Below are 144,179 nucleotides of genomic sequence, written 5' to 3'. Positions count from 1 at the left end.
TTAATTTCTCTACCATAAGTATTTCATTCAGTACAGTCCAGTATTACTCTGGTATGTGGGGATGTGTTCCTGAAACAGAGGGGCATCAGCTCATTAACAGTTACACTTTAGAGCCAAATTGGAAGGGATCCTAGCATGAAGTAAAGGTAGTTTACACAGGTGACACATTCTACCCAGGTGACTGTGGAGTGTGATACATTGAAACAAACAGCTAAATCCACTCCAAGGAGGCCCTGTCTAACACGGCACAGAAAGAGGAAGAACTGATCCATTAGGGTTAAGCTTTAAAGCCAACTCTAAGTGGGTATTCATCTGTTTTGTTTAAGCACTGGACCTGACTCCATCTATCCACGGTCTCTGATGTTGGCTGTAAGGCCAGAAAAACAGCTTTATAGTACTGTAGTCTCTAAATTTAGTGTAAATATGTTTTTCTTTTTTTCACACTGGAAGCATAGAAGGAGGAACTGGTTTGCCTGAAGCTTCGTAATAATAGACAACTACCTTAGCTCATCTGGCTCCTCTGCAGGTGCAGCCTCACTGTAACACAGACAAATGCATTACAGTTGATGAAAGAGTCTACCTGACAAGTGGTACAATTAAGCAATAAGGCACGAGGGGGTGTGGTATATGGCCAATATACCCTCAAAACTGGGGCCCCAAAAGGGAGTGTGCTCAGACCCCTCCTGTACTCCCTGTTCACCCATGACTGCGTGGCCATGCACGCCATCAACTCAATCATCAGGTTTGCAGATGACACAACAGTAGTGGGCTTGATTATCAGCAATGACGAGACAGCCTACTGGGAGGAGGTGAGGGCACTCGAAGTGAGTGTGGTGTCAGGAAAACAACCTCCCACTCAACGTCAACAAAACAAAGGAGATGATTGTGAACTTCAGGAAACAGCAGAGGGAGCACCCCCTTATCCACATCGATGGGATAAGTTCCTCAGTGTACAGTTCCTCAGTGTACACATCAGACAAACTGAAATGGCCCACCCAGACAAACAGGAGGCTGAAGAAATGTGTTTTGTTACCTAACATCCTCACAAAATTTTACAGATGCACAATTTAGAGCATCCTGTTGGGCTGTATCACCACCTAGTACGGCAACTGCACCGCCCACAACTGCAAGGCTCTCCAGAGGGTGGTGCGGTCTGCACAACGCATCACCGGGGGCAAGCTACTTGCCCTCCAGGACACTTGCAGCATCCGATGTCACATCAAGGACAACAATCACCCGAGCCACTGCCTGTTCACCCTGCTACCAACCAGAAGGCGAGTCAATGCAGCTGCATCAAAGCAGGGACCGAGAGACTGAAAAACAGCTTCTATATCAAGGCCATCAGACTGTTAAACAACCATCACTAACAGAGAGGCTGCAGCCTGCAGTACATACAAACTTGAAGTCATTGGCCACTTTAATAAATGGATCACTTTAATAATGCCACTTTAATAATGTTGACATATCTTGCATTACTCATCTCATATGTACAGTTGAAGTCTCAAGTTTACATACACTTAGGTTGGAGTCATTAAAACTCGTTTTTCAACCACTCCATAAATTTCTTGTTAACAAACCAGTTTTGGCAAGTCGGTTAGGACATCTACTTCATTTTTCCAACAATTGTTTACAGACTTTCACTGTGTCACAATTCCAGTGGGTCAGAAGTTTACATACACTAAGTTGACTGTGCCTTTAAACAGCTTGGAAAATTCCAGAAAATTATGTCATGGTTTTAGAATCTTCTGATAGGCTAATTGACATCATTTGAGTCAATTGGAGGTGTACCTGTGGATATATTTCAAGGCCTACCTTCAAACTCAGTGCCTCTTTGCTTGACATCATGGGAAAATCTAAAGAAATCAGCCAAGACCTCAGAAAAAAAATTGTAGACCTCCACAAGTCTGGTTCATCATTGGGAGTAATTTCCAAATGCCTGAAGGTACCACGTTCATCTGTACAAACAATAGTACGCAAGTATAAACACCATGGGACCACGCAGCCATCATACCGCTCAGGAAGGAGACACGTTCTGTCTCCTAGAGAAGAATGTACTTTGGTGCGAAAAGTGCAAATCAATCCCAGAACAACAGCAAAGGACCTTGTGAAGATGCTGGAGGAAACAGGTACAAAAGTATCTATATCCACAGTAAAACGAGTCCTATATCGACATAACCTGAAAGGCCGCTCAGAAAGGAAGAAGCCACTGCTCCAAATCCGCCATAAAAAAGCCAGACTACGGTTCCTGTGTGCGCACTATCTGGGTCTTTGAATCCATCTGTGAAAAGCAATGTAATTGTCAACCAGTTTCCCTGTATCACTGACCTCTGACCAATCTTTCCTTTCTCTACCAAGGTTAGATCAACAATATGATCAGGGAGTAACCATGGATGCACATTCCCTATCACCACAGAAGGGCCAACCTCTAACTACCTCAAACTACTCTCATTAGCAAGCTTTCCAACTGTCCAACCAAAACCACTGCCTTGTCTACTAGTATATTCCCAACAGTCATCTAGAACAGTAGCAGTGGGATGCTCAACCTCACAGCTTTTGAACCTAACCCAATAACCTAACCCAATCTAACCCATTTTATCCCGTATATCCAAAGACATCTCACCTGCCTCCAGTAAGTAGTAAGGCACATACAGATCTTGATTTAAATGCACCAATACATATCCTTAAATCTATATAGTGGATTCTGCCCAGCTCTGAAGCCAAGTCTTCAACGCTGTTCATAAACTATACACCTGTAATCAATTGTCGTCCTGATCAGAGCTCTATAAATATCCATCAACGATTGCCTGTCAGTACCCCATTCATAACCAGAGACCGAGTGCATAAGATTTACTACCTTCTTGCACTTTGTTTAAACATTTAGGACATAATTTTCCCATGTATATCGCTCATTGAACCATAGACCCAAACGTTTGTCCTTAACTCTCCCCATAGGCTGTCCATACAGAAACAACTGTATATTATCAGCAACGTCCTTCTTCGAGAACATAAAACAAGTCTTTGCCACTGACAATTTAAAACCTCAGTCAATCGACCATCTTTCAACATCCACTATAGCTTGTTGTATAGATTTGATCACATGAGAGACATTCCTTCCCCTCTTCCAAATAGCTCCATCATCAGCATATAGGAAAGCCCCCTACCTACATTCAAAAACACATCTTTAATCATAATGTTGAACAAAATTGGACTGATAGCACTGCCTTGAGGAGTACCATTGTCAACTCCATAGGCATCAGATAAAATGGATCCTATTTTAACTCAAAAAGAGCGATTGAATTAGTAGGTCAAAACCCAGTTATATAATCTCCCACCAATACCAAGTTTTTCCATCTTAATCAGTAAGCTTTCTCTCCACATACTGTAGTGTCATAAGCCTTTTCAATGTAAAAAAAAAGACAGTAGCCATTACTTCCTTTGTGATCAGAGTTTTTTCAACATTACTCACCTTTACTAATGCATCCAAAGTAGATCAACCTTTACGGAATCCACTTTGACATTGACTCAATAAACCTCTATGTTCCAGGAAATATGACTGTCTATTGACTGTCGTCTTTTCCATCAGTTTACACAGTTTAGAGGTATTGGTCTATAACTGTCCGCTCATGAAGAGTCCTTACCAGATCTCCAAATCTTATTAAATAATCCTAGAAGAACATGTATGACCTCATCAGGTAGATGCTAAAACATTACATGGCACAACCAATCATGACCTGGGGCAGTATATCCCACAGCCTAAAGGCTGAATGCATCTCATATACAGTAAAATCAGTATCCAAAGAAGAGTCAGCAGTATCCCTTTTCTTATTAACATGAGCATTTAAAATCTCACACCTGCGTTGCTTATATACTTGATCCAAAGTAACCCGCACTATGTACCCTAGCTAATGTCTTCCCCAACAAGTCAGCTTTTTCTTTATCAGTTACGGCCATTTTTTGACCCACAACCAAAACTGGAATGCAAGTTGACTTGCTTCTTTCAGTCATTTTCTTCAACATAGACCATACACCCCCCAGCTCAGTACCCCTTCCCATTGTAGAGCAGAACTGTCTCCAACCATTTCTCTTGACAGACTTAATGACCCTGCATACTAAAGCTATCTTCCTTTGGAAATCAACTAGATTCTCAGGAGTAATATTCCTATGCAACACTCTGTAAGCCCTATTACTGTCTTGAATAGCTGCAGTGCACTCTTCAGTACACCAAGGAACCCCCTTCCCTTTCTCACCCACTTCACTTACTGGTACATCAAAATCAGAGGTTACAGAGGCAGCACATACATCCACTGGCCTCTCTAAAGACAACTGTCCAACATACTTTAAGCAACGATCACCATCTTCTGAATGGTACCCTACCTGGAATAGTAACATCACAGTTCATGGTACAGCAAATTGGGAAATGATCACTTCCAACAGTAGAATCATTCATCCCATTCCATTCACACTTAGATGCAATAGAGTACGAAGCCATTGTGAGGTCCAGGCATGATGTAACCCCTCTAACAACATCAACTCTTGTATCACATCCATCGTTAAGACATACACAACCTACTGTACTGGAGTGTGAGGCCAGTTACAGCCTAACTATATACATTAAATGATCTTCATTAGTCCTGTTCCTCCAAAAAAAGTGAAATTGAGCCCCAGACAACACTTCCCTCCCATTTCCTCCCCCCAATACACCACCCAAACACCAAACCTGTCCAGCCTCTCTAACCCTTTCACACAATCTCTCCCTATCTAAGTCATACAGTTCACAAAATATCAACACATGCTCCACCATTTTCTCCACTAAACACTCATCACATGGGCCTGTTTCATGTCTCTCTATCATCATTGCCAGGTCGCAGTTGTAAATGAGAACTTGTTCTCAACTGGCCTACCTGGTTAAATAAAGGTGAAATAAAATAAAATAAAAAATCCACAACATCCTAACCCCCCATGCTAGAGACAAATCTTCCACAACTCCCACAGCTTCTTGTAAATTTGTCATCACATATTTCACATTCCCACCTCTCTTCCATACAGCCCTCAATGCTATCAACGGCATACAAGGCCACACCCACTCCCTGTCCCCCCTCAAATATTTCATCTATCATCAGGGTGAACAACACTGGACTAACCACACTTCCCTGAGGAGTACACTGTTCACATCAAACCACATTGACAATTCTGACCCCACCCTCACCCGTATGACTCGATCGAACAGAAAGTCCATGATCCAATTATACAGAATCCCTCAATGCCAAACAGAAGTCCATGAGAGACGTGAAAAAATCTTCCTTAGTTATTCATTTTCTCGAAATCTAACGGCACAAATTAGATTTGATACAATGTCTTAAGTAGTTGAACATGTTATTACTCCAACCTCGTGAAAGTGACAAACTGACATGTTTTCATTTTGATCTAAAACAACTTGAAATCGAAAGTGCCTTTGATTTGACGACATGCACATGCGCAGGTCGGCGAGATACAACCGTCATGGCTCGAAGGGATCTAGCTTTTGTCAAATTAATGTCAAACCTAACCATTTTCCTAACCTTAAACTATTCTCCTAACTCAAGATGTTAATTCTCCTTACCTGCTATGAAGCATCAAATCTGATGTTAGTTTGACAAAAACTGGATCCCTTCTAGCCATGACCCCGTTAGACCTGATGACGTATTTCTATGCATGAGTTCATCTAGCCAATGTCACCATGACACCGCCTACAAGTGTGATTGGGGATTTCTATTGTAGAAGCAGTTTAAGTCTATCTTCATACTGTACTGGGTTTGCTAGTTTGACATTACTTTTGGTGCTTTCAAGACATCTGGTGACGCGTTCAGAACAACTTGGAACTGGGCCGACTTCAGTGCGTTCTAAACAACTGGGAACCCGGGAAAAAACTATTTGAATGGTAATCCAACTCGTAATTCCAACTTGGGAACTCTGGCATCTTTCTACTCTTTCTAGAGCTCCGACTTTCTGACCTGAAGATCTCGGACTTCATGATTTGACCTCGTATTTTTTTAGAATTCCCAGTAGTTTTGAACACGGCATGGGAACTTTTTTTTAAAATCATGACGTCGGTCCGAGTTTCCGACTTGGAATTCCGAGTTGGATGACTGTTCAAAATTATTTTTCCCAGTCGGAGCTAGTTTTTCACAGTTGTCTGTCACGCGCACATAGGGCCAAATCTAACGTTGAGACAAAATAACAAATAGCCTAGTACCCCATGTAACTAGTGGGTGTAGATTAACTTCTGGTTAGTTAACAGTATATTTTCTGATACCTACAAAATTACAATTACATTTCCTAAAAGTATTGTCAGAAGTGGGATTTGAACCCATGCCTCCAGGGGAGACTGCGACCTGAACGTAGCGCCTTAGACCACTCGGACATCCTGATGTTCATGTATCAAAAGATTATAACATATATGAACACAGTTTTCGGACTAGCAATTGTCTAATAAGACAGTTGAAAAGATAGTTAGTGATAATAGTACAGCGAATAACAACTGAATAAATAATGAAACAAGGAAGTTTATCTGCGAGCAAGCAAGCAAATGAGCAGCTAGCTATCATGCATAATTCCTAGCAGCTAGCTAATGTTAGCACAAGGTTTCAAACTCTAGGCAGAGGTTTCTGTCTCCTGATGTGACCTCCTGGCATCACTGCAGCACGCACTCAGCCTGTGTTGATGGAGATGTCTCCAGGTGCCACTGCTGCATACTTGGGGGAAGGAAGGAGCAAGAACAAGACCTCCTGAGGACCATAGACTACTTTAAATATCTTATTCATAGTCTAGGTACATGTTGACAGAGGTGTCTGACTCGCTGTCCTTACTTCAGTGTTACTGTTGTAGTGAAAGAGGGGATTCATGACTCACCTGTGGTGTAATTTCGGGGAGTCACTCGATCTGGGTTGTCCCTGCCCTGTCTGTCTACACAACCAGCCTACAGGCAGCAATGCTTCCTGATGTAGGATGGGTTATGCTCCAAAAATACTCTCGCTCTGTCAGGAGAAGAGTATTTATGTCTCAGCTTTTGCTGAAGCATGAGAGAAAAATAAGATGAAGGATGCATTGTTTCAGTGACGGTCTGAGGAGAGTTAAATCAAATCAAATCAAATGTATTTATATAGCCCTTCGTACATCAGCTGATATCTCAAAGTGCTGTACAGAAACCCAGCATAAAACCCCAAACAGCAAGCAATGCAGGTGTTGAAGCAAGTTGGCTAGGGAAAACTCCCTAGAAAGGCCTAGGAAGAAACCAAGAGATGAACCAGGCTATGAGGGGTGGCCAGTCCTCTTCTGGCTGTGCCGGGTGGAGATTATAACAGAACATGGCCAAGATGTTAAAATGTTCATAAATGACCAGCATGGTCAAATAATAATAATCACAGTAGTTGTCGAGGGTGCAGCAAGTCAGCACCTCAGGAGTAAATGTCGAGTGGCTTTTCATAGCCGATCATTAAAAGTATCTCTACCACTCCTGCTGTCTCTAGAGAATTGAAAACAGCAGGTCTGGGACAGGTAGCACGTCCGGGGAACAGGTCAGGATTCCATAGCCGCAGGCAGAACAGTTGAAACTGGAGCAGCAGCACGGCCAGGTGGACTGGGGACAGCAAGGAGTCATCATGCCAGGTAGTCCTGAGGCATGGTCCTAGGGCTCTGGTCCTCCGAGAGAGAGAAAGAGAGAATTAGAGAGAGCATACTTAAATTCACACAGGACACCGGATAAGACAGGAGAAGTACTCCAGATATAACAAATTGACCCTAGCACCCCGACACACTACTGCAGCATACATACTGGAGGCTGAGACAGGAGGGGTCAGGAGACACTGTGGCCCCATCCAATGATACCCCCGGACAGGGCCAAACAGGAAGGATATAACCCCACCCACTTTGCCAAAGCACAGCCCCCACACCACTAGAGGGATATCTTCAACCACCAACTTACTATCCTGAGACAAGTCCCGAGTATAGCCCACAAAGATCTCCGCCACGGCACAACCCAAGGGGGGGCGCCAACCCAGAAAGGAAGATCACATCAGTGACTCAACCCACTCAAGTGACGCACCCCTCCTAGGGACGGCATAAAAGAGCACCAGTAAGCCAGTGACTCAGCCCCTGTAATAGGGTTAGAGGCAGAGAATCCCAGAGGAAAGAGGGGAACTGGCCAGGCAGAGACAGGGCGGTTCGTTGCTCCAGAGCCTTTCCATTCACCTTCACACTCCTGGGCCAGACTACACTCAATCATATGACCCACTGAAGAGATGAGTCTTCAGTAAAGACTTAAAGGTTGAGACCGAGTCTACGTCTCTCACATGGGTAGGTAGACCATTCCATAAAAATGGAGCTCTATAGGAGAAAGCCCTGCCTCCAGCTGTTTGCTTAGAAATTCTAGGGACAATTAAGAGTTCTGCGTCTTGTGACCGTAGCGTACGTGTAGGTATGTATGGCAGGACCAAATCAGAGAGATTGGTAGGAGCAAGCCCATGTAATGCTTTGTAGGTTAGCAGTAAAACCTTGAAATCAGCCCTTGCCTTGTCAGGAAGCCAGTGTAGAGAGGCTAGCACTGGAGTAATATGATCAAAGTTTTTGGTTCTAATCAGGATTCTAGCAGCCTTATTTAGCACTAACTGAAGTTTATTTAGTGCTTTATCCGGGTAGCCCGGAAAGTAGAGCATTGCAGTAGTCAAACCTAGAAGTAACAAAAGCATGGATTAATTTTTCGGCATCATTTTTGGACAGAAAGATTCTGATTTTTGCAATGTTACGTAGATGGAAAAACGCTGTCCTTGAAACAGTCTTGATATGTTCTTCAAAAGAGAGATCAGGGTCCAGAGTAACGCCGAGGTCCTTTACAGTTTTATTTGAGACGACTGTACAACCATTAAGATTAATTGTCAGATTCAACAGAAGATCTCTTTGTTTCTTGGGACCTAGAACAAGCATCTCTGTTTTGTCCGAGTTTGAAAGTACAACGTTTGCAGCCATCTACATCCTTATGTCTGAAACACAGGTGAGGGCAATTTTGGGGCTTCACCATGTTTCATTGAAATGTACAGCTGTGTGTCATCCGCATAGCAGTGAAAGTTAACATTATGTTTTCAAATGACATCCCCAAGAGGTCAAATATATAGTCAAAACAATAGTGGTCCTAAAACGGAACCTTGAGGAACACCAAAATGACAGTTGATTTGTCAGAGGACAAACCATTCACAGAGACAAACTGATATCTTTCCGACAGATAAAATCTAAACCAGGCCAGAACTTGTCCGTGTAGACCAATTTGGGTTTCCAATCTCTCCAAAATAATTTGGTGATCGATGGTATCAAAAGCAGCACTATGGTCTAGGAGCACGAGGACAGATGCAGAGCCTCGGTCTGATGCCATTAAAAGGTAATTTACCACCTTCACAAGTGCAGAGTTAATAGCTCCCCCTGGTGTGAACACTTGGACCAGTGATTATTTTATTAAAACTTGGCTTATCCACTCACTGACTGTATATCACTATACACCAGACTTGACCTTTACAGCCTGCCATGTTGTTTTCATATCCTCTCTGACCTCCCAAAAAGGGAGTCACATAGTAGTGGTGTGTGACTAGTCATACTGGTCAACTGTCATCGTCACCTAGGTGCTATGTGGAAGAAGTTCTGTGAGCAGTAGACACCCCATTTTCCCGAAATCTTACCGTCACAGCATTCCTCAGTCTCTCTTTTGGGTGGGGCAGAATGATCACCGGGTTGTTTGCCCCCTGTGTCAGCAGGACAGAGGGGCTTCTGTGTGTCAGCAAAAGCAAGTACCACCCTAGCGATGTAACAGCACAGTGAGAATCTGCTACCATCAGAGTGATTAGTGATGTTATTGTTAGAGATGTTATTGTTCCCTCCACTTTCCACTCACGCAATTCCATAGGCCTCATTTCCTATTTATAGTCACTGAGAATTAACCAAATATGTCACACACTGTAGCAAGGAGGCTCGGTGCTGTCATGGTGATGAAGAAATTTCCCTCATATTGTTTCTCTTGTAGTGTGTCGTGTGTTGGAATATGACTTCCTGACACACGGTCTGGCTGGCAAACACACGTACCTCTTACACACTCACCATTCAATTACTCCTAAATTGTAACTTCACACAGCCTAATAAGTACAACTGATAGTGAGCATGTACACACTCAAAAAGTACTCTATTATATTTTATTACTATATTGTATATTAGTAGTAGAATGGTGGACTTGAATCCTATGACTTGGACTTAAGTTGAGTCTCACAAATGTAATAACGACTTGAACTTGGAGCGTTGACCCTCATGACATGACATTGAACGACAGATGATACATGAGATGATATTTCAACAGCATGCGTTCCAGTATAAACATTTCCCTTCTTGCTTTTACTATTATTCTTTAACATTGGGACATAGAGACATCATATGGATAGGTAAAAAGATCACCGTTATGATATTTCAACACAATGTATTTTAGTAGAAGTACCCTTCCCACTTTTCACATAATTTCAGTATAAATACACTTTCAGCTTTTTAATTAACTAAGCAAGTCAGTTAAGAACAAATAATTTTTTACAATGCCAGCCTACCCCAGCCAAACCATAACCTGGACAACACTGGGGCAATTGTGCCTCACCCTATGGGACTCCCAATCACAACCAGTTGTGATACAGCCTGGAACTGAGTGCCTCTAGCACTGAGATGCAGTGCTTTAGACCGCTGAGCCACTCAGGAGCCCCAGATTTCAATCTATTGGATGTGTAATCGATGTCCTATAGTTGATGTTAAATGTTTTTTTAAATGGATGTTGAACTTTTAAACATTTAAAACCAGCTTGGGTTTGATTGTTTTGCTTTACCATGTGCCAGGAAAAATAGCTCCAGTCAATGTCCTGGACTGCAATTCAGCTGAACAAAATTGTATTTTCCTTCTCAAGTATATCATGCTGTAAACTTATTCAACTTGTATATTTTGTAATTGGTTACTTTCAGGCTTTATACATAAAGAATAAAAGTGGCCATGTATGCAAAGCATTTACTGGAAAACTGTTGGATTAGTAAAAGTGTGCCCTATGCCCTGAACCCTTTATCCGCTGAAACAGAGAACACTTAGATCACCGTGGGAGAAAAAGGTTCCCGCACACGGCTGACACAAACTATAGTAAATATTTGGGCTCTCATGCTTTTTTCAGTAGAAGTAAAATATTGAAGTAGGCAGAGCTTGTGCTTCCCAATTCAAGCTTGTACACACACGCACGCACGCATGGGCTCGCATCCAATCACGCACGTACACACACACACACACACACGCACACACGCACGCACGCACGCACGGGCACGCATCCAATCACGCACGTACACACACACACGCACGCACGCATGGGCACGCATCCAATCATGCACGTACACACACACACGCACGCACGCACGCACAGATTGTGGGTACACCTCTGTTCTGGATCTCCACAGAGTGTGATGTCAGAGGTCAGGGAGAACAGTGAACGGGAGGTGTGTATGGGTGAACATGTGTGTTTGAGCACTAGGACAGGGCCGTTCCTCTCCAGTATAAATACTGGGTCCTGGTGGAGAAGGGTAGAAAAGTGATGCATACACCTTCAGGACTGTGTGAAAAGACAAAAGAGGAGTCAAACTTACCATAAAAGGAGGTTACACGGCAGAGAAGAGAAGATTCACAGAGGAGTTATTCACCACAAAGAGTGGAGAATGACTGACCAAAACGGTAAGGGATTTACCGTTATTTCACATATTTTTTTAACCATTGGTAGTGCCCTCCGAAGTAGAGGAGACAAATATTACAAGCAATTTCTATGTCTGTGAAAAATGTGCAGCCGGATGAATTCACAGCCGTGTGTTAAGGTCACTCATTCTAATTTAAGCAATGCATACCAGGAGTGCATGAGACCAACAGGCTCACATGCGCTAATCATACAAATATGAGGATGGAGCAGAGGTGTTATCTGACAAAGTTTATTCTCAAATGTGTACATTTCTAAATTTAAACAGAATATACAGTAGATCTGTGTTTCTCCTTGTCAAAAATGAAAGTTGGTCTGTTTCTGTCTGTGTCTCTGTGTGTGATCATAGTATATGGCACACAAGTGTGTCTAACCTCAAGAATGACTGAAGGATGACTTCAGTTTGATGGCTTAGATTGGTCTCTTTTGTGCCAATCTGACCTGGCCAACCAGGTCTATACTTACTTATTACTTGATGTTTTATAAAGAACTTCTGTAAAAAGCATCAAACTTTGTTATTCACCTCTGTTCTTTAAAAAAAAGCTTCATCCCGCGCTACTGTTACAATATAGGATTAACATACATTTCTGGCAATCATTGTCATAACCCTTTAATATCAAAACAGCAATATTAATTTTTTTTCACACAGTGCCACATGCTTGAGTGGAGTTGTCTACCGACGGTAGCTGCTATAAATATGAAGTCGGGTCCTTGATTTTATGACTCACACTGATAGTCAGGCTCAAATAGATGACTTGTCTGACCTTTCTGTGGTTTGACCTGTACAACATGGGACAATTGTGATTGATATGACTAAACTAGAAATCTCTCTATAAATATGAATATCTACAAGAGTAATAGTACAGGTGTGGTCTGGTTACCCCCTAAAACATCCTCTTGAACTCATTATTTGTAACTATACAGTAGAATAGTTTTTTTTTTAGAAGTGACTGAACCCTATGCTTTTTATTTCTTTGTGTTCCAGGTGTATTTATGGGGATGGACCTGCTTTGCCAGGTGAACAGCCATGCCCATCGTACAGAGGAGATGGACGTGGAAAGGCTGCTGGTTCGTCGGGGGCAGCCCTTCTCCCTTGCCTTGCAGTGCCACACAACCCTGCCCCCTAAACACAAACTAGCCATAATCTTGCATCTAGGTAAGCAACTCAAGGACAAGGATCATAAGCTTAAGTCAGCAATAGAGTGGATACTACTGCACAGTGGGAGGAGGAGTTAGTTATGATTGACAGATACAAAAAATAAAATGGTCTGGTTAAACAGCTTTGACTGCCAGTATATGTGTGGTTTTGTTTGTGTGTTTAGGTAAGGAGGGTGAGGTGGTGGTGAAGGTGTTGGATGCCCGTGCTGGCAGGGACAAGTGGTGGTTCCGCCAGCAGGGGGCTCAGAGTGAGGTGCTGCTGACGATCCACAGCCCAGCAGACGCCCCTGTGGGACTCTACAGCGTGACAGTGCTGCTCCTCTCCCCTGATGGACACATCCTGGAGAAGACAACACCAGAGACGTTCTACCTGCTCTTCAACCCCTGGTGCAAAGGTGAGCTCACACATGCGTGTCCTGCGTGCATATGCACACACACTAGTTGAATCAGTGAAGAAGTATTGAAAGTGCTCAGTGTTGCGGCACTGCACCCTGTCCTGTTTTATTTGCTCTTTTGGCAAGGTGGAGGGCTCAGGGAGGTGCCACTCTCAGAAGGTCAGACTCAGGGAAGATACTGTCTTCAGTTGTGTATTTGTGTCTGTCCCTGTGATTACTTTGAAATACATTTGAGCCGAACATGAAATTATAACAACATATAGAAAAATATGAAATTAGTGGAACAGATTGCTTATATGAAAGTTGTCAGTTGTGTGATATCACTACAACAAGAATGCCTCACTCTTCTCTGAGTCTTTATTTTCTCCCTCCCAGCTGACTCTGTGTACCTCCCTGACGAGGAGCTGCTAGAGGAGTACATCCTGAATGAAAATGGCCTCCTTTACCAGGGTTCCTGGGACCAGATTTCCTCACTACCCTGGAACTTTGGACAGGTAGCAAAGAAACAGCACTTCTGAAGGACAGACAGCCAACACAGCTGAGATAGAATAGAGAGCCCAAACCTGTTGATCCCATTATCAACCCATCGATCCAATGAGAACCAGATCTCAGTGATGTGCAGCCTGAATCCCAGTTCTAGCTGAGGCATTCCAAACAGAAAGATTAACAACGGTTCATGTGGGTGGGTGTTGGCAGCCAGTGGTTTCTGTCACGTCTGTAGGCTTGATGGTGGCCTGTGTGAATTGTCACAGCTTGGTGTCGTTTGGAGACACCATGCACCAGCTGGCAGAGGAAATGTCTCTGGTGGATGTAAGACATTTTTACACTGGATGTGTGAAAATGCCAACCACTCAAACGTGGGTTTTTCTCATCTGAGAGAGACAGAGACATAGTCACATAGACATTGAGAAAGAGACAGACAAACAACCTGCATGGCTTATTGTCTCCATCCAGTGAGGAGAAAGTACATAGAGTCACAGTCACAATCAACAATTCTATGTATGTATTTTTAACACTGGTTTGAGATGTGTATCTACGTCATCATGAACTCACTTAATGCATTCTCATAATATTTTTACGTATAATCCCTCATGTCACCTTTCATAGTTTGAACAAGATGTGGTGGACATCTGTTTTGAAATCCTGGACAATTCACCTGCTGCACTGACAAACCCAGAGATGGACACAGCCAACCGAGCAGACCCAGTGTATGTGAGCAGGACAATTACTGCCATGGTAAGGGTCACCCTATAACGTCATTATTTCTACACATTGGGAATAGTTATAATCTCACAGTAATTAACCTGCCTGCTCTACACCTGTGCAGGTGAACGCTAATGATGACCTTGGCGTGGTGTCGGGCCGTTGGGACGGGAAGTACGATGACGGGGTGCCACCCACACGTTGGACTGGCAGTGTGCCCATCCTCAGGCGCTGGAGTGAGGCCGGGGCACAGAGGGTGCGCTACGGACAGTGCTGGGTGTTCTCAGGCGTAGCCTGTACAGGTGAGAGACGCATATGTGGACAATTACAAATACCTAGGTATCTGGTTAGATTGTAAACTCTCCTTCCAGACTCACATTAAGTACCTCCAATCCAAAATTAAATCTAGAATCGGCTTCCTATTTTTGCAACAAAGGATCCTTCACTCATGCTGGCAAACATACCCCCTTGGCTGGCCCTCGCTTCATATTCGTTGCCAAACCCACTGGCTCCAGGTCATCTATAAGTCTTTGCTAGGTAAAGCCCCGCCTTATCTCAGCTCACTGGTCACCACAGCAGCACCCACCCGTAGCACGCGCTCCAGCGGTATATTTCACTGGTCACCCCCAAAGCCTATTCCCCCTTTGGCCGCCTTTCCTTCCAGTTCTCTGCTGCCAATGACTGGAAGCTTGAGACTCTATTCTCCCTCACTAACTTTAGGCATTAGCTGTCAGAGCAGCTCACAGATCACTGCACCTGTACATAGCCCATCTGTAAATAGTCCATCCAACCACCTCATCCCCATATTATTTATTATTATTATTTTGCTCCTTTGCACCCCAGTATCTCTACTTCCACATTCATCTTCTGCACATCTATCACTCCAGTGTTTAATTGCTAAATTGTAATTACTTCACCACTATGGCCTACTTATTACCTTACCTCCCTAATCTTACCTCATTTGCACACACTGTATATAGATTGTTTTCCTATTGTGTTATTGACTGTACGTTTGTTTATTCCATGTGTAACTCTGTGTTATTGTTTGTGTCGCAATGCTTTGCCTTATCTTGGCCAAGTCGCAGTTGTAAATGAGAACTTGTTCTCAACTGGCCTACCTGGTTAAATAAAGGTGAAATAAAAATTAAATAAAAACATAGGAGACAACACATTGATACAAGATGGCTCTCTCGTTTTGGCTCTCTCTCAACTAATTTCCTAACACTCTCTGGTTCTATATTTGCACTATCAAATATTTCATTCAGCTACAGTATATTAAGCTATAAACAGACTATATGCTGTTTGCTGATTGGTTCCTTTCTCTCACCCATCACACAGTTCTTCGCTGTCTGGGCATACCCACTCGCCCAGTTACAAACTACTCTTCTGCCCATGACACTGATGGCAACCTGAATGTGGACTATCTGTATGATGAGCAGCTGGAGAGTGTGTCTGAAGGCAGGAAGGACATGATCTGGTAAGGCTCACAATCTACACTTCTATAGTTTTCATGTTGCTTTCATTTCTAGATATCAGCTTAGAATTATGCAGAATCAGCACTGTATGATTGTGTGTGTGGGTGTAGGAACTACCATTGCTGGGTGGAGTCCTGGATGGACAGGGAGGATCTTCCTAAAGGCTATGATGGGTGGCAGGCTCTGGATCCCACCCCACAGGAGAGGAGTGATGGTACGGTCCCACTTCATATTCATGACCAGTCTTGGTTTACTATTCCCTTTAAAAATCAATTTTTTTTATGGTTGGGCTACTACAGGAAGTTACATTTCATACATGTTTTTCTGTAAAGTAGTTTTTCTTGCCCTCATCCCTATCTCCTCCTTCTCAGGGGTGTACTGTTGTGGGCCCTGTCCAGTGAAGGCAGTGAGGGACGGTGATGTGGGGATGAAGTATGATGCAGCCTTCGTGTTCTCTGAGGTGAACGCAGACCTGGTCACCTGGATCGTCTACCCAGATGGCCAACGCTCACAAGTTTCCCTCAACCAGAATACAGTGGGCCAAAACATCAGCACCAAGAGTGTGTATGGAGACTACAGAGAGGACATCACTAAACATTACAAATACCCCGAAGGTATTCACTTCCTTCCCTTAAACAAACATACTGTAATGTTCACACCTGCACAAATACTAGCACAGATGGGAAGAGAACCTAAAGAGTACAGTAGACTGTTACACACTACAAATACCCCCAAGGGAAGTGTGTCACTTTGGACACATACCATGACATCCTCCTTCCTTTCTACCAGGTTCAGTGAAGGAGCGTGAGGTGTATGAGAAGGCAGGACGGCGGGTAACGCAGCCGAATGGAGCACCAGGGCAGCTGGAGCTGAAGATCAAACACGCCCAGGCCATCCTGGGGACAGACTTTGATGTGATAGTGGAGGTGCACAACGTCGGTGGAGAGGACACCCCAGCCCAGCTGACTGTGACGTCCAACGCTGTCACCTACAACAGCCTCCACCGGGGGGAGTGCCATAGGAAGACTGCCAGCCTGACCGTGCCAGCCCAGAAAGGTGGGCCTCAACTGCCATCACACAATCAAACTTTTGAACTAGTTTGAGACCCTGTGTTTGATTTATTTTTTAGCGGCACTGGGTCAGTCTGACCCCTGGTGTTCTTGTATGTTTAGGAACCAAGTTAACAGTGCAAAACTATACCATGGAAAAAGTGTGAAACAATACAATAACATACTTTCTCCTCTCATCCCTATTATTCTCACAGCTCATAAGGAAGTGCTGCGGCTACGGTACGATCACTACGGGGCATGTGTGTCTGAGCATAACCTGATCAGGGTCACAGCACTACTCCAGGTCAGCGGCCAGCCCGAAGTCGTCTTACAAGAGGTCAACATCCAACTGAGCATGCCTCAGCTCCATGTCAAGGTACTATCTGGAACTGGAAATGGCTCTGGTGAAGCAATGCTTAAATTGAGTACTATTGGTCATGAGAATGGATATGTTCAAGTGCAAACAGTGGTTTATAGTGTATTGATTTAAGGTTGTTTGTTACTGAAATGATCATTTCTGATGATGCCTGCATTGTCCATGTTCTTTCTCCAGGTAGTGGGAGATGCAGTTGTATCTCGGAAATTGATTGCCCACATCAGCTTTACCAATCCACTGCCTATTACCCTCAGAGGGGGCGTGTTTACTGTGGAGGGGGCAGGTCTGACAGCAGCGCGGGAGATCCAAGCACCGTAAGTATCTCTGTGTGTTGTATGTGAGAGAGGAGATCCAATCTTCATTGAATTTGTATTTGCTTTTTCAGCAATGAGAGAATGTATGTAGACCTGAAACTCTTTAAAACCCAGGGCTCTTTAAGATCTCACACCCTGTGCAGCAGCTGCAGATTTAGAGAGGGTAGCATCTCAGAGAGCTTTTGGCTGCCCTGTAAATTCCTCAGCAAGGACATAGTCTGACCGCATTGCATGAGTAAAAATAACAAGATCTGCTTTTCTCTCGCTCCACCTCCCTTAAAAACACAAAGAGAGAGCCTGACATATCCTCCTCATCCCAGGCCAACGATGATTAAACCGGCCTAGCGTGGCTCTCCAGGACGACAGGCCAAATGTTACCACACATAACCTCCAAAAAGAGATGCCAGTGTAAACATATGCCCTCAGACTAAACACAGGATAATATCTCTGCTGGCCATCTGGGTGAATTTAACATTCTTTGACAAAACATCACACTTCCTGGAAGGACCTAGCCTACCTCATTTTTTGGTCATCTCATGTAGCTCAAGTGTGAGAAAAAAAAATCCACATTTTCATAGCAGCACTAGGGTTGGGCATATCGTTTCTGTACCATACTGGGGTATACGGTATTACCAAAGATTTTTTATAAATAACCCAAGATAGACCAGAACTTAATCATAGTGGGCCAGACAAGCAAGGTGGGCAGAGCCAAGCATGAGCTAGTGAGATCCTATTGGTGTGTTCTAGCATTTATTTGCATATTTCCGTTAGGGGATACCGACTCTGTGAAATGGGCGTGTGAAATACTCAATTCGCCCTTGCACTCCTTCTAAACAATGCCATTTTTAAAACTTTGGCAAAGGGTAAAGTCTACAAAATGCAGTCCACTCGGTTTGTTACACATAGTTTTGGAAACAAAAAACTGTATGGAGATCAAATGTTTTATAGATGAGAAAATGTACAGAATGTCGGCAAAAATCCATCTCGCTCCATCTTCTCCCACTGCCGGCCACTGGGCTTCCTCTCATCACCATATTTGGATGCTTCACATTTATACATCCGGTGAAATATCCTGCTCATTGTTCCATCCGTGGTATTAACGAATCTTGATCCAGGAGGGGATTGAATGTCTCTGCTGTAAACAAGAAGCTTGATTTTGACATCTAGCCACATAGCTAGCCAGTTAGCAAACAAAATGCATAGCTGGTGCCCTGAGATGAATCATTTATTTGACACCCCTTAGATTTCTTATAGTCATACTTAATTTATCAGCAGTGGCGTATGAGTTTCCCCAAACCCAATAAACACTTTTACAAGGGAGTATTGAAAATCATACCATCTGTATTTTGAAATACCCCGGCATACGGTATAAAAGGTACAGTATATCACCCAAGCCTAAGCAGCACATAGGCACAACTGTAATTTCTGGCAGCTAATCGAGTTTACAATTCCAGCAGACCTGAATGTTAAACAATTTGTGTGGTCTTTCCCAGAAATATATGACTACAAAAAAGTTTCTATTACCAGATAATGTTTCTGAATGAGCTGGTTTTTGGCTTGTTAAAATACACTGAACAAAAATATAAATGCAACATGCAACAATTTAAAGGATTTTACTGTTACAGTTAGTTAATTTAAAGAAATCAGTCAAATGAAATAAATAAATTAGGCCCTAATCTCTGGACTTCACATGACTAGCCAGGGGCACAGCCATTGGTGGCTTGGGAGGACAGAGGCCCACCCACTGGGAAACCAGGCCCAGCCAATCAGAATGAGTTTTTACCCACAAAAGTGCTTTATTACAGACGGAAACACTCCTCAGTTCAATCAGCTGTCCAGGTGGCTGGTCTCAGTCGATCCCGCAGGTAAAGGAGCCGGATGTGGAGGTCCTGGGCTGGCGTGGTTACATGTGGTCTGCGGTTGTGAGGCCGGTTGGAAGTACTGCCAAATTCTCTAAAAAGACGGAGGCAGTTTATGGTAAAGAAATTAACATTCAATTCTCTAGCAACAGCTCTGGTGGACATTCCTGCAGTCAGCATGCCAATTCCACCCTCCCTCGAAACTTGAGGCATCTGTGGCATTGTGTTGTGTGACAAAACTGCACATTTTAGTGCCTTTTATTGTCCCCAGCACAAAGCACACCTGTGTAATGGTCCTGATGTTTAATCATGTTTTTGATATTCCACACCTGTCAGGTAGATTATCTAGACAAAGGCCACATTTTCACTAACAGTTATATAAACAAATTAGTGCCCAAAATTTGAGAGAAATAAGCTTTTTGTGCATATGGAAAAATGCTGGGATCTTTTATTTCAGCTCATGAAACATGGGACCAACACTTTCCATGTTGCGTTTATATTTTTGTTCAGTATAGCGCAACATGTTTGACATGGCCTCATTGAACACAGCAGGAGACCTCCGTTAGTATTTTAACCGTTAGTGGAACAGAGCAAGACTGACTTGAAAGAACTATGTGTGCTTGTAGTGAAACAATCTCTTTTCTCCTACAGAGATGACATTGGACCAGGTCAAGAGGTCAAGGTCAAGTTGTCCTTCAAGCCCACCCGAGCAGGTCTGAGAAAACTGATGGTCGACTTTGATGCAGACAGAATAAGGGATGTTAAAGGCATTGCCACTTTGATTGTGAGAAACAAGTGAACTGTCAATTAACAACGTATATCATGTATATTTCTATATAAAAAAATTACCCTGTAAATGCAATATGAAAGTGAGTTGCAAAATCATGTGTTGTTATTTTCTATTGTTCTTGATGATCTTATGAAGGGATTTACAAGCCTTGGCAAAGAAAGGTGGGTCTCTGAATCCAAAAGTAATGCTAGAGTCCAGAGACTAAATCTATTTGTGAGACAAATGTAACCATACCCTTTGTCACGTAGAGTAGGCCAGAAGGCTAAACTGAAAAACCTAACCTCTATCAAATAAAAATATGGCGGAGCCGCAAAAGTACTTCTGTGCAAGGGTGTTTATTTATTAGTGAATCCGGTGCCAGGTTTCCTCCAGACGTGACACCTGGCATTTAGACCAAAGAGTTCAATCTTGGTTTCATCCGGCCTGAGAAACTTCTTTCTCATGGTCTAAGAGTCCTTTAGGTGCCTTTTGGCAAACTAAAAGCAAGCTGTCATGTGCCTTTTACTGAGGAGAGACTTCTGTCTGGCCATTCTACCATAAAGGCCTGATTGGTGAAGTGCTGCAGAGATGGTTGTCCTTCTGGAAGGTTCTCCCATCTCCACAGAGGAACTCTGCAGCTCTGTCAGAGTGACCATCGTCACCTCCCTGACCAAGGCCCTTCTCCCCGATTGCTCAGTTTGGTTGGGCGGCCAGCTCTAGGAAGAGTCTTGGTGGTTCCAAACTTCTTCCATTTTAAGAATGGAAGAACCTTCAATGCTGCAGAAACGTTTTTTTGGTACCCTTCCCCAGGTCTGGGCCATGACACAATCCTGTCTCGGAGCTCTATGGACAATTCTTTTGATCTCATGTCTTGTTTTTTGCTCTGACATGCACTATCATCAGTGGGACTTTATATAGACCGGTGTGTGACTTTCTAAATCATGTCCAATCTATTACATTTACCACAGGTGGACTCCAATCAAGTTGTAGAAACATCTCAAGGATGATCAATGGAAACAGGATGCACCTGAGCAATTTTGAGTCTCATAGCAAAGGGTTTGAATATACTTATGTTAATAGAGTATTTCTGTTTTAGTTTAAAAAATGTGCAAAAAAAAACAAACTGTTTTCGCTTTGTCATGATGGGTTATTGTGTGTAGATTGATGAGGAAAACATTTTATTTAATCCATTTTAGAATAAAGCTCTTACGTAACAAAATGTGGAAAAAGGGAAGGGTTCTGAATTCTTTCTGAATGCACTGTAAGTCCAATTTGGATATGTTTGGCTGTTTTCGTTGCATAACATGTAGAAGCGGTCTCTATTCAGGTTAAGAAGAAGTGACTACTAAATGCTAACTCCCGTTCACATAAGCTGGTTAGCACAGCTAGCATACCGAAATCAGTGGCTGTAATCAAATTCGTTTTTAACTGTAATTCAGTTGATTGGTAACGATGACAAGAACATGTGTTAGGGTTGACATCCCCATACAATCATTATACTCAGATTTTTACCTGAACATAGTGTGAAATACACATATAAACAATAGCCTAAATGTCATCTAATTTTGCAGGGGGGCAATGAGGAGACTCAGGATCGTTCCCCCCCACAGCTCTTTCCCCCACGTGTTTCCATGGCAATTCCATTGTTTTGGTTGAGTTCAATTGACTTTTTTATTTTATTTTTTATTTTAATATTTTTTATTTTATTAACAACAAATCAATACATAAAGCACATGAGGGAACACAAGCATACATAGATTACAAATAATAGACAATCGCGCTAGGAGGTACAATATCACATTACAATTACACAAGGACCTTAAGGGACATGCATATACTTACAATTCTAACAGCTTTTTTGTTAGTAGAGCATTTAACCGTCTTAAAATACAGTTAAATTTCTTTTTGTAGGGTACGAAAATGTGTTTTTCTGTTTGTAAATGTACATTTGTGTATATGAAATTTGGCCAAAAGAATAATGAAATTAATTACATAAAAATGATTCCGCTTATTTCTATTGTATGTAAAGAATCCAAACAGTACATCTCTCCACAATAGTGTAAAATCTTCATAAATGTGTTCAATTATAAACCTACTGATGTCTTGCCACAGTTTCTTACATGCATACAATGCCAAAAAAGATGCACAACTGTTTCTGGGTGGTCATTACAAAAGGAGCATTTTGAGTTGATGTTTTCCTTAAACTTCTTCATATAGTGGTTGGCAGGATAATATTTATGAATAATTTTAAAGGAAACTTCCTTAATTTTGTTAACAAGTAGGTATGTGTGTGGCAACATCCAAACTTTTTTCCAACAGATATTATCAATAAATCCATTCCAATAAGGCATGACATAAGGTATAGATACAACATCCTGCTGAAACAAGGATTGTATCGCTCTGTTGTTGAATGGACCAAAAGAGAAACAAATCTTTCCTACTGATGAGTCAACAGGGTCAATAGAAGGTAGGCTCTGAGGGTCAGGTCTTGACATGTTCCTGAATAACATAGCAACACCTGAGGGAATGGCATCTAAAACAATTGCAAAATCTTTAGGTGTTACAGGGACCTTGTAAAGTGATAAGAATTCTTTATAACTGAGTAAAAGACCCTCTGCATTTACCAGTTGGCTCACCAATAGGATATTATTTCTGAACCAATATTCTAAAAACAGAGAGGTATTTTATACAATATATCCCGATTATTCCATATATAATATCTGTGTGGAGAAAAATTGTGTTTATAAATTAAGGACCATGACAAGAAAACCTGCCGATGAAAAGCAGAAAGTTTCACTGGAACTTTGTCAATATTATATTCAATTGACTTCTCCACGGCAACTATGCGTAGAACGCGTCATCGGGTCGAACTTTCATCTAGCGCCAAACTGTGCATGTGCAGGTCCTCAAATCCAAGGCACTCCTTCGATACAAGGTTATTTTTGACAAAACTGAATACGTTTGTCACTCACGTGGTTGGAGTAATAAAAATGTTCAACTGCTTAAGACATTGGCTCGAATCTAGGTTGTGCCTTTAGTTTAGAGAAATTGAACAACTAAGGAAGAATTTTTCACTTCTCTTATTGACTTCTCAAATCCCGGCCTGGTCTCTTTTGAACAGTCGCAATTATTTTTTTATTTTTTTCATGGTGCACAAGACACCTGTCTGATTATGCCTGTCTCAGTGGACTTATCTATTGCGGAGGCCACGGTGATGGCACTGTCTATCACTCTTAAGACATGATACTGAAATGGTATATGGTTTTTATGTAAAAAATAATGGTGCAACACTAATAAATAAAATATTTAGGGAGGCACGATATATAGGTGAACATATCAGAATCGGCCGATATTAGCTATAAATGCCAACATTGGCGTTGGCCCGATGTCTAGTTTAACACCAATGTGAAAAACCAATGTCAAAGCTGACGTGCATACCTACAGTTGAAGACGGAAGTTTACATACACCTTAGCCAAATACATTTAAACTCTGTTTTTCACAATTCCTGACATTTAATCCAAGTAAAAATTCCCTGTTTTAGGTCAGTTAGAATCACCAATTTATTTTAAGAATGTGAAATGTCAGAATAATAGTACAGAAAATTATTTATTTCAGCTTTAATTTCTCTTCATCACGTTCCCAGTGGGTCCGAAGTTTACATACACTCAATTAGTATTTGGTAGCATTGCCTTTACATTGTTTAACTTGGGTCAAACGTTTCGGGTAGCCATTCACGAGCATTCCTCCTGACAGAGCTGGTGTAACTGAGTCAGGTTTGTAGGACTCCTTGTTCGCACACGCTTTTTCAGTTCAGCCCACCAATTTTCAATGGGATTGAGCTCAGGGCCTTGTGATGGCCACTCCAATACCTTGACTTTGTTGTCCTTAAGCCATTTTGCCACAACTTTGTTTTTGTTTCATCAGTTCAGAGAATATTTCTCCAAAAAGTACGATATTTGTCCCCATGTTCAGTTGCAAACCGTAGTCTGGCTTTTTTATGGCGACTTTTGAGCAGTGTTTTTTTCCTGGCTGAGGGGCCTTTCAGGTTATGTCGACTCGTTTTACTGTGGACATATATACTTTTGTACCTGTTTCTACCAGCATCTTCACAAGGTCCTTTGCTGTTCTTCTGGGATTGATTTGTAATTTTCGCACCAATGTACGTTCATCTCTAGGAGACAGAACGCGTCTCCTTCCTTAGCGGTATGACGACTGCGAGGTCCCATTGTGTTTATACTTGCGTATTATTGTGTGTACAGATGAACGTGGTACCTTCAGGCATTTAGAAATTGCTCCCAAGGATGAAGCAGACTTGTGGAGGTCTACCATTTTTTCCCCAAGCTGTTTAAAGGCACAGTCAACTTAGTGTATGTAAACTTCTGACCCACTGGAATTGTGATACAGTGAATTCTATGTGAAATAATCTGTCTGTAAACAATTGCTGGAAAAATTACTTGCATGCACAAAGTAGATGTCCTAACCGACTTGGAAAAACTATAGTTTGTTAACAATATATTTGTGGAATGGTTGAAAACAAGTTTTAATGACTCCAACCTAAGTGTATGTAAACTGTATGGTTTGCATTAAAGTGTATAATATCAAAGGGAGTTCAATGAATTTATAGCTGCCTAGCCAGCTGTAAAACATGAAGAGTCAGTGGTGAAGGTAATGGGTCTATTCTAAAGGCCGAGACAGACCCTGATGGTATTTTCTCAAGATTGAGAATCAAATCAAATCAAATTTATTTATATAGCCCTTCGTACATCAGCTGATATCTCAAAGTGCTGTACAGAAACCCAGCCTAAAACCCCAAACAGCAAGCAATGCAGGTGTAGAAGCACGGTGGCTAGGAAAAACTCCCTAGAAAGGCCAAAACCTAGGAAGAAACCTAGAGAGGAACCAGGCTATGTGGGGTGGCCAGTCCTCTTCTGGCTGTGCCGGGTGGAGATTATAACAGAACCTGGCCAAGATGTTCAAATGTTCATAAATGACCAGCATGGTCGTATAATAATAAGGCAGAACAGTTGAAACTGGAGCAGCAGCACAGTCAGATGGACTGGGGACAGCAAGGAGTCATCATGTCAGGTAGCCCTGGGGCATGGTCCTAGGGCTCAGGTCCTCCGAGAGAGAGAAAAAAAAGAGAGAATTAGAGAGAGCATATGTGGGGTGGCCAGTCCTCTTCTGGCTGTGCCGGGTGGAGATTAAAACAGAACATGGCCAAGATGTTCAAATGTTCATAAATGATCAGCATGTTCGAATAATAAGAAGGCAGAACAGTTGAAACTGGAGCAGCAGCACGGCCAGGTGGACTGGGGACAGCAAGGAGTCATCATGTCAGGTAATCCTGGGGCATGGTCCTAGGGCTCAGGTCCTCCGAGAGAGAGAAGGAGAGAATTAGAGAACGCACACTTAGATTCACATAGAACACCGAATAGGACAGGAGAAGTACTCCAGATATAACACACTGACCCTAGCCCCCCGACACATAAACTACTGCAGCATAAATACTGGAGGCTGAGACAGGAGGGGTCAGGAGACACTGTGGACCCATCCGAGGACACCCCCGGACAGGGCCAAACAGGAAGGATATAACCCCACCCACTTTGCCAAAGCTCAGCCCCCACACCACTAGAGGGATATCTTCAACCACCAACTTACCATCCTGAGACAGGGCCAAGTATAGCCCACAAAGATCTCCGCCATGGCACAACCCAAGGGGGGGGCGCCAACCCAGACAGGATGACCACATCAGTGAATCAACCCACTCAGGTGACGCACCCCTTCCAGGGACGGCATGAGAGGGCCCCAGTAAGCCAGTGACTCAGCCCCTGTAATAGGGTTAGAGGCAGAGAATCCCAGTGGAAAGAGGGGAACCGGCCAGGCAGAGACAGCAAGGGCGGTTCGTTTCTCCAGAGCCTTTCCGTTCACCTTCCCACTCCTGGGCCAGACTACACTCAATCATATGACCCACTGAAGAGATGAGTCTTCAGTAAAGACTTAAAGGTTGAGACCGAGTTTGCGTCTCTGACATGGGTAGGCAGACCGTTCCATAAAAATGGAGCTCTATAGGAGAAAGCCCTGCCTCCAGCTGTTTGCTTAGAAATTCTAGGGACAATTAGGAGGCCTGCGTCTTGTGACCGCAGCGTACGTGTAGGTATGTACGGCAGGACCAAATCAGAGAGATAGGTAGGAGCAAGCCCATGTAATGCTTTGTAGGTTAGCAGTAAAACCTTGAAATCAGCCCTTGCTTTGACAGGAAGCCAGTGTAGAGAGGCTAGCACTGGAGTAATATGATCACATTTTTTGGTTCTAGTCAGGATTCTAGCAGCCGTATTTAGCACCAACTGAAGTTTATTTAGTGCTTTATCCGGGTAGCCGGAAAGTAGAGCATTGCAGTAGTCTAACCTAGAAGTGACAAAAGCATCGATTAATTTTTCTGCATCATTTTTGGACAGAAAGTTTCTGATTTTTGCAATGTTACGTAGATGGAAAAAAGCTGTCCTTGAAATGGTCTTGATATGTTCTTCAAAAGAGAGATCAGGGTCCAGAGTAATGCCGAGGTCCTTCACAGTTTTATTTGAGATGAATATACAACCATTAAGATTAATTGTCAGATTCAACAGAAGATCTCTTTGTTTCTTGGGACCTAGAACAAGCATCTCTGTTTTGTCCGAGTTTAAAAGTAGAACGTTTGCAGCCATCCACTTCCTTATGTCTGAAACACATGCTTCTAGCAAGGGCAATTTTGGGGCTTCACCATGTTTCATTGAAATGTACAGCTGTGTGTCATCCGCATAGCAGTGAAATTTAACATTATGTTTTCGAATAACATCCCCAAGAGGTAAAATATATAGTGAAAACAATAGTGGTGCTAAAACGGAACCTTGAGGAACACCGAAATTTACAGTTGATTTGTCAGAGGACAAACCATTCACAGAGACAAACTGATATCTTTCCGACAGATAAGATCTAAACCAGGCCAGAACTTGTCCGTGTAGACCAATTTGGGTTTCCAATCTCTCCAAAAGAATGTGGTGATCGATGGTATCAAAAGCAGCACTAAGGTCTAGGAGCACGAGGACAGATGCAGAGCCTCGGTCCGATGCCATTAAAATGTAATTTACCACCTTCACAAGTGCCGTCTCAGTGCTATGATGGGGTCTAAAACCAGACTGAAGCATTTCGTATACATTGTTTGTCTTCAGGAAGAAGGAGGCCAAACCGGCCATAAACATGATTTTTATACAAGCATGTCCTAGTGGAAGGAAGATTCCAATGGTATTTTATTAGCCCAGACAAGGGATGTGCTGTAACATTGTTTGTGCATGAATTTTGATGAAACTTACTAATTTTGCCAGAAGCAGATTAATGTTGTGTAGGGCCATTTTTTCACTTTCTATTTGATGGCAATATATTGCTTCAGCATTTGCAATGGAAGCATGGATCAATAACATTTTAATTGGAACTTAAGCTCATTAGGTGCAGTGTTCACACCTGCCTACTTGAGCTGGGCGATGTGGAGAAAGATCCTTTCGCGATAATTTGCCTGAATTATAAATACGATAAGTTTATGACATGAATCAGCTTTTTTTTGTTAAAATTATCCTTTAAAGTACTACTACTAGTTTGATGGTTGTAGCCATCAATTGCCCCATTAACAACCACCCATATTAGCAAAGAAGGTGTGGTGGTACACACAGAAGTGGATCTGCACTGGGGGCTAGCACAATGACTTGGATGATTTGGGCAAGGACGTGTACCATCACACCTTCTTTGAGATGCTGGGCTCCTGGTCCTTCGGAGACTACTTTAAGGTAAACCAGGCAGACCAACCAACCGCCTATTAGATTGTGTTGTCATCTGACTTGTTTTGATGTCAATGTGGATGCGGGTTAGAAAGATGAATTGCTTTCTCTCATTTCCTTTCCTGCTGACTCCTCTCCCTGCAACACCTTGCCTGTACCATGGCCCTGGAGTTGCTGACAAAGGAGTTTGGGATTCCCATTGAGTGCTTGTATGTCACCTACTTCGGGGGTCACGAAGAAGCTGGGCTGGAGCCGTATCTGTAGTGTAAACAGATCTGTCTGGACCTCTGGTGAGTGAGTTTCACGAGTAGGAAATTCTGGGCAGAACTAATAGGGCTATTAGGTATCAAAATCTACCTGAATGATAGAAATATCCTGACCCCTTTCTACTCTTGTTAATGTGGTTAGTAACACTATGTGTTGGTTGATAAGTCTCTCAGGTAGAGGTCGACCGATTAATCGGCTTGGCCGATCAATTAGGGCCGATTTAAAGTTTTCATAACAATCTGTAATCTGCCTTTTTGGATGCCGATTATGGTCAATTACATTGCAATCCACGAGGAGACTGTGGCAGGCTGACCACATGTTACACGAGTGCAGCATCAAAAGGACCTTGTGGCTGCAAGGATCAAGGTAGTTGCTAGCTAGCATTAAACTTATCTTATAAAAAACACATAATCACTAGTTATAATTACACATGGTTTATGATATTAAGAGGTTAACTAGCTTGATCTATGTTGCATATAATCAATGCGAACTGTGTAAAGCTCTTAATTCATCATCAAATCACAGCCTACTTCAACTTCTCAAAACAGGTGATGATTTAACAAAAGCGCATTTGCCAATAAAGCACAATCGTTGCACAAATGTAACTAACCATAAACATCAATGGCTTTCTTAAAATCAATACACAAGTATATATATTTTTAAACCTGCATATGTAGTTAAAAGAAATTCATGTGGGTGACTTCCGGGTTGAATGCGTGCTATGATAAGAAGCAGTGTGGCTTGGTTGGGTTGTGTTTTGGAGGACGCGTGGCTTTCGACCTTTGTCTCTCCTGAACCCATACGGGAGTTGTAGCGATGAGACAAGATAGTAACTACTAACAATTGGATACCACGAAATTGGGGAGAAAAGGGGGTAATTTTTTAAAATTAAAATGTTTTAAAAGAATTTCATGTTAGTAGGCAATTTTAACTAGGGAAATTGTCACCTCTTGTGTTCAGTGCAAGCAGAGTCAGTGTATATGCAGCAGTTTGGGCCACCTGGCTTGTTGCGAACTGTGTGAAGCTCATTTCTTCCTAACAATGACCATAATTCATTTGCCAGAATTGTACATATTATTATTATGACATAACATTGAAGGTTGTGCAATGTAACAGCAATATTTAGACCCGTTAGATAAAATATGGAACAGTTCTGTATTTCACTGAAAGAATAAACGTTTTGTTTTCGAAATGATAGTTTCCGGATTTGACCATATTAATGACCAAAGGCTTGTATTTCTGTGTGTTTATTATAATTAACTATATGATTTTATATTTGATAGAGCAGTCTGACTGAGCGGTGGTAGGCAGCAGCAGGCTCGTAAGCATTAATTCAAACAGCACTTTCCTGCATTTGCCAGCAGCTCTTAGCAATGCATGAAGCCCAGCGCTTTTTCTGACTTCAAGGCTATCAACTCCCGAGATTAGGCTGGCAATACTAAAGTGCCTATAAGATCATCCAATAGTCAAGGTATATGAAATACAAATGGTATAGAGAGAAATAGTCCTATAATAACTACAACCTAAAACTTCTTAACTGGGAATATTGAAGACTCATGTTAAAAGGAACCACCAGCTTTCATATGTTCTGAGTAAGGCACTTAAACGTTAGCTTTTTTACGTGGCACATATTGCACATTTACTTTCTTCTCCAACACTGTGTTTTTGCATTATTTAAACCAAATTGAACATATTTCATTATATATTTGAGACTAAATTGATTTTATTTATGTGTTATATTAAGTTCAAATAAAAGTGTTCATTGTTCATTCAGTATTGTTGTAATTGTCATCATTACAAATATATATATAAAAATTGGCTGAATAACCGGTATCTGCTTTTTTTTGGGGTCCTCCAATAATCGGTATCGGCATTAACAAAAATCATAATCGGCCGACCTCTACTCTCAGGGTACGGTACCCTTTTCAAACCTGAAGACGGCACTCTACTGGTTACAAAAACAGTCATTCCCTCCTTTGGGACTGTGTGTCCACAGGAGCCAGGGACTACACAGGAACGGTTGGTGCTGAGGACGTAAATGGCATTGACATGGCCTACTGTGTCCTGGCTGACCACGCCCACACCATCACCATCGCCCTCTGTGATGAGGGCAGGCCAGACAACACAGGGAGAGGGTGCCCTTTTAACTGTCTGGCTGTCTTTGATCTATGCTTGTCTGAACATCAGTCTGTTAATGTGGACATGTTAACCCTCTCCCACTGTTTGTGTGCAGTTGTGTTGCTCTCACGAGAAGCTGAGTGCTCAGAGAGGCTTCTTTGCCACCTTAGTTGATGTGGTGGTAGAGTCCCTAGTATGAAATCTCATCCCACTCCTACTCTTCATGTTATTAACTATCTATATCTCTCTCTCCCTCTTAGTCATCCTCCCTTACCTGTCTTCCTCTGCTGTCCCCTCTCTCCAAGGTGATGACTTCCCTGAGCTGAAGAAGGACCATGACATGGTGAAGGATATCGTCAATGAGGAGGAGGAGCAGTTCCTCAAGACACTCAGCAGGGGGCGAAAGATCCTGGACAGAAAGATCCAGAGTCTGGGAGAGAGCAAGACCATCCCTGGTACTGAAAGGCCACATTAGAATATGGGATCAATTAGAAACATTTAAGTTGTTGTCAAAACAGAATGTTCTGAACTCGTTTCTCTCCTCTTTCTCTCCCTGTGTAGGTGACACAGCCTGGTTGCTGTATAACACAAACGGTTTCCCCAGTGGATCTCACGGCGCTCTTCGCTGAGGAGAGGGGGATGATGGTGGACGTTACAGAGGGGGATGATGGTGGACCTTACAGAGGGGGATGTTGGAGAAATGGTGACCAGTAGAAAAGATAGAGCCTTGGATTGGCATGGGAGTTTATGTGCATTTCTGCATTTGCCTGTCTTGAGTACTGATTTGCGGATGTACAAAGACAGGAATGCTTTCCTCTCTGTCAGCATTTCTCAGTCAGCATTGCACTATTAAGTGAGAAGTGCCTTGCTCTGCTTATTAGAAAAATCAGTATTTACAGTACATTACAGATCCATCACATTGCAGTGGTAATTCATACTGAAAAGCTCCTTTCCACATAGGAGTGAAGGTCAAAATCACTTCAATAAAGCCATATGATATCAGTGCTAAATATGCAAGTTGGCCTGTCTCAAACTGGGTGAAAACTAATATGGAGGAGACTGGGGTGTGGTGAAGGATTGTAGGGAAAACCCTTACCACCCCCACTGGAATGATCCAGCTCTGTTCTCTGTGACTCTGGACATTCCAGGCAGGAAATTGTAAAGGAACATTCACCCATCTAATGGTTAGAAAGGGAAGAAGATGCACGAGCCCTCTGTCTCTTTCTCTGAAAGGGAGATGCACCTGCAATTTAAGGAGGATGTTAAGGTTTGAGCCAATGCACAATTCTGATGGATTCTTCAATGGTCTGTGTGCTCAAAGGAGGCTAATCACTTTGATTGGGTAACTGAATGATGATCGGTGTATGCGAGATGCTAACCCGACAGCCTCCTACCTGATCTGTCCTCTAGTAGTCAAAGCCCAACAACTATCCTCTTAAACCATCCCTTTTAAACTAATGATGGAAATACTCAATGGTAAACTGCTTCTGTTCATTGCCTGTTCATCTCTATTCCAGTGGTCTCTCCATGTCATTGTGTTTGTGTCTCACTTCCCTGCCCTGGCTGTGGGGAGATTGTAATGTAGATTGACACCTACTACAGTAGCCATGAAAGGCAGAAGCAACCTTAGCGGCACTGACAGATGCTAGCTTTGTAACAGTGTTGTTGTCTCTTTCATATCTAGTGTCCAATAAATAATTGTCAATTAATTAAGTGGATGACATGACATTGTCAAATCTGTGAAATGCATTTTATTGCCACTTCCTAGGAATGCATTGTGATTGGTCCATGTCTGATGCATTCCATGTTGTGGAATGAATATACTGGTAACGCTTGATTTCTGTTGCATTCTTTCCACGAATACTAGTAGTTAGATCTCTCTTCTCCTGTAGTTTATGGGCAATGGTACTGTAAGATGACCTGTTTGACTGGTCAGTCAGAATCTAGGTAAAGATGTAAAGCTTTAGTACAGGGAAGATGTTGTCGCTGCTCCTACTACCCCACTTAAGAAAAGATCCAGAAAGCCACATTTGTTTCATTTTGTTTTTATTTTACAATAGCATATGATAAAAACAGTCCATCATATAGATCGAGTTTTAAAATAGAGATGGAGTACTGACTGACCCAATGATAGTCATAACACCAATGAGGATACAATTGGTAATAGTAGTAATACGATTGTAACACTATGTACACTGTTGTCGGTGAATACTATTGTTGTGCACAAGAGAACTCTAATGAAGAGCTGGAGATGCAGACCACCAAAACAATGCAACAGAATGGATACAGTATGTGTCATAAGTAACCATTTAGGTAACGCTACAAACCAGAACCAATAAACTCAAAATACATTTTTTTTTAATGATCCATTATCCAACGATACACTCGGGGACAGCAGAGTGGAAAGGGATCTCACCTTTCACACAGTCAACTTCCCAGAAGGTACACTGCAATTGAACAACATAATAGGGGAAATACTGTGTCCTTACTGTGTGAAAACAAAATGATGCAAGTTGAGCATCAGTGGGCTAGCTTTATTGATACATTACATATGGGCCTTATATACTGTTGAATAAACATTTATAGAGTTACAAAAGTGATAGGGAGTAATGGAATTAAAGATATAGAAGTCATTAGAACAATGTTAATTATGTTTGATACTCTTTGGTGAAGTATTGCACATTCTATTTCTGGCACGGACAGCACCACCCAGAAAAGTGGTGGGAATATTTAGAAACTTTCCATGTGAAACAGGGTGGAGATGTGTTTTAAGCACTAGATACATCGCCATTGGCTGTCATCTTGGAACACATTAGCTCACCGACAACGGCAAAACACAGATTGAGCACAGCAAATTCATTCAGCCATTGTCATATCACCCAAAACTAGTCGTCACAGATAGAGTTCATGTCAAGGTAATGTGTTCTGTATAAAAAGTAACATAAAGAAAGCCTTTCTACGTGGCTCCTAGAGAAAGGCAGAGTGAAACGTATGTGTGTGGGTCCAGAAGGCACAGCTCTCAGCCAAGCCGAGACCAGGGGGTGTGTATAATGTATGTGTGTGTGTGGGTCCAGAAGGCACAGCTCTCAGCCAAGCCGAGACCAGGGGGTGTGTATAATGTACGGTGTGTGGTCTAAATCAGGGAAAAGAAGACATTTGAATCCCTCAGAATGTGCATGTGTAAGAGACATGACTAACAAACAGTAAGATTTGAATAGCACATGCAGGTATTTATAGTAGGTGTGTGAATGTGCATGACTACCAAAACTTAAAGATAGCACTGTACTGTAGCTGAGGTTTATGGTGCACTACAGGAAAGGTACTGTATGTCCAACAATGGGAAAAGGCACGCAAGCATGGACGTGTGTGTTATCAATTATTTACAGCCATGTGACATGTGTCTTTGTTATGAGGGCTCTTCCTGAAAATCAAACTAAGAGAATCACATTTCTTTCTTCAGCTCGCTCTCGCTCGCTCACACACACAACAATGGCTGGGATGGTCATGGAATTTTGGATGATGGTTTTTGGTCAGCCAAATGACCACGGTCAACCGGCCGACACATCTTCAGTCAGCTATTCTTTCCGCACACACACACACAATTTTTGTAAAAAACGGTTATGAGGGTTATTTTAGTTTCATGATGGTCTCCATCCATAACCGTCCGTTACACAGTTATATGGTAATTGTGCCAGCCCTCAGCACAACATACTTAAAGTAGGCGTGTATGTCAGGTAGACACTTACTTGAAACCAACAAAAATTCCACACAGAAATTAGACATAGTAATGGAGTCAGTTACACTGATCTGAGACCTTCCCAGATCAATGTCATGGTGTCAGATAAGAACAACATAACATCATCATAGGATTACACAACAGCACACATTCTAAACTGGTTGGAACACTGGGGTGAGGGCCAGAATGTCACATTTGGCTAATAACTACTGCAGCCAGGACTAATGTCAGATTTTTTTTTCAGAGTTCCTAAACTCTTACTAGCAGTCGGTTTAGTTATGTTAAGCCATATTACTCTCAGCTATCAAGTGGTCATCATTAGACACAGAAGAGGCAGCCTTCAGTTTGTCCTATGCATGCATAATGTCTGGGCTTCAGAATGATGCAGTATCCCTTAACAGGCAGAAGGAGGCAGCAGGCCATCTTAGTAAGGGCTCTTTTTGAATTGACCAAGAACATTGTGTGAACCCGTGTATGTGTGGGAGAGTGTGTATGTACCCGTGTATGTGTGGGAGAGTGTGTATGTACCCGTGTGTGTGTGTACCTGTGTATGTGTGGGAGAGTGTGTGTACCCGTGTATGTGTGGGAGAGTGTGTGTACCCGTGTATGTGTGGGAGAGTGTGTGTGTACCCGTGTATGCGTGGGAGAGTGTGTGTGTACCCGTGTATGCGTGGGAGAGTGTGTGTACCCGTGTATGCGTGGGAGAGTGTGTATGTACCCGTGTATGCGTGGGAGAGTGTGTATGCACCCGTGTATGCGTGGGAGTGTGTGTATGTACCCGTGTATGCGTGGGAGAGTGTGTATGTACCCGTGTATGCGTGGGAGAGTGTGTATGTACCCGTGTATGTGTGGGAGAGGGTGTATGTACCTTCAGAAAGTATTCACACCCCTGGACTTTTTCCAGTTTGTTGTGTTACAGGCTGAATTTAAAATGTATTACATTTGGATTTTTTGTCACTGGCCTAAACACAATAAATACCCCAAAATATAAAAGTGGAATGACGTTTTCTGATATTTTTAGAAATGAATAAAAAATGTAAAGCTGAAATGTTTTGAGTCAATAAGTATACAACCTCTTTGTTATGGCAAATTTGAATAAGTTCAGAAGTTAAAATGTGCCTAACAAGTCACATAATACAGGAAGTTGCATGGACTCACTCTGTGTGCAATAATACTGTTTAACATGTTTGAATGACTACCTCGTCTCTGTACCCCACACATACAAGTATCTGTAAGGTACCTCAGTTGAGGAGTGAATAAAAAAAAAGATTCAACCATAAACAGCAGGGAGGTTTTCCATTGCCTTGCAAAGAAGGGCTCCTATTGGTAGATGGGTAAAAAAGAAAAGAAAGAAAAGGCCTTGAATATCCCTTTGTGGTGAACTTACTAATTACACTTTGGATGGTGTATCAATACACCCAGTCACTACAAAGATACAAGCGTCCTTCCTAACTCAGTTTCCGGAGAGGAAGGAAACCACTCAGGGATCTCACCATGAGGCTAGTTAGAGTTTAATGGCTGTGACAGGAGAAAACTGAGGATGGAGCAACATTGTAGTTACTCTACAATACGAACCTAAATGACAGATTGAAAAGAAGGAATCCTGTACAGAATGTTCCAAAACATGCACCCTGTTTACAAGGCACTGAAGTAATACTGAAAAGAATTTGGCAAAGCAATTCCCTTTTTGTCCTGAATACAAAGTATTATGTTTCGAGCAAATCCAACACGTCACTGAGCACCACTCTTCATATTTTCAAGCATAGTGGTGGCTGCATCATGTCATAGGTTTGCTTGTTATCAGCAAGGACTTGGGAGCTTTTGGGATGAAAAGAAACAGAATAGAGCTAAGCACATGCAAAATCCTATAGAAAAAAAACAGGTTCAGTCTGCTTTCCAAAAGACACTGGGACAAATTCACCTTTTAGCAGGACAATAACATGGCTGCGTGAGTGGCACAGCGGTCTAAGGCACTGCATCTCAGTGCAAGATGTGTCGCAACAGTCCCTGGTTCAGATCCAGTCTGTATCACATCTGGCCGTGATTGGGAGTCCCATAGGGCGGAACACAATTGACCCAATAACATGGCTGCGTCCGGGGTAGGAATTTGTTCTTAACTGACTTGCCTAGTTAAATAATGGTTAAATATATATTTTCAAATAACCTAAAACACAAGGCCAAATATACACTGGAGTTTCTTACCAAGACAACATTGAATGTTCCGGAGTGGCGTAGTTACAGTTTTGACTTAAATCGGCTTGAAAATCTATGGCAAGACTTAAAAATGGCTGTCTAGCTATGATCAACAAGCAACTTGACAGAGCTTGAAGAATTAATGTGCAAATATTGTACAATACAGATGCGCAAAACTCTTAGAGACGTACCCAGAAAGACTCACAGGTGTAATCCCTGCAAAAGGTGATTCTAACATGTATTGACTCAAGGGTGTGAATACTTATGTAAATTAGATATTTCTATTTCATTTACAATTCATTTGAAAAAATATCTAAAAACATGTTTTCACCTTGTCATTATGGGCTATTGTGTGTAGATTGGTGAGAAAAAACTAAAAAATCCATTTGGAATTCAGGCTGCAATACTTTCTGAAGGCACTGTATACAGTGGGGCAAAAACGTATTTAGTCAGCCACCAATTGTGCAAGTTCTCCCACTTAAAAAGATGAGAGGCCTGTAATTTTCATCATAGGTACACTTCAACTATGACAGACAAAATTAGAAAAAAAATCCACAAAATCACATTGAGGATTTTTAATTAATTAATTTGCAAATTATGGTGGAAAATAAGTATTTGGTCACCTACAAACAAGCAAGATTTCTGGCTCTCACAGACCTCTAACTTCTTCTTTAAGAGGCTCCTCTGTCCTCCACTCGTTACCTGTATTAATGGCACCTGTTTGAACTTGTTATCAGTATAAAAGACACCTGTCCACAACCTCAGACAGGCACACTCCAAACTCCACTATGGCCAAGACCAAAGAGCTGTCAAAGGACACCAGAAACAAAATTGTAGACCTGCACCAGGCTGGGAAGACTGAATCTGCAATAGGTAAGCAGCTTGGTTTGAAGAAATCAACTGTGGGAGCAATTATTAGGAAATGGAAGACATACAAGACCACTGATAATCTCCCTCGATCTGGGGCTCCACGCAAGATCTCACCCCGTGGGGTCAAAATCATCACAAGAACGGTGAGCAAAAATCCCAGAACCACACGGGGGGACCTAGTGAATGACCTGCAGAGAGCCGGGACCAAAGTAACAAAGCCTACCATCAGTAACACACTACGCCGCCAGGGACTCAAATCATGCAGTGCCAGACGTGTCCCCCTGCTTAAGCCAGTACATGTCCAGGCCCGTCTGAAGTTTGCTAGAGAGCATTTGGATGATCCAGAAGAAGATTGGGAGAATGTCATATGGTCAGATGAAACCAAAATATAACTTTTTGGTAAAAACTCAACTAGTCGTGTTTGGAGGACAAAGAATGCTGAGTTGCATCCAAAGAACACCATACCTACTGTGAATCATGGGGGTTGAAACATCATGCTTTGGGGTTGCTTTTCTGCAAAGGAACCAGGACGACTGATCCGTGTAAAGGAAAGAATGAATGGGGCCATGTATCGTGAGATTTTGAGTGAAAACCTCCTTCCATCAGCAAGGGCATTGAAGATGAAACGTGGCTGGGTCATTCAGCATGACAATGATCCCAAACACACCGCCAGGGCAACGAAGGAGTGGCTTCGTAAGAAGCATTTCAAGATCCTGGAGTGGCCTAGCCAGTCTCCAGATCTCAACCCCATAGAAAATCTTTGGAGGGAGTTGAAAGTCCGTGTTGCCCAGCAACAGCCCCAAAACATCACTGCTCTAGAGGAGATCTGCATGGAGGAATGGGCCTAAATACCAGCAACAGTGTGTGAAAACTTTGTGAAGACTTACAGAAAACGTTTGACCTCTGTCATTGCCAACAAAGGGTATATAACAAAGTATTGAGATAAACTTTTGTTATTGACCAAATACTTATTTTCCACCATCATTTGCAAATAAATTCATAAAAAATCCTACAATGTGATTTTCAGGATTTTTTTTAAAATTTTGTCTGTCATAGTTGAAGTGTACATATGATGAAAATTACAGGCCTCTCTCATCTTTTTAAGTGGGAGAGCTTGCACAATTGGTGGCTGACTGTATGTGTGAATGACTGAGTGGTTTTAGTCTTATCTGTATGTCAGCTTGTGTTTGTATCTGCTTGTGTTGTTGACTGTGCGTAAGCCTCTCCCCAATGAACCTAATCAGCAGTATGATTAGTCACTTAAAATGGTTAACACAAATAAAACGGTTAATACCGTATATATGGTCAAATCCCTGTGGGCTGTACATACCTTCAAGATGATAGTCATGTAATTACAACAGGAACTCTTATTTTGAAGTAGCCTCTGGGCTTGAAAGCATGTAAACCTCAACTACCTATTGCTCCTAGCACCATGCAGGTGTGGCTAGCGAGAGAGCTTTAGCAGCAGCTCTGCAGGTGGGTGTGGACATGGCAGGGATAGCTCAGTGACCGTCACTGGTTGTCATGGTATTTACGGTGGGGGCGACAGAGTGGGGGGGGGGGGGGGGATTGTGGATGGGACGGGTTCACAGGTCCATACAGTGGCTAGGACAGACTTATCTGCCCCCTCTATAGTTCTGTCGTTTCTATGGAGGTAGTAGGCCTGTTGGGGGCAGAGTGTAATCACATGTAGTTCGACCCAAAACCACCATCATCTTACCACAATGGGAACATGATTAGCAGGCATTGTATAAAGCAGATGACAACATCAAAAAGCCTTGTGGTGATGGGTGTTCTAGTGTTCCTGTAAACCTGTCCAGCCCACCACACCTTCAGCCCTCATCACTTTCCTGGGAAGATGGTGATCTTGCCAGCCTTAACCAGCGAGTCAATGATCAGGGCCTCATAATCTGCATCATGCACCCCTGTTTTCCGGAACTCTCCAGAGTAGCGGTTCTGCTCCCAATAGTGGTGCCAGTTGCCTCGACTGTCAGCGCCAAAGCCAAACACATTCACCTGGAATACAAGATAACGTTTTAAAACAGGCAGAGAGACTGGCCGGGAGACATGTCTGTATTGGGTGTTTGTGTGAAAGTATGTTAGCGAGGTCCTCACCTCGTCACACACGTGCAGAGCGAAGAACAGGACCAGCATGCCTGTGGAAGGGTAGCGTCCATGGTGCCTGGTCCAGCGGTCATGGATGTACTTGAAGAAGGCTGGGTTGAAGATCTGAGCCTGGGGAGATTAGATAGCAGCACAGTGTACCATGCTGGGTTTACCAATGATATTGGAGACAGACATATTTATTTACAATTCTGCACTATTGAACAAATACATGACAAAGGTTGGATGGAGAGATTTTAAATATAGATTAGCACCTTGTCCTTGTCCACCCGTAGAAACTGCTTCACAGGGGCGTAGGTACTGAAGGAGAGAGAGATAAAGGGAGAGCGAAAGAGTCTTAGCACACTTTTATCCTTTCATTTCTAAATTGCTGTGAAATGATTGACTGATTCACAGATGGCACGCCGTTCCTTTTTCCACAGAGAGAGTGCTCTGTTGATGATGTGCTCTGACCTGGAATGGGATGAGAGAGAGAGAGAGAGTGAGACAGAGAGAGAGAAAGACAGAGAGACAGAGAGAGAGAGAGAGAGAGACAGAGAGAGAGAGAGAGAGACAGAGAGACAGAGAGCGCAGCGTGAGAATGAGTTTGTGAAGGTGTGATTGTGATGCCAGCAGTTCACTTTGAACATGAACAAAATGTGCTCGTGTGAAAAGGTGTGTTTATGTAAAACAATATAAATGGACTCGGGTCCGGCCTGCTCACTAGGCAGGATTAGGTGTCCGGCCTGCTCACTAGGCAGGATTAGGTGTCCGGCCTGCTCACTAGGCAGGATTAGGTGTCCGGCCTGCTCACTAGGCAGGATTAGGTGTCCGCCTAAAGTGTCAGATTGACGAAGGCAGCATTTTCTGAGCTAAACTGACCAAGACGCAACTCCAACAACAACAACATAAATCCTCACACAATTCTGCTCCCCCCAAAAATGACAATTTCTCTCAACCAGGGGCATAAGGTCTTTTTAGGCGAGCGTTTTCACCCTGTGATAAGCAGTGCCCACTTTGTCAAAGGCAGGGGCGCAAAATATTTTGCTTGTCCAATCCCAGCGCGCCTCTCCAAGGTGCTGTTGGAGAGACGCAACGCTGCGGAGCTCCACCAACGTTCTGTCAAGAAAATAATCGAACATAAATCATGTAGCAGATATAGGATATGGTAGAAAGAGTGTGTGGACTTTTCTGTAGGCTTCTGGCTGGAGATAAAATGACAAAGAGATGTAAAGAGATGGACACTTATTTACATCATGCAGGTTTCTCAAATCATATAGCCAAACCTAAATGGTGCTCAATCAAAATGACAAAATGTGCTGTCACGTTAACAAACAACATATCCTAAAAACAGAACAGGTCAAAGTACAATGAACAACATGGATGGACAATCACAACCACCGTCATGATCATTGGTTTCAAGTTTGTATCGGTACATTTTTGACAAGCGGATCATAGCGAAGAAGAGAATAATTCTGCACATTGCAAACACATTGCAAACACATTGCAAACACATTGCAAACACATTGCAAACAGGCTCACGATAAGTTCTGATAAAGTTGGGTAGCTGATATTCAGAGCTTAAATAGACAAATTGATTAGTCACAGGAATCAGGACTAATAAAGCCAATGCAACAGCTTGTTTTACAAATGGTGGGACTACCATATGGACGGGCATTCATACAATTCCATTTTGGGGCAACACATTAGGTTACATCCCATGAAGCACAAGCCAACGTCTTTTGGACATTGTTTTGGGGTTATTTTACAAACGGTAGGCTTACCACATAGATGGGCTCATTCAGAAAATGTCATGTCAGGCAACACTGTCGGGTGCACCTCAGTAAACACGGACTGATGCCAACGCCTTTTGGACAATCTTTTTTTGGTGCAGTCTGGACCGGCCCTGATTTCCACATCCGGTACGGGCCAAATCTGAACCAATCATAGACGTCTATAAATTACGTATTTTCAACCTTCATTCAGAACCAAAAATGAGCCTGACTTCAACATCTGAAAAGTTAAAACAAGTATTCTAAACATACGGAAAAATATATACTTTCGACATTCATTCAGAACCTAAATTGAATCTTTTAGTTGTCTTTTCAACATCATTTTGCTTACTGGGACTTTTTAAAGTCTAGCAGCATTTTTTGGTCTAGCTTAGGGCTGCAGAACAGCAAGGACCAGAACTGAATGGACTGTGTGTATGTGCTGGCAGTTTTGCTCTCACAAGCGAATCTGTCCAGTGGAGAGTGCGCTGGTGATCCACAGCAGGTCCAGGGTCTTGAAGGGCACCAGGACGAAGCTGACATTGGCTGCCAGGTTCTTGGCACTCTCTGGGTACATGAAGTGGTGAGTGGTGTGGCTGCCTGCATCCTCCTCATAGCCCAGCGTGGGCGCCAGATTGATCCTGACAGACACAGGTAATCAGACCATGCTGGGAGCAGCTCCAATGATAGACAAACACACAAACAGAGGGATATCAAGACATCTCAACAAGACTTGCCTAGTTAAATAAAAATCTCTCTCTCTACAATAACTGTAAAGAGCCTACAGTAGCATTATAGCACAACACATAATATAACTTACCAGCTACTAAACATATGAACCTAACCTGTTCTAAACCCCCTCAACTACTAAACAGATGAACCTAACCTGTTCTAAACCCCCTCAACTACTAAACAGATGAACCTAACCTGTTCTAAACCCCCTCAACTACTAAACAGATGAACCTAACCTGTTCTAAACCCCCTCAACTACTAAACAGATGAACCTAACCTGTTCTAAACCCCCTCAACTACTAAACAGACGAACCTAACCTGTTCTAAACCCCCTCAACTACTCAACAGATGAACCTAACCTGTTCTAAACCCCCTCAACTACTAAACATATGAACCTAACCTGTTCTAAACCCCCTCAACTACTAAACAGACGAACCTAACCTGTTCTAAACCCCCTCAACTACTAAATAGACGAACCTAACCTGTTCTAAACCCCCTCAACTACTCAACAGATGAACCTAACCTGTTCTAAACCCCCTCAACTACTCAACAGATGAACCTAACCTGTTCTAAACCCCCTCAACTACTCAACAGATGAACCTAACCTGTTCTAAACCCCCTCAACTACTCAACAGATGAACCTAACCTGTTCTAAACCCCCTCAACTACTAAACAGACGAACTTAACCTGTTCTAAACCCCCTCAACTACTCAACAGACGAACCTAACCTGTTCTAAACCCCCTCAACTACTCAACAGATGAACCTAACCTGTTCTAAACCCCCTCAACTACTAAACAGATGAACCTAACCTGTTCTAAACCCCCTCAACTACTAAACAGATGAACCTAACCTGTTCTAAACCCCCTAAACAGACGAACCTAACCTGTTCTAAACCCCCTCAACTACTAAACAGACGAACCTAACCTGTTCTAAACCCCCTCAACTACTAAACAGATGAACCTAACCTGTTCTAAACCCCCTGTCTCTCCCTCCCTCCCTCACCTCATGATGTAGTTGTGGCTGTCTATGGTGGGTCCGTAACCGGCCCCACGCATGTTGCCTGAGTTCCCCACCACGGCACAGCGCAGGCAGCGGGCGGGGTCCCAGGAGCCATAGGGGGAGCGGCCAGGGATCACCTGGAACAGCCGCAGCAGTACCTGCTGGATAGTGTGGGGCTTGAACTGAGGTTGCAGCATCTACAAGCAGGGGGCGACAGAGAGGCCACACAGTCAAGAGAGCAGTACAGGGGGACTGGGAGAGTACCATAGACTTTCTCTCATTCCTCCGACAGGATGTCAAAAGAGGGCAGAGGGGTAGGTTTTAGTATCCTAGGGACTCATGGAAAAGAGAAGAGGTTACAACATATTTAAATGGAGGTGAAAAAGAGGTCATATGTTTTAGGGGGAAATGGAGGGAGAGATGACCAAAACATTTACATTGAAGGTGAAACAGAGTCTGATTTTCAAGTCTTTGCTATAGGAGCACATGCAAACCTCCCAACCCCCAAACAAAACAGTTCCATCAGGCTATTGGCACCAACCTTTAAATACCTCTCTCTCACACAGCACTCTCTCTCACCCAGCTCTCTCTCTCACACAGCACTCCCTCTCTCTCACACAGCACTCCCTCTCTCTCACACAGCTCTCACCCAGCTCTCGCTCTCACACAGCACTCCCTCTCTCTGACACAGCACTCTTTAGCTCACCCAGCCCTTGCGCTCACACGGCGCTCTTTCTCTCACACGGCACGGCACTCTCTCTCTCACACGGCACGGCACTCTCTCTCTCTCTCACCCAGCTCTCTCACACAGCACTCTCTTTAGCTCACCCAGCCCTTGCTCTCACACGGCACTCTCTCTCGCACACGGCACTCTCTCTCGCACGGCACTCTCTCTCACACGGCACTCTCTCTCACACGGCACTCTCTCTCGCACGGCACTCTCTCTCTCTCTCACACGGCACTCTCTCTCTCTCTCTCACACGGCACTCAATTCAATTCAATTAAATTCAATTCAAGGGCTTTATTGGCATGGGAAACATGTGTTAACATTGCCAAAGCAAGTGAGGTAGACTACATACAAAGTTAATATATAAAGTGAAAAACAACAAAAATGAACAGTAAACATTACACATACAGAAGTTTCAAAACAGTAAAGACATTACAAATGTCATATTATATATATATACAGTGTTCTAACAATGTACAAATGGCTAAAGGACACAAGATAAAATAAATAAGCATAAATATGGGTTGTATTTACAATGGTGTTTGTTCTTCACTGGTTGTCCTTTTCTCGTGGCAACAGGTCACAAATCTTGCTGCTGTGATGGCACACTGTGGAATTTCACCCAGTAGATATGGGAGTTTTTCAAAATTGGATTTGTTTTCGAATTCTTTGTGGATCTGTGTAATCTGAGGGAAATATGTCTCTCTAATATGGTCATACATTGGGCAGGAGGTTAGGAAGTGCAGCTCAGTTTCCACCTCATTTTGTGGGCAGTGAGCACATAGCCTGTCTTCTCTTGAGAGCCATGTCTGCCTACGGCGGCCTTTCTCAATAGCAAGGCTATGCTCACTGAGTCTGTACATAGTCAAGGCTTTCCTTAATTTTGGGTCAGTCACAGTGGTCAGGTATTCTGCCGCTGTGTACTCTCTGTGTAGGGCCAAATAGCATTCTAGTTTGCTCAGTTTTTTGTTAATTCTTTCCAATGTGTTAAGTAGTTATCTTTTTGTTTTCTCATGATTTGGTTGGGTCTAATTGTGCTGCTGCACTCTCTCTCTCTCACACACAGCGCGCTCTCTCTCTCACACACAGCGCGCTCGCTCTCTCTCACACACAGCGCGCTCTCTCTCTCACACACAGCGCGCTCTCTCTCTCACACACAGCGCGCTCTCTCACACACACACAGCGCGCTCTCTCTCTCACACACACAGCGCGCTCTCTCTCTCACACACAGCGCGCTCTCTCTCTCTCACACACAGCGCGCTCTCTCTCTCACACACAGCGCGCTCTCTCTCTCACACACAGCGCGCTCTCTCTCTCACACACAGCGCGCTCTCTCTCTCACACACAGCGCGCTCTCTCTCACACACAGTGCGCTCTCTCTCTCACACACACAGCGCTCTCTCTCTCTCACACACAGCACTTTCTCTCTCTCACACACACAGCACTTTCTCACACACACAGCACTCTCTCACACACACACAGCACTCTCTCACACACACAGCACTCTCTCACACACACAGCACTCTCTCACACACACACAGCACTCTCTCACACACACACAGCACTCTCTCACACACACACAGCACTCTCTCACACACACAGCACTCTCTCACACACACAGCACTCTCTCACACACACAGCACTCTCTCACACACACACAGCACTCTCTCACACACACACAGCACTCTCTCACACACACAGCACTCTCTCACACACACAGCACTCTCTCACAAACACAGCACTCTCTCACACACACAGCACTCTCTCACACACACAGCACTCTCTCACACATACCACTCTCTCACACATACCACTCTCTCACACCTCTCTCTCTCACACACACACACACACCTCCCTCTCTCTCACACACACACACCTCCCTCTCTCTCACACACACACACCTCCCTCTCTCACACACACACACCTCCCTCTCTCACACACACACACCTCCCTCTCTCACACACACACACACACACCTCCCTCTCTCACACACACACACACCTCCCTCTCTCACACACACACACACCTCCCTCTCTCTCACACACACACACCTCCCTCTCTCTCACACACACACCTCCCTCTCTCACACACACACACCTCCCTCTCACACACACACACACACACCTCCCTCTCACACACACACACACCTCGATCTCTCACACACACACACCTCCCTCTCACACACACACACACACCTCCCTCTCTCACACACACACACCTCCCTCTCTCACACACACACCTCCCTCTCTCACACACACACCTCCCTCTCACACACACACACACCTCCCTCTCTCACACACTACTCCCTCTCTCACACCATACTCCCTCTCTCACACCATACTCCCTCTCTCACACACACACACCTCCCTCTCTCACACACCACACACCTCCCTCTCTCACACACACACCTCCCTCTCTCACACACACACCTCCCTCTCTCACACACACACCTCCCTCTCTCACACACACACCTCCCTCTCTCACACACACACCTCCCTCTCTCACACACACACCTCCCTCTCTCACACACACACCTCCCTCTCTCACACACACACCTCCCTCTCTCTCACACACACCTCCCTCTCTCTCACACACACCTCCCTCTCTCTCTCACACACACCTCCCTCTCTCTCTCACACACACACACACACCTCCCTCTCTCACACACACACACCTCCCTCTCTCACACACACACACACCTCCCTCTCACACACACACACACACACACACACACCTCCCTCTCACACACACACACACACACCTCCCTCTCTCACACACACCTCCCTCTCACACACTACTCCCTCTCTCACACACTACTCCCTCTCTCACACACTACTCCCTCTCTCACACACTACTCCCTCTCTCACACACTACTCCCTCTCTCACACACTACTCCCTCTCTCACACACTACTCCCTCTCTCACACACTACTCCCTCTCTCACACACACTACTCCCTCTCTCACACACACTACTCCCTCTCTCACACACACCACCTCCCTCTCTCACACACACACCTCCCTCTCTCTCTCTCACACACACCTCTCTCTCTCTCACACACACCTCTCTCTCTCTCACACACACACACACACACACACCTCCCTCTCTCTCTCACACACACACACCTCCCTCTCACACACACACACACACCTCCCTCTCTCTCTCTCACACACACACACCTCCCTCTCTCTCTCTCTCTCTCTCTCACACACCTCCCTCTTCTCTCTCTCACACATACCTCCCTCTCTCTCTCACACACACACACCTCCCTCTCTCTCTCACACACACACACCTCCCTCTCTCTCTCACACACACACACCTCCCTCTCTCTCTCTCTCTCTCTCTCTCACACACACACACCCCTCTCTCTCTCACACACCTCCCTCTCTCTCTCACACACCTCCCTCTCTCTCTCACACACACCTCCCCCTCTCTCTCACACACACCTCCCCCTCTCTCTCTCTCTCACACACACCTCCCTCTCTCTCTCTCACACACACCTCCCTCTCTCTCTCTCTCTCTCACACACACACACCTCCCTCTCTCTCTCTCTCTCACACACCTCCCTCTCTCTCTCTCTCTCACACACCTCCCTCTCTCTCACACTACTCCCTCTCTCACACACACAACACTCCCTCTCTCACACACACAACACTCCCTCTCTCTCACACACACCTCTCTCTCTCTCACACACCTCTCTCTCTCTCACACACCTCTCTCTCTCTCACACACCTCTCTCTCTCTCTCAACCCTCTCTCTCTCACACACACCTCTCTCTCTCTCTCACACACACCTCTCTCTCTCTCTCTCTCACACACACCTCTCTCTCTCTCTCTCACACACACCTCTCTCTCTCTCTCACACACACCTCTCTCTCTCTCTCACACACACCTCTCTCTCTCTCTCACACACACAACCTCCCTCTCTCTCTCTCACACACACACCTCCCTCTCTCTCTCTCTCTCTCACACACACACACACACCTCCCTCTCTCTCTCTCACACACACACACACACACCTCCCTCTCTCTCACACACCTCCCTCTCTCTCTCACACACACACACCTCCCTCTCTCTCTCTCCCTCTCACACACCTCCCTCTCTCTCACAAACCTCCCTCTCTCTCACACACCTCCCTCTCTCACACACACCTCCCTCTCTCTCGCTCTAAGTTTCCCCTGCATGACCTCTCCCTAATGCTCCCTCTCTTTCCTTTACTCTGTCTTGCTCCCTCCCCCTCCTTGATACCAGCACACCGGCTTTCTGCAGGGTCACTAATTATTGGCAGATGTTCAGTGGGCACTGCTGCTGCCAAACAGTGTCTTTACTGCTCTGCTCCATTGTAGAGAAACTATGACATGCTCTTCATTGCTCAACAACCTTGACCATATACTAGGTATATATATACTAACCAACTCAACAGTGCAGACTCTTGACTTAACTCTTCGAGAGATCCATTAACCCTAATCTATGCCCTCTTTCACCTTTCCTGTGCACCTACCCCATTAGCTCCTCTCTCTAATCTCATCCTTTCACCAGCTCATTTACTTACCACCACTTAGTAGCTTGGCACTAGCTGGTCTGCCTCTGTTTGCAATCACCTAATTATCGAGTAGGATATATACTGAACAAAAACATGAATGTAACATGCTACAATTTCAATGACTTTACTGAGTTACAGTTCATATAAGGAAATCAGTCAATTTAAATAAATTAATTAGGCCCTAATCTATGGAGTTCACATGACTGGCCAGTTACACATGGGCTGCAGTTGTGAGGCCAATTGGATGTACTGCCAATTTCTCTAAAACAACTGTGTTGCATCACAACCATCCATCTACATAGGGACTTATGGTAGAGAAATTAACATGAACTTCTCTGGCAACAGCTCTGGTGGACATTCCTGCAGTCAGCATGTCAATTGCACACTCCCTCAAAACTTGAGACATCTGTGGCATTGTGTTGTGTGACAAAACTGCACATTTTAGAGTGGCCCTTTATTGTCCCCAGCACAAGGTGCACCTGTGTAATGATCATGATGTTTAATCAGCTTCTTGATATGCCACACCTGTGCCACACAGGTGGATGTATTATCCTGGCAAAGGAGAAATGCTCACTAACAGGGATGTAAACAAATTTGCGCACAACATTTGAGAGAAATAAGCTTTTAATGCATATGGGCTCTTTCATTTCAGCTCATGGAAAATGGGACCAACACTTTACATTTTTGCGTTTATATTTTTGTTCAGAATATATAAAGCAAGGCCAGGAACTGGAGGATGTGACACTAAATAAGTTCAACTTCTGACCAAACACAAACTAATTTAGTTTTCTAAATGGTACTTCTCACAGGTCAGCATCTTTCTCTCACACGTCTTCTACTTCAGTGTTCATGTCTGTCTCTTTTAGCTACGTAATCACCTAGGTGTTTTCCTGTCTGTAATTCAAACAGACTTACAGGGGCTATTTTTCCACTGGACCTCTACAGCTTTGTCTGACTTGTTCATTTCAATATTCAGACATTACTCAATGTCCTCTTTAACAGACCCATCATGTGCTTGCCTTCCTTTAATATGATTGGCAGAGCTGCTCTCATTCTTTCCAGGGAGACCAGAAGAACGATAGAGGATGGTCAAATGGAGTAAAACATAGAAGCTGTTCAGCTGGATCACTTACCACCCACCAGTAGTAGACGTCTGAAGGCAGCTGGATGTTGTCCCGTGTCCACACGGGGGAGATGTCCGGGTCGTAGTTCTCATCAAACCAGTCCGACACCCCAGGGTCTCCCACACAGCGGGGACAGGCACATGTCTTCTGCTGCTGGGTGCTCTCTAGTGGGCCCAGCTGGTGGACACCAGAGTAGTTGGGCACTAGTTTTACTCGGCTGGACTTTTCCCACCCGGGGGGCTCCAGGTAGGGCAGGCCAACGCCCCCCCTCAGAGAGATGGAGAAGAAGAGGGAGGTGAGAAAGACAAGGCCCAGGGAGCCCAGCAGAACCCACACCCTCAATGAGCACCGTATGCCCACTCCGCCGGCCCTGGCCCCTGCCATCCGACCACCCCGCTCCACGCTGGTCCCGCCTGTCAACATGGGCCTCAGCTCCCCTGATCTTTGGACCCTCACCCCTCCAGGGCTGCCCCACACCCAGCCCCAGTGCCCCTCCCGGTGCTGGGTGACGGAGGGCACCCGGCTCCCCCAATTCCATGCGCTGTTTCCTGCCACCGTCCCCACCCTGCTGGCCTCAGCTCCACTCAGTGTGCTGGCTGGCTCACGCTGGCTCAGAGAGAACACTCTCCCAGCGCCACAGACAGAGAGAGGGAGAGCCGCTGCTCCACAGTGAGTCTCTCAGTGTCTCACACTAAACAGTTTGTCAGAGAGTCTGTGTCTGTTGCTTCTCCCCACTCTCCGTCTCTCCGCACGCAGCTGCCACTCTTCACACCCACCAGCCCTGCTCTCCACTCCCTGCACTGCTCCAGTCCTGGATGGGAGCTCCAGCAGTGTCTGCACATACAAAACTCTGATGAACTCTGCACAAATTGTACACTGCTAGAGTCTGAGGAACTGTCAGAGCTTATCACGCTGTGTTAGCAGTCCCACCTATAGTGATATCCATGGTAAAAGTCAGGTAGCGAGTCATTAGTGTCATCTCAGCCGTCCATGTGAGTAGCCCGCCCTGGTGTTTGATGGTCCTCTGTCAAGTGCTGAAGCAGTCTTCTGAGTAGTATGCTCTAGCGGGCTAGACGGGAGAAGGAGGGTAAAAGGCGGCGGCGACTGCAGGCAGGCTGGCATGAAAGAAGCTCCATCGAGTCTCTAGTCAACCTGAACAAATAACATGTCTCCCCCTCTCCCTCCCTCTTCTCACTTCTCTGCCCGTCTCGCGCAAGCTTGCTTTTTTCTGTCAGAAGATCCACTTTGGAGTTTCTGAGAATTGCAGAAAGAGCAGAGCTACTCAGGACTTTGTGTTCTCCTCCGCTAGAACGTAGGGCCAGGTGTCCTGTAGTCTAGTTGTCATTGAGGCTGTGAGTGGTGTGTGTCTCTGTGTGGCAGACTGAGCATCTACCAGCCCTCCAGATGCTCTGCATCCACGTTCTGTCTGCCTGTCTGGGGGAGGAGCTCTCTGGACATGTCAAGTCTGATTGACAGGAGAATATGAGCACAAATATTCATCGCAGTGCTGCCTCAAAAAGTCTGCGCGACCATCAGAATTCCAGTGCTCTTCAGTCAGAGAAAAAGCAGTACTGTAAAAGCTCCTAAAGTAATCAAAACATTCTGGCCGTAATGACAAAGAGGATTGCCACAGAGTCTTAAGAAAAGTAGATACGAGGACCTTAAAAGGGCTTACCAATGAATGCCCTGAAAGGAACTGAGGCTATGAGTGACTGGATTGAAAAAAGACAAATCAATCAGAAGAAAAAATCCCATCTGGCACTGAACATCAAACAGGACAAGAGGGAAGAGGGGCTCAGCAGCTGTCCAGCAGTGGAAATTCTTTGTATATTTGTGTGTGAGTGTATGTGTGTGAGGCTGGGCCACTGCCTGCCAGTAGCTGTAGGGTTTAATTGAATTCTGCTGTGTAGTGTTGGTGGAAGTGCAGGCTTTGTCAGGATGATGTGCCCTGACCTGCTGCTCTCCCTAATCTGTAATCTCGGCAATGCAGTCGCCTGCCCACCACATTATCCACTCTCTTCCCTCTCTCTGCCAGCCAGATGCTAACCTTCCGCCCAGTGTCCCTCCAGTGCCCTGCAAAGTGGTGCAGTCCTGCTGTTAGACAGTCCTTGTCTGTGTGTGTGTCCACCTCTCGATCCCTGACACAAAGACAGCCTCACAGGGGAACTGAGGAGCAGATAGACACTGTGGCCCCTGTAGCTCCTGCTCCCTATCTGCTTGTTTCCAGGTCCCTGTCCTCCTGAGACACCAACACACCGCTGTTCAGAAAGTGGTAGACAGCTGGAGGAGAGAGAGGAGATAATATAAGTGAGGGTGTGAATCAACAGACTGTGCATTTATAACACACAGGCATCATGGCATGCCCGGCAATAGAGATACTGACATTTACCTGGGTTTTTGACTTCATGACAGTGTTTGATTTGAAAGCTTTTGTGTCGTTAAAGTTATTGTGTCTGCTGTAAAGAAAGCCCCCTTGTCTGAGCCTCTCTCGGCCTTTACTCTTTCCTTGGTCTTTATATTCAAAACAAACCCCAAACCTCTTGAAAAATTTGATGAATCATGCCTACCCTACCAGAATAGCACAGAATAATGATGCTCATCAGACTTTACATTTGTGGTTTGGTGCTTGTCAAGTCTGTTCAGCTACCACATACCCAAACACAAACAACCCAAAACAAAACAAAGCCCCATTCATTAGGAGCATATCTAATTGAACAGAATTAGAGTTTATTATATCTCAGTATAGCAGCCTCTTCATCTCCCTTATTCCCCTGCCTCAGCCAAAAACCACTTTCCATCTCTACTGCTAAATGCATTTTGTGACTTCGTCTATCCCCCCAAACACCTCATCTCACTCTCTCTCTCCGGGCCAGTCTCTGAGGGAAGAACAGGGGATGTGCTTCTATCTTTGGGCCTCTGTGGGGACCGAAGCTTACAGATGAAAGGAGACAGAGTATCTGCAGCAGGGCCAAAACACTGGGTTGACAAAGACCAGACATGACATGTAGAAAGAAAGGGACAATCACCAAATAATGTTACACAATGACTGGACCATAATACGTTGGCGCTGAAAACCACATCTGAATGCAGCTCTTCACCTCTCAGGCCACAGTGTAGGTAGGGCCCTACGTAGATGGATGGTTGTGATGGTACGCCTGTTGTAAATACATGTTGGAGTCATTGGTAATGATTGGATCAGTCATATACATATAATCTCTCATTTTAGTTCAGTAGGATCCGTGTTTGTACTCTTTTAACTATGCCCCCCAATGAAAAACGTGCTTGCTTTCACCAAAGAGGAGACTTCAGGTTTCCATGGCTACATACTGGACTCCGTGCGATTGTGCAGAGAAGCGTGTTACTCTCACTGAATCAGATTTACAGAAAGGCGTATATACAGGAAAGACTGTTGATCCACAAACATTTCAATGTTTACAAAATGGGCCAGCCTGGATTTGCCAAAATGCTTCCAAAACACATGGGAACCATCCCCCCAAAAGACAGAACAACATCATACAGCACACAAATACTTAGGAAGAAGAGATCAGTAAAATACACAATAGCAAAATAGCTAAACATGTGGTCATATGGAAGGATGCTGCTGAAGGACGCTGCCTCAGCTTCAGATTAAATGATGGGCACTGTGATTATATGTGTGGGGGTACCGCTAAAGCGTCGATAATGCCTCGATAATGATTTTTTTCACCAATTAGAACATATTTTACATTACATATTCACCAGTAAGCGTTGCATTTGTTCCTTGAAGCAGCAGAGCCCACGTAAGTGGGACAAGAATCGGACAAGAAAGAGGGATGGTCAGGGCGAGTGATTGAAAGGAGTGTGGGAGGATTGAGACTTAAGTGATTGCTACCTGTAGAGATACGCTATCTATCTTCACTGTGACAGGAACATAGAGTACCAGCAACAAGCACAGGCACTGATCTCCTACAGGGCCAGCTCACAGGCACAGCTTTGAAACTGAACAAAATGGCTCTCCACCCCATGGCAAATGGGTAGAATTGCAGGAAATGTACTTTAAAACTTGAATCATTCTCAAATGTTTTGAATGCAAAGTGCCCCCCAACTAAATCTCATTTAGGGCTCCAAAAAGGCTAGGGCGGCCCTGATCCCCTATTTGAATATGTGAAGAAAAGCATAATCATGTTGGGGAGAGAGTTTACCTAGTGACAATCTGGCTTACACTCTTACAGTGTATGCATGGATCATCTTGACCACAGAGATGATCTTTTCTAATCAAATTCACTAACGTCAATCTAAATATCTCAAAGCTGGAAAAGCCAACAGACACATTGGCGGATGAGATGGACACACTCTAAAAACAAGCATAGCCATATGAGAAGTCCAGGAGTGACCTCACCCAAGTATCTTCCATTAGCCAACACTTCTATAAACACACATGTATGCAAGAACACATGTGCAGCATGCGCACAACCACACACACATTAAGACTTTGTTCCATCCCTGTCCTGATTGTCTACACAGGGTTGTGGGGTTTGGAGCGGTGAGGGCCACTGTTGCCCTGGAAACATTGCCTCACAGCTGGCTGCCACTGCAATGTAGCAAAATGTAGAAAAAGATATCCATGGACAAGACTGCGTAGCTACCTTAAGAAAGTGCATGCACAGCTGTTGGTTACAGGCTCCATCAATCAGTGGAGGCTGCTGAGGGGAGGACAGCTCATAATAATGTCTGGAACAGAGTGAAGGGAATGGCATCAAACACATGGAAACCATGGATGTATTTGATACCATTCCACTTATTTCCCTCCAGCCATTAACACAAGTCCGTCCTCCCCAATTAAGGTGCCACAGACCGCCTGTGCTATCAATCAATCAATCAAATGTATTTATAAAACCCTTTTTACATCAGCAAATGTCACAAAGTGCTTATACAGAAACCCAGTCTAAAACCCCTAAAACTCCATCTATAATGGATGCCTTATTCTGTGGACTGAGACTTTACGATGCAGCCCTAATGCCTCTGTCGATTAATCTGAACAAAATACGCAGATTTTCAATGGCTGGACCGAGAGGCCTAATCAAATTTCATGTTTAATGGATTAAAGCATTTAAGCTTATCAAATACAATTTTATTTGACACATGTGCCGAATACAACAGGTGTAGACCTTACAGCGAAATGCTTACCTTCAGGAAATAACTGGCTGACTTTTCTGTGGGATTGTAACCAACAGTAGGCCTAAATCTACAGCAAATCTACTTTCCTCATACAATATCAGAGTTAACCTGTATAATTCCAAGGTGGGAGTGTGTTTGAGAGCTGCATGTGTGGGGGCCAGCATCAGCAAATCTCCATCAGCCAATTAAAACACTCACGCTCAATCAAGGCTTGTTGATATTTAAATATGAATGTAAAAAAATCATTTTTTTCAAACAGATACAAAAATGTGTGAACCTCAGATCTGAGGACTCCCGGTAGAAAGGGTCTCATGAGGCGTGTAGTACAGGCTAGCTACAGCTCTGTGTATCAGAAGATTGGTAGCCTAGCGGTTAAGAGGGGTGGTGCCAGTAAACAAATGGTGAGAAATGTGAAAAATCTATTGATGTGCCCTTGAGCAAGGCACTTAACCCTAATTGTTCTGCTAAATGCCTACAATGCAATAATTAGATACGCTGACAGCTCCAGTGGATTATTGTTCCTTCTCTGTTGTTTGTCCCCAGCTAACAACAAACATTCCCACAACTTTAGAGAACGTTACCTTAGGTAATTACCTACGGTTTTCATAGTGATGTGCACGGACTGTTTCCAAGAGACCATTAACGTCAAACAGAACTTACCTAGAACGTGGCTACCATGTTCTCAGAACATAAGATACTAATGTTCTAGACACGTTTCATGGGAACTTTGCAAGAACATTCATGTGTCCAGTTTTCTGAGGATTTGGATAATATTTCATCAACATTACACCAAACATGAATATAAGATATTAATGTTCTAGACTCGTTTCATGGCAATGTTGCAAGCAACGTCGCACCAAACACACACAGAACATGGTTGCCATGTTCTCAGAATATAAGATATTACTATTCTAGATATGTTTCATGGGAACATTGCAAGACCATTCCTGAGTCCAATTACGTTTAACACCCCTGAGGTGGTTGTCTAGTTCCTAGCTTGTTCAGGGGACTTCCCTAAAGACGATCCCAAAGAAACTTTCTCCCTAAAATGTGTTTCTTTACACACCACCCCATGTCACTGTGATTGGTAAACCACTGATCCAATCACAGTTCTTTGTCTGTTAGCAAGGTTAGGGAGACACACACACAAACAGTGCTTTTGACATACAATGTTTGCAACTTACATATTTGACACACTTGGACATACATGATTACATTGTGTATGTTCAATTATACAGTAATTATTATTCAATAATAACAACTCTGAGCTACCAAGGAGAGCCCCTGAGGACAATGGGGGCCACATGCTTAAGGACCTCTATGCAAGACATTCATGGGTGTTAACCCTCGCAAGGCTGCCGGCCCAGACGGTATCCTTAGCCGTGCCCACAGGTGGTTATCCCCACCTGCTTCAAGACGTGCACTATCACCACCATGCCCAAGAAAGTTAATGACTACCGACCTGTAGCACTCACTTCCATCATCATGAAGGCTAGTCAAAGACCACATCACCTACTCCCCGACAGACTCAACCCTCTCCAATTCCTCTACCGCCCTGACAGATCCACGGACGATGCAATCGCCATTGCACTGCACACTGCCCTCACCCACCTTGACAAAAGGGGGGAAGAGGTGAGGGGTCTGGCAGAGTGGTGCCAGGAAAATAACCTCCCTCAACGTCAACAAAATGAAGGAGCTGATCATGCTTCAGGAGACAGCAGAGGGAGAACGCCCCTATCCACATCGACGGGATGGGGAAAAGGTGAAAAACTTCAAGTTCCTTGGTGTAAACATCACTGACAATGTGAAATTGTCTACCCACACAGACAGTGTGGTGAAGGTGAAACTGCATCTTCAACCTCAGGAGGCTGAAGAAATCTGTCTTGGCCCCTAAGACCATCACACTTCGACAAATGCACCATTGAGAGCATCATGTCGGGCTGTATCACAGCTTCTATCTCAAGGCCATCAGACTGAATTTAGTCACAGTCACTAGCCGACTACCACCCGGTTATTCAAATCAAATCAAATGTTATGTCACATGCTCCGAATACAACCTTACCGTGAAATGCTTACTTACAAGCCCTTAACTCTATTTTCCTAAAACTACATTGTTGGTTAAGTAAATATTTACTTAATAAACTATAACGAGGCTACACACAGGGGGTACTGGTACTGAATCAATGTGGGGGGGAACAGGTTAGTCGAGGTCATTTGTACATGTTGGTAGGGGTAAAGTGTCTATGCATAGATAATAAACATCGAGTAGCATCACTGTAAAAAAAGGGGGGCAGTGTCAATGCAAATAGTCCGGATGGCCATCTGACTAATTGTTCAGCAGTCTTAAGGCTGTTAAGGAGCCTTTTGGACCTATACTTGGTGCTCTGGTACCACTTGCCATGTGGTAGCAGAGAGAACAGTCTATGACTTGGGTGACTGGAGTCTTTGCTGGAGTCTTTTGGGGCCTTCCTCTGACACCGCCTAGTATATAGGTCCTAGATGGCAGGAAGCTTGGACCCAGTGATGTACTGGGCTGAATGGACTACCCTCCGTAGTGCCCTTGTTGTGCCCGCTTCATGACTTTCCTGGTGTGTATGGACCTTGATAGTTTGTTGGTGATGTTGACACCAACAAACTTGAAACTCTCGACCAGCAACACTACAGCCTTTCGATGTGAATAGGGATGTGTTTGGCCCTCCTTTTCCTGAAGTCCACGATCATCTCCTTTGTCTTGCTCACATTGAGGGAGAGGTTGTTGTCCTGGCACCACACTGCCAGGTCTCTGACCTCCTCCCTATAGGCTGTCTCATCATTTTCGGTGATCAGGTCTACCACCATTGCGACGTCAGCAAACTTAATGATGGTGTTGGAGTCGTGCTTGGCCATGCAGTCATGGGTGAACAGGGAGTACACGAGGAGACTAAGCATGCAAACCTCAGGGGACCCCGTGTTGAGGATCAACGTGGCAGATGTGTTGTTCCTAACCCTTACCACCTGGGGGCAGCCCGTCAGAAAGTCCAGAATCCAGTTACAGAGGGAGGTGTTTAGTCCCAGGGTCCTTAGCTTAGTGATGAGCTTTGTGGGCACTATGGTGTTGAATGCTGAGCTGTAGTCAAAGACCAGCATTCTCACATAAGTGTTCCTTTTGTCCAGGTGGGAAAGGGCAGTGTGGAGTGCAATTGAGATTGCCTCATCTGTGGATCTGTTGGGGCGGTATGCGAATGGGTCTAGGGTCTCTGGTATGATGGTGTTGATGTGAGCCATGACCAACCTTTCAAAGCACTTCATGGCTACCTACATGAGTGCTATGGGGTGGTAGCATTTAGGCAGGTTACCTTCGCTTTCTTGGGCACAAGGACTATTGAATTTACAACAGGTGGACTCCAATCAAGTTGTAGAAACATCTCAAGGATGATCAATGGAAACATGATGCACCTGAGCTCAATTCCGAGTCTCATAGCAAAGGGTCATAATACTTATGTAAATAACATATTTGTTTTTAATTTTTAATACATTTGCAACATTTTCTAAAAACCTGTTTTTGTTTTGTCATTATGGGTTATTGTGTGTTGTGATTGATGAGTAAACCATTTAATTTAACACATTTTAGAATAAAGCTGTAACATCACAAAATGTGGAAAAAGGGAAGGGGCCTGAATATTTCAGAATGCACAAGTGCATCAAAACCGGGATTGAAAGACTGAAAAACAGTTTCAATCTCCAGGCCATCAGACTCTTGAACAGCCATCACAACATCTCCTGTAGTAAGAGACAAAGATAAAGTCACAAAACTCACACACACACCTCATACACTGTTTGTGGGTATCCGTACCTTGCCAACAGACAAAGAGCTATGCATGGATCAGTAGTTCACCAATAAGGGTCTTAATGGGCTCGCTAACTCTGTAATGATGTGTAATGAAACAACGTTTCTTTGGGACCATCAGATGCCATCAGGCGTCATCTTTAGGGATGCCACCAGAATATACCAGAAGACTCCTGTACTCACATATACACTCTCATACACGCATATGCCCATGCTCAAACACACGCACATACACACTCGACCGATTATGATTTTTTAACGCCGATACCGATACCGGAGGACCAGCAAAAGCCAATACCGATTAATCTGACGATTTTTAAAATGTATTTATTTGTAATAATGACAATTACAACAATACTGAATGAACACTTATTTTAACGTAATATAATACATCAATAAAATCAATTTAGCCTCAAATAAATAATGAAACGTGTTCAAATTGGTTTAAATTATGCAAAAACAAAGTGTTGGAGAAGAAAGTAAAAGTGCATGTAAGAAAGCTAACGTTTAAGTTCCTTGCTCAGAACATGAGAACATATGAAAGCTGGTGGTTCCATTTGACATGAGTCTTCAATATTCCCAGTTAAGAAGTTTTAGGTTGTAGTTATTATAGGAATTATAGGACTCTCTCTCTATACCATTTGTATTTCATTAACCTTTGACTATTGGATGTTCTTATAGGCACTTTAGTATTGCCAGTGTAACAGAAAAGCTTCCGTCCCTCTCCTCGCTCCTCCCTGGGCTTGAACCAGGAACACAACGACAACAGCCACCCTCGAAGCAGCGTTACCCATGCAGAGCAAGGGGAACAACCACTCCAAGTCTCAGATCGAGTGACGTTTGAAACGCTATTAGCGTGCACCCCGCTAACTAGCTAGCCATTTCACATCGGTTACACGAGCCTAATCTCGGGAGTTGATAGGCTTGAAGTCATAAACAACGCAATGCTTGACGCACAACGAAGAGCTGCTGGCAAAAAAAGTGCTGTTTGAATGAATGCTTACGAGCCTGCTGCTTCCTACCACCTCTCAGTCAGACTGCTCTATCAAATCATAGACTTAGTTATAACATAACACACAGAAATACGAGCCTTTGGTCATTAATATGGTCGAATCCGGAAACTATCACCTCGAAAACAAGACGTTTATTCTTTCAGTGAAATACGGAACCGTTCCGTATTTGATCTAAGGGGTGGCATCCATTAGTCTAAATATTCCTGTTACATTGCACAACCTTCAATATGTCATAATTACGTAAAATTCTGGCAAATTAGGCGGCCCAAACTGTTGCATACACCCTGACTCTGCGTGCAATGAACACAAGAGAAGTGACACAATTTCACCTGGTTAATATTGCCTGCTTACCTGGATTCCTTTTAGCTAAACATGCAGGTTTAAAAATATATACTTCTGTGTATTGATTAAGAAAGGCATTGATGTTTATGGTTAGGTACACATTGGAGCAATGATACGCACCGCATCGATTATATGCAACACAGGACACGCTAGATAAACTAGTAATATCAACCATGTGTAGTTAACTAGTGATTGTGATTTATTGATTGATTGTTTTTTATAAGATAAGTTTAATACTAGCTAGCAACTTACCTTGGCTTACTGCATTTGCGTAACAGGCAGTCTCCTCATGGAGTGCAATGAGAGGCAGGTGGTTAGAGCGTTGGACTAGTTAACTGTAAGGTTGCAAGATTGAATCCCCCGAGCTGACAAGGTGAAAATCTGTCGTTCTGCCCCTGAGCGAGGCAGTTAACCCACCGTTCTTAGGCCATCATTGAAAATAAGAATGTGTTCTTAACTGACTTACCTAGTTAAATAAAGATTGAATAAAAGGTGCAAAAAATGTTTTTTTAAATACAGATTTCCGATTGTTATGAAAACTTGAAATCGGCCCTAATTAAAATCGGCCATTCCGATTAATCGGTCGACCTCGAATACACACAATCAATCAAGTCAAATTGATTTATAAAGCCCTTTTTATATCAGCCGATGTCAAAGTGCTATACAGAAACCAAGCCTAAAACCCTAAACAGCAAGCAATGCAGATGCAATTCTGGCTGTGCCGGGGTTGAGATTATAACAGAACATGGCCATGATGTTCAAACGTTCATAGACGACCAGCAGGGTCAAATAATAATAATACTCACAGCCAAAGCTGTCCCATGTATAGAGACATTAACCCTTTCCACTCATGGGAATTGGCCTAAATGGATCAGGCTAAATGTAAATGTTTCTTACAGAAGGAATATGGTAAGCATATGCATAAGTATTAAGGCTATAACGGTACATGCATTCGTACCAAACCCTTCGATACGAGGACCTCGGTTTGGTACAAAAGCGTTCGGTACGAGGACATTGGTTCGGTCTGCACTGTGAACCCAAATGAATATATAATAAAATATATTTTAAATAATAAAAATATGGCTATGCCTATGCTATGTTGTATGCCATTGCCTCGTGAGTAAATCTGAGATGAAAAAACATTGTAGGCTATTCAAATCAAATCAAATTTATTTATATAGCCCTTCGTACATCAGCTGATATCTCAAAGTGCTGTACAGAAACCCAGCCTAAAACCCCAAACAGCAAGCAATGCAGGTGTAGAAGCATTCCTTTTTTACCATGCCAATATATCCTCCAAACACCGGCTTCGAGGGCATTATCACTTTCATACAACAGGTTACCAACATATTCAAATAATGATTTACATATTTTCATTAAAAACGTTATATTGTTGAATTTATTCATATTATTTCATCCTTCCACAAGATATAGTCCCGAGACAAATCTAGGGTTGCTACCCAAGCCGGCTGGTCATCCGATCTATCGGTTCGGTTAAGCTAGCCAACAACGGCTAACTTACAGTCACTTCAAACAGTTCAGCCAGAATAACAGCAAAGTATCTGCATTTGCGTTTGTTTAAGCTGTTTTCAATTTTTTGGGATACGTCCATAACAATGAGCTATGATGCGCGATTTTGCCTGGAATAGACAATGTGCTCTATTGTCAAGACACTGTTGTTCTAAGGACATAGCCAACAACACAGCTAACACAATCATTTCATACTGAAGCTGGAAAGACAGCAAACTAGCTGAATTTAGTTTTGTTTGACCTGTTTTCTATTGACTTTTCTTTGTATATATATATCCATAAAAACGATGCCAGCTGATTCATAATTTGGAGTGGCCCGACTCCCAACACGTTCATTACTATCTGACAGCTGGAGATCGAATTTGAATATTGAAACAATGTTGCAAATGACGGAGAGACAGAGAGCAAAGTTTAAACAAATCGCTGTTGAAATTTAAATGCCAATCTGAAAGAAATGGGAGATAATGGCTAGATGCTTTTCATAGTGGAGATCAAATATAAAAACTGCCTGGCTGGGCTGATGACAGTGGATTGCGCAGTGAGCTGTAACAAAGTAAATAGGCATTTCAACATCATAGCTTCAACCGGTGGTAATTTGTGGAAAAGACACCGGCTGGAATGCAGTTTTAACCAATCAGCATCCAGGAATAGACCCACCCATTGTATAATATAATCATAGACTCTTCCTTGTGTAGCAAAGCAAATTAGGAGATTATCTAATCAATGGAAGATGGGATTAAAATTATTGAATAATTAAAAGTTAAATGAGAAGTACAGTGCCTTGCGAAAGTATTCGGCCCCCTTGAACTTTGCGAACTTTTGCCACATTTCAGGCTTCAAACATAAAGATATAAAACTGTATTTTTTTGTGATGAATCAACAACAAGTGGGACACAATCATGAAGTGGAACGACATTTATTGGATATTTCAAACTTTTTTAACAAATCAAAAACTGAAAAATTGGGCGTGCAAAATTATTCAGCCCCCTTAAGTTAATACTTTGTAGCGCCACCTTTTGCTGCGATTACAGCTGTAAGTCGCTTGGGGTATGTCTCTATCAGTTTTGCACATCGAGAGACTGAAATTTTTTCCCATTCCTCCTTGCAAAACAGCTCGAGCTCAGTGAGGTTGGATGGAGAGCATTTGTGAACAGCAGTTTTCAGTTCTTTCCACAGATTCTCGATTGGATTCAGGTCTGGACTTTGACTTGGCCATTCTAACACCTGGATATGTTTATTTTTTAACCATTCCATTGTAGATTTTGCTTTATGTTTTGGATCATTGTCTTGTTGGAAGACAAATCTCCGTCCCAGTCTCAGGTCTTTTGCAGACTCCATCAGGTTTTCTTCCAGAATGGTCCTGTATTTGGCTCCATCCATCTTCCCATCAATTTTAACCATCTTCCCTGTCCCTGCTGAAGAAAAGCAGGCCCAAACCATGATGCTGCCACCACCATGTTTGACAGTGGGGATGGTGTGTTCAGGGTGATGGGCTGTGTTGCTTTTACGCCAAACATAACGTTTTGCATTGTTGCCAAAAAGTTCAATTTTGGTTTCATCTGACCAGAGCACCTTCCTCCACATGTTTGGTGTGTCTCCCAGGTGGCTTGTGGCAAACTTTAAATTACACTTTTTATGGATATCTTTAAGAAATGGCTTTCTTCTTGCCACTCTTCCATAAAGGCCAGATTTTTGCAATATATGGCTTATTGTTGTCCTATGGACAGAGTCTCCCACCTCAGCTGTAGATCTCTGCAGTTCATCCAGAGTGATCATGGGCCTCTTGGCTGCATCTCTGATCAGTCTTCTCCTTGTATGAGCTGAAAGTTTAGAGGGACGGCCAGGTCTTGGTAGATTTGCAGTGGTCTGATACTCCTTCCATTTCAATATTATCGCTTGCACAGTGCTCCTTGGGATGTTTAAAGCTTGGGAAATCTTTTTGTATCCAAATCTGGCTTTAAACTTCTTCACAACAGTATCTTGGACATGCCTGGTATGTTCCTTGTTCTTCATGATGCTCTCTGCGCTTTTAACGGACCTCTGAGACTATCACAGTGCAGGTGCATTTATACGGAGACTTGATTACACACAGGTGGATTGTATTTATCATCATTAGTCATTTAGGTCAACATTGGATCATTCAGAGATCCTCACTGAACTTCTGGAGAGAGTTTGCTGCACTGAAAGTAAAGGGGCTGAATAATTTTGCACGCCCAATTTTTCAGTTTTTGATTTGTTAAAAAAAGTTTGAAATATCCAATAAATGTCGTTCCACTTCATGATTGTGTCCCACTTGTTGATTCTTCACAAAAAAATATTTTATATCTTTATGTTTGAAGCCTGAAATGTGGCAAAAGGTTGCAAAGTTCAAGGGGGCCGAATACTTTCGCAAGGCACTGTATATGCTACAATGAACTAGAGCCAACAGGTAAGATGCTATTTAATACTTTGAATGGAAGTGTTGTTATTTGTAACTGTAGGACAGTATAAAAAAGTGCATGCAGATTCAATTAGCTTAGCTAGATTGCTAGCTAATTTAGCTGGCTAGCTATCTAATTTAGCTGGCTAGCCATCTTAGAAGACGGATGTATGTGGAGGTCCTGGGCTGGCATGGTTACACATAGTCTACAGTTCTGAGGCCGGTTGGACGTACTGCCAAATTCTCAAAAATTAAGTTGGAGGTGGCTTATGGTAGAGAAATGAACATTAAATTCTCTGGTAACCGCTCTGGTGGACATTCCTGCAGTCATCATGCCAATTGCACTCTCCCTCAAAACGTGAGACATCTGTGACAAAACTGCACATTTTAGAGTGGCCTTTTATTGTCCCCAGCTCAAGGTGCACCTGTGTCATGATCATGATGATTATTCAGCTTTTTGATATGCCACACCTGTCAGGTGGATAGATTATCTAGGCAAAAAAGAAATCCTAAAACTAACAGGGATGTAAACAAATATGTGCACAAAATTTGACAGAAGTAAGCTTTTTTTGTGCGTATGGAACATTTCTGTTGCATTTATATATTGTTTTACATGTTGCGTTCATATTTTTGCTCAGTATCATTTCAATGTACATTTGTGTTCTATTGCCAGCATGACTAGCTGTTATAAAATGCGATCTTACAGTGTTAAGCTTTCAAAAGGCAAACAGATCGTAATTTTGGTGCGCACAGAAAGGAGTCATGAGTGCGTTCAGGTGTATGTTTCCGATTTTCTTCACAATAGACAAGGATAGGCTCATTCTGTTCAGAACAACCAAGTGTATGACGCCATGTCTTCTTGTAACAACATCAAAAACATAGTCCAATTTAGGTGTTTCTCAGTGCCCAAATCTGCCATTTTCAACCCTTATACATACGGGTTTGAGTAGCGTTATTTGGGTTGTTTGGGTTGTTATTTGGATTCATTCTGAAATGTTATTATTTTTGTACTTGCTTAACATTTTACTGTACCGTTAGGAGCAGTAAAACACTTCACTACACCCACTATAAAATCTGCTAAACTGTATATGCGACCAATAAACATTGATTTGATGTATTAGTAGCAGTAGCAATTATCCAATGAAAAGGGAAATGGTGGTAGGCTACAAGATGGGGTGGATATCAAGGTCTGAAGCCCCCCTCAAATAAAAAGTGTGTGTGGAAGAAATGGAATATTAGATTCAGGAAGCGTCTTTACTCCTGCAAGGGTTGAGTACACACCAAATTTCCCAGGTGAGGAGAAACTTGTTACTGACAAGATCAAAAGCCTGACTGCACAAAGCCATCCCATTTTCTGTGATGCCTGTGTCTACCCGGAGACTTTCCCATCTGTTAAGAATCCAGAGCCAGTAACGGCAGTAGCAGAGCGAACATACACACCACACACACTGGAAGCACTTCTTTGAAGAACATGGGCATTATACGTGCACCTTTTTGCCTCAAAAAGGAGTTTCCCAAAGTGGAGTAAGGTTGGATGTCCCAGTCCAACTTCAAATCCAGATAGCTATGCATCCCGCCACGGTTTGCCTTAGCCAGCATGTTTTCTAATCAAGCCCAACATCAACATACAATATCTTCCTCTCTATATGTCATACCTATCTATCTACATGGCGACCTGCCTATTTACGGCAAACTCAGTGGTCCTTGTGCACAAGGACCTTACAGTAGGTTGCTTTGGAATTGAATCATTGAGTGAAGTAACCTATTTGATGTTGTAAAGGAGGATGCTCCTTACATGAACCCACTTTGACAGCACTCTGTATGGCCTTAGAAGTGAGTAATCTAGTTACAGCTGTGTCTATAGGACTTCTGCACGCAGTTTGAATTCCCTAATTAGCGTATTAACCTAGTTAACTATAAAATGTATGAATGTTTGTTGAGCTCAATTGGATTTTACTTCAGAGTGAACTAAATATAAGTCTACATGTCTACATCTATAGTGGATCGGAAAAATATGTAACACTAAATTAAGGTACCCTTTAAGTGGGTTTTAAATTGTTTATTATAGAGAGAGTTAAATATTAGCATGTACTTTAAAAATCATTGTTATTGATAAAAAATTGTGTCATTTTGTATAAACAAGGTTTATACATGGTTACACAGTTAGTAGTCCTTTAAGACAGCTGGATGCTTTATAGATCCGGGGGGCTGCATCAATTAGCGCCTGGGGAACAGTTGTTGTTAAACTGCATTGCTCAAAGGTAGAATGGCTCGGGGATTCAAACCAGCGACCATTTGGTTACTGGAACAATGCTTTTAAAAACTAGGCTACCTGCCGCCTCGCCACTATTACCCAGCATTGCCACCGACATTATAGTCCCAAAACAGGACATTGAATTTGCGCCGAGACCTCAGCACTATATTGGTGAATGAGGACAGACTCAAACTGACTCATTGAGTCTCTTATCCAATCTATTCCAACAAACCATGGGCAGAATGACTCCTACATTCTGTCAGTCACATAATCACAATTCATATCAGTGAGAGTAGAGTTTATTAATTAGGCTGAAGCAAATGCATGTTAGGTGAAATCAACATCTCAATAATACACTGAACAAAAATATAAACTAGAGGTTGACCGATTAATCGGAACGGCCGATTAATTAGGGTCGATTTCAAGTTCATAACAATCGGTAATCGGCATTTTGGAGACCGATTATGGCCGATTACATTGCACTTCACAAGGAGACTGCGTGGCAGGCTGACCACCTTTTACGCAAGTGCAGCAAGAGCCAAGGTAAGTTGCTAGCTAGCATTAAATCGATCTTAACATAATCACTAGTTAACTACACAGCTTTGATGATATTACTAGTTTATCTAGCTTATCCTGCATTGCATATAATCAATGCGGTTAATTTACCATCGAATCACAGCCTACTTCGCCAAACGGGTGTTGATTTAACAAGCGTATTCGCGAAAAAAGCACTGCCGTTGCACCAATGTGTATGTAACCATAAACATCAATGCCTTTCTTAAAATCAATACACATGTATATATTTTAAACCTGCATATTTAGTTATTGCCTCCGTATTTCACTGAAAGAATAAACGTTTTGTTTTCGAAATAATAGTTTCCAGATTTGACCATATAATGACCTAAGGCGCGTATTTCTGTGTGTTATATTATAATTAGGTCTATGATTTGATATTTGATAGAGCAGTCTGAGCAGTGGTAGGCAGCAGCAGGCTCGTAAGCATTAATTCAAACAGCACTTTCCTCCATTTGCCAGCACCTCTTCCCGGTGCTTCAAGCATTGCGCTGTTTATGACTTCAAGCCTATCAACTCTCGAGATTAGGCTGGTAATACTATAGTGCCTATAAGAACATCCAATAGTCAAAGGTATATGAAATACAAATGGTATAGAGAAATAGTCCTATAATTCCTATAATAACTACAATCTAAAACTTCTTAACTGGGAATATTGAAGATTCGTGTTAAAAAGGAACCTCCAGCTTTCATATGTTCTCATGTTCTGAGTGAGGAACTGAAAGCTTTTTTACTTTTACTTTCTTCTCCAACACTTTGTTTTTGCATAATTTAAACCAAATTGAACATGTTTCATTATTTATTTGAGACTAAATAGATTTTATTGATGTATTAAGTTAAAATAAAAGTGTTCATTCAGTATTGTTGTAATTGTCATTATTGCAAATATATATATAAAAATCGTCCGATTAATCGGTATCGGCTTTTTTTGGTCCTGCAACAATCAGTACCGGTATCGGAGTTGAAAAATCATAATCGGTCGACCTCTAATATAAACACAACATGTAAAGTGTTAGTCCCATGTTTCATGAAGTGAAATACAAGATTCCAGAAATGTTACAAAATCACAAAAGCTTATTTAGCTCAAATTTGGTTTACATCCCTGTTAGTGAGCATTTCTCCTTTGCTCCTTTCTCCTTTCCTTTATTTTATTTAACTAGGCAAGTCAGTTAAGAACAAATTCTTATTTACAATGACGGCCTAACGTGGAACAGTGGGTTAACTTCCTTGTGCAGGGACAGAACAACAGAGTTTTACCTTGTCAGCTCAGGGATTCGATCCAGCAACCTTTCAGTTACTAGCCCAATGCTCTAACCACTAGGCTACCTGCAACTCCAAAATAATCCATCCACCTGACAGGTGTGGCATATCAGGAAGCTGATTAGCTGATTAAACAGCATGATCATTACACAGGGCCACTCTAAAATGTGCAGTTCTGTCACACAACACAGTTGGCATGCTGACTGCAGAAATGTCCACCAGAGCTGTTGCCAGAGAATTTAATGTTAATTTCTCTACCATAAGCCACGTTTAGAGAATTTGGCAGTATGTCCAGCTGGCCTCACAACCGCAGACCACGTATAACCACACCAGCCAAGGACCTCTACATCTGGCTTCTTCACCGGCAGGATTGTCTGAATCTAGTCCCCCGGACAACTGATGAAATTGTAGGTTTGCACAACCAAAGAATTTCTGCAAAAGCTGTCAGAAACCGTCTCAGAGAAGCTCATCTGCTTGCTCGTCATCCTCACCAGAGTCTTGACCTGACTGCAGTCCGGAGTTGTAACCGACAACAGTGGGCAAATTCTCAATTTCGATGGCCACTGACCCGTGAAAAATGCACTTCTCCAGCGTAATCGCAGACAGCGTGTATGGCGTTGTGTGCGCGAGCGGTTTGCTGATGTCAACGTTGTGAATAGAGTGCCTCATTGTGGCGGTGGGGTTATGATATGGGCAGGCATAAGATACTAACAACAAACACAATTGCATTTTACTGATGGCAATTTGAATGCACAGAGATACCTTGACGAGATCCTGAGGCCCATTGTCGTGCCATTCATCCACCGCCATCATCTCATGCTTCAGCATGATAATGCACTGCTCCATGTCGCAAGGATCTGTACACAATTCCTGGAAGCTGAAAAATGTCCCAGTTCTTGCATGGCCTGTATACTCACCAGACATGTCACCCATTAAGCAAGTCTGGGATGCTCTGGATCGACGTATACGACAGTGTGTTCCAGTTCCCGCCAATATCCAAGTTGCACAGCCATTGAAGAGGGGTGGGACAACATTCCACAGGCCACAAAGAGCCTGATCAACTATATGCGAAGGAGAAGTGTCGCGCTGCGTGAGGCAAATGGTGGTCACACCAGATAGACTGGTTTTCTGATCCACGCCCCTACTTTCTTTTTTAAAGGTATCTGTGACCAACCGATGCATATCTGTATTCCCAGTCATGTGATATACATAGATTAGGGTCTAATGAATTTATTTCAATTGAACTGATTTCCTTATATGAACTATAACTAATATGAAGTACAATCTTTGAAATTGTTGTGTTTATATTTTTGTTCAGTGTAAATTCATTCACACAGCTTACTGATACTATGTGTTTTTAGTGTGTGTTTGTGTGCTAATTACAACATAACTGTTTGTTGTAAACATTATTTGATGGAGTATAAGACTACATGAAACGGTGTCCAAAGTAAACAGGGTATGGCAAATATAGCCAGTCTTTTAGACAATCTGGTCCATTGAGCAGGATGCCTAGGTTCTGACTAGGGTTGAATATTTTCCAGGTATCTAACAAATATTAGAGAATAAAGCACTTTTCTCCTGGGTAACCCGGTATTTCCCACCAAAACCGGAAGTGTTATTCAAAAGCATTTAAATAGGCTGGATTTGATTAGAGCTTTGCTCGAAAATTCATGCCTGATGCAACCTGAGCCTGATGAGACATACATTTCATGAGCCTTACAATAAAGACATTTAATGAGCCCTACATTAAAGACGTTTCATGAGCCATACATTAAAGACATTTCATTAGCCCTACAATAGACATTTCATGAGCCCAAGCCCAAAAAAGGCCAAATGATTTTTGCCGTTATCCAATTAATAGCTATATGATATAGGCCACTGCACATTACGCATGAGAGAAAAACATAAAAGACCATAGATGCAGCTAGCTATATGCTCTCTTGGGTAAATAAATTAAAATAGCTCCAGTAGGCTCATCTTTTTGAGTGTGAACTGTATTACTGTATTGTATTATATGGACTAGAATTTGGCACACCGTTCAAACATGATAAAGCAGGGAGAGAACATGAGATTCTGGTGCAGCACATGCGGCCTACAAAGTTACAAGTATAGCGCATTTGATTTTAGAATTAATTAGTAGGCTGAGGCATATGTACCTTTCATAATATTTCCTCTAATGTTTTTATAGCCTACCTCCTCTTTCTCTCTCTATTGTTGCTCCATCAGTTAAATTAAATCAGTTTCGTTGTCCTTATCTTCATAATTCTAATGACATCCTTGAATAATATAGGTCTAGAATTACATGCAGAAGGCTTTCACTTCTCTTCATGAAGATTGAATGGTTATGGGTCTGAATAAATAACTGCTATAGCCTACCGCCTTCACGCATTTGCCCTTCTTTCAAACTACCTGTGAGTTCTACTGGCTGCTATAGTTAATAATATTCAGCAAATAAGAGCTTGCGTTCCTCTTCGAATAGTCTATTGGTATAAGAAACACTAAAATAATTCTATAATGTCCAGAAGCTATTCTAGTCTAACTTTTCCTGCATGGGACTCCAAGAGCTAAAGAGCTCTGTAAGGTTGGATGGGGAGCGTCGCTGCTCAGCTATTTTCAGATGTCTCCAGAGATGTTCGACCGGGTTCAAGTCTGGGCTCTGGCTGGGCCACTCAACGACATTCAGAGAATTGTCCGGATGTCACTCCTGCATTGTCTTGGCAAGGACCCTAAGCACGCAGCCAAGACAACGCAGGAGTGGCTTCCGGACAAGTCTCTGAATGTCCCTGAGCAGCCCAATCAAAGCCCGGACTTGAACTCGATTGAACTGAAAATAGCTGTGCAGCGACTGTCCCCATCCAACCTGACAGAGCTTGAGAGGATCTGCAGAGAAGAATGGGAGAAACGTATATCTAAACAAACCCCTGTATTATAAAAGTAAGAGTAACTACAGAAACACAAACTGTAATATTGATATGGACCAATAATGCTGTTTTTTTTAGGGAGGTACAACTGTATTTTACAGTAATGCTGATTATAGTTAAAGTGTTAGTGTCTTTTTCAAGATAGGGAACTAAGCGAGAAAATTGAGACATGTTGTACTAAGAATGAAAATACAGGTCGCTCTAAACCTTGGGCCCCTTGTGAAAATTATGAGTCAGAAATTTGGAAACCAAACAGAGAAATGGACTAAATGGACAAATGGAGCATCCCCTTCAGATGGGATGCTCCGTACAGAGAGACTTGGAAAAGTTAGAGAAAAGCTGGAAGAGGCAGAGAAGAGACACAAGAAAATAAAAGTTAAATGGGATGATTTTCAAAAAGGGAAAGAGAAGCGGACGGTATGGAAGGACAGAACAGTGAAAGGATTAATGGTGAAGCAAGTATGGGCTCCCGAGTGGTGCAGCGATCTAAGGCACTGTATCTCAGTGCAAGAGGTGACACTACAGTCCCTGGTTAGAATCCAGGATTGACTCACATTTGGCTGTGATTGGGAGTCCCGTAGGGCGGCGCACAATTGGCCCAGCATTGTTCGGGTTTGGCCGGGGTAGGCCGTCATTGTAAATAAGAATTTGTTCTTAACTGACTTGGCACCATAGCAGCATACAGCTTTAAAACTTCTTGTGGATCATTGGGACGCTAGCGTCCCATCTGGCCAACATCCGGTGACATTGCAGAGCGCAAAATTCAAATTGAATTACTATAAATATTTAACTTTCATGAAATCACAAGTGCAATACTTCAAGATTAAGCTTAACTTGTTGTTAATCCAGCTGCCGTGCCAGATTTTAAAAAGGCTTTACGGCAAAAGCAAACCATGCGATTATCTGAGGACAGCGCCCAGCACACAAATGCAAAAAAAATCATTTTCAACCAGGGAGTTCAAAAGACAGATAAGATTCAATAAAGGCATTGCCGAAACCCATCACAAAACAATACATGATGTATTAGGAGTAGCTCGGTACTGTATGACTAACAATTTAGGACGTGGTATTTTTATAACACCAGTGTCCCGCCAAAGGCCAGAGGGACCTTTTGAGCATTTGATGATGGACTTCATTGAATTAACTCCACATGAAGGAACACATATTGTCTATCAATTGTTGATATGTTTTCCAAGTGGGTCGAGGTGTTCCTGTATCGAAGAGCCACAGAGTCTACTGTGACCAAAGCACACCTGCAAGAGACCATTCCAAGTCTGACCTGGGTAAGAGCACTCTCGTTGGCACTGATGAGCATTAGAGGTAGGTGCCACACTGTGACTGGTCTCTCCCCACTCAAGGTACTAACTGGATGCCTCATGAGAATGACTAACACTCCTTTCCCTCAGAATAGGTTAACCCTTCAGGGAATGGATGAAGACATGGTGATATATTGTGTATATCACTTAACAGTGTTCTTAAGACTCTCTTCCCACGGGTGAAGGCTTCTTTGCTGAACATTACAGGTGTTGCTCACCACAACCTTTCATTGTGGTAAAGGATCTTTGAAGAAAAAGTTGGAAAGACTTCAGGTGGAAGGGACCATACCAGGTGCTCCTGACCACATCCTTTGCAGTCAAGGTATCAGAATGAGATACATGGATACACGCATCCCACTGAACAGAACCAAGAAATCAGAATGGCAAGGAACATTGGTGAATGCAAAAGGACCTGCTTCTGGATTGGTCTCACCGTGATAGTAGGGACCGTTGTCTGCCTCCTGCTGGCCAGTAATGATCTAGGCGTATCCAGGGACCGTCCCCAGCCAACAGGACCAATGCAGGCCCACATTAGAGGCCCAGAAGAAGCAGGTAAGGTTGCGAGAGGAAAACTAGATTTCAAAGACAATATGAACTCATTCCTTTCCACAGCACAGATGGTGGATTTTCCCATGATGTCAAGCAAAGAGGCGCTGAGTTAGGCCTTGAAGGTATGCCTTGAAATATATCCACTGGTACACCTCCAATTGACTCAAATGATGTCAATTAGCCTGTCAGAAGATTCTAAAGCCATGACATAATTTTCTGGAATTTTCCAAGCTGTTTAAAAGCACAGTCAACTTAGTGTATGTAAACTTCTGACCCACTGGAATTGTGATACAGTGAATTATAAGTGAAATAATCTGTCTGTAAACAATTGTTGGGAAAATTACTTGTGTCATGCACAAAGTAGATATCCTAACCGACTTGACAAAACTATAGTTTATTAACAAGAAATTTGTGGTGTGGTTGAAAATATGAGTTTTAATGACTAAGTGTATGTAAACTTCTGACTTCAACTGTGGTTATAGAAGACCTTGTGAGACCTTGTCTCCCAACCATCCCAATAGAAAGCTCACTGACTGCAGCCTGGTGTATACAGGGTAATGGGTCTGTCTACCTAGGTGAAAATGTGTGCAATTGTACAATGGACTCTGATGGAGAATCAAATTGCTCACTGACAGTTCATGATTTGCAGATGGGCAGACCCTCAAAGATTACATTGCAGAAACTTCTAGAAGCCACTCTGACAATGAAGATAATAAGTGCGAGGTGACAGCTTAGCTGTTAACTATGTTTGGATCATGGTCTGTGAACCTTGCAAAATGGGCTATATTGGGAATATTTGTCCTTGTGTGTGTGATAACACTGTTCTAAGGCTCTGTGCTCTTCACGGGTCTCAGCAACTATCATGTTCACCCCTGCCACTGCAGGGGAAACTGTTCGTTTGATTGGGCTAAAATAATTGCCATTTGCTGATGAGAATGATGAAGATAATGAGGACCATAAGTAACTCACTGAAGGCCTTAAAAAGTATAACCATGTTCTCTCCCCTGCATATGATGACAGTATTGCCATAAATTAAATTGTGTAATGAAGCACATGTGTAACTGTAGTGAAGGTCTTAAGTTAAACCATTCTACTGCAATTGTTTTACAAGTGTAAGAGCTATGGAATAAGGATCAGTTACCTTACAGAATTAAGGGTTTGAAAGGATAGTGTCTGGTTTTGTGTTGATTCCGCTGACTTTTATTAGAAGTATTTTAATAGAACCTCCTTTGATAGTTTAAGCCATAATCTAATGCTTACCTTAAAAATGTACAATAGTTATCACAGAGTGATAAAAGGAGGGAGTGTGATGGACATTTCTTTGTGTGCATATAATTCTGTTTAGCACAATGCTGTTTTATAATAACCTGTCTTGGTTGGATTCATGCGAGTAACGGATTGACTGCACAAAGGAGTAAACCACGTTATCACTCATAAGCAATTTGGCAGTACACCCAGAACATTGCTCTGGGAATTAGAACTAGTGACACAATGTCTCAGTTCCAAAGTAAGAAGCCTTGTGTGGTATAAATCAGTCACACACAGGAACAAACCATGCTTATATGACTTGTTTGTGTAGCAGTACTTTGACTTTGAGTCTTTAGTGGTGATATTCCATGACACTACCAACATGGGAATTCCAGCATTTTTACCCTTTCCAATTATTTAAAAAAACATTTTCCAAACTGCACCAATTTCGGTGCAGATTCCCTCTATGCCTCCCTTTTCGCGGTCTTAAATCATTCTTCTCGCCATCACTCTCTTTCTTTGATACTCCATGAGATTCCTTTCTGATAAGCCATTCTTAAGTACCCGTAGAGCTACTGCGTATCCCTTTCCTGCACCACCTTTGAGAACTCATCTGTCCACCATGGCACCACCCGCCATCTTCCTCCCCCCGAACACACTGGAACGGTCAATTCTGCATCCGATATAATTATAGACTTTACTGCCTCAGCGCACTCATCCACAGATCCCTTCATTGATACATTTTGTATTTGAACATCTTCAAGTTAGCCTTCTCAAAGCAACATCTCATGTTATTGCCTCTACTCTGCATACAAACATCCACATTGGCCTTACATTGAACTTGAAAATGATCACTCCCTACCGTGGTTTCTCTTCCCATTCACACCTCCCTGCCACCACTGCAGATACCAATGTCAAGTCCAAGCATGACTCTGTCCCCCTCCCATCATTAACACATACTAATCCCCTGTTATCCATAAATCCTTCAACTATACTTCCATTGTTCTTTATATTTACTTCCCCAGATTTCATTATGGGCATTAAAATCACCACACCATATTACCTTCCTACCCCTACACATCCTATCAATCCCGTCTAACTGTGCTTACATGAGACGTTTGGAGGGGTTATAGAAAATAACTATAACAATGTTACCTCTATTCCAACATATTTCTATCTCCAATACACTGTATTCCACCCCCTCTTAAACAAAAGTAGAACAAGCCCCACCTGACCCCTCCAATTCTATCACACCGTACCAAACTGAATCCCAGATTCACAAACTTCAGTTGAGGTTTGAGCCATGTCTCTTGTACACACACTACATCTGGTGCTACATCCATATCATATACAAACTTCTTAAACTCCTGCCCGTTAGCTATTAAGCTTCTAGTGTTCAATTGAAGGACCTAAATAGGTTGTTCCAAACCATCACCTCTTGGCCTCTTAACAAAGCCTACCATCAGTAACACACTACGCCGCCAGGGACTCAAATCCTGCAGTGCCAGACGTGTCCCCCCGCTTAAGCCAGTACATGTCCAGGCCCGTCTGAAGTTTGCTAGAGAGCATTTGGATGATCCAGAAGAAGATTGGGAGAATGTCATATGGTCAGATGAAACAAAAATATAATTTTTTGGTAAAAACTCAACTCGTCGTGTTTGAAGGACAAAGAATGCTGAGTTGCATCCAAAGAACACCATACCTACTTTAAATTATTTATTTTTTTAACCTTTATTTAACTAGGCAAGTCAGTTAAGAACAAATGCTTATTTTCAATGACGGCCTAGGAACAGTGGGTTAACTGCCTGTTCAGGGGCAGAACGACAGATTTGTACCTTGTCAGCTCCGGGATCTGAACTTGCAACCTTCCGGCTACTAGTCCAACGCTCTAACCACTAGGCTACCCTGCCGCTGCACTGTGAAGCATGGGGGTGGAAACATCATGCTTTGGGGCTGTTTTTCTGCAAAGGGACCAGGACGACTGATCCGTGTAAAGGAAAGAATGAATGGGGCCATGTATCGTGAGATTTTGAGTGAAAACCTCCTTCCATCAGCAAGGGCATTGAAGATGAAATCTGGCTGGGTCTTTCGGCATGACAATGATCCCAAAAACACCGCCAGGGCAACGAAGGAGTGGCTTCGTAAGAAGCATTTCAAGGTCCTGGAGTGGCTTAGCCAGTCTCCAGATCTCAACCCCATAGAAAATCTTTGGAGGGAGTTGAAAGTCCGTGTTGCCCAGCAACAGCCCCAAAACATCACTGCTCTAGAGGAGATCTGCATGGAGGAATGGGCCAAAATACCAGCAACAGTGTGTGAAAACCTTGTGAAGACTTACAGAAAACGTTTGACCTCTGTCATTGCCAACAAAGGGTATATAACAAAGTATTGAGATAAACTTTTGTTATTGACCAAATACTTATTTTCCACCATAATTTGAAAATAAATTCATGAAAAATCCTACAATGTGATTTTCTGGATTTTTTCCTCTCCATTTTGTCTGTCATAGTTGAAGTGTACCTATGATGAAAATTACAGGCCTCTCATCTTTTTAAGTGGGAGAACTTGCACAATTGGTGGCTGACTAAATACTTTTTTGCCCCACTGTATATCATTGAGTTAATAAAGCCGCATACAAACATGGTCTCTTTTTTGTTTTCTTGAGTAAGGCAGCTCTAAAATGCAAGCCAGCAGAAAATACGGAGTGTTGCACCGTGATTGGCTCAGTGTTCTGTCACTCATGGGGACACCACGTCACCGCCAAGTCTAAGGGTAGAGCTAGAAAATTAATGCCCCTTGGGTACTACCATAGTTACATTAGAAGTGCCCATCCAAGAAGACTCAAGGTCATTGGCCACAGATAAAATGACATCAAATCACATTATATCTACAGTAGCTTTGATTGGACTCATCATGTCAACATCATACTTACAAAATCTTAGCTAGCAGTCATCAAGTATCAAGTTGACAATCTACTGGCAAATCCTTTTTAATCCTTGCCATACGAAGATAAATAATTAAGAGAAATTATAGATTAAACATTTCGGTGCTCATCGGCGATTGGACATAAACATTACACAACAAGTTGGAAATTGAAATTCAACAATGAGTGGTTTGGAAGGAATCAGTGGCTAACTGCAAACATTGCAAAGCAACCATTAGCTTGCTATTCAGTGGAGTGGCTGTGTGGTCCCAAGTCTAAGATTAAGGGTATCTTTTCCTAGTTTAAAATTATAAACATTCAACATTGGCCATGCTGTCAAAGCATGATTTGTGCCACGCTCAAAACAACTTATCTTGCAACTGCAAAATCTGACTTTAGTGAGTTCAAGACAACTAGGAACTCAGGAAAAACGAGCTATGACTGGGAAAATACATTTTGAACTTTCAATACAACTCGGAATTGTAAATTCGGGACTCGGGCCTCTTTCTAAAACTACGACCTGAAGATCACTCACACCATCATGATTCAACCTTTTTCTTCCCCAAGTTCCCAGTTGTCTTGAAAGCACCATAAATGCAGAGAATGGCAAACTTTGATGACAAAGTTTGATGACAAAATTTGCCCATGAAGGACCACCACACCACCTTCCTGTTCAAGTGAGCAAAGCACAACAAGGTCCAAAAATGTATTGTATGTTGCTGCATAAATGATGTAATCTGCCAGGGAGATTAGTCTACTGTAGCTAAGAAAGTAATACTAAGTGTATGTTGTGTAGTAAGCCCATGTGCCTCACCCTAATAATTTGGTCTATTTTCACCTCTTAATTTCACCTACTGTTATGACTTGGTGATGCTCATGTAGCCTATAACCGGTTTTTGATTACAGAGCTTTCATTGTCTGCTTATATGCCCCCTTTATTTTTCCTACGGTTCTGACTTGTTGTACATTGTACACTGTAAGAACGATCCATGTTCTGAATTCTGTCACTATACATTTCAAATGTGCTGAACAAATGGTTATATTGACTACGTCCGTCCTAGCTCGCTCATTACTGTCTTAATCTAAACTACCGATTGCCCCTTATCCGCTTTAAACTACCGATTGCCCCTTATAGTTTGTACATCTCATTTGTCAGTAGAAAACACACTTGTTTAAGCAAGTCAGCCATATCTGCTATGTTTTTAAAAAAACAGTAATAGGAATACAGGAATACAGATGCATTCAATAGAAATAGACTAGCCTATATACCCAACATCTCGTCATTCATTCACAAATATAGGCTATTCATCCCCAACACAGCCTAGTGTATAGTCTAATGAAAATGTAATTTAAACAATATTCTTGAGTCTTACCTTGTAAATCTTCTGATTTCGCCAGTGTATAAAACTCGAAAGCAATCCCTTTACGTGTGCTGCGTCCCCCCCTCCCCCCAAAAAAAGTATATTATGATTTAAATTATTTTATGCATCTACCTATACATCTAGCCTGTGTTTTTGCCTCTGTGCACTCAGGTTGTCGGAATATAACTGCATTTCTACTTTACGCAACAATGCATCAGAGTGAGAGATGATGTCTGTTTCAGCCTGTGCTGTGAAGAATCCAGATGTGAGGCTATATTGTGATATGTAGCCTAGGCAAAATAAAACAGATTTGAGGGCGGTTTCACGGACTTAAATTCGACAGGTCGGGCAGTGTTAAAAGCGAGGAAGGACCGCGTAGCTCAGCTCAAACCGGTCATGGCTAGAAACCCCGATGGCTGTAGTATATACATGGTGGTAGCCCCGGAAAAATGAGCCCACCCTGCATTCCTCAAACGCGCTAAAAGGGCTTTGGGATTTGTAGTCCTACTGGTCATGCACGCAGTGTTGCCAACTAATTTTCAGGAGAAGTTGCTAGAGGCAGGTCGATTTGTTGCTAAAAGTTGCTAAAAGTTGCTAAATGACGCTGTGGCGTAATAACGTAAAACTGCGTCATTGCGTACAATACATAATAACCTTACTCAAATTTACTGACCAAAAAATATGATTTGACATTTGTTAGTTTAGATTTGTTTGTTTATTATATATTTTTTTATTTGTAAAAGTAATAAACACAACACATTTTTATATGATCACATTTTTATTTTTAAACACAACACATTGAATTATTGAACAATTACACATTATTGCACAATTACATTGTATTTATTTTCTTTTTAACTAGTAAACATACACATTCTGAACATGATAGTTTTAAGCAGTGTATTGGTAGTTAGTTAACATGGTACCTAAATGATCAACAATTACAAGTACAGGCTAATAACAAGGTAAATATGCTATCTTATTGAACAAGCAACTTAACTCAAATAATGATGTATGTGCTAAGCATCTCTCTTCAGCTCTCTCCAGGTTGTTGTGCTGCTTGGCTTGCTACCTGCTCAATGGTTTCCTCCAGATATTCCCACTGTTTTCGTACACACTGCCACCATCAGCTGTGTATCTCCGCCAGTTCCAGAAAGTCCACTCCTTGCATACGTACTGTAGATATGATGAATCATAGATTGGCAAGGAAATCCTCCATCTTCACTGTCCAACTGCATTGTCACGGAGCTGGAACCAGCAGTAGAGGGCGGAGTGGCCTTAACTTCTTTGGGATAGGGGGCGGTATTTTGACGTCTGGATGAAAAGCGTGCCCAAAGTAAACTGCCTGCTACTCAGGCCCAGAAGCTAGGATATGCATATAATTGGTAGATTTGGACAGAATTTGTAATGTAACTGGGGCCGTTGAGTGCCAACAGAAGAAGATCTTCAAAGGTAAGGCATATATTATATCACTAGTTCTGACTTCCGTGTCGCAACTCCCTGGTTGAAAATGATTTTTTTTGCATTTGTGTGCTGGGTGCTGTCCTCAGATAATCGCATGGTTTGCATTTGCCGTAAAGCCTTTTTAAAATCTGGCACGGCAGCTGGATTAACAACAAGTTAAGCTTCATCTTGAAGTATTGCACTTGTGATTTCATGAAAGTTAAATATTTATAGTAATTTAATTAGAATTTTGCGCTCTGCAATGTCACCGGATGTTGGCCAGATGGGACGCTAGCGTCCCAATGATCCGCAAGAAGTTTTAAAGCTGTATGCTGCTATGGTGCCAAACTGATGCAGAACTTTACTGGGTAGTTTATGCTGGTAACAGGTATCACCAGCCACTTCAGTCCATACCGCACCAGGAGTATGGAGTTGAGAGTGCGCAGTGACATTCTATTTCTTAACTTTGACTTGACCACACTCATTTGGCTGAACAGCCGTTCAACCTCCGCATTTGAGTGTGGCAAGGAGAGGACAGCGAGTGCAGCTTTGCACAGTTCTTCAAATGGATTTGACCCGGAAGAGTCCGTGTAGTTATTGACTGTATTTTCAGTTGAGTCCCACCTAAACAGATGGATGTTTCTCCATTGGGAAACAATTGTATCAATTGTTTGGGGCTGGTATCCCAGTAGCTCAGCTACTTTAATCATTTCAGTGGTGCCCTTATTGTGCTTTAGTGTTTCCTTAACACTGAACAAGGCCATGTTTCGCAAGGCTTCAAGGTTGTTTGGGAGCCTTGCTTGCAGCTCCTTGCTTAAAACAACAATGTAGTTGATGCACTGTCTCCGAATGACCTTTTTGTCCTCTGGCGCAAGACTGAGTTGGTACACCGTGCTCTCGAAAAGGTACCGAAGGTATGGTGATGGACTGAGATGTCCATCAATGGCATCCGTCAGGACACCCATTTTTGCCATTGGGTTGACTACTCTGCTGCAAATTGATGTTAAGAGGTGTACCAGATTGTCCAAAAGCTTGACAGGATCTGTTTGCTCTGCCTCAGATGACTTCACTGCAACTTGTACGTCAGACAGGATTGATTTCAAGAATGTCAGGTAGACATAGTTGGTCTTGTCCATGTACATGGCGTGGAGCACATCCGCCATGTAGCAACGCTCAAAGGCCTTGGTCAACTCAAAGTGGAGTTTCAGTTCTTCCCACTGGCTCAATATACGAGGTACCGCAGGCTCAATCGATCGCCAACGTGTGGCACACACTTTGGTGATCTTCAGGGGTTTCTGGCCACAATTAATGGTGGCATACACTGCTTTGTACTTCTCGCGCCGTTTTGGGGAAATGGAAAACCAGTTGTAGGTTTCCCTGATTAAGTACTCAACACTCCTAGGGACGGTTTCTTTGGATGCTGCGACAGACAACCAATTGTAAAGACTGGCACACACAGCGGATGAGTACCAAATTGGGCAATGCACATTCTTCCTTTAAAATCATGTGCACCCCATTGTGCACCCCAGTCATCATGACACATTATCAGTGCCTGAATATTCTCTTTTTTAAGGTTACACTTCTCAAGAAATTCAACTACCACCTTTGCTATTGATCTAGCATCGCCCCCCTCCAATTCACATCAGTGGACTCATCCAAAAGGAGACTGAACTTCTCATCCCCCACATCTGATGTTACCCTTTTGAGAAAATAAGGAGCCAGTACTCCCCTAATCATTTCTGTGCACTTGGTGCGGTGCATTTGGAAGTTTGTTGCTGCCACAGAATCTGAAAAGGCAGCTTTGCAAGCCATACCTAAATGGTTGCATGCTAGCAGTGAACAATGCTCTGCAGTGGCCATTGCCATAGTAGCTTCTGCGCTTTTGCAGTCATCCACTTTCTTAATCAACTGTGGTAATGCAGACTGCGTTGTGGGGTTGTACGGTTTTGATTTATTTATATGCTTTGCTGTAGCACAATGTTTTTTGATGTCATACATTTTTGCAAGCATGTCTGATCAGCAGTACGCACAGTATGCCTGACAATCATCCCCAATTACTGGCTTCAAGCCACCCTTTAAATTCAGGTACAGACTCCCACTCTTTTCTGTACTTCTGGCTGTACAATTTTGATTGAGACATGTTGATTGATGTTTTAAGTTCTGTTGAAGATCAAACATTTGTGACCAACTATATTCATTGGGTTTGTCTCGACGAACGCATACTACTGCTGCTGAAGTCAGCCAACAATGATTTTTAATTTGCTGAAATTACTGCTGGCCTGCTGCTGCCTGTGCAAGAGCGCCTGCTGCTAACGTCACTCACAATGCACTTTTGCTGCCAGGACGTGTGTTGTGACTAGATGCTGTTTGAAAAAAAAGTTGCCAGGGTACTCTGAAAAGTTGCTAAATCTAGCAACAAAATTTCTAAATTAGCATCACTGCATACACGTTCTTTTCAACGCCACAGCGTTGTGAAGCGTGTGTGAATTCGGCAAATCCATGGTAAGTGGTGTGCTTCAAGGGAACTGTAGTTTCATCATGTTCATCAAGACGCGGGCACTGTCCTGAAAATACAGGCATGCGCAAATAACAGATTAATGATGATTAAATACATTACTAGTAAAAAGTTTGGACACACCTACTCATTCATGGGGTTTTCTTTATTTGTACTATTTTCTACATTGTAGAATAATAGTGAAGACATCAAAACTATGAAATAACACATTGAATCATGTAGTAACCAAAATAGTGTTTAACAAATCAAAATCAATATTTTATTTTATTTGAGATTCTTCAAAGTTGCCACCCTGATGACAGTTTTGCAAACTATTGGCATCAACGAGCTTCATGAGGTAGTCACCTGGAATGCATTTCAATTAACATGTGTGCCTTGTTAAAAGTACATTTGTGGAATTTGCATTTGGGCCAATCAGTTGTGTTGTGACAAGGTAGGGGTGGTTTACAGAAGATAGCCCTATTTGGTAAAAGACCAAGTCCATATAATGGCAAGAACAGCTCAAATAAGCAAAGATAAATGATAGTCCATCATTACTTTATGACATGAAGGTCAGTCAATATGGAACATTTCAAGAACTTTGAAAATGTCTTCAAGTGCAGTCCCAAAAACCATCAAGTACTATTATGAAACTGGCTATCATGAGGACTACCACAGGAAAGGAAGACCCAGAGTTACCTCTGCTTCAGAGTGCAAGTTCATTAGAGCTACCAGCCTTAAATTCCAGCCCAAACAAATGCTTCACAGAGTTCAAGTAACAGACACATCTAAACATCAACTGTTCAGAGGAGACCGTGTGAATCAGTCCTTCGTGGTCGAATTGCTGCAAAGAAACCACTAAAAGATAGCAAAAATTAAAAACTTGCTTGGGCCAAGAAACACGAGCAATGGACAATAGGACCGAGTTTGGGGAACCCTGCTATATTATGTACATTTAACTTTTACCAAAGAATGTATATGCTGCTACACATTCTATCTATATTCTAATATTTACATTTCGTTTTTGTGAGCTAGTGATTTATTCTAACACGTTGTGGAGTTTTATGAGTGGGATATTTTTCCGAGTCTGCACTGACTACCTGCATCATAGTTCCTGTATTTGTCTGCATATTTCATCCCACTGAGCCACCTCAGCTTCTAAGCAAAGCATATGCATTGTCGCCACCTAGTGGAATAGTGTCAACTGTTAAATGTGTTGATGTTGGCCGCTTTTTCATTTAATTTTTGTTAATTTAAACAATTGATAGCAGATTTTAGATAAAATGTATATGGCGTATCTATTTTATATATTTGAACTCCATTTTACGTCCTTATAATTGTGTCGCTAGGTTTCAGGCACGTTGTGGACCGAATTTGTTTAATGACGTCGCAGATCATGAAGGACCCACGATCGACAGCAAGCGTTTACCCGTAAAAGTATCATTACATTCACAATGTGAATGAAATTTGTCATCAAGTTGATATTAGCTTCATCCCAGATGCTACACCGTAAATCATTTGCATACAGTATCCCCACAATACAATATTGAAAATAAAATATATCAATAGAAAAATGGTTACGTGTTTCTCAATTTTGAAGATGACCGGTTTTGGGTAGACGACTGGCTGAATGAAAGCCTAGCACTGTAGCTGTTTTTTTAGGATAGTATGCAAGTTAAGTATTGCAAAGTTGCTTTGTCTATTTCCTAAAGTATTTTTGTAATGGTAGGCTCCTGTTATTCTTGTGTTTTCCTTGGTAAAGTCGGACCTGGCTAGTTGCAGCAGCGACCAGTGGGTTTGTGTACAATCCACTTAACAAAGTTACTGTAGCTTGCTAACCTTAGCTAGCTACAGTAGTCTAACTTAGCTAAATAGTTATGGTTTTGTTTAATCAATGTTGACTAGTTAACTATCGTCAACAGATGACGAAATGCTTTTCTTGCAAATGAGTGTGCAGTATCAACGACGATCATTACTTTGTTGCATTATGAGAGCTGAGGTCTCTAGCCAATTGATACCCTGTCATATAAAAGCTACGTTGCTAGTTATGTTTTAACACTTCCAACAATGCTAAACTTTTTTGTGTGCAACCATTTACTAATCCTTTCTCCCACAGCTGTGGCCTATTTCACCTGCACCTGAAGGTTGCGAAAAATACACTGTTTCTGTATAACCTGACCCTGCAGCTTGCTGCTGGCGTCACCCACGCCATCCATGGCAACTTCTCAGGTACATACACATTATATACAAAGGTATGTGGACACCCTTTCGGCTACTTCAGCCGCACCCGTTGCTGACAGGTGTATAAAATCGAGCACACAGCCATGCAATCTCCATAGACAAATAATGTCAGTAGAATGGTTTTACTGAAGAGCTCAGTGACTTTCAAACCATGGCACCTTTCCAACAAGTCAGTTCTGTTATTGTGAAGTGGAAATGTCTATGAGCAGTGATAGGCTACACAAACGCACAGAATGGGACCGCCGAGTGCTGTAGCACTTTTAAAAAAGTCTGTCCTTGGTTGCAACACTCACTACCAAGTTCCAAACTGCCTCTGGATGCAACGTCAGCACAATAACTGTTCTTCGAGAGCTTCATGAAATGAATTTCCATTCCCGAGCAGCTGCAACACAAGCCCAAGATCACCATGCCCAGTTTGGGGAAGGCCCTTTCTTATTTCAGCATAACAATGCCACCGTGCACAAAGCAAGGTCCATACAGAAATGGTTTATCGAGATCAGTGTGGAAGAACTTGACTGGCCTGCACAGATTCCTGACCTCAACCCCATTAAACTCCTTTGGGATTAATTGGATCACCGACTGCAAGCCAGGCCTAATCGCCCAACATCAGTGCCTGACCTCACTAATGCTCTTGTGGCTGAATGGAAGCAAGTCCCTGCAGCAATGTTCCAACATCTAGTGAAAAGCCTTCCCAGAAGAGTGGAGGCTGTTATAGCAGCAAAGGGGGGGACCAACTTCATATTAATGGGCAGGTGTCCACATACTTTTGGGCAATTAGTGTAACATCCCCTCTTGTGCTCGCTCATCCCTGAGTGTTTATATGGGATGAAAGTAAGCCGAAACAGAGTAATGGCAGAATAAATAGTGTTGTAGTTTACTGATTACCTCTGTATTTCCAAGTGCCATTGAGAAGCAGAAGCTGGTATACATCCTGAACAGAGATGCAGCAGCACGTCTCACCATCTCCTCTCCCCTGGAGGCTCACAAGGCCAACCTACTGGTGTACCACGTGGTAGGAGTGGACGTGGCCTTTGAGAACCCAATGTTTGCCTGTCTAGAGACTGACTATGAGGTGAGAGCCCAGCACTGACCCCTATGATATGTGAATTGGCTCATGCACTCTTGTTACGTTCCACATAGCTGGACTTCTTTACACAGACTCAGATATGCTGCTACTTTATTCGCTCTCTACCCACCCAAGTGTTGTTGAAATGATGAGTCTTCATGTCTCTTCTCTGACAAACCACTGGAGAGAGCTTAGACACCTCTGATCCCCACACAGCTGCTCTGCTACTACAGCTGTCCTGTAAATCCTCATCCCGTCCTCTTTGTTTCCACTGACCCACAGCATGTGACCTATTACTTCTACCTCCGTCCAGGAAGCTGACAATGACCCCACTGGAGAGGCTGCATCCAATACCCAGCAGACACTGACCTTCTATGAGTTGGACCTCGGTCTGAACCACGTGGTGTGCAAGTACAGCGAGGCCCTTGATAGATAGAGAGAGAATATTTTGTAGAATGGCCAGACAGAAGTCTCTCCTCAGTAAAATGCACATGACAGCCAGCTTGGAGCTTGCCAAAAGGCACCTAAAGGACTCTGACCATGAGAAACAACATTCCCTGGTCTGATGAAATCCTGCTTGAACTCATTGGCCTGAAGTGTCATGTCTGGAGGAAACCTGGCACCATCCCTAAGGTGAAGCGTGGTGGCAGCATGCTATGGGGATGTTTTATAGTGGCAGGGACTGGGAGACTAGTCAGGATCAAAGGAAAGAGATCCTTGATGAAAACCTGCTCCAGAGCACTCAGGACCTCAGACTGGGGCGAATGTTCACCTTCCAACAGGACAACAACCCTAAGCACACAGCCAAGACAACGCAGGAGTGGCTTCGGGTCAAGTCTCGGAAAGTTCTTGAGTAGCCCAGCCAGAGCCCACATTTTAACCTGATCGAAAATCTCAGAAGAGACTTGAAAATAACTGCATTGACGCTCCCCATCCAACCTGACAGCTTGAGAGGATATGCAGCGAAGAATGGGAGGAGCTCCACCAAATATAGGTGTGCCAAGTTTGTAGCGTCATACCCAAGAAGACTGGTGATTCAGCAAAGTACTGAGTAAAGGGTCTGAATACTTATGTAAATGTGATATTTCCATATACTTAAAAAAAAAAAAGTTTATGCTTTGTCATTATGGGGTATGGTATGTAGATTGGCGGGGGACGATTTCATCTATTTTTTGTTACGTTACAGCCGTATTCTAATGTGGGGAAGTCAAGGGGTCTGAATACTTTCCGAATCCTAGTTACTATTAAATTCCCCTCTTTCTAAATTTCTAACTGATTTGTTACATGTGCTGTTTAGAACTGTTTTCCCATGAATTGCTTTTTGAGAATATTTGAAAATGATGTTTTAGTAGCTGCTTCATTACAGCAGTTGCATGTTTAGTAATAGGCTTTTGACTGGAGGACTGTAGGTTTTCTATTGTTGCATGTTTCTGTTAAACTCTTAAATGAAAAACGTTGTATGTGTGCTTGGTATCGGAGAGGAAGAGGCGAAGCGAGAGGTTTCGCTCTCGACCAAAATTGGTCCCAAATAATCCCAATGCGTTTGTGGTCTTTATTTTGGGCCTAAACTTGTCGCCTGCCTCCCCACCTTGGAATAACTCTTATTGTTAGGGCGGAGACAAGCATCTCATCATTATATACAGGTCTCTGATAGTATTTTACTGTTTGGATTTTTTTTTTTTGTTGACTGGTTAATGAGGGTCAGTTAATTTGCACCCCTAGTGTAAACATTGTGTCATCATGACCCCCTCTTTTGTCCAGTTCCTGGAGGCTCTCATGGTCCCAGTGGAGTTTATCTGTTCAGAGAACTACATTACCTACAAAAACTTTGGCAATCAGCCTGACATTCGCTGTCCCATCCCACGCAGAAGGGTGAGTTTCTGTAAAGTTGAGTAAAAAATGTACTAACAAAGGACTTGGCTAACCAGACCAGTCGCGTTGAATTTGTGAATGTTTGTATGGATCAGTTTTAAGTTATTGGTACTATCCACACAGTGCCCTCATTCTTTATTTTGCCCTAAACACAGAATGACCTGGATGATTCTGAGAGAGGCATGATCTTCGTCTGCTCAGCCACCCACAAGACCAAGTCCATGTTCTTTTTCCTGGCCCAAATGGAGCAGGGGGACATCTTCAAGGTCACCCTGGAGACAGATGAGGAGATGGCGAGGGCAGCAGTGTGCAGTCTGAGATAGAAACTGGGGGAGAGCAGCATAGAGTGCTGTTGAAGTGATGAGTCTTCATGTCTCTTCTCTGACAACATGAATATAGCATAAACACCTGATCTCAGCACACACACAGGTCCGTATTCACATGATGGGATTCCTTCTCATTCCAAAACATTTACAGAGATGAGGATTAAGTACTTTGACACCATCCCTGTAGCCACAGCCATGTGTGTGCTGAAGACTGGCTTCTTATTTGTCTCTTCAGAGTTCGGCAACCAGTAAGTCATTCATTTTGCTAGAATCCCCCTCAATACCACACATTACTGAGACATCCATCTTTATCATCTTGCTCTTCTGTGTGAATCGGTGTGTTCATAGTCTCCTCCCTTCTCTCTCTGCTAGTTACCTTTACCAGATAGCCCATCTTGGAGATGACGATGAAGAGCCAGAATTCTCCTCTGCCATGCCCCTGGAGGGAGATTTCTTCTCCCAGCCACACCCCCTCAAGAACCTGGTGCTGGTGGACGAGCAGGAGAACCTCTCCCTCATCTCCTGCCAGGTGTGTGTATTTATGATGGAGCTCCGTTGGCAGCAGATAGTCTTCCTGGGGTCCAGTCAAATGAAGGCACTTGTACAATTTTAAAAACATTACAATACATTCACAGCAGAATGCCCTCAGGCTTCTACTCTACTACCACATATCTACAACACAGAATCTATGTCTGTATGGTGTGTATGTTAACGTGTGTGTATATATACATGTGTCTGTGCCTATGTTTGAGTTGCTTCACAGTCCCTGCTGTTCCATAAGGTGTATTTTCATCGTTTTTTTGTTACTTGATGTGGAATATAGTTCCATCTATTCATGGCTCTATGTAGTACTGTGCTTCTCCCATAGTCTGCTCTGGACTTGGACTTTTAAGAGACCTCTGGTGGCATGTCTTGTGGGGTCTGCATGGGTGTCTGAGCTGTGTGCCAATAGTTTAAACAGACCGCTTGGTGCATTCAACATGTCAATACCTCTCACAAATACAAGTAGTGATTAAGTCACTCTCTCCTCCACTTTGAGCCATGAGAGATCGACGTGCATGTTATTAATGTGTACCTCCAAGGACTAGCCGTGCTGCCCTGTTTTGAGCCAATTGCAATTTTCCCTCCTCTAAGTCCCTCTTTGTGGCACCTGACCTCACGACTGAACAGTAGTCCACGTGCGACAACTAGGGCCTGTAGGACCTGTCTTTTTGATAGTGCTGTTAAGAAGGTAGAGCAGTGCTTTATTATAGACCAACTTCTCCCCATCTTAGCTACTGTTATATTAATATGATTTGACCATGACAGTTTGCAATCTAGGGTAACTCCAAGCAGTTTCGTCACCTCAACTTGCTCCATTTCCACATTGTTTAGTTGAGGTTTAGGATTTAGTGAATGATTTGTCCCAAATAACGCTTTTAGTTTTTTTTATTATTTAGGAGTAACTTATTCCTTGCCACCCATTCTGAAACGAACTGCAACTCTTAAGTGTTGCAGTCATTTAAGTTGCTGTAGAAGTTGACATGTATAGTGTTGAGTCGTCCGCATAGGGGCGGCAGGTAACCTAGTGGTTGGGCCAGTAACCGGAAGGTTACCGAATCCCCGCGCTGACAAGGTAAAAATCTGTCGTTCTGCCCCTGAGCCAGACAGTTAACCCACTGTTCCCCGGGTGCCAACAACGTGATGTCGATTATGGCAGCCCCTCGCACTTCTCTGATTCAGAGGGGTTGGGTTAAATGCGGAAGACACATTTCAGTTGAATATGTTCAGCTGTACAACTGATTAGGTATCCTCCCCTTTCCCTTACATAGACACACTGGCTTTATGCTTGTCGTTAGTAAAGATTTTTTTAAAGTAGACCGCTCGCTCCCCTGGGGAATTCCTAATTCTACCTGGATTATGTTGAAGAGGCTTCCATTTAATTACACCCTCTGTGCTCTGTTAGACAGGTAACTTTTCATCCACAGTATAGCAGGGTGTAAAGCCATAACAGGTACATTTTTCCAGCAGCAGACTATGGTTGATAATGTCAAAAGCCACACTGAAGTCTAACAAAACAGCCCCCACAATGTTTTTATCATCTCTTTCTCTCAGCCAATCAGTCATTTGTGTAAGTGCTGATCTTGTTGAATGTCCTTCACTATAAGTGTGATGAAAGTCTTGTTCATTTGTTTACTGTAAAATAGCATTCCATCTGGTCAAACAATTGTTTCCAAAAGTTGACCAATGCTTGGTAACAGGCTGATAGGTAACCAATTTGAGCCAGTAAAGGGGGCTTTACTATTCTTAGGCAGCGGAATGACTTGTTTCCCTCCAACCCTGGGGGCACACACATTCTAGTAGGCTTAAATTGGAAATATGGCAAATAGGAGTGACAATATCGTCCTCTATTATCCTCAGTAATTTTCCAGCCAAGTAGTCAGACCCCATGGCTTGTCATTGATGATAGACAATACTTTTCACCTCTTCCACACTAACTTTACAGAATGAAAAATTACAATGCTTGTCTATAATAATTTGGTCAGATATACTTGGATGCATAGTGTCAGTATTTATTACTGGCATGTCATGCCTAATCTTGCCAATTAAAAAATCATTGAAGTAGTGGACATTATCAGTTGGTGTTGTGATGAATTGATCCATCTGAATCAATGAATTATGGGGTTTGCCTTTTTTCCCAAAATATAATTTAAGGTGCTCCAAAGCTTTTTACTATCTTTCTTTATTTAATGTCTTTGTTTCATAGTGTAGTTAATTATTTTTATTCAGTTTAACCACATGATTTCTCAATTTGCAATAAGTCTGCCAATCGGTTGTGCAGCCAGACTTATTTGCCGTTCATTTTTGCCTCATCCTTCTCAACCATACCATTTTTCAATTCCTCATCAATCCACAGGGATTTAAGTTCTCAGTCATTTTCTTCATGCTTATTATCAACTGGAATAAGCAATTTCATAATTGTGTCAAGTACAGTATCTGTTTGCTCCTCATTACACACCACGGACCAACAGATTCTTTACATCAATAACATAGGAATCAATACAAAATACACTTACTTATACACTATATTAGGCCCAGCCTTTGGAACTGAAGTTTTCCTAGATATGGCTACTATATTGTGATCACTATATCCGATGGATCTGGATACTGCTATCAAGCTCATTTCTGCAGCATTAGTGAAGATGTGATTAATACATGTTGATTTATTTCCTGTATTGTTTGTAACTACCCTGGTAGGTTGACTGATAACCTGAACCAGGTTGCAGGCACTGGTTACAGTTTGAAGCTTTTTCTTGATTGACAGGATGGCATTGTCTCGCTCAATCCGTGCAATGGCTACTGCTATAGGTTGCAGGCTGCTTACCACTCTCTCCCAAAATACATCATCCTGGAAGATCCTCTTGATGGGGCTGTCCCTATTGGCAAACTGATATGGCCATTTCTTGGAGAGACTCCTTCCGCTCCAGGAAACTGTCAAACATGATGAAAACACCACCCTAACGGGTGTTGCTGGGCAGCTTCAATGTGGTGCTCTTGTTCTTCTCACTTTGCTTGGTGAGGTAGCTTGCTGCTATAACTTGATGACCCTGCACATGTGATGGAAGTATGCACTGTGCATGCAGAGGGTTGCAAGTCCACTGATTTGGGGATAGTTTAACCAAAATATACCACAAGGCCTTGTGTATCCCACAAAAAAGGGTTGCTGTGATAAGCTAACGTTTTTGATGAATTTAAGCAAAATTCCCAGGCTTAACTTGCCCTGGAAAATTTCCAGAAAAATTCTGGAAATTTAACGGAACGTTCCTGCTCAGTCAGACTGCTCTATCAAATCATACCCTTAATTAGAATATAACACACAGAAATACGAGCCATGGGTCATTAATATGGTCAAATCCGGAAACTATCATTTCGAAAACAAAACGTTTATTCTTTCAGTGAAATACGGAACTCTTCCATATTTTATCAAACGGGTGGCAACCAAGTCTAAATATTGCTGTTACATTGCACAACCTTCAATGTTATGTCATAATTCTGGCAAATGAATTAGTCATTGTTAGGAAGAAATGGTCTTCACACAGTTCGCAACGAGCCAGGTGGCCCAAACTGCTGCATATACCCTGACTCTGCTTGCACTGAACGTAAGAGGTGACAATTTCCCTAGTTAATATTGCCTACTAACATTAATTTCTTTTAACTAAAAAAATATATATATTTGTGTATTGATTTTAAGAAAGGCATTGATGTTTGTGGTTAGGTTCATTGGTGCAACGATTATGCTTTTCGCAAATGCACTTTTGTGAAATCCTCACCCGTTTGTCAAAGTAGGCTGTGATTTGATGATAAATTAACAGGCACCACATTGACTATATGCAACGCAGGACAAGCTAGTTAAACCATGTGCAGATAACTAGTGATACGATAAGTTTAATGCTAGTTAGCAACGTACCGTGGCTCCTTGCTGCACTCATGTAACAGGTCAGCCTGCCACGCAGTTTCCTCGTGGATTGCAATGTATTCGGCATCCAAAAATGCAGATTAATCAGTTGACCTCTAGTCTCAATGCAGCCTTATAGTGCTGTGAAAGGAAACTGGATCCCATATGATTTGGGTGGAACCCATCCTCCTTATAGATAGAATGTGTATTGTTTCTAAAAAGGTATCGCAATTGTCAACAAAAGTTACACATTGAGCTGCAATTATCACGTAGCCAGTTGTGAAGAGAGAATCCTGCTAAAGCGATCAATGCCGCGATTCAGAGATGGCAGAGGGCCAGATAGGATGGGTATTATTGGTGTTTAACAGAGGAGTCAATCAACTCTTTAAAATCCAGTTTCAACTTTTCAAAATTGCCCTTCATAATGTCATTAAATCTATTTCCATGTCCTGAAGTAGTACATTTGGGAGCAGCTTAGTAAGGTAATTTTACTCGAGCTCTGGGATAAGGCATTGTTTTTGTACAAGGAATGGTCACATCTCTTATTATGGAGCTGCCCAGAATCACAGCTGATGAAAGGACAAGGAAATCCACCCACTTCCACGCCTCTCATGTTCACGTGGGCCATTTCTTTAGCACCTTTCTGGGATACTTTAATATTTTAAAAGTAAATGGTTGCCTACAGCAAAGTGTTTAAATCATTTCTAACTTAACAATTTCTGCTAGTTAGTTTTTGCTACCATGTGGGATTTCGCTTGCTTGAGCCTGCTAACTGAGTGTTAGTTCACCTGTTTCCATGTTTAATTGTAAACATTTATCTTATGAAGGAGGAGTTTAATCGAACTGCTTAACTATTTATCTGTACATGGAATTGTATATATATTTTTTTCTTACCCCTCATCTTTACAGGAAAATGCCACAGGCACTATCTGATGTGTGGAGACATTTCACTGCAGCTAATGTAGAAGGAGAAGCTGTGTACATTTGCAAATACTGTGCAAAAGCATATGTGAAGAATGCAACAGATGCAGAATCATCTGGCCAAGTGCATAAAGTTCCTTTAGCGCTCACAACAAGCAACCTCTGACAAAAGTCCCTCTACTTCTATTCGAGGTGAAAATGATGAATCAGATAGAAACAGCTCATGGTCCTCCTGGAATCAGAAGTTGTTTTGACTCTATGGAGGAATGTGGTCAGAGAAATTATCAATGTTTTGTTCGAGCTGTGTGTGCAACTGGTTCACCTCTGATACTCTTCCAATAATGTGTATTGGAAGAGATTTCTGAATGTTCTTCGCCCAGCATACGCCCCTCCAACCAGACATACTTTATCTACTCATTTGCTAGATGCAGAGTTCAACAGAGTTCAAGTGAAGGTCAAGCAAATTATAGAGAAAGCAGACTGTATTGCAATCATCTCTGATGGGTGGTTGAATGTTCGTGGGCAAGGAATAATTAACTACATCTCCACCCCTCAACCAGTAATTCTACAAGAGCACAGACACAAGGGACAACAGACACACCGGTCTCTACATTGTAGATGAGCTGAAGGCAGTCATCAATGACCTTGGACCACATAAGGTATTTGCACTGGTGACTGACAATGCTGCGTACATGAAGGCTGCTTGGTCTAAAGTGTTGCTCTAAAGTGGAGGAGTCCTACCCTCACATCACATCCATTATACGGAGACTTGATTACACACAGGTGGATTGTATTTATCATCATTAGTCATTTAGGTCAACATTGGATCATTCAGAGATCCTCACTGAACTTCTGGAGAGAGTTTGCTGCACTGAAAGTAAAGGGGCTGAATAATTTTGCACGCCCAATTTTTCAGTTTTTGATTTGTTAAAAAAGTTTGAAATATCCAATAAATGTCGTTCCACTTCATGATTGTGTCCCACTTGTTGTTGATTCTTCACAAAAAAATACAGTTTTATATCTTTATGTTTGAAGCCTGAAATGTGGCAAAAGGTCGCAAAGTTCAAGGGGGCCGAATACTTTCGCAAGGCACTGTATCTTTTCATGTGACAACACTGAAGAAATGGCACTTTGCTACAGTGTAAAGTAGTGAGTGTACAGCTTGTTTAACAGTGTAAATTTACTGTCCCCTCTAACTCAACACACAGCCATTAATGTCTAAACCGCTGGCAACAAAAGTGAGTACACCCCTAAGTGAAAATGTCCAAATTGGGCCCAATTAGCCATTTTCCCTCCCCGGTGTCATGTGACTCGTTAGTGTTACAAGGTCTCAGGTGTGAATGGGGAGCAGGTGTGTTAAATTTGGGGTCATCGCTCTCACACTCCCTCATACTGACTGGTCACTGGAAGTTCAACATGGCACCTCATGGCAAAGTACTATCTGAGGATCTGAAAAAAATTATTGTTGCTCTACATAAAGATGGCCTGGGCTATAAGAAGATTGCCAAGACCCTGAAACTGAGCTGCAGCACGGTGGCCAAGACCATACAGTGGTTTAACTGGACAGGTTCCACTTCCACTCAGAACAGGCCTCGCCATGGTCGACCAAAGAAGTTGAGTGCACATGCTCAGCGTCATATCCAGAGGTTGTCTTTGGGAAATAGACGTAAGAGTGCTGCCAGCATTGCTGCAGAGGTTGAAGGGGTGGGGGGGTCAGCCTGTCAGTGCTCAGACCATACGCCGTACACTGCATCAAATTGGTCTGCATGGCTGTCGTCCCAGAAGGAAGCCTCTTCTAAAGATGATGCACAAGAAAGCCCACAAACAGTTTGCTGAAGACAAGCAGACTAAGGACATGGATTACTGGAACCATGTCCTGTGGTCTGATGAGACCAAGAAACTTATTTGATTCAGATGGTGTCAAGCGTGTGTGGTGGCAACCAGGTGAGGAGTACAAAGACAAGTGTGTCTTGCCTCCAGTCAAGAATGGTGGTGGGAGTGTCATGGTCTGGGGCTGCATGAGTGCTGCCGGCACTGGGGAGCTACAGTTCATTGAGGGAACCATGAATGCCAACATGTACTATGACATACTGAAGCAGAGCATGATCCCCTCCCTTCGGAGACTGGGCCGCAGCGCAGTATTTCAACATGATAACGACCCCAAACACACCTCCAAGACGACCACTGCCTTGCTAAAGAAGCTGGGGGTTAAGGTGATGGACTGGCCAAGCATGTCTCCAGACCTAAACCCTATTGAGCATCTGTGGGGCATCCTCAAATGGAAGGTAGAGGAGTGCAAAGTCTCTAACATCCACCAGCTCCATGATGTCATCATGGAGGAGTGGAAGAGGACGCCAGTGGCAACCTATGAAGCTCTGGTGAACTCCATGCCCAAGAGGGTTAAGGCAGTGCTGGAACATGATGGTGGCCACACAAAATATTGACTCTTTGGGCCCAATTTGGACATTTTCACTTAGGGGTGTACTCACTTTTGTTGCCTGCGTTTTAGACATTAATGGCTGTGTGTTGATTTATTTTGAGGGGACAGCAAATTTACACTGTTATACAAGCTGTACACTCACTACTTTACATTGTAGCAAAGTGTCATTTCTTCAGTGTTGTCACATGAAAAGATATACTCAAATATTTACAAAAATGTGAGGGGTGTACTCACTTGTGATATACTGTATGTTGAAAACCTTTTGGGAGATGCGATGGATCATTCAATATTTCCTTTTGTTGTTCAGTGAAATCATCCCATGTGAAGAGTCGACTCATTTAATTAAAGTTCAGATTGTAACTAAATAGTTTTATTTCTATAGGAAGGAGGTAATCATTGCAATTATGTCTACTTATGATAAGGTTTGTTTGTCTCCATATGGTAAATATAAACAATGCAAAAAAACATCTACATTTAAATCGTATTAGTATTCATTTGCATATTCCTGTTATTTCCATAAAGTTTCCACGACTGAAAATGTGCAACCCTATGTGCGTGTCAATAGTTTTCGATTCCCATAGATTTTTGTATTTAAGGTAGTTATGCACCTTTTCCTCTTGTTCTCAACCGAGGTGTTTTCCCATTTTTGGATACGGTGTGGTTCACCACATGCAGTCAGAGGCCAGACAGCCTCACAATGAAACTGATTTTTGCTCGCTTGCCATGCGGGTTAGCAGGAGGACTAATGGGGCAGGGTTTGTGGAGAGGGATGTTATGCTGTTGCAGTGATGAGTCATGTCTCTTCTCTGACTAAATGGTTTTCAATAAAACTTCACAAGGTTTAGAGTGTTAGATTTGGCTGCTGGGGAGCAAGGAAACCCACAGCTCTGCTAAAACCACTTACAACTGTGTGCTGTTTTCAAGGATTTTAACGAAATGCCAACTATTTGGTCTTGAAAAGCGTAGTCAGACGGACACATTCCTGATTATTCCATGCAAAACAATTGTGCCCATTTTAGCTTTGTTATACTGCATGATCATGTAATTTCAGATGCGTAGGGTAGCCTCACGTTATCTCTCAATAGTAGGCGCCATTGGATAATTGCGTGATATAAAATTTACCAACTATACCTGACGAGTATGAGTGGTTTAGGTTAATTTCCAATCTTTTGTGGGCACTGCCTATGATGCAGCAGTAGGGCGCATTTGCCATGGTACTGTTAGATGTTTACTTTGCAAGCACCAGTATATTCTTTGTACAGTTGGCTAAACATACTGTATAGTGAGTGGTAATTAGACCTAATGGACTTTTTTCTCCAACCAATGTAGGCCTACCTAGCGACATCAATTAACATGATCCTCTTTTAAACATTTTTTTAACTACCTTTGCACCTGACAGACATTTGGGCTATTGATTTATGGACCACATCAAATTAACTAGCGTCAATATGGTTAGTTAACAAACAAACTTTCAGGGGATAAACTAGATGGCAAACAAATCAAATAATATAGTCATCTATAGTGATGTTGACCGTAGTCCAACTGACAACTTCTCCAGGACGAGGACAATTTGCCCCCCAGCAGCCAAATTTAATGTATTGTGACATTTAATTGTAAACTACCTGTAATAATAGAGAGAGTTTAAGAACCTCTGATCTCTGCATTATACACAGACACTGTCAGACTGTGCCTGTTTTAATTGATATTCTAACTCCGATAGAATACTGATCTCGTCACTGGCTCATTTCTCCTACTCATCTCTCTTACTCTTTGTCCGTCTCTAGATTGCTGACCTGACAGCTGGGGAGTGACCTCATTAGCATGTGGCAGGGGACCCAATTCCCCCTCAGTCCTCAGACATGGACTGGAGGTATGTGTTCTGCTATTCCACCTCCCAGAAAGTGCTCCTACACACACATTCACACTGTGTGTGACATACCACAGTAGTATTTGAGAAATGACTACATTTGAACAAACTTATGCAGATACTCACTCACATGCACACCAGAAACCAGATTTGTGCAGAGTTTGGTTTCTAGGTTTTCATTAGAAGCTGTAAAAGTGATGATATTCATGTCTCTTCTCTGACAAAGCACTGGAGAGAATGTGTATACCTCTGATCCCAGCAGATCTTAACATCTTAATGCACAGGATGGTAAATGCTTAGGTTAGAAGACAGTGAGTATCTATCTGATCAGTGCTTGTTCCCTCCAGGTGTCAGAGATGGCTGTATCTGAGCTGCCCGGTAAGCCCAATGCTGTGTGGACTGTGCGCCGACACATTGAAGGTATTTGTTAAAGGTCCAATGCAGCCGTTTTGGCCTCAATATCAAATTATTTCAGGGTAACAAAGTACCTTTCTGTGATTGTTAGCAGAGAAGTTTCTCAAGCAAGATTTTTGCTGGGACTGTCTAGGAGTGTTTTGAGTGGGGAGGGGAAAACAAACATTTGCTGTTATTGGCTGAGGGATTTGGAACTTTCTTTTTGGTCTATTAACTAATTTACTGCATGATGATTTATTCTCCCACCAAAACGAGCAGAATATTTTTCTCCCCAAACCACTTTAACACTAAAAGGGTATCATTTTCACTATTTAATAGTATTGCAACCACAGTGTGGAAATGTGTATATACATCAATTTCTTATCTTTAGTTACAAGTTATTCTCCTATCAGTTACAATCCACATCTGCAGTATTTGGTTGCAGTTACTGTAAACTCAGCAAAAAAAGAAACATCCTCTCACTGTCAACTTTTTGTTTTCAGCAAACCTAACGTGTAAATAATTGTATGAACATAAGATTCAACAATTGAGACAAACTTAACAAGTTCCACAGACATGTGACTAACAGAAATGGAATAATGTGTCCCTGAACAAAGGGGGAGGTCAAAATCAAAAGTTTAAAAAAAAATCTAAAGTATTTTGGTATGGCCACCACCAGATGCATTAAGTATTGCAGTGCATCTCCTCCTCATGGACTGCACCAGATGCATTAAGTATTGCAGTGCATCTCCTCCTCATGGACTGCACCAGATGCATTAAGTATTGCAGTGCATCTCCTCCTCATGGACTGCACCAGATGCATTAAGTATTGCAGTGCATCTCCTCCTCATGGACTGCACCAGATGCATTAAGTATTGCAGTGCATCTCCTCCTCATGGACTGCACCAGATGCATTAAGTATTGCAGTGCATCTCCTCCTCATGGACTGCACCAGATGCATTAAGTATTGCAGTGCATCTCCTCCTCATGGACTGCACCAGATGCATTAAGTATTGCAGTGCATCTCCTCCTCATGGACTGCACCAGATGTTCCAATTCTTGCTGTGAGATGTTATCCCACTCTTCCACCAAGGTACCTGCAAGTTCCCAGACATTTCTGGGGGGAATGGCCCTCACCCTCTGATCCAACAGGTCCCAGACGTGCTCCATGGGATTGAGATCCGGGCCCTTCGCTGGCCATGGCAGAACATGGAGAGAACATGGATTTTCCCATCTTGCAGGAAATCACGCACAGAACGAGCAGTATGGCTGGTGGCATTGTCATGCTGGAGGGTCATGTCAGGATGATCCTGCAGGAAGGGTACCACATCAGGGAGGAGGATGGCATTGTCATGCTGGAGGGTCATGTCAGGATGATCCTGCAGGAAGGGTACCACATCAGGGAGGAGGATGGCATTGTCATGCTGGAGGGTCATGTCAGGATGAGGCTGCAGGAAGGGTACCACATCAGGGAGGAGGATGTCTTCCCTGTAACGCACAGCCTTGAGATTGCCTGCAATGACAACAAGCTCAGTCTGATCGTGCTGTGACACACCGCCCCAGACCATGACGGCCCCTCCACCTCCAAATCGATCCCGCTCCAGAGTACAGGCCGTGAAACTCATTCCTTCGACGATAAACGCGAATCCGACCATCACTCCTGGTGAGACAAAACCACGACTCGTCAGTGAAGAGCACTTTTTGCCAGTCCTGTCTGGTCCAGCGACGGTAGGTTTGTGCCCATAAGCGACGTTGTTGCCAGTGATGTCTGGTGAGGACCTGCCTTACAACAGGCCTACAAGCCCTCAGTTCAGCCTCGCTCAGCATATTGCGGACAGTCTGAGCACTGATAAGAAATCAGTGCCCAAGTAATCCCATGCATAATAGAGAGACACGTGATCATATGCCAATGGTAAGCAAGGTTTAAAATGGTTTGTCTTAACATCTGTTTGGGCTTCTTGCGGTCAATTTCCAGTCTACAAATTGTAAGTATGTTCCGGCCCCCGACCATCCACTCCAGGAACGAAATCGGCCCGCTGCTGAATCTAGTTGATGATCGCTGGTCTAGGCTAAATGTTAATTAGCATAATATAGTGGAATTATATTGCCTTGTGTATTTTCATTAGTCATCATGTAGCCGATCTTATTTATCCAACACAACTATCACACACAACATACTGCAGAACCTCAGCTGGTTGCTGCTGAAGTAAAATGCTATTTTACAAGCCCATTCATTGCGCAACAATTCTAAATGTGATCACGTGTTTGTGCATGATTTTTAAAGAGCTACTATTATTATTTCTTAACTGTCAATTGAAGCGCATCTCACATTCAATTGCAGGCAACAGGCTGTCAGCGCATTAACCACTTTACAATGTGAGCTAGAGGCAGTATACAATTTGAAAACGTACTTAATTATTTTGAAACCTGAATGTTTTACTTCATGAGGCATGTTTTACCTTGCTTCAAAGTAGCCTATAGGCAAATTCCAACCATGGAAATGGAGAGACATTTCTTATGTAAAGACTTCATAGGCGGCGAGTACGTTTCAAGTTTAGGGAAGCTTACAATTCATCTTGACATTTCTACCGATCTGCGTGCCAGTTATAAGTTCCATATGTGCATTTTTCTCACCTCATTTGCTCACATTGTATATAGACTTGTTTATACTGCATTATTGACTGTATGTTTGTTTTTACTCCATGTGTAACTCTGTGTCGTTTTATCTGTCGAACTGCTTTGCTTTATCTTGGCCAGGTCGCAATTGTAAATGAGAACTTGTTCTCAACTTGCCTACCTGGTTAAATAAAGGTAAATAAATAAATAAATAAATTTTCAATAAGCTAGGCTTATTGGCACGCTCTCTGCTCAAATTGTGGTCTTCCCAAATAGAGGCCTAATCTTATGATTTGAAAGAATCCACAGCTACAGTGCCTTCAAAGTATTCATACCCCTTGACTTATTCCACATGTAGTTGTATTACAGCCTGAATGAAAAATGTATTCAATATTTCTCACCCATCTACACCAAAACTGCATAATGACCAAGGGAAAACCATGTTTTTGGACATTTGCAAATGTATAAAAAATTAAATACTCAAATATTTCATTTGCATAGGCACCTTTGGTAGCGATTACAGCTGTGAGTCTTTCTGGGTACGTCTGTAAGTGCTTTATACACCTAGATTCTGCAACAGTTGTACATTTATCTTCAAAATTCTTCATGTCCTGTCAAATTGGTGGTTGACCATTAAACCAAAGCTGTAGCTCGGCCACTCAGGAGCATTCTCTGTCTTCTTGATAACCAACTCCAGTGTAGATTTAGCCTTGTGTTCTAGGTTATTGTCCTGCTAAAAGGTGAATTTGTCTCCCAGTGTCTGGTAGAAAGCAGACTGAACCAGGTTTTCATATAGGATTTTGCCTATGCTTAGCTCCATTCAGTTTATTTTTGTATTCAGAAAAATTCCCCGGTCATGCTGTGGGATGTTTTTTTTAGGAGCAGGGACTGGGAGACTAGTCAGGATTGAGGGAAAGATGAATGACGCAAAGTACAGATCCTTAATGAGAACCTGCTCCAGAACGCTCAGGACCTCAGACTGGGGCAAAAGTTCATCTTCTAACAGGACAACGACCCTAAGCATACAGCCAAGACAACGCAGGAGTGTCTCCTGAATGTCGTTGAGTTTTTATTTTTAATACATTTGCTAACATTTCTAAAAACCTGTTTTTAATTTATTTGTCATTATGGGGTTTTGTGTGTAGATTGAGGGGGACGACGACAATTTAATCCATTTTAGAATAAGGTTCTAATGTAACAACATTTGGAATTTCCTAATGCACTGTAGATGTAGAGGATAGTTCATGTACACTAGCTATCAAAAGTTTTAGAACACCTACTCATTCAAAGGTTTTTCTTTATTTTTACTATTTTCTACATTGTAGAATAATACTGAACTATGAAATAACACACATGAAATCATGTAGTAACCAAATAAGTGTTACAAATATCAAAATATATGAGCCACCCTTTGCCTTGACTGCTTTGCACACTCTTGGCATTCTCTGAACCAGCTTCATGAGGTAGTCACCTGGAATGGATTTCAATTAAAAGTTCATTTGTGGAATTTAGTTCCTCAATGTGTTTGAGCCTATCAGTTGTGTTGTGACAAGGTAGTGGTGGTACACAGAAGATGGCCCTATTTGGTAAAAGACCAGGTCCATATTATGGCAAGGACAGATCAAATAAAAGAAACGACAGTACATCATTACTTTAAGACATGAAGGTCCGTCAATACAGAACATTTCAAGAACTTTGAAAGATTCTTCAAGTGCAGTCGCAAAAACCATCAAGCGCTATGATGAAACTGACTCATGAGGACTGCCACAGGAAAGGAAGATCCAGAGTTACCTCTGCTGCAGAGGATACGTTCATTTGAATTACCAGCCTCAGAAGTTGCAGCCCAAATAAATGCTTCAGAGTTCAAGCAAAACAGACACATCTCAACATCAACTGTTCAGAGGAGACTGCAAATCAGGCCTTCGTGGTCAAATTGCTGCAAAGAAACCACTACTAAAGGACACCACTAAGAAGAAGAAATTGTTTGGGCCTCGAAACACGAGCAATGGACATTAGACCAGTGGAAATCTGTCCTTTGGTCTGGATTCCAAATGGGAGAGTTTTGGTTCCAACCGCCATGTCTTATTGAGACGCGGTGTGGGTGAACGGATGATCTCTGAATGTGTATTTCCCACCGTATAGCATGGCGGAAGAGGTGTTATTGTGTGAGGGTGCTTTGCTGGTGACACTCTGATTTTATTTAGAATTCCCACTTAACCATTATGGCTACCACAGCATTCTGCAGCGATACGCCATCTGGTTTGAGCTTAGTGGGACTATCATTTTGTTTTTCAACAGGACAATGACCCAACACACCTCCAGGATTTGTAAGGGCTATTTTACCAAGAATGAGTGATGGAGTGCTGCATCAGATGACCTGGCCTCCACAATCCCCAGACCTCAACCAAATTGAGATGGTTTGGGATGAGTCAGACTGCAGAGACAAGGAAAAGCAGCCAACAAGTGCTCAGCATATGTGGGAACTCCTTCAAGACTGTTGTAAAAGCATTCCAGGTGAAGCTGGTTGAGAGAATGACAAGTGTGTAAAGCTGTCGTTGGCTATTTGAAGAATCTCAAATATAACATGTTTTGATTTGTTTAACACTTTATTGGTTACTACACGATTCCATACGTGTTATTTTACGCTTTTTATGTCTCCACTATTATTCTACAATGTAAAAAATAGTAAAATAAAGAAAAACCCTTGAATGAGTAGGTGTTCTAGAACTTTTGACCAGTAGGAGGTTTGCGGAAGTAAGATTTATCTGGCCATTAATGGTCGAAGAGCGCTCTCAAATTATTTGGATTTATTAGTAATCAAGTTAGAAAAATGAGCCTGTTTGGCGTTTTCTAATTGATCTGAGCAGCATAATGGACCTGCAATATTGACTTTCTCCACTTCCACCCTGCCTGTCTTTTTTAAATAGATTTATTTCCTCATTCGAAAGAGCTCTGTTTTAAATGTGTTTTTTTTTTCAACATTAGTGGAGCTGTAGCGTTAATGGTTGCTCTTAATTTGCCATTAAAGTTATCAACTAAATCATCACAAGAGGAAGGCAATGGATTATGCATCCAATGCATGTAGGTCCAGTACATTTACTGGACCCATTTAGTCCAGTTGTCTGTCACCACATTTCCCTAATGGAAACCCCGCTCTGCCAGTATATTCCAAGAAATCATGTGATTTCAGAGCTTTAGCCTGTCAGTGTAGTGCAGTGGCCTGGCTCACTTTCACTCTGACATTCATCCTTGACTTGGCTCATACAGCTGGTTAGCCTGCATAAGTCAGGCATTGTATCTTCTACACACTTGTTTACAGAAGTAGATTTCAAGATTGTTACGCAATGCACTGGGTTAGTGAAGAATACAAATATAGCTATGAGACTGATAGTAATTGCTTCATGTACCAAATTAGGAGAGATTCTGCCGTAGTCTCAGGGCACAGTTTGAGAGGGAATGTTGTGATTAATTTCTCATGTCTCTCTTACAAGTGACATCAGTAAGGGGTCATAGCTTTCATCTGGTCAGTCTACGTCTGTTTTGTACACTCGGTTGTCACGAACCGGCTCGAAGTTCGTATCAAAAAGGGAGACAACGTGGAGATAAGGAAAAGCAAAATATATTTATTAACTGAAGTAAACTAAATACAATTAACAATGGTGTGTGTAGTCATCAGTAGTGTGTGTTTGCGTGCATAAATGTGATAATGAGGGGTGTTGAAAGGTGCCAAAACAAACAAAATGGCCACAACCGAACTCTATCAGTGTCTGCATGAAGAGTCTCCTCAAGGAATGGGGAAAAGGCGTATTTTTCCCGTGCGTCCCATTTGGCTGAGGACCATCCCTGCTCCGCTCACCGACATTAAGGAAAATGAGCAAAGAGAAAGAATTGGGCAGACAGAGTGGGAGGGTCTTCACACTGTGTATGCTGAGATTAGAGGTGTTTTAATCTCTCCATTGATAGAGTTTAAAACAGACATAGACCGACGACCAGGTGCAAGCTATGATCCCTTATTGATGTCACTTGTTAAATCCACTTCAATTGGTGTAGATGAAGGGGAGGAGACTGGTTAAACAAGGATTTTTAAGGCTTGAGATGTGGATTGTGTATGCTTGCCATTCAGGGAGTGAATGGGCAAGACAAAAGATTTGAACCGCAGCGCCAGCTGCGCCACCAGAGACTCTGGGTTCACGCCCAGGCTCTGTCGTAACCGGCCGCGACCGGGAGGTCCGTGTGGCGACGCACATGTTAAGGACGGGTTAGGGAGGGTTTGGCCGGTAGGGAAATCCTTGTCTCATCGCGCACCAGCGACTCCTGTGGCGGGCCGGGGCGCAGTGCGCGCTAACCAAGGCATTCAAGCAGTTGTTTCCTCATTTCAACAGCATAACTTCCCTGTCTTCAAATCTTGCCAATGAAGACATCCTCATTATGGATGAATACAAATGGAATTTAGGTTTTTAGTGAGTATGAGTGCACGGGTGTGTCTGTCTACCTCAGGGTGTTGGTGGAGATGGCCACAATGCCCTCAGGACACTTTTCAGAGGTGAAGCCTGAGGCGTACTCCAGAGTCTCATAGGACAGGGGCGTCAGGTGGAAGTGGGCATGGTAAGAGTAACTCAGCCAGGAGCGGCTAGACATGGCCAACACAGAGGAGAGGGGATCAATGGTCGGAGAGTAAGGCTGTAACTGTACACGTATTCGTGCCTCTGTGTGGTCCGCACTGTGAACCTGAATTAATACATAAATAAACACTATATTGTAGGCTATGCCTGTTGAGGCATAGCTGGCTAGAGCCTATGTGCCAATTGTAATCAAAATTCTAATCCTAACTGGCACATTTCAAACTGTCCTTTTGTGAGGCGCAGTGGTGGGGTGGATTAACCAGGAGGATCCTCCATCATCGTTTAAATCTCCAGTTTGGGAACAGTTTGACTTCCTAGTAGATTACAACAGCGATGGACAGAGTTGTGGATTAAATGTTAACAGTATGTCTCCACACTCAACAAGAATAGCCTATGCAGCTGCCAACACCTCAAATATGTTGGCACATTTACATCGACCCAGTCTTCCAGAGCAAGGAAACGCAAAGAAACAACACATCGTCTCCCCTCTGCATTCAAACAGCTGATTCTAACTGGGCCAAAGAAACAACACATCGTCTCCCCTCTGCATTCAAGCAGCTGATTCTAACTGGGCCAAAGAAACAACACATCGTCTCCCCTCTGCATTCAAGCAGCTGATTCTACCTGGACCAAAGAAACAACACATCGTCTCCCCTCTGAATTCAAGCAGCTGATTCTAACTGGACAAAAGAAACAAGAGTGATAGGTAGGCTATATTTATAGCCTTTGGTTTATAACCGTGGATATCTGCCTATTCTCTGTGTTTGAGAATAGGGGATTTTAGCATCTCGTGAAAGTGCTCGAGCCACGTTACAAACTTCCCTCATGCACCCATTTCAGCAAACAGCTAGTACCCGTTATATATAGGCAAACCAAAGAGTTCAATGAAAATGGCCAATGATCCCTGTGTTGGGCTTCCTTAACAGTGACAGCCCATCACATTAGCCCGGAGGGGGAGATGTACTATGCTACAGATATGGCCCCTTTATGAGTCACAAGTGCGCATCTGCCACTGAAGGAGGCAGTGTCATAGTGGGTTCGTAACCAAGTGGGAATTTACCACACACACGACTGGAAAGAATCCACTTGAATGGCTAACAAACTGGTAATTACTGGTGGGAAACTCATCATCCTGAGAACTTACTTCTCCCACGTCGTGACCTCCGACATCATCTACTAAGGAAATGGCCTTGATAACAGCATTCAACAGTTAAATGCAACAAAACATTATTTTATAAAAAGCTATCTATTTATGTGTTTTTTTAACTATAATTTATTTACAAGCGTGATAGCTGTACCTTTAGTTTATGGTTGACAGCTTGTTGCCAATTAGCCAATCGGTGTTGCTCAGCAAGTTCAAAATCACATGAATGCATCCATCTGGTATTTAGGACTTCACAACTAGTCAATTCCTACACGGTTAAAAAAGCTGCATCAAAGTGGAGTCATGAGGCTCAACATAACAATCCGGTCACAACAGAAATGCAAGGAACACTGAATGGCATTTACATTTTCCCACTGTACTGAAACGAGACCCCAAAACATACCGAACCATGGGTTTGGTGAACTGTTACACCCCTATCAGAAAGGATATTAATACAATGTTATGTTTCAGCTGGCTTCCAGGTTGGATGGTGCGGCTTGGTTGGGTTGTGTATCGGAGGACGCATGACTTTCAACCTTCGTCTCTCCTGAGCCCGTACGGGAGTTATAGCGATGAGACAAGATAGTGGCTACTAAAAACAATTGGATACCATGAAATTGGGAAGAAAAAGGGGTAAAAAAACAACAAAAAACAATGGCCCAACACCCATAGAACATCCAGCCAACATGATACAACTGTGGGAAGCATTGGAGTCAACATGGGCCAGAATCCCTGTGGAACGCTTTCAACACCTTGTCCATACCCTGACGAATTGAGGCTGTTCTGAGGGCGAAAGGGGATGCAACTCAATATTAGGAAGGTGGATATTCTTAATGTTTTGTACACTATGTACATACAGACACACTTTATGAATGAATAAATACATATAGGATATGATATTATGCTTCATGTATCAGATGAATACTGAACAAATGATTCACTTCATGATCCTATTGAACATTCACTGTCCAGATATCCCCTTGGTGTGAAACTCTTGCTCATTTAAACACCTCTCTTCCAGATGAGTTTGACGCCTACATCATTGTGTCCTTTGTCAACGCCACCCTGGTTCTGTCTATTGGAGAGACTGTAGAGGAAGTGACACACTCTGGGGACCACCCTCTCCTGCTCTCTGCTTGGGGAGGATGCTCTGGTGCAGGTCAGTATAACACCCACCCTACACACGCCTATGAAGGGTCCTGAACATGCTCCTTATGTTCTGGAGGGAATACAATGTTGATGGTGAAAGTGGTATAAAGCTGAAGGGAGATTAAGTGCATGGGAGATGTAATATTGCTGTTGAAGTGATGAGTCTTCATGTCTCTTCTCTGACAGAATGATGGAGAGAGCTTAAACACATCTGATCTCAGCATTATACACAGACATGGACATCCTGGCCAGGCCCCTTCCCCAGCCCTGTGTAAACTATGAATTTTCTTGTACAGGTGTATCCTGATGGTATTCGTCACATCCGTGCTGATAAGCGTGTGAATGAGTGGAAGACTCAAGGGAAGAAGACCATTACTCGCTGTGCAGTCAACCAGAGGCAGGTGGTCATTGCTCTGACTGGAGGAGAGCTGGTTTACTTTGAGATGGACCCAGTGAGTAGTGAATCTTCCTCCCCTGGGTGTTTTATTTAGTCACCCAGGTACTGTCTTTTAGTTTGACCCTGTTTTTATCATCTTTTTCAGGATATCCAGAAGAATCTCCTGCTCAGTGAAAAGTTCATATTTCATCGGACTGTAGTTGTTTGAAACCTTTCTCCACTCACTCTCTCCCCCTCCCCAGTCTGGCCAGCTGAATGAGTACACAGAAAGGAAGGAGATGTCCGCTGATGTGGTGTGTATGAGCTTGGCCGGCGTCCCGCCTGGCGAGCAGCACTCCCGTTTCCTGGCTGCGGGGCTGGTCGACAACACAGTCCACATCATCTCTTTGGATTCCTCGGTATGACTCTTCTCAGGCTACAGTATTTCTTTCCCTCTCTCTTTGAAAGCCAAACTCATCCAGAGCTCAGTTGCTCTGCTGCGTTTTCCAATCAATTACAATTTAAGTCGAGTGTTGTTGTTGGGGGGGGGGGGTTCCAAAAGCCTTATTGTTGATTTTGCCCACTTTAGTAGGTGTACCATCTCTCTAAACTGTATGTAGCCCTAACCCTGCTGTGTTTGTCTGGTGCAGAACTGTCTTCAGCCCCTCAGTATGCAGGCCCTGCCAGCCCAGCCTGAGTCTCTGTGTATAGTGGAGAAGGAAGATGAGCTAGGAGCGAAGGGCACTGTTGGTTTCCTCTTCGCCCCATCTCAACATCGGACTGCAGGTAAGCTATCTGTCCTGTGATGTCTTGAGAAAGGGTTTGAAGAGAGGGATGTTATGCTGTATCTCTTGAAGTGATGAGTTTCTCTTCACTGACTAAATAATAATGGAGAATGTTAAAAAGCCTCTGTCAGCATACATACATACACTGTGTGACTGACTGCCTGTTTACTTCTGGCACTGTATTACTTGCGTCTGTGCTCTATTAGAACACATTCTAGAGGTAATATGTCTTTCCTAAGAACGGTGTGTTGCTCAGGACTGTGTTGGACCCAGTGACTGGAGACTTGTCTGATACTCGATACCCGGGGTCGTGACCTGTGAAGCTCTTCCGGGTGACAGAAGATATGACTAATCCAGTGGTTTCTGGCTCTGGCTGGTTGACCACAGCTCTGCACAGGAATTGTCCAGCTGTTATTTCAGAAAGGTCATAATTGTGCTGAAAGTCGGAGTACTATCATACTTGCCACCACCCCCCCCCCCCCTTTACCGAACTCCCAGAGGGACAATGGTTACTTTGTTGAACCCTTTTCCAGTCATATCAGTATTCTACACTTTATTAATAAAATCAGAAACTTGAAGCTTTCACATATGACCCTTTCTTTTAAAGATTATGTTTAATTCACATGTCAATGACAGATAAACACTGTTGTTGAGATGGTAAATTAATAGGGATATGTATCTTTCCCTTTCAAGACTATTGGATATATGGGCTTCGATACAATATAAGAATAATATGTTTTAGTTTGAAACAATTCGGTGCGATACGAGAGATTTGTTGCGTAAACACATTCATTTTCCATAGTCTAAATTCAAATCTGCTGTTGATGGAGCTCATTAGCTGTGTGTAAGTGATGTATGTCTATGGTGTATGTACTATGTAGGCACCTTAGCTGAGCCATAAAGGAGACTAGGCATCTACCACTTCATCAGATTGGGGGGGGGGGGTATTGCTGATCTTGAAACTAAAAAATCTAAATAAAATACACTGCTCAAAAAAATAAAGGGAACACTTAAACAACACAATGTAACTCCAAGTCAATCACACTTCTGTGAAATCAAACTGTCCACTTAGGAAGCAACACTGATTGACAATAAATTTCACATGCTGGTGTGCAAATGGAATAGACAACAGGTGGAAATTATAGGCAATTAGCAAGACACCCCCAATAAAGGAGTGGTTCTGCAGGTGATAACCACAGACCACTTCTCAGTTCCTATGCTTCCTGGCAGATGTTTTGGTCACTTTTGAATGCTGGCGGTGCTTTCACTCTAGTGGTAGCATGAGACGGAGTCTACAACCCACACAAGTGGCTCAGGTAGGGCAGCTCATCCAGGATAGAACATCAATGCGAGCTGTGGCAAGAAGGTTTGATGTGTCTGTCAGCGTAGTGTCCAGAGCATGGAGGCGCTACCAGGAGACAGGCCAGTACATCAGGAGACGTGGAGGAGGCCGTAGGAGGGCAACAACCCAGCAGCAGGACCGCTACCTCCGCCTTTGTGCAAGGAGAGGCAGGAGGAGCACTGCCAGAGCCCTGCAAAATTACCTCCAGCAGGCCACAAATGTGCATGTGTCTGCTCAAACGGTCAGAAACAGACTCCATGAGGGTGGTATGAGGGCCCGACGTCCACAGGTGGGAGTTGTGCTTACAGCCCAACACCGTGCAGGGCGTTTGGCATTTGCCAGAGAACACAAAGATTGGCAAATTAGCCACTGGCTCCCTGTGCTCTTCACAGATGAAAGCAGGTTCACACTGAGCACGTGACAGACGTGACAGAGTCTGGAGATGCCGTGGAGAAAGTTCTGCTGCCTGCAACATCCTCCAGCATGACCGGTTTGGCGGTGGGTCAGTCATGGTGTGGGGTGGCATTTCTTTGGGGGGCCGCACAGCCCTCCATGTGCTCGCCAGAGGTAGCCTGACTGCCATTAGGTACCAAGATGAGATCCTCAGACCCCTTGTGAGACCATATGCTGGTGCGGTTGGCCCTGGGTTCCTCCTAATGCAAGACAATGCTAGACCTCATGTGGCTGGAGTGTGTCAGCAGTTCCTGCAAGAGGAAGGCATTGATGCTATGGACTGGCCCACCCATTCCCCAGACCTGAATCCAATTGAGCACATCTGGGACATCATGTCTCGCGCCATCCACCAACGCCACGTTGCACCACAGACTGTCCAGGAGTTGGCAGATGCTTTAGTCCAGGTCTGGGAGGAGATCCCTCGGGAGACCATCCGCCACCTCATCAGGAGCATGCCCAGCCGTTGTAGGGAGGTCATACAGGCACGTGGAGGCCACACACACTACTGAGCCTCATTTTGACTTGTTTTAAGGACATTACATCAAAGTTGTAGTGTGGTTTTCCACTTTAATTTTGAGTGTGACTCCAAATCCAGACCTCCATGTGTTAATAAATTTGATTTCCATTTAACATTTTTGTGTGATTTTGTTGTCAGCACATTCAACTATGTAAAGAAAAGAGTATGGAAGAATATTTCATTCATTCAGATTTTCGGATGTGTTCCATTTATTTTTTTGAGCAGTGTATATTAAGCCACATTCAGCAGGTATAGCAAGAAGTGAGTTGTCTCTGGTAGCTTACTTTTGCATTTGAATTCAGAAGGTGCCGTGCAGATGTTGCAGATCAGGAACAGATCGCCTACCTTGCGTTGGTCAGTGGGCCGGCCGCTGGGCTGGCCGCGGGGCTAAGTTTGATTAGGCTAATGATATTGCCTGAGGTTGTTCGGCAAGCAAAATTACTTGTAGATCAATAACAAAATTAGGTATTTTCGGAAGTTACAAAGATTGTAATATGAGCAAAAACGAACTTGTGAACCGGCAATTCGTAACGTTTGAATACATTTTCTGACCGACGCATGCTACATTTGGATCGGTTTGGGGTCTGTATGTGGACACCCCTTACAATTAGTTGATTCAGCTATTTCAGTCACACCTGTTGCTGACAGGTGTATAAAGTCAAGCACCCAGCCATGCAATCTCCATAGACAAACACTGATAGTAGAATGGCCCGTACTTAAGAGCTCAGTGACTTTCAAAGTGGCACCGTCATAAGATGCCACCTTTCCAACAAGTTTGTCAAGTTTCTGCCCTGATCAATTTGAGGTGCTGTTCTTGTGACATAGAACCGTCTAGGAGCAACAACGGCTGTGCCGCGAAGTAGTAATCCATTCAAGTTAATAGAATGGGATCGCGGAGTGCTGTAGTGCGTACAAGTTCTATCCTCGGTTACAACACTCAATACTGAGTTCCAAACTGCCTCTGGAAGAAATATCAACACAAGGACTGTTCTTCTGGAGCTTAATGAAATGGGTTTCCATGGCCGAGCAGCCGCACACAAGCCTAAGATCACCATGCACAATGACAAGCGTCGGCTGGAGTGGTATATAGCTCGCCACCATTGGACTCTGGCACAGTGGAAATGCGTTCTCTGGAGTGATGAATCACACTTCAACATTTGGGAGTCCGATGGAAGAATCTGGGTTTGGTGGATGCCAGGAGAATGCTACCTGCCCGAATGCATAGTGCCAACTGTAAAGTTTGGTGGAGGAGGAATAATGGTCTGGAGCTGTTTTTTCATGGTTTGGGCTAGGCCCCTCACTTCCAGTGAAGGGAAATCTTTATGCTACAGCATACAATGACATTCTATACGATCCTGTGCTTCCAACTTCGTGGCAACAGTTTGGAAGGCCCGACCTTACCAATGCCCCTGTGGCTGATTGGAAGCAAATCCCTGTAGCAATGTTCCAACATCTAGTGGAAAGCCTTCCCAGATGAGTGGAGGCTGTTATAGCAGCAAAGGGGGGACCAACACCATATTAATGCCCATGATTTTGGAATGAGATGTTCGACAAGCAGGTGTCCATATCCTTTTGGCTATGTAGTGGATCTTGAACATTTATAACAGGGACTGATACGCATTGGTGGGTTGTTACATCCCTGTAAATGAATGCTGTTTTGATTGTCAGACTCCAGGTGAGGACGTTTCTCTGGCCATCACTCCGTTCCAGGGCCGTGTGCTGGTGGGCGTTGGCAAACTGCTGCGCATCTACGACCTGGGCAAGAAGAAGCTGCTGCACATGTGTGAGAACAAGGTGAGACGGGGAGACTGTCTCTTTTTCTCACACACACAAAACACACACACACCTCAGTCCTGAGTTCTTCACCTCCAGTGTTGGCCTAGTTAAAAGTTAAATGCAAAAAAAAGGGTGTGTATATATATATATATATATATATGTATATATATATATATATATATATATATATATATATATATATATATATATATATATATATATATAGGGGGAGGGAGAGAGGGACTCTACTGTTTTGATTTTATCCCTGGTATGTTTTTGGTTTCTCACTCAATTACCAATATATCCTGAAGTTTGCTATTCTTACATGTTACAATGTTGACACAGAGGAAGTGTCTGCTGGAAGACTAACCTAAATAATAACTTTAGGTTAAGGTCTCATAGTAATCAAGGTAACCACTTAAATTATTAGTGATTGGGAAGATGATTGCTTTGTAAGAATCTCCTTTCAAAAGCAAGGATAAAAGGCCACCGCATCATGCATTGTACCAGAGGACATTTTACCACAGTCAACCTCTTAGGTTCCACACCTTTCAAATAAAATCCATATGGCAGTAGTAGGTCAGTTGATGACCGATATTTAGTTGTTTAATGAAGTCATCTGTCTCGTTTCCAGCATGTCCCCAACCTGGTGACTGGCATCCACACCATCTGTCAGCGGGTCATAGTGACTGACGTACAGGAGAGTCTGTTCTGGGTGCACTACAAGCGTAGCGAGAACCCGGATGATCATCTTTGCCGATGACACCCATCCTCGCTGGGTCACCACCACCTGCCTGCTGGACTACGGCACCATGGCTTCAGCTGACAAGTTTGGCAACATCAGCATTGTATGTGGTCGCTCTTTATTGTTCTTTTCTGGCAATGATGTTGGGTGTTATACTGTTGTCTACCTTTTCTGTAGACGCCTCACATTAGCAGTTTGATCCAATTGATATTTCAATGATGCCACAAACATATTGAAGGCTTTTATTGCTGGAGATGTTAGTACTTACACTTTGTACCTTCTTAGGTGTGTTTGCCCCCCAACTCCAGTGATGATGAGGACCCAACTGGGAACAAGGCGTTGTGGGATAGGGGTCTGCTGAACGGAGCCTCTCAGAAGGTATAGTCTTTCTGCTCCCCTGTCACAGCATCAGCTCTGTAAAGACAGGAGCTCAGGGGAACTTTTCTTTCTGGATCAGAGTTTGTCTTGGTGGTGTTGGGTTTGCCTCATCCTAGACCCGGCCTATAACAGACCTGCTGTCCAGGCCAAATCGCAGTTTAACATGCTGTTTAACATACTGTTTTCCATTTGGCTGGTAGTTAGTGGGAAATTCCCTCCACTTTGACTTATTGTGGGCAAGTGTTAAAAAGGGTGCATGTAAGCGGTGTTTTCTGGGTGGGGAGTGTGAAGTGAGTTAGAATGTTTATGTAATGGTCATGTCTGTCTGACCCTGTACCATGTCTCTTGTTCTGTGTCAGGCTAAAGTGATCATGAACTACCACATCGGGGAGACTGTGCTGTCACTGCAGAAGACCACACGAATACCCCGGCAGCTTAGAGTCTGGTTTACACAACAGTCTGTCGGTGTCCTGGTGCCCTTCACTTCCCACGAGGTAACACACACACACACACACACACACACACACACACACACACACACACACACACACACACACACACACACACACACACACACACACACACACACACACACACACACACACACACACACACACACACACACACACACACACACACACACACACACACACACACACACACACACACACACGAGAACTGTCTTCATTGGCAGGACTTGAAAACAGGGGAGTTGTGTTCATAGAATAAGGAATTGGAATACTAGAATGTACATGAACCTTATGATGGGATCTAGGTCAGGGAGTTGGTCAACCATGGTTTGTGAGTGTTGTGATAAGATATTGTCTAAAATAATTAATTTGATGAATTTATTACCACCTCAGCTTCCGCTCCTACTACTTCCCTGTGAAGGTGGGTGCTAACTTATTTAAGATGACTTACTATTTCCATAGGATGGTGGGACAAAGAAAGCCACACATTATACTCCCTGCTACTAATTCCTCAGCATGTAAATGGAATGTGTGCAGAGGACACCACTATGTTTACAAATGGAGTCTTGTACCAAATCCACTGGGTGAAATGTTATGCCAAGAACCAACTGTTGTGTGGGGGGGGGACTTTCCAAGTCCAGTACATTTGGCAAGATCATTAGACATGCTGTCAATTAAGTCTGTTGAACATGATAGCAGAAATAAATCACAAGCCTTGTTCATTGGACATCCAGACAGTCTGCCTACTGTATCTGATCTTCTTCCTCTGTCCTGTCTATCTGTGTCTGCAGAATGTGATAGACGGAGATCTGTGTGAGCAGTTCGACTCCATGGACCCCCACAAGCAGAAGAGTTGCTGAAGAGCTGGACCGTACACCACCTGAGGTCTCAAAGAAACTGGAGGACATCCGCACACGTTATGCCTTCTAGAACCCTCGTGTTCTGTACATGCACAAATACACTCACACATACAAACTGTAATTTACAACAACTGACATGTTGAGACTGACACCTGTTCCACTGTGTTAACATGAAGAGGTGGGAGGTGAACACATTTTTCGAAGTCTTCATCTGTAGGTGCTTTGATTTGTCCTCTAGGCCCTGATTTGTTTGTTAGGCCTATAAATACTATAATACCAATAATAATCTATGGTGAATATTTACCCTGTGGTTTTCACTCATAGGATGCCATTTAAACCTAGCTGGATTCTTTTGAATTTATCATGTGTATATCATCAGTGCTGTAGACGCATACAGGAGCATTTTGGGGGTTTTAATGCGTGTGACGCATGGCCTAGTAAACACTTTGATATAATTAGGTCAAATGTTTTTGCATTGTGTGTTTGAAACAATCCATTTTGAGTCTTTGTTGTAATTGAGTGCCACAAATGAAAAGGACTTTATTTTTGATGTGAATTTTAATCCTAAAAAGATTTGGGATTCTCAAACAGCTCTTTTTTTATGGGTTTAAAAGGTATATTCCTTGCTGGACAAATTGTCCACATCTATTGTACAAGATTACAGGATTGTGTACAATAGCAAGTAATACAGCTGGAAGGTGAACCTTTTTCCCCTTAATGGTCCTGTGAACTTCAAACAGCCACAATCACCACACTAGATGAGACACCATTCCATATTAGTCATGGGAAAATGGGAGCAGGCTATTTTGTAAATGAAGTACTGCCATGTCTGTGTCACTATAGCTATGTTCCCATTAACTATGTTCCCATTAACTATGTTCCCATTTACTATGTTCCCATTAACTATGTTCCCATTTACTATGTTCCCATTAACTATGTTCCCATTTACTATGTTCCCATTAACTATGTTCCCATTAACTATGTTCCCATTTACTATGTTCCCATTAACTATGTTCCCATTTACTATGTTCCCATTAACTATGTTCCCATTTACTATGTTCCCATTAACTATGTTCCCATTTACTATGTTCCCATTAACTATGTTCCCATTAACTATGTTCCCATTAACTATGTTCCCATTAACTATGTTCCCATTAACTATGTTCCCATTAACTATGTTCCCATTTACTATGTTCCCATTAACTATGTTCCCATTAACTATGTTCCCATTAACTATGTTCCCATTTACTATGTTCCCATTAACTAGCCCAGTGTTTGTTTGTTTTTTAGAAAGTTTGCATTAAAAAAATTGCCTGCTAGGGTGTTTCCATTTAACTATCTTGTCCATAAAAACAGCTGGTCATAATGTCACACAAAAAAATATATATACTTTCACAACCTACAGGAGCTAGGTTTCCATCCAATTGGCAAGATTTTTATGTGAATATTTTAAAATCCTCCCAAATAATGTGCAGTTTCCCACCAAAGTTTCCATCAAATTGACTTGTTGCAGATAAAAGCCTGTGCATGATGACATGGTGTACAAAAAAAAAAACTTTGCCATTAAATACCCATGTCCCGAAAAAAAAAAATATATATATATTGATGGTTTTCTCACAAAGAATGTTTGCGTTATATAGCGAGTGTGCCCACTCTGGTCTATCTGAATGCATGGAATAGCCTTCATTTCTCAGAACAAGAATAGACTGACGAGTTTCAGGTCTCTGTTTCTGGCCATTTTGAGCCTGTAATTGAACCCACAATTGCTGATGCTCCAGATACTCAGCTAGTCTAAAGAAGGCCAATTTTATTGCTTCTTTAATCAGGACAACCGTTTTCAGCTGTGCTAACATAATTGCAAAAGGGTTTTCTAATGATCAATTAGCCTTTTAAAATAAACATTAACATGGATTAACACAACGTGCAATTGGAACACATGAGTGATGGTTACTGATTTGGTGGAATAATCCTTTAATTCATTGCCACTTACTCAGCTGGGCCAGGGGCGCTTTAATTAGGTCAGGTGGAAATGTCCGACATATCTCAACTCCATAAAGGAGGAAATTGCCATCGCCTGATCTCGCTGCTTTCTCTTCCTTAACTCTGATCCAGAAGTCCTGTGCGTCCATGAATCCAGACTACTCAGTAAATATACCACTTTATGGTTAAAGGAATTCCTGCCTCAGTCTCAGCCATTCCTCTGACACGTGACCACCTGTTCACCTTCACTGTCAGTTATCCTACCTGTCCAGCTACCCACACAGATTCCACTAATCTTTCACTGATAATGGGCCTCTGTACGCCTATGTAGATGTTCCATAAAAAATCAGCTGTTTCCAGCTACAATAGTCATTTACAACATTAACAATGTCTACACTGTGTTTCTGATCAATTTGATGTTACTTTAATGGACAAATTGTGCTTTTCTTTCAAAAACAAGGACATTTCTAAGTGACCCCAAACTTTTGAATGGTTGTGTGTATGTGTGTGTGTGTGTATATGTAACTGACCCCAAAGTTTTGACCAGTAGTGTAAATACTGTAGGCAGCAGCCTCTAATGCAGGGGTTGGCAAACTTTTTGGTTCGAGGGCCACATCGGGATTTTGAAATTCAAGAGGGCCCAATTTTTTGGGAGGGCAAATAGTTTGTTAAAATCAATTTGTAGGGATGATACATTGGTGTGGCTGGCTTTCGAGTTAAGCGGGCATTGTGTTAAGAAGCAGTGTGGCTTGGCTGGGTCGTGTTTCGGAAGGACACACGGCTCTCGAGCGTCACCTCTGCCGAGTCCGTACGGGAGTTGCAGCGATGGGACAAGACTAACTTTTAAAAAATGTCTCGCGGGCTGGATTGAAGTGCTCGGTGGGCTGGATATGGCTGTACTTTGCCCCCCCCTTGCTCTATTGTGCTAGTGATGGCTATTTAACAGTCTGATGGCCTTGATATAGAAGCTGTTTTTCAGTCTCTCAGTCCCAGCTTTGATGCACATGTACTGACCTGGCATTGTGGATGATAGAGGTATGAACAGGCAGTGGCTCAGGTTGTTGTTGTCCTTGATCTTTTTGGCCTTCCTGTGACATTGGATGCTGTAGGTGTCCTGGAGGGCTGGTCATTTGTCCCCAGTGACGCGTTTGGCAGACCGCACCACCCTCTGGAGAGTCTTGTGGTTGAGGGCGGTGCAGTTGCCGTACCAGGCGGTGATACAGCCCGACAGGATGCTCTCATTTGTGCATTTGTAAAACTTTGAGGGCTTTAGGTGCAAAATTTCTTCAGCCTCCTGAGGCAAGATTCTTCAGCGTCCTGAGGTTGAAGAGGCGCTGTCTTCACCACACTGTCTGTGTGGGTGAACCATTTCAGTTTGTCAGGGATGTGTACGCTGAGGAACTTGAAGCTTTCCACCTCCACTGCAGTCCTGTCAATGTGGATAGGGGGGTGCTCCCTTTGATGTTTCCTGAAGTCCACGATCATCTCTTTTTGTTGACGTTGAGTGAGAGGTTATTCTTGGCACCACACTCCGTGCCCTCACCTCCTCCCTGTAGGCTGTCTGGTCATTGTTGGTAGTCAAGCCTACTACTGTCTGCAAACTCGATTGAGTTTAGACGTGCGTGGCCACGCAGTCATTGGTGAACAGGTAATACAGAAGGGGGCTGAGCACGAGCCCCAGTCTTGAGGATCGGCGAAGTGGAGGTGTTGTTTTCTAACTTTGCCACCTAGGGGCAGCCCGTCAGGAAGTCCAGGACCCAGTTCTCAAGCTTCAAGCTTAATGATGAGCATGGAGGGTACTATGGTGTTGAATGCTGAGCTATAGTCAATGAGCAGCATTCTAACATAGTTATTCCTCTCTTCCAGATGGAACATGGCAGTGTGAAGTGCGATGGCATCGTCTGGATTGTAAGCAAATTGATGGCATCATAAGCAAGTTGAAGTGGGTCTAGGGTGATATAAATCTTCACTGAAAGTTGATACACGTAGACTATTCAAATAATAGGATATGTGCAGCACTTTGCATCAATTTATTGCATTCAGTTATTGTTTTCTTGTTCAAACCACGAGCAACACCTGTCAACACCTGTCAGACATTTCTCTCAAAGCATAGGGATGTATATTTGCACTGGACTAGTATTATCAGAGGACTTTTACAATTCCAGACAGAATAACCAGTTTTTTGGCAAACTCCAGTCTCCTGCCAAGTAAAAATGAGTGACATGGCAGATTACAGATGTTTTTTGTGCTTGTGCACATAATTACATTACCTGACCTCCCCCAGTAAAAGTCATCCCGTCCAAATACGGCTATAGTGGGAGGACTACATGTCACCTCGACTACAAGTTTACTTCAATATGATGGTTATTATATAAATATTTGCGCATAAAAGCGTCTCAACCAACATTTCTAGCAGAATTAATTTGACCAACACAGACCTATTGGCATTATCATGAGGTCAGATAAAATGCAAATGTGAGAGCATGTGACTTCAAATGTATTTATTTTTTTACTTGATTATCAATGTGGGTGTTACTAAGGCAATTCGTCAATGTTGTGACGTGTATTATTAGGACATTGAAATATCATATTTTATATTTCCAGATAAGGCACTGATGCCCAACTATACTGACATCGATTTAGCAGTGGGTTATGCTGAGTCACTTCTCCTTTTCATTTCAACGTGTCATTCAACAGCAGAACATTATACTATCATGCCATTGTTGAGGTTTGTGTTGTGCCATTCTTGAGGTTGGTAAGATTGCCAGGAACATACAGTGCATTAGGAAAGTATTCAGACCCCATTACTTTTTCCACATTTTTTTTTTTTTTTCATTTTACCTTTCATTTAACCAGGCAAGTCAGTTAAGAACAAATTCTTATTTTCAATGACGGCCTAGGAACAGTGGGTTAACTACCTGTTCAGGGGCAGAACGACAGATTTGTACCTTGTCAGCTTGGGGGTATGAACTTGCAACCTTCCGGTTACTAGTCCAACGCTTTAACCACTAGGCTACCCTTTAAAAACATTTTTTTATTCCTTAACAATCTACACAGAATATCCCATAGTGACAAAGCAAAAACAGTTTTTTATACATTTTTGCAAAAGTATTAAAAAATCATAATACATATCTCAAGTATTCAGAACCTTCACTGAGTACTTTGTTGAGGCCCCTTAGGCAGCGATTACAACCTTGATTCTTGGGTATGACGTTACAAGATGGACACACTTTTGTATTTGGGAAGTTTCTCCCATTCTTCTCTGCAGATCCTCTCAAGCTCTGTCAGGTTGGATGGGGAGCGTAACTGTACAGCTGTTTTCAGGTCTCTCCAGAGATGTTCAAGTCCGGGCTCTGGCTGGGCCATTCACGGACATTCAGAGACTTGTCCCAAAGCCACTCCTGCTTTGTCCTGGCTGTGTGCGTATGGTTGTTGTCCTGTTGGAAGATGAACCTTAGCCCCAGTCTGAGGTCCTGAGCGCTCCGGAGCAGGTTTTCATGAAGGATCTCTGTATTTTGCTCCGTTCGTCTTTTCCTCTGACTAGTCTCCCTGACGCTAAAAAACATCCCCACAGTATGATGCTGCCACCACCATGCTTCACCGTAGGGATAGTGCCAGGTTTCCCCCAGATGTGACACTTGGCATTCAGGCCAAAGAGTTGAATCTTAGTTTCATCATACAAATCTTATTTCTGATGTTTTGAAAGCCCTTTAGGTGCCTTTTGGCAAACTCCAAGCGGGTTGTCTTTGTGCCTTTTACTGAGGTGTGGCTTCAGTCTGGCCACTCTACCATAACGGTCAGATTGGTGGAGTGCTGCAGAGATGTTTGTCCTTCTGGAAGGTTCTCCCAACTCCACAGAGGAACTCTGGAGCTCTGTCAGAGTGACCATCGGGTTCTTGGTCACCTCCCTGACCAAGGCCCTTCTCCCCCGATTGCTCAGTTTGGCAGGGCGGCCAGCTCTAGGAAGAGTCTTAGTTGTTCCAAACTTCTTCCATATAAGAATGATGGAGCCCACTGTCTTCTTGGGGACCTTCAATGCTGCAGAAATGTTTTTGTACCCTTCCCCAGATCTGTGCCATGTTAAAACATCATTTCTGCTGGCCAGGGAAAGACTTCCCAAATATGCACAAATGCATGCATTTTTTTGCATAAAAAGTTGTACTTGGTAAGCTGTCTCAGACATTTCTTCAGTTTAATAGGTTGTGTCTTCTTATTTATTTCAATGTGTTCTAAAGTAAATTCAAACATCCTGATGTAACTGCAAGCAATAATTCAAACATTAGAAGACTAACTACTGAGCACCAGGGTCGTTCCACTTAGACCCTGTCCCTATTTTGAGGGTGTAAGGATGCTGAAGATGGACATTTCCATCACTGGAGAGTCATTGGTCTCCATCTTCTGGGACTTCCCCCCTGATGTCAGTTTGTCTGGACTAGCAGATGATGTAAAGAGAGTGTCTCTTGGCCCGCTGCCTGAAATCTCAAATGAGGGTGCATCTCAATTGTCTAAAGGGGCTTCCTCTCCTTGATCTTCATTGATCGTGATGTGAAAACATCAAATAAAACAATATTATGTATCAGAGGTGTTTGCTTTCACCAGCATGTTTTCACACAGAGCAAATGATGGGAAGGAAACAAGGGGGTGATGATGCTACCCACTCCTACTAGTGTGATGACATTTATTACATTCTTATTATGCCTAGACTTTGATCTTACAGCTAACTAACGGATTATAATAATGAATGGACTTGGGTCAGAGGGCAAATTAATTTCAGCCAACACCTGAATATTCCTTAAACTGGAACATACAGCTGTTGAAATTTGACTAAAAACCAACTAACCACTCCTGAAGCCATTGAGGTACTGTATTATTTGCCAGATCTTGTCATTCCTGCCCACCTCACTACCATGAGATAAAGGCCAAAGAATCCATAATGATCCACATGTGCGTTTGAGGTGGGATAATTTGGTACCCTAACTGTACCATTTATTTCTGTATAGTCGTCTGTTAGTGGGGCAAATTACATTGTTTTTAATGTTACTCCTTAATCACTCTGGTAAAATAGTTTTTAGTGTACTTTTAACAGAGCTGAGATTTACTTCAAAGTGCAAAGTGTAGCAATACAGATAACATCAGTTATTGATACAGACATGGTGGCATAGCAGGAAGATGGGAATGCTGTGAGCCAAGAGGTAGAGAGATGAAATCCCAGTTGAAGACATGTTGAATACGAATTACTGTATAAATGAACATGCACAATGTAATCATGTACAGTCATGGCCAAAAGTTTTCAAAATGAAACCAATATACATTTTCAAAGTCTGCTGCCTCAGTTTGTATGATGGCAATTTGCATATACTCCAGAATGTTATGAAGAGTGATCAGATGAATTGCAATTAATTGCAAAGTCCCTCTTTGCCATGCAAATGAACTGAATCCCCAAAAAACATTTCCACTGCATTTCAGCCCTGGCACAAAAGGACCAGCTGACATCATGTCAGTAATTCTCTCATTAACACAGGTGTGAGTGTTGACGAGGACAAGGCTGGAGATCACTCTGTCATGCTGATTGAGTTCGAATAACAGATTGGAAGCTTAAAAATGAGGGTGGTGCTTGGAATCATTGTTCTTCCTCTATCAACCATGGTTACCTGCAAGGAAACACGTGCTGTCATCATTGCTTTGCACAAAAAGGGCTTCACAGGCAAGGATATTGCTGCCAGTACGATTGCACCTAAATCAACCATTTATCGGATAATCAAGAACTTCAAGGAGAGTGGTTCAATTGTTCTGAAGGCTTCAGGGCGCCCAAGAAAGTCCAGCAAGTGCCAGGACCGTCTCCTAAAGTTGATTCAGCTGCGGGATCGGGGCACCACCAGTACAAAGTTTTCTCAGGAATGGCAGCAGGCAGGTGAGGCGAAGACTTTTGGAGGATGGCCTAGTGTCAAGAAGTGCAGCAAAGAAACCACTTCTCTCCAGGAAAAACATCAGGGACAGACTGATATTCTGCAAAAGGTACAGGGATTGGACTGCTAAGGACTGGGGTAAAGTCATTTTCTCTGATGAATCCCCTTTCTGATTGTTTGGGGCATTCGGAAAAAAGCTTGTCGGGAGAAGAAAGGTGAGCGCTACCATCAGTCCTGTGTCATGCCAACAGTAAAGCATTCTGAGACCATTCATGTGTGGGGTTACTTCTCAGCCAAGGGAGTGGGCTCACTCACAATTTTTCCTAAGAACACAGCCATGAATAAAGAATGGTACCAACACATCCTCAGAGAGCAACTTCTCCCAACCATCCAGGAACAGTTTGATGACAAACAATTCCTTTTCCAGCATGATAGAGCACCTTGCCATAAGGCAAAAGTGATAACTAAGTGGTTCGGGGAATAAAACATCGATATTTTGGGTCCATGGCCAGGAAACTCCCCAGACTTTAATCCCATTGAGAACTTGTGGTCAATCCTCAAGAGGTGGGTGGACAAACAAAAACCCACAATTCTGACAAACTCCAAGCATTGATTATGCAAGAATGGGCTGCCATCAGTCAGGATGTGGCCCAGAAGTTAATTGACAGCGTGCCAGGGCAGATTGCAGAGGTCTTGAAAAAGAAGGGTCAACACTGCAAATATTGACTCTTTGCATCAACTTCATGTAATTGTCAATAAATCCTTTGACACTTATGAAATGCTTGTAATTATACTTCAGTATTCCATAGTAATATCTGACATAAATATCTAAAGACACTGAGGCAGCAAACTTAGTGAAAATGAATATATACACTGCTCAAAAAAATAAAGGGAACACTAAAATAACACATCCTAGATCTGAATGAATGAAATATTCTTAAGTACTTTTTTCTTTACGTAATTGAATGTGCTGACAACAAAATCACACAAAAATTATCAATGGAAATCAAATGTATCATCCCATGGAGGTCTGGATTTGGAGTCACACTCAAAATTAAAGTGGAAAATCACACTACAGGCTGATCCAACTTTGATTTAATGTCCTTAAAACAAGTCAAAATGAGGCTCAGTAGTGTGTGTGGCTTCCACGTGCATTTATGACCTCCCTACAACACCTGGACATGCTCCTGATGAGGTAGCGGATGGTCTCCTGAGGGATCTCCTCCCAGACCTGGACTAAAGCATCCGCCAACTCCTGGACAGTCTGTGGTGCAACGTGGCGTTGGTGGATGGAGCGAGACATGATGTCCCAGATGTGCTCAATTGGATTCAGGTATGGGGAACGGGCGGGCCAGTCCATAGCATCAATGCCTTCCTCTTTCAGGAACTGCTGACACTCTCCAGCCACATGAGGTCTAGCATTGTCTTGCATTAGGAGGAACCGAGGGCCAACCGCACCAGCATATGGTCTCACAAGGGGTCTGAGGATCTCATCTCGGTACCTAATGGCAGTCAGTCTACCTCTGGCGAGCACATGGAGGGCTGTGCGGCCCCCCAAAGAAATACCACCCCACACTATGACTGACCCAACGCCAAACCGGTCATGCTGGAGGATGTTGCAGGCAGCAGAACCACGGCGTCTCCAGACTCTGTCACGTCTGTCACGTGCTCAGTGTGAACCTGCTTTCATCTGTGAAGAGCACAGGGCGCCAGTGGCGAATTTGCCAATCTTGGTGTTCTCTGGCAAATGCCAAATGTCCTGCACGGTGTTGGGCTGTAAGCACAACCCCCACCTGTGGACGTCGGGCCCTCATACCACCCTCATGGAGTCTGTTTCTGACCGTTTGAGCAGACACATGCACATTTGTGGCCTGCTGGAGGTAATTTTGCAGGGCTCTGGCAGTGCTCCTCCTGCCTCTCCTTGCACAAAGGCAGAGGTAGCGGTCCTGCTGCTGGGTTGTTGCCCTCCTACGGCCTCCTCCACGTCTCCTGATGTACTGGCCCGTCTCCTGGTAGCGCCTCCATGCTCTGGACACTACGCTGACAGACACAGCAAACCTTGCCACAGCTCGCATTGATGTTCTATCCTGGATGAGCTGCACTACCTGAGCCACTTGTGTGGGTTGTAGACTCCGTTTCATGCTACCTCTAGAGTGAAAGCACCGCCAGCATTCAAAAGTGACCAAAACATCAGCCAGGAAGCATAGGAACTGAGAAGTGGTCTGTGGTCACCACCTTTTGAGCAGTGTATATATTTGTTTTTTTGGCCACGACTGTACAGTGCATTCAGAAAGTATTAAGACTTTTTCCACATTCTGTTATGTTACAGCCTTATTCTAAAATTGCTCAAATATTTTTTTTATCATCAATCTACACACAATACCCCATAATGACAAAGCAAAAACAGGTTTTTACTTTTTTTTGCAAATATATTTAAAAAAAACAACAGATACCTTATTTACATAAGTATTCAGACCCTTTGCTATGAGACTCGAAATTGAGCTCGGGTGCATCCTGTTTCCATTGATCATCCTTGATGTTTCTACAACTTGATTGGAGTCCACCTCTGGTAAAGTAAATTAATTGGAAATGATTAGAAAAGGAACACACCTGTCTATATAAGGTCCCACAGTTAACAGTGCATGTTGGAGCATAAACCAAGGCATGAGGTCGAAGGAATTATCCGTAGAGCTCCGAGACAGATTGTATCGAGGCACAGATCTGGGGAAAGGATACCAAAACGTTTCTGCAGCATTGAAGGTCTCAAAGAACACAGTGGCCTCCATCATTCTTAAATTGAATAAGTTTGGAACAACCAAGAATCTTCCTAGAACTGGCTGCCTGGCCAAACTGAGCAATCGGGGGAGAAGGGCCTTAGTCAAGGAGGTGACCAAGAACCCAATGGTCACTCTGATAGAGTTCCAGAGTTCCTCTGTGGAGATGGGAGAACCTTCCAGAAGGACAACCATCTCTGCAGCACTCCACCAATCTGGCCTTTATGGTATGGCTAGATGGAAGCCATTCCTCAGTAAAAGGCACATGACAGACCGCTTGAAGTTTGCCAAAAGGCAGCTAAAGGACTCCGACCATGAGAAACAAGATTATCTGGTATGATGAAACCAAAATTGAACTCTTTGGCCTGAATACCAAGCGTCATGTCTGGAGGAATCCTGGCACCATCCCTATGGTGAAGCATGGTGGTGGCAGCACACAGCCTAGACAATGCAGGAGTGGCTTTGGGACAAGTCTCTGAATATCCTTGAGTGGCCCAGCCAGAGCCCGGACTTGAACCCAATTGAACATCTCTGGAGAGACCTGAAAATAGCTGTGCAGTGACGCTACCCATCCAACCTGACAGAGCTTGAGAGGATCTGCAGAAAAGAATGGGAGAAACTCTCCAAATACAGGTGTGCCAGGCTATAGCGTCATACCTAAGAAGTCTCAAGGCTGTAATCGCTGCCAAAGGTGCTTCAACAAAGTACCAAGTAAAGGCTCTGAATACAAATATGTAAATTGACAATTGAAAACATTGTATGTTAAAATCAGTGTGTGTTTGCGTGCGTGTGTGCGTAACTAATGCTAAAATAATCATTTATATTTGAATGAACATGTCAGACAAATTAAGCAAACACATCATTTTAAATTGACTACATTTTTGCCTATGTTTTTTCATACATTTCTTCATGGTGGAGCTAAGTTTGGCGTGCTAGTAGATACCCATAGACTTCCATTCATTGCATCAACGCTAGTTAGCATTGACTCGTCAGACAACCTCTAAATTCCTTCATACTGGACACATAGACATAAAGATTGTATCATCTGACTCTGGGGAAGTAGATGAAGGGCATCATTGCCCAAATGGCAAAGTATCCCTTTAAGTTCAGGTAATAATTTGACTGAAAAGTTGAGTAAACAAACAAAGCTGTAGAACCAGCTACTTAATAATATTTAGTTGAAACAACTATTTTTTTTTAAATGACAGTGTATGCTGGTTGTATTTATAAAGCCATTTTACATCAGCAGTTGTCACAAAGTGCTTATACAGATACCCAGCCTAATAGTCCAAAGAGCAAGCAACGCAGATGTCGAAGCTCTGTGGCTAGTAAAAACTCCCTCGAAAGGCGGGAACCTAGGATGACACCTAGAGAGGAACCAGCCTCTGAAGAGTGGCCAGAGAGAGAGAGAGAGAGAGAGATGCAAGACAGTGATGTGTGAATGTCATGCAATGATGTGATTGTGAATACATCGCACACATGCCTGGACCAGTGACTTTTGAGCACATGGGAAAGTTGTAAGCCTATATGGACACTAACGTGGAGTCCTGTCCTCGCCTACAATTATTAAACGCAAAGAATGTTTCAGGGGGCAGTCTGGTCAGGGATGAGAGAGCATTATTTGAGATTGGAAAGTGAAAGTAAAAAACCCGTGACATCTGGGCCTGTAGAAGCAAGTTTTTTTAACAGGCTCTGCCCTCATTCGGAGCTGCTGCTGGAGACGAACAGATTAGCAATGATTTTTTTCTCATTTTGAAGAGCTGGTCGCCAAAGAGGGCAAGAGGCTTCGGTTATTTTCCTAAATTCGCTTTGGTCTGAGACGGGTTTTTGTTCTGGGTGTTGCCACACTCAGATAATCTGTTGAAGACGACACATCGTGCCAATGTCACTGTCCGGATTAACGCACGCGTTGTTTCCCAGATTTGTAAATCATTTGTGTGGGGCATGTGTGCTTTTGATCGTTGCTGCTGCGGGTTATTCTGAAGATACTGGATTGTTGAAGTGACGGGTTTCGGTTGTTACAGGTGTGATTGTGCAAGTTTGAATATTGAATTCGAGTTTGTTACGCTTTGCGCAAATATTGGAACTGCTGGGTTTCATAGGCTGCTGCGCTGCCCACTTTTGTTATACAGTCATACATATTGTTATTAAAAGATAATAAATATGTTGACGATATTATGCTATGCATTTTATTGTTACATACAGTACCATGTGTGTCCAGACATGTGTCATTTTGGCACTGTCCTCCACCTTTCTATAAATTGCAGCTATGATGTGTGATTCATTTTCTTGATATCAATTGTATCATTTTCCATCATTTTTTGGGGGAAACTGATGGAAATTCACATGTGAATGAATAATCACATCATTCACATTCGGTGTACATAGACCCACATTTGAACTTGATGACGGTCTCTCTAGATTGCAAATGAATTATTAATAGATTGTATCACTGATATATTAACCTTACTTAACAACGTTGTATTTATAAATCTGTAATAACCGTATTATATTGGCGTTACTGCACGTGAATGTGCGTTATAGATACATTATTCGAATTATTATTTAATTGACAAAGATAGCAGAGCATTTACAGACATCTATTGTAATAATTCCTGCTTAAGTGAGGGAAAGTCATTACTAGAGTGGAGTTCTTTATGCACTGGTTTTGGCAATGCAGTACTTTAAACTTCAAACTCAGCTAATGACCCATGTCTCCTTTTGACATAAAGTGGTTGGTGTCCTAGATGTACACGTGTGTCTGCCATGAAATATCAGCTTAAACTGTACATTGCTTATTTCCTGTCCGTTCAACCTGAAAATCTCAGAGGAAGGCCTTGATGCTGGTACATAAAGCGTAATAAAGAGCAGTGGTACTAGCAAGAGCAGTGGTACTAGCAAGAGCAGTGGTACTAGCAAGAGCAGTGGTACTAGCAAGAGCAGTGGTACTAGCAAGAGCAGTGGTACTAGGAAGAGCAGTGGTACTAGCAAGAGCAGTGGTACTAGCAAGAGCAGTGGTACTAGGAAGAGCAGTGGTACTAGGAAGAGCAGTGGTACTAGCAAGAGCAGTGTGGGGTTATTTCTTTTTTCTCTGTTCTTTTCAACTTGACAAGGGTACTGTGTTTGTAGCTATTCAGAAAAAATCTCATTAATACCAATGAAGAAAGTGCATGTTGAAATATCTAAAAATGCCTCTCTGTGTTGCTGTTACAGGCTAACACGGAGCGAAAAGGGCCTGGTGGTGCTCTGGAACAGTGTGGGCTCTGAGTCGGAGGCCTCCAGCGTGTGTAGACAGGGACCTCATTTGGACTATGTGCCGGCCAACAACCTGGCTCCTGGGTGGGCTATTCGGTAAGAGAAGTGCTGTGGTGTATGTTCATGTGTGAAGAATTACGTAACAGGCTAGAGTCTTCTTGACATATTGTTGGGAAAGAATCTAGCTTCCAAATGTAGTGGGGTCAGAACTGAGATGATGTTTAGTTTGACATCATGGATGTTATTCCTGGTTTCATTAATAAGTTATGCTTTTGTTGCAATGGGCTGGGTGAGACCTCATCACATCAACCACTTATACGTTTAAAGCTAAGAGGCCCTTAATAGTGTGAGGAAGTACATCTGTCAGTGGAGACCATTGAGAATTGTTTGTACCATGCGCGCGTTCAGCAACTGAGCCCCAGTTTGTCTTTGGAGAGTGAGAGTGCTAAATCTAATTAAGATTTAAGAGATGATAGTGCTCTCTGTAAACTGAACAACTATTACCATAAATGAGGTATATGAATATCTGATGTTTGAGCTCCTGACTGTATATGGTCTTGTTTGGTGTATACAGATTGTGCGGTGAGGCATATTCCTAGTGCTTTGTGAAGTGTGTTGTGAGGTCTTGGAGACTTTGCTGACTCGGAGTCTCTATACAGCCGTCTGCATCCAAGCCCTGGCCCACAGTATCTAACCACACAGTGATCAACAATAGACTAGCTTTGGACTGCATGCCACCACTCATTCTGCCCCAGGCTATGTACAGCCAGAGCTAGTTACTCCTGAGAAAAAAATACCCTTTTGTCAAAACAGGCACTTACGGTCTCAATCTGAGTGTAGACCACAGGACCAAACCGAAAACTCCTGTGTTCACAAACACAACAGCAAAAATGTTGTGCTGACCGTGACTGTGTATCCTGCCCTTGCATGCAGATTATGGTCCGTGGTATAATGGAGTTTACCAACTATTTTTTTTGCCCAACAGTTTATCCACCTTTTGCAGAAAAATGCATTGAAAATATAGGCAGTGCTGCTTTTTTCCCCACTGCGACCGGCATTTTTTTTCCCACTACAAAAGTTGCTATCTAGAACCTAAAAGGGTCCTTTGGCTGTCCCCATAAGATAGCACTTTATAGATGTTTTTTGGTACTAGGTAAAAACCCTTTTAGGTTTCATGTCAAAGGGTTATACCTTGAACCCAAAAGGGTTCTACCTGGAACCAAAAAGTGTTCTCCTATGGGGACAGCCGAAGAACCCTTTTTGAACCCATTTTTCTAAGAGTGTACATCACTGATTATGGTGAAGCGTTTTAGAGGAGATTATTGTTGTGTGAAAATTAAGGTGTTTACTCAGTATTATAATCTGGCTCAGATGGGGCTCTCCCTTAGATTGGTGGATTCTCAGTGAGATAATGAGTCTGATGGAAAGAAGAGGTCATATTTCAGCGTAATTAATTTTAGCACAGTAACCAGCCAGCCACAGAGGTCTAGCTAGGAGCGATGGTCTGTCTTTGCACTGTGAGAGATGTCTCAATGTCTTTACTCATCTGAGTTCAGTTCTCACACCATTATACCACTTCAATGGTGGTGGTAAAAAATAAATAATAATTTAAAAAACACCAAATTAGTGCACTAGGCCTTTATTACTCAGGAATGAGCAGAGAAAAATACTTGGGTAGCTATCCAGGAACAGTGTTGGAGAACCCTGTATAATATGATATGTGTGTTGTGCCCCCTGTAGGTTTGATGTGGGTAATACCGGTTTTGATGACACCCACAACATTGGCCCAGTGCAAGTCGTTGAAGACATTGGAAACAAAACTCACCGACAGAAGACGTAACTTTGTAAGAATGGTTCAGGATATCAAGACAGTGACTTGCAAGTTTGGAATATGAATGAAATTAGACACATTAGGGAAGACTAGTGCATGGATCACTGCACAGAATAATCATATTGAAAGTTGATAGATGTGGAAAAGAAAGGTGGTGTTTTTTTGTACAAACACAATCTGACACCAAAATCTTTCCTGTCTTTAACAGAAGCACAATTTCCCCATTAATTACACCATCAAAGTTCACTATGAAGAGATCTTCAAACTCTGCAACATCAGCAGGCTGGTGAGTCCCTCCCTTTGTTTCCTTATCATTATCACTCTTCTAACTTGTTCAGTCATATGAAAAATCAACATATCATACCATCCACTCACTCACCCTTCATCTACTTTGCTTCCTTATTCTCCTTCCTTTATCTCCAACCTTCACTCTTATCACTCTATACATCTCTAGCTGTTCCTCCTCCTATCCCGCTCCCCACTACGTCACTTTATCTCTTTTCTGTGTCCCTCCAGAGGGTGAGGGTGGTGGATCTGGAGGAGGGGGACCTGCAGGATGTGTGGCTGTTGGTCAACCAGGAGGTGTTGAAGAGAATCTTGAGGGTCCTGCCAGAGAGACATCCCTCCTACAAGTACACCTCCGATCTGGAAGACCTCTTCAGGAAGATCCAGCAGGTGTTCCCACCACAGAGTGATGAGGTGTGTAAGACTGGCCATCGTGTCACTGTCACTGCTCTGCTCATCTCTCTGTGGACAAACTTAACTCATAATGGTCATGTACTGTATGTTTACCTCTCAGAGAGAGCCCCCAGAGCGAATAGAGGAGATCTACAATAGAGTGAAGGAGCCCAACTCAAAAGGGTGGAGGTTCGTGACCCCCAAATCCCTGTTGGATAACTGCTATAGGACAATGCACTGTCTCTTCAAAAACTGCTTTCCCAGTGAAGATGGAGAGCAAGACTGTGAGTGCGCTTCACTCCCTTATTATATTTCCTGTCTTCTATTACCTCTTACCTCTACCCTAACCTCTCTATGTTGGCAATTTCCCAGGAACACAAACCTACTCAACTGGTTTGGCATGTTGTGTCAATTGTATCTCTTCAGTGTCTGTAGACACTAAGTTGTTCTTATTCAACACTGTTTAAAGAGAGATAGTTGTGTGTGCCACAGGTTCCCATGAGGTCTCTGCCTTAAAAGGAGAGTGACTTGGACAGGCCTGTTAATATCTCATGTTAGCCTATTCATGAATCATTTACACATCCTATATACGTTAACACATGACTGTATCATTCACTTTTAACCACACATGTTAATTGCATCAGCACCTCTTAAGGTACAGTGGGGCAAAAAAGCATTTAGTCAGCCACCAATTGTGCAAGTTCTCCCACTTAAAAAGATGAGAGAGGCCTGTAATTTCCATCATAGGTACACTTCAACTATGACAGACAAAATCACATTGTAGGATTTTTAATGAATTTATTTGCAAATTATGGTGGAAAATAAGTATTTGGTCAATTACAAAAGTTTATCTCAATACTTTGTTATATACCCTTTGTTGACAATGACGATGGTCAAACGTTTTCTGTAAGTCTTCACAAGGTTTTCACACACTGTTGCTGGTATTTTGGCCCATTCCTCCATGCAGATCTCCTTTAGAGCAGTGATGTTTTGGGGCTGTTGCTGGGCAACACAGACTTTCAACTCCCTGCAAAGATTTTCTATGGGGTTGAGATCTGGAGACTGGCTAGGCCACTCCAGGACCTTGAAATGCTTCTTACGATGCCACTCCTTCGTTGCCCGGGTGGTGTGTTTGGGATCATTGTCATGCTGAAAGACCCAGCCACGTTTCATCTTCAATGCCCTTGCTGATGGAAGGAGGTTTTCACTCAAAATCTCACGATACATGGCCCCATTCAATCTTTCCTTTACACGGATCAGTCGTCCTGGTCCCTTTGCAGAAAAACAGCCCCAAAGCATGATTTTTCCACCCCCATGCTTCACAGTAGGTATGGTGTTCTTTGGATGCAACTCAGCATTCTTTGTCCTCCAAACACGACGAGTTGAAAAATTATATTATATTTTGGTTTCATCTGACCATATGACATTCTCCCAATCTTGTTCTGGATCATCCAAATGCTCTCTAGCAAACTTCAGACGGGCCTGGACATATACTGGCTTAAGCAGGGGGACACGTCTGGCACTGCAGGATTTGAGTCCCTGGCAGTGTAGTGTTTTACTGATGGTAGGCTTTGTTACTTTGGTCCCAGCACTCTGCAGGTCATTCACTAGGTCCCCCTGTGTGGTTCTGGGATTTTTGCTCACCGTTCTTGTGATCATTTTGACCCCACGGGGTGAGATCTTGCGTGGAGCCCCAGATCGAGGGAGATTATCAGTGGTCTTGTATGTCTTCCATTTCCTAATAATTGCTCCCACAGTTGATTTCTTCAAACCGAGCTGCTTACCTTTTGCAGATTCAGTCTTCCCAGCCTGGTGCAGGTCTACAATTTTGTTTCTGGTGTCCTTTGACAGCTCTTTGGTCTTGGCCATAGTGGAGTTTGGAGTGTGACTGTTTGAGGTTGTGGACAGGTGTCTTTTAAACTGATAACAAGTTCAAACAGGTGCCATTAATACAGGTAACGAGTGGAGGACAGAGGATCTTGAAGAAGAACTTACAGGTCTGTGAGAGCCAGAAATCTTGCTTGTTTGTAGGTGACCAAATACTTATTTTACACCATAATTTGCAAATAAATTCATTAACAATCCTATAATGTGATTTTCTGGATATTTTTTTCTCATTTTGTCTGTCATAGTTGAAGTGTTGAAAATTACAGACCTCTCTCATCTTTTTAAGTGGGAGAACTTGCACAATTGGGGGCTGACTAAATACTTTTTTGCCCCACTGTATATTTGTTCCCTGTTTTACAGAGAGATCAGTAGAGTTGTTGAGGCTAGAGCACATCTGTTAACAATTTAATAGAAGGAAAACATAAGGCATGAAGGAGTATAAAGCACTCATGTGCAGAACATGAGTCATGAATATGAAAAAACATTAGAAGAAAAAACAGCAACAATGTTGTAACACACATGTTGGATTGGTTTAGTGCTTAGTTCATGGCTAGGATGTTCAAAGCAGGCCCATAAACGTTTATTGAAGTGTCACTGATCACTCAAAATAGTTTGTATGCTTTTATCAGAAATATTTAGACATGATTTTAAGATGATTGATCTCAGTCACTTAAACTATTTTCTTACTTCAGATTGTAGCGCTCTTCACTGGCGGAAGGGCAGAAAGAGACAACTACAGGAAACCTGAGGAGGACGTTAATTTCCAAACATTGCAAATATACACTGAGTGTAAAAAACATTAAGTACACCTTCTTAATATTTAGTTGCACCCCATCCATTTCTGCCCTCAGAACAGCCTCAATTCGTTAGAGCTTGTTGACTCCAATGCTTCCCACATTTGTGTCAAGTTGGCTGGATGTCCTTTGGGTGGTGAACCATTCTTGATACACACAAGAAACTGTTGAGCGTGAAAAACCCAGCAGCGTTGTAGTTCTTGACACAAACCAGTGCACCTGGCACCTACCACCATACCCTGTTCAAAGGCACTTAAATATTTTGTCTTGTCCATTCACACTCTGAATGGCACACATACACAATCAATGTCTCAATTGTCTCAAGGCTTAATCATTCTTTAACCTGTCTCCCCCCCTTCATTTACACTAATTGAAGTGGTTTTAGCTAACACGTGACATCGATAAGGGATCATAGCTTTCACCTGGATTCACCTGTTCAGTCTGTCATGGAAAGAGCAGGTGTTCATAATGTTTTGTACACTCAGTGTATGTCCAATGTTGCAGTTGAGCTGTATGTCATACCCCTCCCGTGTGAAGTTCTGATGTTGTTGCACCAACAATATGCCCTGAAAACTATTACCAACGGTATGCAACCCAAACTTCATCTGTTGTTATGGATGCCACAGTAAATACATTCCCTGTGGACTTTGCAGCTTTATCCACACACTGTTATTATCACAGCTTGCCTACAGTTTTGTTTACTTATCATTCTTTGCCTCCTATGTTGTATAGTACTTTGAAAGAGATATTTTATAGTTTTCATATGTGTACTGTAATATATTGTCTGCTGACGTTTATGTTCTGTGTTTTGACAGTTGGATGGTATAGCGCAGGTGGCTATGCTAAAGCAGAGAGCTACAGAGTATGGCATTTCTATACTTTTTTTGCAATCTGGGAACACTTGTTGGTGACAGGTATTAGCAACTGTTGCCAATATATTAAAAAATAATAACAGAACACAATTATAGCTACTTTCAGGACTGTTGTCATTTTCTTTTGCTCAGTTTTAAAAAGAGCATGGCGCTTGCTATGTCAGGATAGTGGGTTTGATTCCCAGGACCACCCATACTTAAAATGTATGCACACATGACTGTAAGTCACTTTGGATAAAAACGTCCACTAAATGGCATATACTGAACAAAAATATAAACACAACATGCAACATGGAATAACTGGGTCATTTTCAGCTTCCAGGAATTGTGTACAGATCCTTGCGACATGGGGCAGTGCATTATCATGCTGAAACATGAGATGATGGCGGCGGGTGAATAGCACGACAATGGGCCTCAGGGTCTCGTCACGGGATCTCTGTGCATTCAAATTGCCATAGATAAAATGCAATTCTGTTCATTGTCCATATTTTATGCCTGCCCATATCCTAATCCCACCGCCACCATGGGGCACTCTGTTCACAACTTTGACATCAGCAAACCGCTCGCCCACACAACCCCATACACGTGGTCTGCGGTTGTGAGGCCAGTTGGACATACTGCCAAATTCTCTAAAATGACATTGGAGGTGGCTTATGGTAGAGAAATTAACATTAAATTCTCTGGCCACAGCTCTGGTGCACATTCCTGCAGTCAGTATGTCAATTGCACACTCACCTTTTATTGTCCCCACCACAAGGTGCACCTGTGTAATGACCATGCTGTTTAATCAGCTTCTTGATATGCCACACCTGTCAGGTGGATGGACTTTCAGGGAAAAGGAGAAATGCTAACTAAGAGGGATGTAAACACATTTGTGCACAAAATCTGAGAGAAATAAGCTTTTGGATGGAAAATGGATGGAAAATTCAGCTCGTGAAACATGGGACCAACACTTTGCGTTAATAATATAGTGAATGTGTTTGACATTTTAAGCAATTATGATTTTTCTTTGTTCTATGTTTTTATAATTGATTTAAGATATTTTGCTGACTTGAGGCTTTGTCAGTGAATTCCAACAATGTCCAGCCACTCATGGTTTTTTCACTGTTTATTGATGCTGAAATAAAGCTATTTGTGCAATCTATTCACAGGTTCAACATGTTGAGAGTTAGGACATGCTGCATTTCTTGTATGGTTACATTAAAATAAAGAGTTTTTATATACACAAGACAGTGTCAAGTTATTTATTTGGAAAGCTATTCATATAATATGTGACAGCCATTGTGAAAAATACATGCCATTGACCATCTGGACATTGTGTTCTCTTTTTTATGTTTAAAAATAAGTTTAATGTCTCCGACATAACTATGATTGGGCAATGTATTTAAAAAAAAAACATTGGATACATTTCAGTTCATTAGAAACCTTGCAAAACTCCACTGCATAAAGTTATTCCCACTGTCGTGTCTTTGGCTATGCCGGATTAAGTGATATGACATGCTATTCTATAAAATATTTTCTCCATAATTAATATTACCTGATTGAGCTAATCATGTAAATGTAATTAACTAGAGAGTCAGGGCACCATGAAATAATATTTATAGAGCTGTTATCTTCCGAATAAACTCTTAAAGACCTAGTAATATTTTACATCAATAGCAGTCAATATTAATCGTCATCTTAATTCAGTTTCATCTGAAAGTTGTTATCTGCACGAACCCTGGCTAACAAGTTGAATCAGCGATACAAAATTGGGTTTAATTATTTATTTACTAAATACCTAACTAATCACACAGAATTACACATACACATAATTAAATCATAACTTGATTACAAATTACGTCAGAAAGGAAAACGTCCCTAGCGAGCAGAACAGTTATGACAGCTTGTTACACAAAAGAAAAGGTCTGGGTTTGAGTGAAAGAGCGGGAAGATTGAGGAACAAAGGGCGAAGCTGTGCTATCGTAAAAATACAGTATCTTATGCATTCTAAATTACCGCCCATTTGGAAAAGGAAAATGCAATAAATATTTACTCTGAGCTGCGCTTCGGTAGGCTGGTGGTAGATGGAAGGCCGTGTTGCCCAACCGAGTCCTTTGTCCTTTGAAGAATGTCTCTGGTGGTCAATTGGATACGTTGTAGTAACGTCGGTGTGTGATAGACGGGATACTCTGTCTGTTCCTTCCTAACCCTCGTTTGCAGCGGCTGTTGCTAACTCAACGGCTAGGAGGTATTACTTCTGTAGTGAATAAGAGTTCAAAGTTCATACCATTCGCAACCAAAGCTCACGCTGATGTTGGCTTCGTTTTGTAGTTATTATCTGAACCATTCTGACATCGGACCGTCGTCCTCAAATCCTCGTAACAGGAGGTTATATTGTCGTCAAGGCTTTATATAGGAAGGGAGAGGAGGGCGTGTTTTAAAAGTTTTATAGCTCATGTCCCTCCACAGGGGCGGGCCACTGATTGAGCAGAGCCCTACCTTATGAAAACCCAAATCTCACATTTTAGAAGCTAAAATCACATTTCCCTATCACGAATAATTTCATATTCAAAAATTTAAATTGAACAACAATTCCATGTGAATCCGATAACTCTAATGTGTAGACTTTCCACTGTAGAGTTTATGTCATCTTATCATTGATGAGAATATCTCAGATGACAACCGAACTGACATCCTATTCATTAAGTACCACCGCATATGTTCAATTGGTCGGATTACCAGAATAGAGTTCATTTCCCCCCACCTTCTGAAGTTCCCAGAATCTCTATGTTAACCAAGGGGTTTGCAAATGTAACATCAGTAGGGTAGAGAGAGGAAATATAGGTATTTATGACTGTCATAAATTACCCCCAGGCTAATGTCATGACACCACTGAGCACTTCACATTTTATCTCAATAGTCAGGTTTACATGTCCACCAATATCCTGCTAAAGTATTCTGTTTTCGATATAAATAAATTTGTGCCAAAAAATTGAGAGTAATAAGCCTTTTGTGTGTATGTAAATTTCTGGGATCTTTTATTTCACCTTATGAAACATGGGACCAACACTTTGGTTATGGGATTTTGATGAATAATGATTAAATGATGTATCCCTTTAACTTAAAACTATAACTAAACAGAATACTACTATGTTACTGTATGGATGTATGAATCTTATTATAATCATAATACTGAATATAATGTGTGTAATTTTAGTCAAGAATTAGAACAAGTGTAACAGGGTTGGTTATGTTTCCACTTGCCTCTAAAGAAATGTGTATTTAATGTTCAAGCATTCTTAGTGGTTAGTTCAAATCTGATGACAATAAGGTGTGTTGTGATTGTCCCCGCTTGCAGATAGGGGGAGATCGCGAACGTCAGGTCTCCCCAGTATGAAAATGTGATGCAAGGGGTAGGTCACGTTCTGAATACTGTTTTCTATTTTACAATGTGTACAAGTTTGCTGTACGTTACTGATTTATACATGTGTGGGTATATGGTACCTGTTAGGGATTGAGGGGCTTTCTGGGATGTGCTTTGGCATATGATTGCTGTAAATAAGTGTGTTAGCTAGCATACACCGATGTAATGGTCACATAAGCCACTGCTAACACAGTTGTCATCATGCTACAGATTTAGCCATCGACAGCCATCAATACCGTTAAGCCCTGCACAACTAACGTGCTGTTTCCCATTTAACAACAGTTATTTACACATGTTATATTTTGTATCGTATTTTTGTATTTTGTTAGCCCCAGTATGAAAATGTGATGCAAGGGATTTTGCCATCGACAGCCATCAATACCGTTAAGCCCTGCACAACTAACGTGCTGTTTCCCATTTAACAACAGAAATAAATGCTCAACTGGGACCACTGGCAGAAGTGATTTATATTGAGAAAACACAACGCATGGAGAGTACATTATACATCTGTTACACAAGGACTGTCTGTTCCTTGTTAGAAACGAATGGAGCTATCGTCAGACTGGCTGGAATGCTGTGTTCCTTACAGGACATCCTGTCTTGACCCAGGGGTGGGAGAGACCTTGGGCTAGTAGTAGATTGTTTAACAGGTGGTAGACAATGTGGGAAGGCTTGTGAACTATACTGCCATTGTATCTGAGGGGAGGAGAGACATTTGACGAAATATGAGGTATATAAACTAATGTACATGATTTTATAGGTAGTACTCTCGAGAATAAACGCTATTGATTGATTTTGAGACTGGTCTCTGCCCATTTCATGCAAATAAGTATCTTACAAATTCTTAGAAATGGGCAGAGTATTTTTAATTGAATTGGTTGATGAACATATAGGAATGAAATTCTATAACAATTTGGTCCTTTGAGAGCCGGTTCTAAATATCTGTCCCTGTCATCTGAAGGTAATAAACTGAGAACCGCATAACAAAGTCCTGTCCTCTGACATTGGGTGTCAGGATTTGGCCAGGATTGTTCCCGTTTTGGCCACTAGATGCCCCCATTGTGCTTTTTGACCCTTTTGTTTTCCCTTGTTTCCAGTTATTATTTGCACCTGTGCCTCGTTTCCCTTGAATGTATTTAAACCCTTAGTTTTCCTCAGTTCTTTGCTCTGTGTTTGAATGTTAGCACCCAGCCCCAGTGACGCTGTGAACATTTGTTGCGCCATTTGGACTCTCTTGTGGTACTCTGTTTTTTGTTCTAGTTTATTTATGTTTGATAATCTTTTGAGGCTTTTTTCTGCTGTACCTACCACCTTGTGGATTTACCTTTTGACTTGGAAGATTACCTTTTTCTCTTGGAATTACTTTTGACGTTGTGGATTTATATTTTTGCCTGAAGAACTTTCCTTTTTACTTTATTAAAACACCGTCTCAAGTACTGCTGTGTCTGCCTCATCTTCTGGGTTCTGCCAACTTTTAGTGGCTCAGTTTGCTAATTGACTGTTTGTCACACCGGAGACCCGAGTTCGTAACCGGGTCTTGACAATTGGGGCTCTATAACAGGCCGCTATACACCCCAGACTGACAGGGACGGTGACTAGATCCAATGAACATTGTGTTTCCCAGTCGGCGACAAGGTCAGTAGCCTATATTCTCGATTCTGGGGGCAATGATATAAGTTATCTATGATTTGAGGTTCTAAAATGTTTTGCTATTCCAAACAGATCCACTGGGTTTTGTATGACCAATATACACTGGCAGGTCCGCGATGACCTGAGGTAAGGTGTGCTACCATAAATAAAACTAAACTTAATCATGAGAGGCATATTCGCCAGGATACTAAATGGGTGTTGTTAGGTAGGACGGATGTCTTGTACAAATAATAACAGGACAATTTAACCTACTCAACACTTGGATAGTGTCTAAAAAGAAGGAGAGGGAAGCCTAAAGTAGTGAAGTGATAAGACCTGTGTTTCTTTTGAGGCTATCAGCCACATTTATGCCTATACTAGACTATGGGGATATTTTATATAAGAATGTTTCCGATCAGTGTTTGAGATCAATTGACACCCTTTACCATGGAGCATTGAGATTTATTTTAAACTGCAAAGTCTATGCTCCACTGCACTTTATATTCCAGGGTTGGCTGTCCTTCTAGTTAATCGTAGGCTCAGTCACTGGTATATTTTTCTTTACAAAGCCATTATGGGGTTATTACCATTTTATTTTGGCATTTTTATTGTTCAGAAATGTGGTGGGTAATCTCTTCGTTCGCAATACTTTATCCTGCTAAGTGTTCCAAATGTCAAAACTGAATTTGGTTTAAGGGCTTTTATGTACTCTGCGCCATGGAACACATTACAAAATACTTTTAAACTGGAAGAACTTTGAGGCTGATTCCTTGACCTGTCAATGTTCTTAATTTGCTGTTTTATGATTTTGTTATACTCCTGTGAATTCAGTTTTTTTACTAGATTACCTGTAATTGTCTTGGACAGGATGCGCTTGAAAAAGAGGTTTCAAATCTCAATGAGCGCTTCCTGGTTAAATAAATACTTTAAACATTATCCAGCCTGCATAGCAACCATTTTGTTAATGGATGACCAGTCATTTTGCTTAGCAACGATGCAAAAATAATTTAATGATTGGGTGGCATCTGTAGCAACATGACAAAATAACTAACAACCAGATTTAAAGTACAACTACACTATACCATTAAAAATAGGGCATGTTGTAAAATAATTCGTATTCAACTACCTATTTATAGTATTTTATAAATAAAACAACATTAGAAGAAAGGATAATTTGCTAAATAATACATATTCAAAAATAAGGAACTGGAACACAAAAGTACTCAGAATCAACATGGTAGGGATAAAAACAGCAAACCGAGGACATAGAAGGCACAGTATGTGGGTGTGTGTGGGTGTATTGTGATGGAAGGTGGGATGTGTGTTTTTATGTTTGGAAAAGTGGAGTTAAGTGAATGCAAATCCCAGACCCCATGTACTGTATGTGTGCGAGCAGGGGTTGTGAGAGAGCTTTCAATTTTGTGCAGATATGGGATATAAACATAGCAGAAAAAGAAACGTCCTCTCACTGTCAACTGCTTTTTTTTCAGCAAACTCAACATGCATAAATATTTGTATGAACATAACAAGATTCAACTGAGACATAAACTGAACATGTTCCACAGACATGTGACTTACAGAAATGGAATAATGTGCCCATGAACAAAGGGGGGGGGGGCAAAATCAAAAGTAACAGTCAGTAGCTGGTGTGGCCACCAGCTGCATTAAGTACTGCAGTGCATCTCCTCCTCATGGACTGCACCAGATGTGCCAGTTCTTGCTGTGAGATGTTACCCCACTCTTCCACCAAGGCACCTGCAAGTTCCCGGACATTTTTGGGGGGAATGGCCCTAGACCTCACCCTCCGATCCAACAGGTCCCAGGCGTGCTCAATGGGATTGAGATCCGGGCTCTTCGCTGGCCATGGCAGAACACTGACATTCCTGTCTTGCAGGAAATCACGCACAGAACGAGCAGTATGTCTGGTGGCATTGTCATGCTGGAGGGTCGTGTCAAGATGAGCCTGCAGGAAGGGTACCACATGAGGGAGGAGGATGTCTTCCCTGTAACGCACAGTGTTGAGATTGCCTGCAATGACAACAAGCTCAGTCTGATGCTGTGAAACACCATCCCAGATCAAGACGGACCCTCCCCCTACAAATCGAAACCGCTCCAGAGTACAGGCCTCGGTGTAACGCTCATTCCTTCGACGCCTAACGCGAATCCGACCATCACCCACGGTGAGACAAAACTGCCACTCGTCAGTGAAGAGCACTTTTTGCCAGTCCTGTCTGGTCCAGCGACAGTGGATTTGTGCCCGTAGGTGACGTTGTTGCCGGTGATGTCTGGTCAGGACCTGCCTTACAACAGGCCTACAAGCCCTCAGTCCAGCCTCACTCAGCCTATTGCGGACAGTCTGAGCACTGATGGAGGGATTGTGCGTTCCTGGTGTAACTCCGGCAGTTGTTGTTGCCATCCTGTACCTGTTACGCAGGTGTGATGTTCGGATGTACCCATCCTGTGCAGGTGTTACACGTGGTCTGCCACTGCAAGGATGATCAGCTGTCCGATCTGTCTCCTTGTAGCGCTGTCCTAGGTATCTCACAGTACGGACATTTCAATTTATTGCCCTCATGCCTCCTTGCATCATGCCTAAGGCACGTTCACGCAGATGAGCAGGGACCCTGGGCATCTTTCTTTTGGTGTATTTCAGAATGAGTAGAAAGGTCTCTTTAGTGTCCTAAGTTTTCATAACTGACCTTAATTGCCTACAGTCTGTAAGCTGTTAGTGTCTTAACGACCGTTCCACAGGTGCATGTTCATTAATTGTTTATGGTTCATTGAACAAGCATGGGAAACATTGTTAAAACCCTTTACAATGAACATCTGTGAAGTTATTTGGATTTTTACGAATTATCTTTGAAAGACAGGGTCTTTTTTTGTGCTGAGTTTTCATTTTAAAATAAATTATAAATATAGTTTTTATTTATGGACCTATCATGATAAAACGGTCCCCAACCCTATACCCTAGACACCCACCTGAGCGACCAATACACTAACGAGAAGTCCTTATCTGTTTTATGGGCATACTGTAAGTAGCATGTATGCAGCCAAAACAGAAAGATGAATGCGGTCAAAGACTCACTAAAGCAGCACCGCCCGCTCAAGATTTTGAGCCTGGATTGATCCTACAAAGCCCCCTGATGGGTGAGCATAATATACAAGGAATTTCTCAAAGCTGCTAATGAGAACCTTGACAACCTTGTAACTAGCCGGTGGAGATTCCAGTGGGGTGCAGTGCTGGCAACACTAGCTGCAGTAACCCATGGGGACGGGGTCACGCTCGGACAATCAGAGGGGGCAAATCATTGTGAACCTGGTGGCACAAAATAATCAAAGGTCTGACTGCATAGAGATGCTTGGAAAAAGGGGATCAGCATGAGTGTGTTTTGGGGAAAAGGGGTGTATCTGATTTCCATCAGCTGGAACTTGACGTTGTTTAATCAAATCTCTTAATTTTCCTTACATTTTGCATGCCTTCTCAAACAGCTGCACCTGTATATGCATTTACACATAAAGTCCTTTATTGAGCTGAGCTTGTGGTTGTTTGTGGGGGAAAGAGGTTGAGTGTGTATGTGTATCCCACATATGTTGCTATGGGGTAATGATGTTAGGGACAATAGTTTTTAATAAACAGTACCAGTCAAAAGTTTGGACACCTACTCATTACAGGGATGTTCTTTATTTTCTACAATGTTAAAAATAGTTAAGACATCAAAACTATGAAATGCCACATATGGAATCATGTAGTAACCAAAAGTGTTAAACAAATCAAAATTTATTTGAGATTCTTCAAAGTTGTCACCCTTTGACAGCTTTGCACACTCTTGGCATTCTCTCAACCAGCTTTATGTTCCCACATATGCTAATCACTTATTGGACGCTTTTCCTTCACTCCGAGGTCCAACCATCTCTGCAGCACTCCAGCAATTAGGCCTTTATGGCAAAGTGGCTAGACAGAAGCCACTCCTCAGTAAAAGGCACATGACAGCCCGCTTGGAGTTTGCCAAAAGGCACCTAAAGACTCTCAGACAATGAGAAACAAGATTCTTGAATGCCAAGTGTCACGTCTGGAGGAAACCTGGCACCATCCATATGGAGAAGCATGGTGGTGGCAGCATTATGCTGTAGGGATGTTTTTCAGCGGCAGGTACTGGGAGACTAGTCAGGATCGAGGGAAAGATGAACAGGGCAAAGTACAGAGAGATCCTTGATGAAAACCTGCTCCAGAGCTCCCAGGACCTTAGACTGGGCTGAAGGCTCACTTTCCAGCAGGACAACGATCCTAAGCACACAGCCAAGACAACACAGGTGTGGCTTTGGGACAAGTCTCTGAATGTCCTTGAGTGGCCCAGCCAGAACCCGGACTTGAACCAGACCGAACATCT

The 144,179-nt window shown here is 42.7% G+C and overlaps 3 protein-coding genes and 1 pseudogene across 4 annotated transcripts; 3 read left to right on the top strand and 1 right to left on the bottom strand.

Annotated features, from left to right (window-relative positions):
- The first annotated feature begins 12,768 nt into the window (after positions 1-12,768).
- LOC109888644 (protein-glutamine gamma-glutamyltransferase 2) lies at positions 12,769-20,691 on the top strand. Its single transcript, XM_031822054.1, has 12 exons — positions 12,769-12,929; positions 13,096-13,326; positions 13,702-13,820; positions 14,434-14,562; positions 14,654-14,831; positions 15,868-16,006; positions 16,115-16,218; positions 16,376-16,618; positions 16,794-17,060; positions 17,269-17,429; positions 17,607-17,743; positions 20,254-20,691. Exons 1-12 carry the CDS (start codon positions 12,773-12,775, stop codon positions 20,399-20,401), a joined length of 2,013 nt encoding a protein of 670 aa, XP_031677914.1. The 5' UTR covers positions 12,769-12,772; the 3' UTR covers positions 20,402-20,691.
- Positions 20,692-38,915: 18,224 nt separating this feature from the next.
- On the bottom strand, positions 38,916-78,602 carry LOC109888834 (CMP-N-acetylneuraminate-beta-galactosamide-alpha-2,3-sialyltransferase 2-like). The gene is made up of 7 exons (XM_031822712.1): positions 78,061-78,602; positions 49,369-51,639; positions 42,972-43,165; positions 41,698-41,877; positions 39,740-39,785; positions 39,477-39,596; positions 38,916-39,377 (listed from the first exon to the last, which is right to left on the bottom strand). Exons 2-7 carry the CDS (start codon positions 49,780-49,782, stop codon positions 39,204-39,206), a joined length of 1,128 nt encoding a protein of 375 aa, XP_031678572.1. The 5' UTR covers positions 49,783-51,639; positions 78,061-78,602; the 3' UTR covers positions 38,916-39,203.
- A 4,941-nt stretch (positions 78,603-83,543) lies between these two features.
- LOC109888831 (splicing factor 3B subunit 3-like) lies at positions 83,544-116,098 on the top strand (annotated as a pseudogene).
- Positions 116,099-126,855: 10,757 nt separating this feature from the next.
- LOC109889312 (interleukin-34-like) lies at positions 126,856-135,984 on the top strand. 2 transcript variants are annotated; one of them, XM_020480658.2, is made up of 7 exons: positions 126,856-126,956; positions 128,653-128,790; positions 130,435-130,538; positions 130,734-130,811; positions 131,042-131,224; positions 131,325-131,487; positions 133,783-135,984. In XM_020480658.2, the coding sequence occupies exons 2-7, from the start codon at positions 128,751-128,753 to the stop codon at positions 133,836-133,838; spliced, it is 624 nt and encodes a 207-aa protein (XP_020336247.1). In that variant the 5' UTR covers positions 126,856-126,956; positions 128,653-128,750; the 3' UTR covers positions 133,839-135,984. The 2 variants fall into 2 exon arrangements, with proteins under 2 accessions (XP_020336247.1, XP_020336246.1); XM_020480657.2 differs by lacking the exon at positions 126,856-126,956 and adding an exon at positions 127,032-127,463.
- The last annotated feature ends 8,195 nt before the right edge of the window (positions 135,985-144,179 follow it).

This window comes from Oncorhynchus kisutch, linkage group LG4 (genome assembly GCF_002021735.2).
Source record: "Oncorhynchus kisutch isolate 150728-3 linkage group LG4, Okis_V2, whole genome shotgun sequence".
In the NCBI taxonomy this organism is placed as follows: Eukaryota; Metazoa; Chordata; class Actinopteri; order Salmoniformes; family Salmonidae; genus Oncorhynchus; species Oncorhynchus kisutch.
The sequence above is the reverse complement of the archived record's forward strand: the minus strand, read 5'-3'. Positions and strand labels throughout refer to the sequence as shown.

What these genes read in the sequence shown, in the direction of transcription:
- LOC109888834 (XM_031822712.1), bottom strand. Translation starts at nt 49,782, where the DNA reads ATGTTGACAGGCGGGACCAGCGTGGAGCGGGGTGGTCGGATGGCAGGG. An exon ending in ACGTCTACTACTGGTGGGTG is followed by an intron (nt 43,166 to 49,368) that starts GTAAGTGATCCA and finishes CCCTGCTTGTAG; the next exon opens with ATGCTGCAACCTCAGTTCAA. An exon ending in CTCTGCACGTGTGTGACGAG is followed by an intron (nt 39,378 to 39,476) that starts GTGAGGACCTCG and finishes CTTGTATTCCAG; the next exon opens with GTGAATGTGTTTGGCTTTGG.
- LOC109889312 (XM_020480658.2), top strand. Translation starts at nt 128,751, where the DNA reads ATGTGCCGGCCAACAACCTGGCTCCTGGGTGGGCTATTCG. An exon ending in GCTCCTGGGTGGGCTATTCG is followed by an intron (nt 128,791 to 130,434) that starts GTAAGAGAAGTG and finishes TGCCCCCTGTAG; the next exon opens with GTTTGATGTGGGTAATACCG. An exon ending in TGAAGATGGAGAGCAAGACT is followed by an intron (nt 131,488 to 133,782) that starts GTGAGTGCGCTT and finishes TTCTTACTTCAG; the next exon opens with ATTGTAGCGCTCTTCACTGG.
- LOC109888644 (XM_031822054.1), top strand. Translation starts at nt 12,773, where the DNA reads ATGGACCTGCTTTGCCAGGTGAACAGCCATGCCCATCGTACAGAGGAG. An exon ending in TACCCTGGAACTTTGGACAG is followed by an intron (nt 13,821 to 14,433) that starts GTAGCAAAGAAA and finishes CACCTTTCATAG; the next exon opens with TTTGAACAAGATGTGGTGGA. An exon ending in GACCGTGCCAGCCCAGAAAG is followed by an intron (nt 17,061 to 17,268) that starts GTGGGCCTCAAC and finishes TTATTCTCACAG; the next exon opens with CTCATAAGGAAGTGCTGCGG.